The 144179-nt window shown below is 42.7% G+C and overlaps 2 protein-coding genes across 10 annotated transcripts; one reads left to right on the forward strand and one right to left on the reverse strand.

Annotated features, from left to right (window-relative positions):
- The first annotated feature begins 22397 nt into the window (after positions 1 to 22397).
- LOC132577189 (ETS-related transcription factor Elf-2-like) lies at positions 22398 to 85714 on the forward strand. Of its 8 annotated transcripts, none has more exons than XM_060246765.1 (9): positions 22398 to 22728; positions 45784 to 46003; positions 46880 to 47045; positions 72038 to 72151; positions 79470 to 79643; positions 80442 to 80531; positions 82287 to 82479; positions 82838 to 83182; positions 84020 to 85714. In XM_060246765.1, exons 2-9 carry the CDS (start codon positions 45929 to 45931, stop codon positions 84645 to 84647), a joined length of 1785 nt encoding a protein of 594 aa, XP_060102748.1. In that variant the 5' UTR covers positions 22398 to 22728; positions 45784 to 45928; the 3' UTR covers positions 84648 to 85714. The 8 variants fall into 8 exon arrangements, with proteins under 8 accessions (XP_060102748.1, XP_060102749.1, XP_060102751.1 ...); XM_060246766.1 differs by having other exon boundaries at positions 22461 to 22728; positions 79506 to 79643; XM_060246768.1 differs by lacking the exon at positions 80442 to 80531 and having other exon boundaries at positions 22574 to 22728; positions 79506 to 79643.
- Positions 85715 to 87428: 1714 nt separating this feature from the next.
- On the reverse strand, positions 87429 to 101911 carry LOC132577191 (nocturnin-like). Of its 2 annotated transcripts, none has more exons than XM_060246773.1 (3): positions 101483 to 101911; positions 89658 to 89927; positions 87429 to 88738 (listed from the first exon to the last, which is right to left on the reverse strand). In XM_060246773.1, the coding sequence occupies exons 1-3, from the start codon at positions 101688 to 101690 to the stop codon at positions 87903 to 87905; spliced, it is 1314 nt and encodes a 437-aa protein (XP_060102756.1). In that variant the 5' UTR covers positions 101691 to 101911; the 3' UTR covers positions 87429 to 87902. The 2 variants fall into 2 exon arrangements, with proteins under 2 accessions (XP_060102756.1, XP_060102757.1); XM_060246774.1 differs by lacking the exon at positions 101483 to 101911 and adding an exon at positions 94300 to 94324.
- Between the last annotated feature and the right edge of the window lie 42268 nt (positions 101912 to 144179).

A 144179-nucleotide genomic window follows, 5' to 3' on the forward strand; every position in this document is an offset into this window, starting at 1 on the left:
TATGACCTTTCAATGTGAGCCACCCTGAGCCTGCTTTGGTAGGGAGAGCGGTATATAAGTCGAATAATAAATAAATAAATAAAATTGATCATATAACAATCTTGAAGCAATATTCTCTTCTGTTGATACACAGGACCAAATAGTGTATAACAATCTCCCGTGTAGTTTGGTCCCAACTTGCTTGTCAAACTTTCACCAAAATTCACATCCAAGAGTATTCTTCAAGCTAAGTAAACCAATTGAAAATAAGCATATAACAAACTTGGGGGAAGATTGTGTTTTCCCTTTCCAGACCCTAAGAATATTCTTCTCAGAGCTCTGTTATAGTTATTTCTGCTAGAATTCTTGGTGTGTCCCCCCCTTTTTTAATTTCTGAGTTGGGAGTGGGACCCACCTAATATTTCTGCAAATGGATAAGTGAATGATTTTTGACAATTCTCTTCTGTCACTGTAGGCCTCAGATTTCCCCTTCATGTTGTCCCTGGGGTTACCCATCATCTACAAGAAGTTCGGGTAAACATTTGGGGCTGCAGTGAAGGGGAAGGGAGAAAGTCACAGTCTGCTGAAAGAAATCCTTCTGTTAGCTGTAAGTTAATGTTTTCACAAACATTAAGTGTTTTTCTTAGAATATCACCAATGCATAAACTTGTACAGTAACTTGTACAATGTAGTTAGCATCATGTTTTCTTAGTTTTGTAACATCTTTGTAATGTTCTGATATAGATTTGCCAGTGTTCATGTGCTTTTAAGTAAATAGTGATGTATCTTAGTAAATAAAGATTTTATTTTTCCTTCTAAATATCTCAGACTGTATTCAAAAGATCTCACCCAAGGTGCCTGGCCACTTTTGATGCATAGACCAAACTACTGACTGGACAAAAGTCAGAAGGCAGGGAAGAGGGGGTGTTTAGCTGTTCATATGCACACACATAACCTTTATCCATGCCTCAAGAAGACAACAACGACATTGGATTTATATTCTGCCCTCCACTCAGAGTGGCTCACAATTTCCTTTATCTTCCTCCCCAACAACAGACACCCTGTGAGGTGGGTGGGGCTTAGAGGGCTCTCACAGCAGCTGCCCTTTCAAGGACAACCTCTGCCAGAGCTATGGCTGTCCCAAGGCCATTCCAGCAGATGCAAGTGGAGGAGTGGGGAATCAAACCTGGTTCTCCCAGATAAGAGTCCACACACTTAACCACTACACCAAACTGGCTCAAACTGTAGCTAGCAGAAGAATGGGGGAGAGATTGAGTGGTTGCAAACTATCCAAGGCAAAGAAGAAAGGAGAGAGCTGGGAAAGTCAAAGCCATACACACAGATTGCCCACTGCCTCTTGGTTGCTCTTGGGCAAGGGGGGTGGGGGCTGGATTATCAAAAATGTCATCAACTTACATATGCAGGAAATATACCGTCCAGAATTTTTGGTGCCCTAGGTGAGCCCCCCCCCCCCAATGTTCCCTCTAAGCTGAGATAGTGTGAGCTACCTCACAGGTTTTTTTAGTCTCTGGCTCACATATTTTTATTTTGGCTCAGGAAGGATGGCCTTAGGGCAAACTAATTTATGTAGTAGCACACAACTTTAATGCCAGTAGCTCACAAAGTAGAATTTTTGCTCACAAGACTCCACAGCTTATAGGGAGTATAGCCCCCCACCCTGACTTCCTGCTTCACTGCCTGCACCCTTCCTCCCCTCCTCACCTGTGGGCAAAGCCAGGACTTTCCAACTAATCCCAGCATGCACCTGGGCGGGGGACGGGGCGGCGCTGGAGGCAGTGAGGCCAAACACAGAGGCAGGGGGCCCAAGCCAAGGGAACCCCTGCCTTCAGTTGGCATGCTGGTGGGGGAGTGCACCTGCCACTGCCCTGCCACTCCCATTGGGAAGGCTCAGAGGTGGCTGCTGGTGCTGGGGGCCATTGTCAAGCAGAGGCTGGCACCATCTGGCTGTCTGGGCAGCATTGCAGTGGGCGGGCTGGTTGACTGGCTGACTCTCGACAGCACAGCAGCAGCAGTGCCCCAGCCTTGTCTTGCCTTGCAGGTGCTCTGCCGAAGACAAAACCTTCAAAGAAGCCCATCACCTTCCGAGAAAGCCTGGTCCACTGAGGAATCACTCTGTCAGGAACTTCTTCCTAATGTTTAGTCGAAAATTTCTGATTTAATTTCAAGTCATTGGTTCTGGGGCAACAGAAAACAATACACCATCCTCTATATGACAGCCTTTCAAGTACTTAAAGATGGTGATCGTTATCACCTCTCAGTTGATACGGTATTGATCATGATATCCATCCAGGCTGAGATTGGGAGATGTTAGCCCCACTGATGGACCTCCTGATTATACCTGGTGCGTTTTTTGAGGGGGGGTGGGTTGGCCACTGTGTGACACAATGTGTTGGACTGGGTGGGCCTTTGGCCTGATCAAACAAGGCTTCTCTTATGTTCTTATGACATTGTTCTGCAGTGGTTTCAGTTCTACCTGGAAGGTAAGTTTCAGTTTCAGAAGGTGATGCTGGTAGACTGCTGCTCAGCTCTTTGACCTATAGCAGGGGTGGCCAACGGTAGCTCTCCAGATGTTTTTTTGCCTACAACTCCCATCAGCCCCAGCCAGCATGGCCAATGGCTGAGGCTGATGGGAGTTGTAGGCAAAAAACATCTGGAGAGCTACCGTTGGCCACCCCTGACCTATAGATTCCCTCAAGGTTCCATTTTGTCACCTATGTTCCTTAGTATTTATATGAATCTATTGGGTGAGGTCATTTGAAGATTTGGGTTGGGGCACCAATATGCAAACAACACTAAGCTTCATCCTGCACTTCCAGCTGATCCCAGGGAGGCTACAAAAACCCTGAATTGGTTCCTGGAGGCAGTTTTGAAGTGGATGCAAGCTCATAAATTGAAACTTATTTTTTATTTTATGATTTATTAGATTTTACTTTTAGGCCACCCTTCCCTGAGGAACAAGGCTCAGGGTGGCGTACAGCATAATGAAATCTCAATACTGTTTAAATTATAGATAAAATCCAGAAAATACAAATTTAACTATATAAAACTTTTTAAATTTGTGGTGGTGCAGAAAAATGCCATCGCCTCATAAGGAGGAAGGCTCATAAGGTGGGGGGGGGGGCAGGAGGAGATAAGAGAGAGGGTGCCAGATTATGTAGCAAGCTGTCACTGTCCTCAACCAAATTCATCAAAGATTTTTTAAAGGATCAACCTTATGTATATGCATTTCCATTTAAACAGAGATTTTTAGGTGAGGACATATTTACTTCACATCAACTTTTATAGAAAGCAACTGCAGAACGGGAGGAAGCTAAAAGCAACTTAGAAGTGCTACTGCTAAGCATTGTGGACTTAAGTTGTTATGTATTCTGGATGGGGCTGCACTTCCCTTGAAAGGACAGCAGTCTATAGTTTGAGTCCAGTAGCACCTTTAAGACCAACAAAGTTTTATTCAGAATGTAAGCTTTCACATGCATGCATACTTCTTCAGACTAAGGAATGAGAACTACATATAGCTAGTGGGCAGTGGTTAAGAATGCAAAGTGATATAAAGTTAGGATCCAATGGCAAAATAGTGAAATAAGCAAATTGAAAGCACATTTGGTCTGGATAGCATTTGCATGGGAAACAAATAAAAGGTAATAAAAGCTGCCTGTTAATTGCTCTATTGCTACAAGTCTAGGTTAAACAAAAGGACATGTTTCCCCTAGTGTCCTTTAGTTTAACCTAGACTTTCATGTGAGCTTTGATTTGATGGGTTATTTGGAATATCTCCATGTAAAAATCATTTTTTGTCAGGATCCCTAGCTTGGATCCATCTTTTTGAGCTACAGCAAGATCACAGAACAGTGGTCATATGATTTTTACACTGCACTCTGTGCATATGAATGATAGCTTTGATTAAGCAGTCTGATTTTGTGTCATGCTTATAAGAGTCATGAGGAACCATCAGGGTATCTATTGTACATCTATTTTTACCCCATAGCAGCACCATGCAGCAATGAATTCTTTATATAGTACAGCTAATCTGCCTAACTGTGACATGTGACTTACAGTAATTTTTCCTGCTTCTTTGTAAGAATCATGAATATATGTATACCTGAGCTCTTAGCTTTTCATCACTGTTCATATGTGATTTTTATGGTGCAGCCCATGCCCATCTCCTGCCGATGACCAGAAGAAATGTAGCAATCCTAACGGATATCAATGTAAATGTTTTAATGGCACATTTTGGGCATCTTCATGTAAAAATACTGAAAATTGGTGTCACAGATTCAGGCTTTTCAGTTATGGGAGATCTACAAAGGGCTGGATCTGTAACTTTCATATGGATAAAGATGCCAGGGTAGAGTTGATGGTGGATTTGGGGTGCGTTGCTGTAATGAGGATCCATAAGAACTCATTCAAATATATACTTTTTGCACCACAGAGACTCTACAAAGCATTAGCTTGATTTCCACACACACCTTTCCAATGCAGCTTATGCACAAGCTGTGATCTGATGCATTTTAAAAATGTAAACTCAGGAGGGTACATATAGAGACTTCTGAATCTCTTTTTCCCATGCTCTACAGATTATCCAAGCTCTGCCTACATTTGCTGCTGCAGTCCATATAGCAAAATGTCACTGCTACAGGAGATTGGGCCTAACCACACATTACACAGCTTAAGCCCTCTGTGCCATGGTCCCAATCCAAGATGAGGCCCCCATGTGCCTGAGAATGTTAAAAAATTGTGGGGAACTAAAAAAATAGCACACATCTGCTTTGACAGGATCCAGAAACAGTAGAACATGAGGTTAAGACTGAGAACAAAAGACCTGCTCACTCAAGAGTCCCATTGTCTGTTGGTGCTTCTCAGTCTGTTTACTTCCATGCAGCCGCTGACTGAACAGTTTGGTTCCTACTAGTGTAATGTAAGTGAAATCTGTCCTTGCTTGGATCAGGCTGACACGGTTTATGGCCACAGGGTATTCCTTTTTAGCCAGGAATTACAGGGAAGTGCGGGGCACTTGAAGCTGAAGATTAAAGTTCCGCCACAAATTACCTGAATCTCTTTCAGCGGTAAATCCTTCAATTTTGTAAGATGCTGAATACTTCCATGGTACAGGCAGTGGATTTCTTTCCTTAGGTTGGCCTTAGGGAATGTGGAATCTCAGATCTCCAAGTCAGGTTCTTCCTCCTTCTTCTGAACCACTGTCTGAAAACTGGGTAATAATAATAATAATAATAATAATAATAATAATAATAATAATAATAATAATAATAATAATAATAATAATAATAATAATAATAAATTTATTCTTATATCCCACCCACCCCCGCCGAGGCGGGCTCAGGGCGGCTCACAGGACATGGAATATACCATGATTACAATAAAATACAATCATTACTATAAAAGACAATTAAAACATAGTTAAATTAATTCAAATTAAGTTAAATAAACAATTAAAATATTATAGGCTACAGATTAAAGTGCTACAGTTCGATATATGTATAGGATGGCTAGGTGTCATTACCTGGGTTCCATCTTGAACGCAAGTTGGCAGAGGATGGTTTTGCAAGCCCTGCAAAACTGATTTAGGTCTTGCAGGGCTCGCACCTCCTCTGGTAGTTGATTCCACCATTGGGGAGCCATTGTAGAGAAGGCCTGCTCCCTCGTTGTTTTCAGTCTGGCCTCCCTTGGTCCAGGGATGCGAAGAAGATTTTGGGAACTAGATCTCAGTGCTCTCTGGGGAACATATGGAGAGAGGCCGTCCCTAAGGTAGGCAGGTCCTCGGCCATATAGGGCTTTAAAGGTAATAACCAGCACCTTGTAACGAACTCGGTACACAATTGGCAGCCAGTGCAGCTCCCGCAGCCTAGGCTGTACATGTTCCCACCATGGTAGTCCCACTAACAGCCTGGCCGCTGCATTCTGCACTAGCTGTAGTTTCCGTGTTCGGTACAAGGGCAGCCCCATGTAGAGGGCATTACAGTAGTCCAGCCTCAAGGTGACCATTGCATGGATCACAGTTGCCAGGTCGCTACGTTCCAAGAAAGGGGCCAACTGCCTCGCCCTCCTAAGGTGGAAAAAGGCGGATTTAGCAGTGGCAGCTATCTGGGCCTCCATTGTCAAGGAAGGCTCCAGTAGCTCTTGACCCTGAACACTGGTATCAGTGACGCACCATCAAAGATTGGTAGGGAGATCTCCCCTCCTGGCCCGCCATGACCCACATAAAAGACCTCTGTCTTCGCTGGATTCAGCTTCAGCCCAATGGAAACTCACCCAATCAAATGTTATTAAATATCTTTTAAGAGCAAAACTGGAGGATGTTATATGTACCAAGTTCTACAAGTTACAGCTGAAAACAATCAAAACCTCTATAAACTAGAGCATAAAATTCTAAGCTCTAGGAAGGTAGGCATGCAAGAATGCAGGTAGTTTTTATTGCCTGTACAGTTAACATGTTTCTTTTGTTAATAGTGGCTATAGGCCAGGCTGATATTACACAACCTGAGCTCAGTTGGTATGCAATTAGGCTTCCCAACCCCCCCCCGCCCTGCCGGGGGACCCCTGGATTAGCAGCCTAATCCCCCGCTCTCTAAAAATCTGATAGCGGGGGTGGGAGGGGTGGAACGGCGTCGTGTCTCTTTCCCTGCCTGGCTTCAGGCTTCTCCCTTCCTCTGGGTCACAAAGACCCGCCCACCACCGGCCTGCTATTCGCTCCAGTCCGGCCTCCCTTCGCGAGGTGCATGCTGGGACTTGTAGTCCTTGCATCCTCTCACGTCTGCTGAGCATTATTCTCTATGTGGAGATTGATTCTCATAGGGTATAATGGGGAATTGATCTGGAGGTTTCGGGGGCTCTGGGGGAGCTGTTTTTTGAGGTAGAGGCACCAAATTTTCAGTATAGTATCTAGTGACTCTCCCCAAAGTATCTCCCAAGTTTCAAAATGATTGGACCAGGGGGTCCCATTCTATGAGCCCCAAAAGAAGGTGCCCCTATCCTTCATTATTTCCTATGGAAGGAAGACATTTAAAAAGGTGTGCGGTTCCTTTAAATGTGATGGCCAGAACTCCCTTGGAGTTCAATTATGCTTGTCACACCCTTGTTCCTGGCTCCGCCCTGATGTCTCCTGGCTCCACCCCCAAAGCCCCCAGATATTTCTTGAATTGGACTTGGCAACCCTATATGCAATAGGTTTGCAGACCACCCATCAGAATACTTCTGGTGGAGTCTGTGAAACCTCAAAGAAACAAGTGAGCAGCTTCATGTTTGTAGTTGTCTTGCAAAATGGATCCCACACTTGCTAAAGGCATATTAGGAATCATTTCCACAACTATTTCACTTTCATACATAGCTCATGTGCTTTCTCATAAGATCCAGCACGGCTCAGTGGTTAGAGTATTGGACTAAGATCTGGGGGACCCAGATATGAATCCTCACTCTATCATGAAAACCTGAAGGGTAACCTTGGGCCAGTAACAGATTCTCAGCCTAAGATACCTCATAAGGTTGTTGTGAGGATGAAACAGAGAAGAGAAAAATGTTGGCTTTTTTGGGTCTTCATGGGTGAGAAAGGAAGGGTATAAATGAAGTAAATAAGTAAATACATAGAAATTGTTCATTAATTATCTTAATGTACAAATTGTCTTTGTGTCCAGAAACTCCAGACCATGTCTTGAATAATGACATTCTGTCTTCTCAAGAAGAAACACCAGAAGGACTGCTAGCCCTACAAGCTCAGGAGAAACCAGACATACCACCTCTGGGTGAAGAAGCCGATGCTGCTCAGTCTCTGCAGGCTTTAGAAGGTGCATACAAGACAAAATGGCTTGAAGCCCATCATGTGTTTGAGAAGCATTTCAAGTGCATAGACCTATGGTTCAATCATTGCCCTCCTCAGACAAGTTCTCTGTCAGCTTTCAAGCCAAGAGTGTTGAACAATAATTAGGCAGTATCAGACTTCCGCATTTGAAGTTTACCCACATACCTTTGCATTGCTGCAGCTCTCTGTAACCCAGGGATCCTCAGCCTTTTTGAACTTGCAGGCACCATGGAGCCAGTGTGGTGTAGTGGTTAAGACTGTTGGACTAATTATGTGGGACATCCAGGTTTGAATCCCCACTTGTGCCAGGGACGCTTGCTGGGTGACCTTATGCCAGTCACATTCTCTCAGCCTAACCTACCTCATAGGGTTGTTGTGAGGTTAAAACGGAAGAGAGAAGAATAATATAAGCTGCTTTGGATCCCCATTAGTGGGAAAAGGCAGGGTATAAATGGACTAAATAAATGAATTAAATAAACATGCAGAGCAACAGCCAGGAACAGTACACTACAGTGGGGAGGGATGAAACTGCCTCGTTCTCTCTGTGGAGTGGTGCTTGCAAAAGAGGAAGGAGGAATAATGTCAAATTCTTGCCATGCCTAATTCCAGCCCAACCAGTCTGTGTGTGGCTGCTCCTCCACAGAGGTCTGATGACTGATCTTCCCAGGGATTAGAAACCTGCAGCATTCCACAGGAATGCGAGGAAATTTTTTAATTTTTTTAAATTTAAGAAACCATGAGATACAAACAATATATATATTTTAAAAAATACAGGAATGGAATGTGGGGAAATGTTTATGTAGAGCTGTAGGATGCCATCCATTTCTCCCATCACCACAATTTGGGTTTAATATTTTCAGTGGTTACACGGAGAAACAGTTCAACAGAAATGTTTCAATCATCCAAAGAAATCTAACAAGATTTTTCTTTATATATAGCTTCTGAATCAAATGCCAGTGTCTGAAAGCTTTGGAGGTATCATGTGAATCTGGATTTGCATTTTATGTTTTTGTTTTACACTTTCGTTCAAAATAATGCCAACTAATCTCATTGATCTCGCATACAAGAGAATTTATACGTACTTAATTTCTTTTGCAAACTGCTGGCCAAACTCATACTATGGGATAATAAATGCTGGTTGCAATCCTGTGCCCACTTAATGTGGGTGTATGACCCAATGAATTGGAGTTACTTTCAAATAAGTATCAATTATTTAGCACACTTTATTGGTATGAATTGTGAATGCAGGTTTTTTTCTGCATAATATTGTTTCAGTGTTTCAAATGGAATAGGTCAAATATCTATGCATAAATAAATTTAGTATTAAATATATTTAGTTCATGTGACATATGCTCATAATTATGTTTGGGAGTAGAGATTAAGGAACATAATACAAAATGGTCTGAAGCCCAACAAATACTTAAGGCACATTCTTTGAACAAACACTTCAAAAAGAACTAAATCCTTTAAAAGTAAAAGCCTGTTTTGATATTTCAAATTTAAACACCAGAATGGGATGTGAAGTTGTTGTTCATTCTGCTACTCTATGCAATGGTTTTTCAACTAAAAACTGGCTTTCCAGTGTCTTCAAGATCACCCAATTAACTGAACAATTCATACCTTGCCACAAATTTTGTTAGGCTTTAAGGTGCTACTGGACTCTTGTTCCTTTCTACTCCTATAGACAGACTAACATAGGTACCCATCTAAATCTCAGATATTTGCTCAAAAATATTTAGAGGTTTATAGATGTCTAGTTTGTTTATTTATTCATTCATTCATTCATTCCTTGGATTTATATCCCGCCCTCCCCGCTGAAGCAGACTTAGGGCGGCTCACAACAGTCAAGATTAAACAATAAAACAATGAAAAAACATTGGAGTTTCGACAATTAATAAAAACCGTTAAATAATTTAAAACAGTTTTGGTGCTAGTATAAATTACAGTTTCAATATATTCAGCGATGTTGGGCATCCTCTTGTACTATAATTCAGCTGAAGGCTAGTGAAATAGTACAAACCTTGCTGAACTGAGCGAGGCTTTACAAGCCTTGCAGAACTGAGCGAGGTTCCGCAAGGCCCTTACTTCTTCTGGAAGTTGGTTCTACCAGTAGGGGATTTTGTTTTTGTAAGTTGTAAGAGCCAGTTTGGTGTAGTGGTTAAGTGTGCGGACTCTTATCTGGGAGAACCGGGTTTGATTCCCCACTCCTCCACTCGCACCTGCTGGAATGGCCTTGGGTCAGCCATAGCTCTGGCAGAAGTTGTCCTTGAAAGGGCAGCTGCTGTGAGAGCCCTCTCCAGCCCCACCCACCTCACAGGGTGTCTGTTGTGGGGGAGGAAGGTAAAGGAGATTGTGAGCCGCTCTGAGACTCTTTGGAGTGAAGGGCGGGATATAAATCCAATATCATCTTCATCTTCTTCTAATTATGTTTTCTTCATCTACAGCACAAATGTGTTTGAAGCATCCCAGAAGAATATTTAAGAAGATTAGCCCTGGAAATGATGAACTGAAACTTTTCTTACATGGATGTAAAGGCTATTTGGGACACTCAAATCATAATGTACCTTCCTTAGGAAGAACTCTCTTACATGTTATAAAAGGAAAAACTAAGAACAGATCTGTTGTAACTGAACTCAAAGTGTAATGTTAAAGTGAAATGTTAGTCTCAGTGTGAGTTGTTTTGTAATTTTGAAAGGGACCTTTTTGATATTAAGAAACATTGTTCTCGCTGCATGTATGTTTTTGAATTTCACACAGATATTTAAAAATTATATCAACAAGTATGTCACTTACGATGGGAAAAAAGCTGAATACTGGGGAAAGTAGAATATTAGTTTATGTAGCTGTTTGGAATATATAACCATGCACAGCAATGAACAGAGATATTTATAAAACTGAATTTAAAATTAGTTTGGTTAACTGGTGGGAATCCAGCTGACCCCTGAATTTAAAATTAGTTTGATTAACTGGTGGGAATCCAGCTGAACACATACCTTTTGCACTCCTTTGATTTCAACTCTGAAGTCACAAGCTTAGTTTATATGATTACCATATTCTACTATTGAGAGCTGTATGTGGTGAGTGGAGAGCTGTATGTGGTGTTGTTATTGTCTCTTTGGGGTCTCTCTTGCAACAGGCTTTCTCTGGGTATCATTTTTACTTTGTGATCTGTTTCTTGACCTCATCTGGTGGATATTTTAGTTCTAAAAAGGTTTGATGTAGATCCCAAAGGTGAGAATCTCTGTCTGTAGGACTGGAGAGCTGTAGTTGTAGCGTAGAGCAGGCTTGCAGGTTTGTAGACAATAAATAGTTTGTTACGTTTAGGATGGTAGCTGGATGCATGTAGATATGTTTGTCAATCAGTAGGTTTCCAATATAAAGTGGTGTCTATCTATCTGTCATATATTTGTACAGTGGTGTCCAGAAAATGTATTTCTTCTATAGACTGGTTCATTGTCAGGTTGATGGTGGGGTGAAAGTTGTTGAATGTCTGGTGGAATTTCTCCAGAGCTTCTTTGCCATATGTCCAGACAATAAGGATGCCATCAATGTAATGCAGGTATAGGAGAAATGTGAGTGGGCTGGAGTTTAAGAACTCTTGTTCCAAGTTGGCCATGAAGATGTTACCATACTGTGGTGCCATGTGGGTGTTCATGGCTGTACCGTTAATTTGAAAGTACAAGTTCTTACCAAATTTGAAGTAGTTATGGGTGAGAACAAAATGGCAGAATCTGTTGGCAAGGTCAGCTGCAGTGTTGTTAAAAATCATGTTTCTTATGGCTTATAATCCATCTTTATATGATGTTGGTATACAGAGATTCCACATCTATGGTGGCCAAATGTCTTCTTTGGAAGGCTTTTCAAAGATTATATCTTCCTCAGGAAATCTGTGATGTCATGCACATAGCTAGGGGCATTAATAGCATAGGGTCTTAGAATACAGTCCACATATCTAGATGCCCCTATGGGCAAACCAATGTGATCAACAAACACCATTGCATACAATAGAAAACTACATTTGTTTGCTTCTTTAATTATAATATTTGGATTGTTCCTGAGACTGTCTATGGCCTTCCTTTTAGCATGGTTTTCTATTGTATGCAATGGTGTTTGTTGATCACATTGGTTTGGATTTGGACACTATGGCAAAAGCATTTGATGTAGAGATCCATTGTGATATTGCAACCATCAGGGCTCAGGAGGGATCCATATGGAGTCTCTTTTTTTGCGGTGGTATCTTGCTCACTGGGGGGCTGGAGGGATGGTAGCTGTTCTCTAGTAGATAGTGTGATGGTATATTGTGAAGATGTCTGTTCTTTCTTGTCCTGTTTCTAGGAATGTTGAAGTACTTCTTTAAGTGTAGATGACAGAAAAAGGCTTCTAGACAATGTTCCCTCTAATATGCAAAGGAGTTCCTGCTACAAAAAAAAAACCCTGCAAGTGACATAACAAATTTGATGTTCAAAATGGTTTGAATTTCAGTATGTATGTATTTCTGTCCAATATTTGTTAGGGTTTTTTTTAACAATTTGTTACGGGTTTTTTTTACAATTGACAGCAGTAAATAGTTTGTCTTTTCTTGTGGAAATTTTGCCAAGTAGGTTGATTCCTTATAGAAATGTCCAGTTCACAGTTTCTCCTTGATCAACTTCTGTTTGTAGTACAGGATACTGATCAGATGTTTTGAGTAGCATTTTGGAAAACGTGAGAAACAGATTTTCTGTGTAATTTGTAGGATAAGTAGATTGTAGAGGATTCCTAACTCTCAGTATAATGTCCAGGTTTTTGTACTGTATAGGAAAAGCAATATCAGTCTGTGTCTGTGCAAGTTTCTTCATGAGGTTGATGGATTTCCATTCCAAGTGGCTTAATGTGGTGCCTTCCATAAAGATAGATTCAGGTGGGTAGCCATATTGGTTTGAAGCAGCAGACAGCTAACTCAGACTATCCTAAATTACCTGAAATACCTGAATACTATACTTGCATATTACAAACTTGTTGAGATTTTGTATGCCTCTTGAGTTCAGGACAACTCAAAGGAAGAGGGGAAATATTTGTATCTTCCTGTGGTCAAACCTTTTCCATCTAAGGTTGCCAAACTCCAAGTTGGTCTTGGAAATCGCCCAGAATTAAAACTGATTTCTAGATGACAGAGGTCAGTTCCTCTGGAGAAAAGTGCAGCTTTGGAGTGTGGACTCTATAAACCCTGCTTAAGTACCTGCTTAAGAGCCAGTTTGGTGTAGTGGTTAAGTGCACGGACTCTTATCTGGGAGAACTGGGTTTGAATCCCCACTCCTCCACCTGCACCTGCTTGAATGGCCTTGGGTTGGCTATAGCTCTGGCAGAGGTTGTCCTTGAAAGGGCAGCTGCTGTAAGAGCCCTCTCAGTCCTACCCACCCCACCTCTGTTGTGGGGGAGGCAGAAAAAGGAGATTGTGAGCTGCTCTGAGACTCTGAGATTCTGAATGGAGGGCGGGATATAAATCCAATATCATCTTCTTCTTCCTCCCCTCCACAGACGCCAGATAACCTATTCCTTAAACCCAGCCTTGAAACTTCTAATTTCTAACCAGCTAAAATTCACAGTTTTCTGTAGTGGTCAGCTTTCTGCTGCAGTGGCATATATCAAACAGAAGAGGGCACTACGTCAAAGACAGTAAGGCTGACAGAGAAAGCCATGCTGCTAACAAGAGATATCAAGTGGAATGCATAATGTATTCTTCCCCCCAGTAGGCAAGGCTGGTGCAATTAAGTACATCTTAAAATGCAATATCTAGTATTTCTTTTTCAAAGCACATTGGTTTGATTTGCACCACAACTAGCTGGAGGTAATTTCTTATGTTTGATTTATTAGACAAATGTGCAAAGTGTTCTGTTTTTCAGAAGCCCATTTATGATACAAATAATGAACTGACACTTGGACGCAAACCATATTGATGATTCCCTACCATAAATAACCAGTTTCTCTTTTTCTGCACTTGTCATAGACTGATGGAAAATTTGTTTAATGTGTGTAAGCTTTACAAACCTTTTGAAATGTTAAATTGCTACATTTAACAAAGAAGGTAAGATTTTGATAGAATAATTATAGTGACTGAGGTTAATTATTCCCCAAATTTTCCAGCTAATATAATCACAGGTGCTCTTAGTTTAAACCAATTCAGGCCTTGCTTTTTGGTAACTTTTTTTCTCCCTAATGCTCTCACTTCCGCATCTGTTGTCCACTTTCTTTATTCTCATCACATTTATTGTTAGCAGAAGTGTGGAAGTCCCAAAAGCAAGCACGCTTAATGATACATATCTGTCTACTCTTTGCCTGTTTTTGTTACCTTTCCACTTAAATGATATAACTGAAAAACAAGCAAACAGATGGCATGTTCATAGTCAAAATGGAAGGTTCTTCATACAGTGGGTTCTCTGGCTATGAAACGTGGTTTTCAGATTGGTCTTGAGAAAGGGAAGGTATCACAAAAATAATTTGAATGAAAAATTAATGTTAGCATTGTTTATTTATTTAGAATATTTCTGTGCCTCATCGCCAGAGTTTTACTTGAGGCAGCATATAGTATAGAACACAATTAAAAACACACAAAAACATAAAATTACATACAAACTAATAAAAACACAAAAAGCATAACATTATATACAAAACATAGTAGACCATTAAAAAGCTGATGAACCTCTAATTAAAAGCCTGGATAAAAAGATGTCTTTTAGCCTGGCCCATAAAAGAAACTAAAGTAAAGTAGGTGCAAGGTGAGCCTCAGGGTGTGAGTGCTCCAAAGGGAAGATGCTACAACAGAAAATGTCCTGTCTCTAGTTGCTGCTCCTCTCATCTCTGAATATTTGGGCACAGAGAGCCCAATGTTAACTGGCGAGAGGCGATGTTAACTGGCAGGCTGGACAGTATGGGAGGAGATGGTCCTTCCACATATGATAGCTTTGATGCTCACAATGAAATCAGTGATGACTGAGAAAAAACAGGGATAGTAAAAAACTCTTATCCCCAACACACTAATGAGATACAGTCCCCCCCCATCAACGTCCCTGAAATTAATAGGAGAAAATTTCAGCTTTTTTCACCCTTGGATGGCAAGTTGTACCTATCAAAATGTCTTGTTCCATGTAATTACTAAAGGCACAACACACCTGCACAACTCTGCAATCTTATTTAAATATTTAAAAGGTTTGACTGCCATCAGAGTTGTTTGGAGGGAAAGGTGACATTATGTTCAAAGAACAAGGAGTATCTGACTGCATTCCACTAATAATTTTCAGAATGACAAACCCTTAGTATCTTGTCATTTTTTAGTTTGGACTTGGGCAAGCAGAAAATGCAAGAAGGGCAAAGAAGGAGAACTGTTGAGAAGGCCACTAGTGAAAACGTAACAGAGGGCACCTTTGGAAGGCAGACAGCTTAGCATGATCATGATCAGCCAGAAGTTTGCCAGAAAACTAGAGACACTCAGGTCTGAAAGTCCATTCCCCAGTCAGGCTGTTATGTTTGACCTAGTATGCAAAATGCATGCTTATCAGCCATTTCATCTGTGTTATGCCAACAGTAGAGTATACTAGGGCCTCTGATCTTAAATTGGGATTTATGTTAGAGTTATGTTAGAGTTATAACTTAAATGTCATGTTAGAGTCAGGTTCAAAAGACTGCAACAGTTTGAGTCCAGAAGTAAGGGCAGAAGGTAAGCTTGTATAGGTGGTTTTGGCTCTATATGATTAAATATTTGTTAGCAAAATAAGGGCCTACTGTAGATGCCTGACCTCATAGAATTAAATAACTACTGTATTGGAGGAAAATGAATGAAGGAACAATGGGACAAAACAATGGGTCTCTACCTGCAGGTCCGGGCCCTGACATGCAGTTACACTGAGTGTATTTAGACAGGGTTGTTAATTGACTTAGAAAAGTATCCTGCTTTGCTCCAGTGTCTTTAATGGCAATTTCATTTAATGTGTTATCAGGTAAATTGTTTATATTGTAGATAAGCATTATTTAACACTGTCTAAAAAAGTAGCAGTTTTTGGCTTTGATATCAACTCAAGGCAAGAACTCAGTAATTCTAACCACAGCAGCAGGTAGTCCCCTGTGCACACACCAGTCGTTTCCAACTCTGGGGTGACGTTGTTTTCACAAAGTTTTCACGGCAGACTTTTTACGCGGTGGTTTGCCATTGCCTTCCCCAGTCACCTACACTTCCCCCCCAGCAAGCTGGGTACTCCGTTCACTGACCTCGGAAGGATGAAAGGCTGAGTCAACCTGAGCCGGCTATCTGAAACCAGCTTCCGCTGGGATTGAACTCAGATCATGAGCAGAGAGTTCAGACTGCAGTACTGCAGCTTTACCACTCTGCGCCACGGAGCTCTTACAACCACAGCAGCAACCTGATGATAAATTGGTTATATGTTATGATCCAAATATCTATAAAGTGCAGTGGATCAGGCTGCATGGTTACTGCCCAGTCTAGCCACAGTTACCCATGTTTCTGGTCTGGTGTGAATGGTGCTGAAGTCATTGTTCCTGCACTTTATTTATGTAGTGGAATCTTTCTCGGGCAGTCAGATCTGTATTGGGAAAGACAAGCAGTGGGCCAGTCCAACGATACTGCACTAAGGGAAGACAAGGGTGCAGGAATCCCAAGTTAAGATCAGAGGCCCCAGTATACTCTACTGTTGGCATAACACAGATGAAATGGCTTATAGGCATGCATTTTGCATACTAGGTCAAACACATTAGTTGAGCCTGTGGTAAGACTGGTAGGTCATTGCCTAGAGACAGTGCCTGATCATATATCCTTCAATGAACACAGCAAACTGCTTCTATCTGGTCAGATCATGTACTGTAACAAGCTTTCCAAGGTCTCAGAGAAAGAAAGGACCCCCTCCCCCAGTATTTGCTACTTGAGACTCTTTTCAGTTGGAAATGTCAGGGATTAAACCTAGAAGGTGCTACCACTATGTCATGCACCGCTATGTCACTAAGACAGGCTGCAACCTCAAATTATGCATGTTTATAGGACTCTCTTCAACAGACCACTGATTACAAAAACCAAAGTAACAGGACAGTAATTTAAAGACAAGAGAATCAAGGTCCTTGGACTTTTAGATTATATATAGCTATTTATAAGAAAGAAGTAATTCAGTGGCCTTTCCCTAGAGCTGCCAAGCTCCTGCCAGGGGCGGGGGATCCCCCGCCTGGGAGGCCCCCAACCCACTGGCAGGGAGTAGGCCACTGGGAGGATCCCTGCTCCTGAAGAGCCCTATTGGAATACGCCATCTCCGGCGCAATGACATCATCTGGAAGATAGTAAAGGTAGGTAAAGGTAGTCCCCTGTGCAAGTACCAGCCGTTTCCGACTCTAGGGTGATGTTGCTTTCACAACATTTTCACAGCAGACTTTTTACAAGGTGGTTTGCCATTGCCTTCCCCGGTCAGTTTGGTGTAGTGGTTAGGTGTAGTGGTTAGGTGTGCGGACTCTTATCTGGGAGAACCGGGTTTGATTCCCCACTCCTCCACTTGCACCTGCTGGCATGGCCTTGGGTCAGCCATAGCTGCTGGGAGAGCCCTCTCCAGCCCCACCCACCTCACAGGGTGTCTGTTGTGGGGGAGGAAGGTAAAGGAGATTGTGAGCTGCTCTGAGACTCTTGGGAGTGGAGGGCGGGATATAAATCCAATATCTTCTTTTTCTACACTTTTCCCTCAGCAAGCTGTGTACTCATTTTACCCACCTCGGCAGGATGGAAGGCTGAGTCAACCTGGAGCTGGCTACCTGAACCCAGCTTCCACTGGGATCGAACTCAGATTGTGAGCAGGGAGCTCAGACTACAGTACTGCAGCTTTACCACTCTGCGCCTTGGGGCTCTTACAGATAATAAAGCAGTCAACAAATGTGAGAACTGAGTTGGAGCCCAGTGGCACCTTTAACACCAACAAAGTGGTGTCTAGCCCCCTTCACAGTGCCTTCTTACTTTTTGATATTTTTTCAGACACTAGAGTTTCTGGGGTTACACACACAAAAATATTTCTCTGACATGAGGCATGGGTATTTTTTTTGCTAGGGGGTAGGATGGGGTATAAATTGAGATGAGGAGGGAGGAGGAGGAGGATATTATTATTGGATTTATATCCCGCTCTATGCTCTGAATCAGAGTGGCTCACAATCTCTTGTACCTCCCCCCCCCCCAACAGACACCCTGTGAGGTAGGCTGGGCTAAGAGAGCTCTTACAGCAGCTGCCCTTTCAAGGACAACTCCTACGAAAGTGATGATTGACCCAAGGCCATTTCAGCAGCTGCAAGTGGAGGAGTGGGGAATCAAATCCAGTTCTCCCAGATAAGAATCCGAGCACTTAACTACTGCACCAAACTGGCTGTCACCAACTATACGTTGGGTTCAGTATATGCTACAGTTTACAGCTGCTGTTGATACCTAAGTCATTCAGTTTTCACTTATACTCAGAAATCAAACTTTCATTTCATGTATTCAACATATTCTGCCTTACCGACAAAATGAGCTCATGATGGCTCACATCATAAAACAGCAGAACAATAAATAAGATCAATGATTAATAGCAAAAAAAAGGCTCCTGTCAGATAAAATAAGTGTGTGTGCAATCTAAATGAAACAGTGTACATGCACACAAAAGTTGATGCCCAGAACAAAACTTGGTTGGTTCTTAAAAGTGCCTCTGGCCTCAAATTTTGTTCTGCTGTTTCGGACCAACATAGCTACTCCACCTGAATCCATTAGGAACATTTTAAAGGCCTCTGATCTTCATATCCACCCACACTCAATCTCACTTTCCCCCCAAATATAAATTAAAACCAAGCAAGTATTTTGAATCCACCAAGGAGAGCCTGCAGTCTGACTGTTGGTACATTAAAAGTGGGTGTAGCCAGCCAGACTTTATTTTCCAACAGACACCAAATTTATGAGGATTGATATGTGCTGGATATCAATACTTTAATAATCAATCCAGAGAATCCAAAGATATAAGTGAAAACTTTTGCAGATCTCAATTACCTTACAATATCAAGAGTCCTTCAACACTCTAGATCGGCTGGCTGGATGAAAAAAAGTCAGTTTTCTAGATCTCAGAGAGGTCTGTATCTCATGTGTGCTGCAAGAGCTATGTCAGGAAAGAAAGTTACAAGATCTCCTCTCCTCACCCCCTTGACTCAGATCTGCCAATGTATTGATTTACCCAATTAGAGCTTACCAACACTGGTCAATATGCATATTGACACCATCCCTCTAAATCATTTGTGTCTGTTTTAGCTCAATTAGCATTTCTAAGAAGCTGAAGTTGTAAAGTCACTACACTGACTTTGCAGCTCAGAGGGAAAATCACACATAGCCTTTATCACCCCATTCATGCCTTTGAAGCCCCAAGTCCTGTGTTGATTGCCCAGTGGGGGCTTAGCCCCTGCCAGAAAAATCCAAGGGGGGGCTCCAGACCCCGAACCCCCGCGTAGTTTACGCCTATACGTGTTTTCTTTGCAACTTTGTCTGTGCTGCAATGTGCTTCAATGGAGTGGAGCCCAGTGTAACCCCAGTGTTCCTAGGGCCAGTGGAAGCTTCCTGGAGTTGTGTCCTTGCACATAAAGGGTTGATACTTTGAGCCAGCTTTGTCTCTGCTCAATGGACGTGAGAACTGGTGTCTAGTGAGTACTCTAACATGGGAACCCACAGCCAAAGGGGGATATTGCACTGGAGAACAATTGCCAATCTGAATAGACCAGGGTGGGGAGGGGGAAGAGAAGAAGCTTGCAATGCCCTGCCCTTTTATGTTTTCCCAGGCTGAGAACATTTTATATTTTTAGTTTCTGCTGTGACTCTTATGTTTTTCTTAATGTTTTATTTTTAAAAATGCATTGCAAAATCCCACTATTCCCCCACCTTTCCATTTTAAACAAAATATTGCAAGAGTTTTAAGCATGTTTGCATTTTAAGTTAAAAAAACCTGTGTATTTTATTTTTAAAATTTATTTTTGTTGTATTAGATTTATACCCCACCCTTCCCGTAGTGGGCTCAGGGCAGCTAACAACTGATAAAAATGCAACATTAGATTGTAAGACTTAAAAACAACAATTACTATACAATAAAATAATCAATTAAAATTACATAATCGGTAAACAATTGCACCACCAGTACTATCCAAGATCTTGTCAGGTATGGAGCAGCTCATGATGTTAATACAATAGTGTTGGTCAAGATTATTGGTTCTGTGATGATTTGACAGCTGTCTCCCAGTACTCACTAAATGCAAGGCAGAAGAATTCCATCTTGCAAGCACTGTCTGTGTCCTTTATAAACTTTATAGCTTTGCTCTCTGGCATTACATTTTATGACAGGCATGGTTCAGCCTCACAAAGTCCCATTTATATCTGGCCCTCCTAACAAATGAGTTTGACACACCTGAATTAGATCTACATTTAAGAAGAAACTGAGATACCAGTAACAATAATCACAGTGGGAAGGTTCGTCAAGTCACAGCTGATTTACCACAACCCTGTAGATTTTTTAAGGCAAGAGACATTCAGAGGTAGTTTGCCAGTAATCATAAAAAAGGGACAAAGCCATCAACCAGTTTGTTGTAGTGACTAATACTAGATGAGGATACAGGAAAAGCAGGTTCAAATCCCCAGTCTACCATGGAGGCTTGCTGGGTGACCTCACCTACCTTATAGGATTACTGTTGACAATGGGCCTTGGAAAAAATCATATTGTTTTAATAGTAGTTTCATGTATGGACACTGGCAGTTGAAACTTTTCATGACATGCAAGTAAATAAGCATACCATTAATTTCTATTATAAGGACAGGCAATTTTAATCAAAGCTTGTTTGTAACCCCACTTCACAGGGTTATTGTAAGTACAAAATGTAAGGATGGGAAGGTAAGAACTATGTATGTCCTCAACACTTAACTGAAAAATCAGCATGCATTTGCTATAATACAGCATTGCAACTCTGCAAGGGGAGAATGAGATAAGTTTACTTCCTATGTATCTCAACTAATGCACTGCTTTTTCTACTAGATTATAGAAAAAACATACTCATGTACCTTTTATTTCGTCTTTCTCTTCCCTGTAGCCCCCCTCCTTTTCCTGCTTTCTTCTCTTCTTTTTAATCCAGCAACCAAACAACCTTTATCCATTCCTATTTCTACAGCTTTCTTTCCTTCTCACCCCTAGCAGCCTCTCTCTGGGAAAGCTGTGGGAAACCTGCACAGACAAGGAGATGCACACCTCATCCCCTGTATCCTCTTCCCTATGCTATTTCCTTTTCTCACATCATTTTTCCTGCTTCCTTCATTTTATATGTCCATCTTCGGCTATATTTTGTATATACTATGTTTCTCCACAATGTTGATCCTGCACATTTCATATAATTTTCTTCTTTTTCCTCACAATAACTCTGTAAGATAAGGTAAGCTGAGAATATGTAACTGGCTCAAGATCATCTAGTGAGCTTCCACCATAGAGTGGTAATTTGAACCTAGGTCTTCCAGATCCTATTGAGATATTCTCAAACATTGTACCACACTGGCTTTGTGGAATGGCTGCTGTTAAACAGTAATTTGAACCTAGGTCTTCCAGATCCTATTGAGATATTCTCAAACATTGTACCACACTGGCTTTGTGGAATGGCTGCTGTTAAACAGTAGAAAGCAGTCTGGCCTGTGTGAGTCTTGCAATGTAGGCTTGCCAATCCCCATTTGTGGGCAGGGGATCCCCCAGTTTAGAGGCCCTCCCCCTGCTTCAAGGTTTCCAGAAAATGGGGGGGGGGGGATATCTGCTGGATACTTCATTATTCCCTGTGGAGACCAGTTTCCATAGGGTTAAATGGAGTATTGATCCAAGGGTATCTGGGGCTCAGGAGGTACTGAAATAGAGGCACTAAATTTTCAGCATAGCATCTGGTGCGTCTCCTAAAAAAAAACAACCCAACCCCCCCCCTCCCAGTTTCAAAAAGAGTGGACCAGGGAGTCCAATTCTATGAGCCCCACAAAATTATTTCCAATGGAGGAAAGGCATTTAAAAGGAGTGCAGTCCCTTCAAAAGGGATGGCCAGAACTCCCTTTGGAGTTCAATCATGCTTGTCACACCCTTGTTCCTGGCTCCACCCACAAAGTCCCCAGATATTTCCTAAGTTAGACCTGAGAACCCCAATGGCAGCAAGTCCACTGGTGGTTGCAGATGAGTTGGCCCAACAGAGTTCTAAGAGATCAAAACAACCCTGGAAAAGGTGCCCCCCATCTATTGACAGAAACCAAGGCTTGAAAACTGGCAATACTATATGGTTTCCTAGCAATGGACATTGAGGGCACTGTTTCTTAAAGTTACAAGCACTGATTCCATATGTTTAATATATCAAATGTTTTATATATATTTCAGATTTTTCTACAAACTCAGGACACTTTTCAGATTTGTAGACAGCCTGGATATGTTGAGAATTAGATATATTGGTACCTTTATCTCTTTTCTCCCCTGCCTTCCCCTTTACCTTCTTGGGAGCCCTCTACAAATGGGCATGTGCGAGCCTTGCGCACAAGCCTGCTAGGCAAGGGCGCTTCAGGTGCGTGAGCATGTGCAGAAGGCTGGTCTCGCGCGGTGAAGGCTGGTCTCGCGCGGGCTGCCCTGAGCGGGTGGGCGAGTGAGGCAAGCAGGGCGGGCGGGCGGGCAGCCTTTGCTATCTCACGGGCCCAGCTCGTTCTTTCCCTCCCTCCCTCCCATGTCTCCTCCCCCAGCGTTGGGAGGCTGCTGTTAACGAGCAGCGCCCCCCGTTTTCCCTCCTCCCCTGGAGCTGCTTCTCTGTTGGCTGTGGCGGCTGCTGCCGGCTGTTTTTCCTCCCGCCGCTGCTCGGCCTGAGAGGAGAGACGTGACGCTTCCCTTTGACATATAAACAAGGTAAGGGAGGGGGGAACGGGGGGGAGGGGGGTTGTCTTGCGCCGTTGCCTGCGCGGCGTCGTCGGAGGCGACACTGAGCTTTTTTGGCCCACAGAGAAATGGCAGCGACCACTCGGGGCTGAACCCGGCCTCAGCACTGGTGGCCGCCGAGGCTGAGGTGGACGAGCTGTCGCCTCGCTCCCCCTTCCCCCCTCCAGTGGAGTGGATGCGTTCGCAGCGACGAGGGAGGCCAGACGTTCTCCCTTCGTTAGGGGTCGCTTTATCAGGAGGGGGGGGGGGGAGGAGGAGGAGGAGGGAGTATCCCCCCCCCCGCCCTGAATCTCTCCCCTTCCTTTTTTGTGCTTTTGAAAAACTATGTTGGGTATCTGAGCACTGGCTGGCCCTAAAAGGACCCCCCGAGGGTCTGGAGGGTATTTCCATGGTGGGGAGTGGGAAATAGTGTTATTCTGCCCCCCTTCCAACCTCTGTTTCTCTGTTGGTTTATGTCTGCGTGTCTTATGGAGGTTTGGTCGAAAGGATCCTGGGTCATAAACTGGTGTCGGAAAGTCCCTGAATCCCCGTAATTGTGACCCCCCCCCCTTCTTCTTGGTTAAACGGTTGTGCAATTTTTTTGCGAGTGTTTCTGCACAGCTAAGGAAACGAGAACAGGCAAGGAAATCATCTGAGATGGTTGACTGTGTGCTGACTATACGAAGGCTGGTCTCTCAGGTTTTTGTCTGGTCGCATCATCTGAATATTTGTGGGATACTGGAGTCGTTGTAGAGGAACTGGGGGGGGGGGAGATGCGAAAATGTCAGCGCAGCTCCCTCTTGCTCCCATCGTTGCTGCTTGGCTTTGTTGACGATAGTGGGAAGGGAGAGGAGCATAAGTGGGGTAATCGAGGCCATCGCCGCTGCCTGCAAGTGAGGCGGATTCAGTCCCTTCCCTGTCAAATGAAATGACTATACTTTCAAGCTGAGCCAATTCCCTTTTCTTTCTCTTTCTCCCTCCCCTCCCTTTACTTTCAGTTTCTCGTGTACATGAGGCCTCCCTTCTCGATGAGACTTGCATATGCAAATCCTTGTAGAGTGTCGGTTAAGCTGTTATCGGAGCGCGTTTCTCTATGGCTGGGAAAGATAGGGGGCCCCCACCGCCTTTAATGACAAAACAACAATCCCGTACCCGGCGTGGCTTACAAATATTTTCCACGTCTACGAAGAACGGATGTGGATCACTGCCTTCTTCACGTGACTATTTTTTTCAGGGAGGAGAGTTGTAAATACGCCTTGACATGTTCTACTTGCTGTTGGGGGTTCTGTGTGTTAGTTCAGTAAGTCTAAACGATCGCTGTGGTTTTTTCCTTCTTTTTTGTCATGGGACTTGAATGAGATTGCCATTTCTTATGATTGAGCGCAGGAAGCAAAGAGAATGGTCATATGATTATTTAGTTCTAAAAAGGGAGGGCAGATTGGCTTCTCCTATCAGTGCAACTCTCTTAAACTGTCAAGTTTTTAGGGAGATATTTGACCACTGTATTCATCTGAGCAGAATATTAGGCCCATCTCTATGCACTTCTAAAGTCATAACGTACTTCTGTGATACAAAGAAAAAAGGTAGGTTTGAGCTAGCCATAGCTACAAGAGTTGAAACTCACAGCAGTTATTTGACATTTAATAGAAATGCAATGATGCAAATTTCCCAGTTTTAAGTTTGTATGTTTAAACCGGCATTAGTGATCTATGTGGCTTATTATTGCAGGTTTTACTAGAGCATGATGTGGGAACAAGGTATGCCAGGTCAGAATATTCAACCGAGTTCTGTTTCAATTCATGTTTAGAACTGAAACAGGATACTTTGGTTAGACACACAATAGAAGGATTGTGGCTTGTACAGACAATACCCTGAACTGAGACAAGGAAGTGTCATCATGTTTGTCTGCCTTTATGTTGCCCTTACACCTCTGTCACCAGCAAACCCCTTTTCAGAAGTTTAGAAGTAGCATAGGAAACAGTGTCCCTTTCCCAAAGTGCAACCAGTATTGCTGTGATGTCTGAATATTATTGTGAGAATACCAACTTTCCAGAAGTGTCTGATGGATGTTGATGATGAAATACGAGTTCGCTGCTGTTGATTGTGACACTCTTGAAATTAATTTTTTAAAATGAAAATGGGTTAGCTTTAGTAGGCCTGTATTATAAGACTGAAAAAAAACTTTACACATGCAGATATTTAATTCTGTACAAGGATATTTGAATATTGTTTATATTAAGATGTAATCAATAATACAGACTGATTTTTATGTTTTATAGGCAGATTAAGTCTGGTATCTGCATATATGCTCTGACTGTTCACTTTGCATTAAACTGGCATTACTGTCTTGCTTTCCATAAAAATTAATTGGTCAAAATGAAGATGAGATGATTGAAATATAAAATTAAAATCCCATAATGTAATCTCTCCAAACAAACCCTTCTTTAATAATTTCTGGTAGAGAATGGATGTGAAACAAGGGTGGGTTGCATTGTTTGTGCTTGTTAATAACTCTTTGTGGCTTTTTCCTTGTCTTCATTCTACTGCTATTTTAGTGGTTCATTTGGTGGCTGGTCATTGCCCAGGTACAAGTCTAGGTGATTTGGATATATTCTGTAGGTCTTTTTGTTAGTCTATTTCTGATCTTGTGTGCTTTCTCTGATATAGAGAAGTAAAATTTTTAGGGATTTTAAATGAATAAAAACCTATTTTCTTCTGCCTTTTTTGGGAAAGAACTGAAACTTTGTTATACAGATAGTGGTGACATAAAACAAAACCTTTATTACTTTAAATAGTTTACTTACGTTAGCATAAAAGTGGTACTTCGGTGTGTATAATGAGTTTATAATTTAGGCGTATAACTATTCAAGATTAACAGCCCAATCCAGAGAACTGCCGTGTAGCTGCGCTTGAGTGCAGAGCTAGCGTCAGCGGCTGCAGTCGGCTTCCAAAGGGGAGATGTAATGCCACGCTTGGAGGGGGAAGAGCAGCCCGATGAGTGAGAGAGAACCTGCTGCCATGGTGATTCCGCCCAGGCGCACGCCATTGGCCCACTGCTGAGGCGGGGGTGGGGGAGGCACAGGCTCACATGGGAGCACGAGATTGGCCAGCCCGTTGCATGAGACCAGGCGAGGGGGCGGAAAGCCATCAATCTCCCCATTCCCCCCAGCTATCAGAGACTCTGCCAATGGCAGGCAGGCGGGCAGAGGCATGTGCGGACAATCAGGAAGTCCCAAGTGCAGGAGTTAGCTGTCCTAGACAGCGGCTGGAATGTGTGTCTGGGAGCGGCCAGACCAAGTCCAAAAGACATCACCACTACCACCCGGAGCCCCCCCCCCGGTGTTGCTCTGCTGCCGTCCCTGCTATGTGCAAGGAACACATCCCTTGGGGGCCACAGAACTCAGAATGCGAGCTGCTGGGCATGCATCCACTTCAGCAGCCCCCCCCCCACAAGTGCCCAGTGCACAACAGCCCTGTGTGGTTGGGTAGGCAGTCAGCCCAGGCAGGCTGAGGGGCAGCACCCCTCTCCAGCCACGCGGGGGGCAGTGTGACGGCTCATAGCCCATCCCCCCCCCCCAAGAACCAAGTCTGCCCACTCTCCCAGGCATTCCCTCGCAGAGGCCACTGACAGAGGGGGGTTTGCTCCAGGAATGTACAGCAGATGCCAAGCAGGAGAGACAACAGAGGGCACAGCTCAGACTTTATTTTCCTGGAACAGAGTGCAACAGTTTTCCTGGTGGGTGCTGGGCAGGCTCACCGTGGGCGGGGCTCCATTCCGAGCGGCAGGCAGAAGCAGCTGAGGGAGTGGAGGGGGGGTGGAGCGACATGTGGAAGCCTCTGTGTTGGAGTCCCACCTACAAGACAGAGATCAAGAGCACCTGCAGGGGCGGCAGCTGGAAGAGCAGGTCGCGTTTCAGCCGGGCGCTCTCTTAAAGGGATAGTCTCTGACCTCCCCGCATTGGGGCAGCTGCCATCCCCCCTGTGCCCTTCCAGGGGTTGGGAATGTGGCAGAGGGAGGACCAAGGGAACGGGGCAGGCAGCAGCACAGGGGAGCGGGCTCAGCAAATGCCCCCTGCCGGAACCACCTGCCTGGTTCATGTGCCAGGGACAGTTGCGCACCAAGCAGCCAAGAGCGAGGGGAGGGGGAGGATAGTGGGGGTGCACAGTGAAACTTACCCAGCCATGGGCGACAGCCCTCGCTCGCATACAGAGCCTCCGCGAGCAGTTAGCCCCAGGGGAGAGACCTCGCTCTACCCTGCACAAGTCAAAGATATGTCAAAGCTACGGCGCAGTGCAAAATCCGTCACCAACGTCCCTGCCTGTCCCTCACTCTAAGTCTGTATGGCCGGGAGCTTCCCGCCACGACTCTTCTCCCTGAGTTGTGCAAAGCAGAGCAGAAGTATTTCTAGGAGGGAAGGGACTGTAATTGGGCACCGGGGAGGGGGCTCGCCAGGCAGAGGCGCAAGGTGATTTGTGAGGCAATCACACCACTCCCTAAGGGGTTTGCGAGCTTCTGCAGTGGTGGAGGCGACATTTGTTTTTGGTTTCAACGAGTGTCTATGGGACACGCCGCTGTTTTTGCAGGTGCAATGTTGCTCCTCTTGGAAGGGGGGAGTCATGGCCCAAACTGCTCAGGACGCTGCCTAAGCCTGACTGCACCCCCAACCCCACCCCCTCCTCTGCCTGAATGCTGCGCTTTGCCTCACTTCCGCCCATGCTCGGGCACAGCCCTCAGGTGCCACTGCCTTCAGGCGGAGCGGTGCTTGGGTGGCCCCCCGCCCATGTAACTCCCCTCCACTGTGGTGGCGCTGGTCGTACGTCGGCGCAAACCCTTCCTGCACCCATGTAACGGCTCGTCTGCTCCCCAAAGACTTTCCGCCCCCCCTCCCTCTGGATTGTGCAGTTAGCCCACTACAATCCTATTTATTGGAATTTCAAACAGTAATTGCAAATATGTGAGACAATGCTGTAAGTTGTTGCATTCTGAGCTGCATTCTGAGGCTGTTGTTTACTGCACATTTAAGAACAAAGGAACATAATGGCATTTATTTCAATGTAAACACGATATACCATAAGTTATCAAAACTGAGATATTTGCTTGTTGCAGGAGAAAAATGAGTTTCTTGTTTAAATGATGAAAATATAAATTATTTGGGCTTAGAAGTGGTATGTAAACAAAATCATTACCATACAGAAATGGAAAGTACTCTGTTTTAAAGAGAGAAACTCAGAAATGGAACAACCATATAATGCTATATACATCAATGCTGTGATTCTTGAACATTTCCTAAGGTGTTTTTCCCAGCCTTGGAAAAAAAATGGAAAACTGTGTTTTCTGGCTGGTAAAAATATAACTTCATGCACTTGAGCCAGCTCTGCCCTGCTCTGGTGTGAGTGGTATCTGGCTTTTAGATATCACTAATGCTTTTAGATATCACTTTTAGCTTTTAGATATCACTAATGCTGGAAAACGCTGGAAACTTTTAAGACGTAATTTAGAAATTATCATCAAGATAGATTAATTGAATTTAGAACAAATGGTTCTCAATTTATGTGGTAAATCTTAGGAATTACAGTATCAAACCTGCTTTTAAAAAGTTTTGTTTTTGTAATACAGCAGGCTTTGGGAAAGCATCATTGAAGTCAATGAGACACTGAATTCAGTAAACATGTAAAGAATTGGGCTGCATGTGGTTTCTTTATTTACTTCATTTATAGCCCCCCTTTCTCCCCAATAGCTCACAACATTGCTTATGTTGTTCTCCATTTTATCTTTTAAAAAGCCCTGCAGGATAGGTTAGGCTGGGTGGATGTGACTGACCCAAGGTCATCCAAACTTCCGTGGCAGGGTGGGGAATAAAAAAAGGGGGGGAACTCAACCCAAGATATGGCTATGATTCATGAGGATCAAGCTGTCAAAATAAATAATTATAAAAATACAAGTATTTATTTATTATGGTGTAATAAATTAGTAAAAGATAAAATAGGGTTAAAAATGGTCCACATATCAGACTCTTGAAACTTTGTACATACAGAGATAATAGTTACATATATACAATTGATGTATGTATCTTATTATCAATAGACCATACATGTTTCAGCTCCCTAGGGCCTTCCTCAGTGGTCAATATTATTATTATAAAACAACACATCCAGGAGTAAATTTATGAAAAAAGATTTTCTTTAAAGCCAGGTGTTGTTTTCTCTTATGATGTGCAATTACTGAAAGTTTACACAGTAGGCCATAGGTGTTATCTCATGGTAACTGCACATACTCTCCAAATTGTTTTTCTGTGGTACCAAATATCCAACGTGTGTGGATGTGTGTTGCTTCTTTTGCTACTTTTGATGGAAGTGACACACATCCACACATGTTGGATGTTTGGTACCAGTGCAGTGCAATTTGGAGAGCACGTGCAGTTACCATGAGAGAATAGCCATGGCCTTCTCCACTGAGGTCTCTGTGGTCACCATCAACATAACCTCGAAAGGATCCATTCCTTGAGCAACTTTGTCATTAACCACCAACAATACCTCTGTCTTTTCTGGACAGAATTTCCGTTTATTAGAAGAAGATGAAGAAGAAGATATTGGATTTATATCCTGTCCTCCACTCCGAAGAGTCTCAGAGCTGCTCACAATCTCCTTTACCTTCCTCCCCCACAATAGACACCCTGTGAGGTGGGTGTGGCTGAGAGGGCTCTCACAGCAGCTGCCCTTTCAAGGACAACCTCTGCCAGAGCTATGGCTGACCCAAGGCCATTCCAGCAGGTGCAAGCGGAGGAGTGGGGAATCAAACCCGGTTCTCCCAGATAAGAGTCTGCACACTTAACCGCTACACCAAACTGGCCCTCAGCCATTCTATTACCACAATGATCCCTTAAATTGTAGGCAGCCAAGACAGATATTTTAATACAAGGGATGATTATGTTCTCTATAACCAACTCTGAATAGTAACCTGACTATGACAGTTCATAGTAGTTGGGGATTCGGGACAATCAGATCGCCCCAGGTGAAGCTTGTTACAGAAGGTAATGGTTACTTCATGCTTTGCTGTAGTTGACTGGCTCTGTTTTATGCTGATTTTGCCTAGTGTCTTTTGGGATGGTGGTCTGTTTGCTGTTATTTGCTCCTGGCTATACTACACATAATGCCAAATGATAATTATTACTATTTCTTGGACAGAAACAATTCAAGGAAATAAACCTTCCATACATTCTAGAGCAGTCGTTGTCAGTGGTCTCCAGACAAAATAAGAGTCTTGTGGCACCTTAGAGATAATGAATTGTCACATGAAATGAGTCAGAACTCACTTTGTCATGGACAAGAACCAGGACACTCATTTGGCAAAAGTAAGCATTTGTAAGCTAACAGAAGAAGGGGATGGCAAGAAAGCATGACAGAAGCCACTGGCCTGGCATTCCAGGGCATAGATGTATTACATTATATTTCAGAGCACAGATGAAAATAAAAATCCAGGCAAAATAATAAATTGTCCATCAGAAGTGATATGGGCCACTCTCAGCAACTGAGCAAAGTAGGATGAAAACAAACACCTGTGAGAAGGGACAGCTACTATCTGTAATAAGCTACTCCCTCTTGAGTCTGACAGTATCAAGTTTCCACATGAATTCTAACTCATCCTGGAGACTGCCTTTGAATTTATTATGTTGATACACTGCTATCTTTACCTGCTAAGAAGTAGATGACTTAAAAGTTTCATTTTTAATGTTTCATTTGGGACCCAGTCTATTTCTTCTTTTTTGTATAGTGAGTTCAGTTTGGCCAAAGTAAGTAGCAGAAGGGTATTGCTGGCACATAATGCATATTTCACCTAAGAGGGTATGGAGATGAATGTGCTAGCTGAAGGTGTCACTGTTATTGCTAGGCTCTGTGATAGTGTCTCTTGAGTAGATATGAGGACAGAGTTGACAGTGGGGATAGTAAAAGAATCTAGTCCAGGGGTGGCCAAACTTGCTTAACTTAAGAGCCACATAAAATAAACATCAGATGTTTGAGAGCCACAAGATGTGAATACTACACACACATCTTTATTAAAACTCTTGATACTTTATTTGCACATAAAGATAAAATACATATGTATGCACTTGACAACACAACCATGCTAGAAGACTTTTTTAAAAACAAAATTTGGGAAGAACAGTCCCCATAAGACCAGCATTGGGAAAGGTTTGAGAATTATTTTTTGGCACCAATGGGAGGAAGAAACATACACATACCATATAAATCACTGACCACTGTTGGCATCATTATGCATCTCTCTTTGCCTTGACACTAAGGTTAGTAAATACAAGAGCTATGAAACTAAGGGGGAACCCTGCACAGTCCTCTTTAATTCTGTCCCTCCTTCCAGTGGCTCCTTTAGCTCTTTTACTCTCTTTTCCTACTCTAGGTCTCCAGGAGACCTCTGTGGTGGAGGAAAAGAGCCTGCAGGACTACTTATTTCCTTCTCCTCTGCTTCACACACAGTGAAAATAGTCACCTACCTATGGGTCAGTGCTCAGAGGCTGACTGACACTTACTTGAGAGTAAGCCTACATTAAATTCCTTAATGACATCTAGGAGCTGCACAATATGTGTGAAAGAGCCACATGTGGCTTCCAAGCAACAGTTTGGCCACCCTGGTCCAGCCCATGGGTTTGCATTTCTTTTAGGTGGTTCAGTGATTCTGGTAAAGCTGTTGCTTCAGGTTGGGGTGATGGTCTATAAGTAATGACAGGGGCCTATTTCTCAAGGTTTGTGAGAAGGAAAGCCCATTTTCTAAAAGGGGTGTAGATGTTGGTTTATGTGCTGCAGAGATTTTAGTTGTGAACTGGAGGGGATGACATGCTGTTGGATTTTCCACAGGATCTGTCTTGTAGGTGACTACTGCATCTGGCATTGTCCATCTATCTCTTTACTTCCTTTGATCCATATTGTAGTTTTGGGAATGCTTGGTGTACATTCTGCAAGTGCTTGTGATGGTCAAGTGTCGTTATATCTTAGAGTTTTGTTGCATACAAGAGATCATGTAGTATGCTCTGGATAGTAGCTGAAACAATGTATATTGTGATCAGGTGTAAAATGTTTGTAGTGTAGTTGTATGGTACGGTCTGGAAAGTGAACCTACTCATAATCAATAGTTAAAAGTGTAAAACCGCTCTGGGGATTTGGGATTGTGATGACTTGGCTGCCTGCCTGTTTGTGCTATGCCCAGCCAGCTTCTGTGCAGACCTGCAGAAAAGTTTGATTGTATAGAGGAACAGATACATCCTCAATCTCTGTCAGTGTTTAGGATTATGTTAGCCTACTTTGCTGTAGCTCCCTATTACATTCTGTATCAGGTTTGTACTAAAATTATTTGCGCGTATGTGTGTACATGTACGCGTGCCCTATGGTAGTTGCACTTTCCAACTCTTCCATTGGCTTTGGTGTGCACTCCATCAACCTTTGGCCCATGAACTACCACTCAAAGTATGTTGCTTTCCATTGGCTGAGGATTGAGGCACTGCTCTGCAGTGGAGAGAAAGAAAGCCTCCCTCAGTGGGCTGATGGAGGGAGGAAGGAACCCGCCACAGAAAGCCTTACCTCGATTGGCACTGCTTCATAGAGGAGATAAAGAAAGCCTTCTGTTGATAGGCTTTAGTGTAGCCAGCTTGGATGGGAGACCAAGAGGAAAGCTGAGTGGGTGGGATGAGTATGCAAAACCACTTGGGTCTTCCTGGTGAGTGTGTAAAAGGAAGAGAAGCAGCAAGAGTCCCTTTGTTTGTTTGGAGGGAAACTCCATCCCCCTAGACTGCTCTGCTTTTGTTTTCCTGTTAGTCTGAAGAAGTTGGTTGAAGCAGCTCCAGTGAGTCAGTTGCTCCAATGAGATCACAAGTGTGTGCATGTTGTGTTTATTTGGCTGCTTTGTGAGAGTGTGTGCGTGCATGTTCATTTTCATTTAGTGGAAGTGCAGTTAGCTTGGATGGGAGACTAAAAGGAAAGCTGAATGGGTGGGGTGAGTAAGCAGAGCCACCTGGCTCTTCTTGGGGATTGTGTAAAAGGAAGAGAAGCAGCAGAGTCCCTCTATTTGATTGGAGGAAAACTCCATTCCCTAGGCTGCTCTGCTTTTGTTTTCCTGTTAGCCTGAATGTTGCAGGATTTCTTTTTGTACCCCCAGCAGCATAAACCCAAAACAAAAACCCAGAAACCAAAACAACCTCTAGTTATCAGAAGGCTAATACACACTTAATAAAAGAAAGGCTTTATTAAACTCCAAGTTTCTCCATTAGACAGAAGGTTTAAAATATATGGATAGAAAAGCAAAACAGAAAACATTAGGGTTTGTAGAATCTTTCGGGATCAAGTGCCGTGTTCTACTGGAGAAAGTTTTCCTTCCAGACGTTTCGTTCTCAGCTGCAGAGAACATCCTCAGTGGCGTTGCAGCCGGAGCAGGCGCTCAGATCTTCTTGGCTGCTGTGCATTGAGAACGAAACGTCTGGAAGGAAAACTTTCTCCAGTAGAACACGGCACTTGATCCCGAAAGATTCTACAAACCCTAATGATGTTACCAGCCGTGAAAACCTGAAATCTTTGAAAACAGAAAACAGTTTAGATAACTTTCACAAAACAGTTAGTTAGAATTCAGTCAAGCATAAAGCATAAAATACAATAAAGCAGAGAGCATACAGAAAAAGAGGGGCTTCACCCTATTAGTTATATTTTCCCATTTAAAATATAAGTTCCAAGTCTCTAGTAGATGCTAAGCTCTGTATTCTAAGTTTGAGCATTAGGCTATGTTTGAGGCTTCAAACAGGAGATGACAAAATCAGCAAAGGCTGTTAATTTTTTGGATTGTCCAGCAGGGAGACTGTCTCTCATGCAGGCCAGCCCAATTAGCTTGGCATGATCATACCCAGAGGCAGCCTCTGGTGCCCAAAGTCCAGAGCTTTTAAAAGGCGTGGAGGTATCTTACCATCTTTATCTTATCAGATAGTATCTCTCCAGCTGCATTCTAATATCAACAATCATGCTGCCAAATGAAAACATTTAAGGCTGTGATTGGCTTAACAGTTCACTTCTACCTTTAACCTACTTTTACAAATGTCTAGTCCTCTTGCTTCCTGCCATACTATATAAGGATCATACCAAATAAGGCCTTTCCTTACCTGAGATAGCTTATGAACTTTCACACACTAACCTAGATTCTCTACTCATGCTTTTCTCTGAGAGAAATATAGATGCTTAAGGTACTGAAGAGCTCTTACTGCCCATTGCATAAGAGTATGGCTGTCAAGCATGCGATTTTCAAAAGAACAAGTCAAGTAGATAAAAAACTACGTTTATTGCTAAATCGAGATGCTCTCTTGGTTCAGGACCTTGAGAGTGATGCTAAAAACACATTGATACAATTCTTTTAAGACATACTTCAAAGGATCCTCAAAGGAGGGGGTAAGGAATGCCAGCCAACACATAAACTATCATAAATGTCTACGTTCCCACAATGTTATCAGTGTCTTGTCCTTGCTTTTCCAGATGGCCTACACTCCCATGTAGGAATGTATGGGAAGGTGTTCCTTCTTCTCCTCTCGCTGCTAGTTTCGTTTCACACTATTCTACTACCCAAAGCAATAAAGCAAGAAGGGGAAAGGGAAAGCTTTATGGAGGGCCCTAAAACCATAGATAACTATTGAGCTTTTACCATGTTTGACATATTGCCCCCCTTTGCTCAACCTCGGGGCTTATGGGGAAACGCTCTGTAAAATTTAGTGATTAACTCAGGTGCTGATACATTTTGCTCTGCTACCCATTCATTTTGACTGGTAGGGAAGTGTTTCCACTTGTTCAAATAATACAGCACTCCACGCTTTATTTTTACATCTAAAATTTCTTGCACTTCATGATTACTCTGATTCCCAATCTGGATAGGTTGTGGAGCTGGAGGTCAAGGGTGCCAAGGGGTGCCACCCAGGTCTCTGCGCAGAAGACTGCAATGAAAGACAGGGTGTACTTTACTAAACATTTTGGGTAATTCCAGTTCTACCGTCACCTTGTTGATTACCCTCTTTATTTTGAACGGCCATAAAAACCGATAAGCCAGCTTCTTGGGTGGCTGATTCAGTGGTAAATTTTTGGTCAAGACGAACACTGTATCCCCCACCTTAAAATCCCACACTGGAACATGGGATTTGTCATACTGCCTTTTGTAAGCCTCTTTAGCCGCTTCCAAGTTTTCTTGTATGAGATTCCAACTCTTCCCTAATTTCCCCCACCATTGCTCAAAAGTTGTGGGATCTCGGGACCCCTCCCTCCTGGCAACAGCGGGACGGGCTTCCCTTTGTAACCATTCACTATCTGGAAGGGTGAAGCCTGGGTTGAACTGTGGACACTATTTTTATAACCATACTCAGCGAATGGCAGCAGATCTACCCAGTTGGATTGTTGATGATTCACATAACCCCGTAAATACTGCTCTAGCAGCGCATTCACTCGTTCCGTCTGGCCGTCCGTTTGGAGATGGTAAGCTGAGCTCAAGCCCTGTTCTATACCCATTAATTTGCAGAACTCCTGCCAGAAGTTGGCAACGAATTGCGGGCTGCAGTCACTAATTATCTTATCTGGAAATGAGTGGATTTTCACAATGTGATGAAAGAACAAGTACGCCAGTCTCTTGGCTGTAGGTAGTTGCGCACATGGGATGAAATGCGCTTGCTTTGAAAAAGTGTCTACTACTACCATAATTACTGTTTTCCCTTGCGAGACAGGCAATTCCACTATGAAGTCCATGGACACTACGGACCAAGGACGGTTTGCCGTCTCTAAGGGTTTTAGGAGACCAGGAGGTTTCTCCCCCCCCCTCCTCTTAGCCATTAGACATATGGGGCAGGAGGCCACGAATTCGGATATGTCCTTTTTCATAGAGGGCCACCAGAATTGCCTATTGATTAAGTGTAGGGTCTTCACATACCCAAAATGTCCCACCAGTTTGTTGGAATGACAAAAGTGTAAGACCTCCGCACGGAGGCTCTTAGGAACATACAATTTACCATCTCTGTACCAGAACCCATCCTCCCCCTTCTGTATCTCACCAGGCCAGTCCTTCCCCTCGTTTTCAGTTTCTATGGCCAGGCGCTCCCCCCCCCCCACCTCTCTGCAGGAAGGTTCCGCTTAGACCTGGCTCGGGTAGTTACCATGCCGGCCACCTGAGTGGGAGAAATCAGGGAGTCTACTACCTCCTCCTTTTGACTATTATGCTGGGGAAGTCGCGAAAGGGCATCTGCCAAGAAATTCTTAGTCCCCTGGATGTGTTTCAAACTGAAGTCAAATTTCGAGAAAAATCCCACCCACTGGATTAGCTTCTCAGTGAGCTTACGACGACCCGTAAGTGCCTCTAAATTTTTGTGATTGGTCCAAATTTCAAATGGTAGTTTAGCGCCTTCTAACTGATCTCAAGGTCTTTAGCGCGTAAGTTACTGCAAATGCTTCCTTATCCCATACAGACCAGTTACGTTGCCCATGGGAAAATTTAGATAAAAATATGGGGGTTTAGATAAAAATATGGAGTAGAGGTCCATCAGTGGCTATTAGCCACAGTGTGTGTGTGTGTATATATATATATAAAATTTTTGCCACTGTGTGACACAGAGTGTTGGACTGGATGGGCCATTGGCCTGATCTAACGTGGCTTCTCTTATGTTCTTATGTTCTTAGAGATGTAAGCACAAGGTTTCAATTGCCCTTCCTCGTCCCTTTGCATGAGAATTGCTCCTACGGCGACGTCGGAGGCATCACATTGCACAATGAAGGGTTTGGGGATCGCTTGGACTTCCTCCACCATTAGGCAAACCTTTTCATTCCAGGGCGGGGGGTTAGGTCCCCACTCTTTTTCCCACCGATGGGTTCGGCATTTCACATCAGTGAATTCTATGGTCTGGTCCCCCCATCGGATCTCTGGCTCATGCTTCGCTAACCAACCTACCCCCAATACCACGTCATAGGAAGAGGAGGGGGCTATCACAAAGATTTCATGGTCCCAGTGGTCTTCGATGCCTACTGGAACTAATTGGGTTTTCAAAATACAAGGTTCCCCCTTCATCACCGACCCGTCCATCTGTTCAAATTAGATAGGGTGGGGGAGGGAAGTTGTGGGGAGTCCCAAAGCTTCCACCAATTTAGGGGTGATTATGTCTCTCGTACACCCCGAGTCAATCATGGCCTTCACATGAATAAACCTTCTAAGTTTGCAGTTTAGCAAAGTCAGTGGAACAAAAAATAACGATCCTGTTATTCTCAGCCTGAGCGGTGCCGGTGATTCTGCAACCTGATGGCTGGCACCATTTAGAGCAGGTCGGTCTCGTTTCCTGCCGGCTCATCCTCCCAGGACATCTCACTCAGCTCATCGATGATGATGGTTTCCTCCCTCAGGATTGAACTCGCCGCCATGCTGCTCTTTGCTGCATCCTTAGGGCGGCTGGTTGTCTTCTTCGGCGTGGGGGTGCTTGTCTTTGTAACGGCCAACGTCGGTCGTGGTGGGTTGGGGCAATTGACGGCCAGGTGGTTCGGGTCCCCACAGCAAAAGAATTGCAGGCGGGCGGGATTTTTCCCACTCCCCCACCAACTGGGTCTTCTTTGCCTCCATTTTTACCCCGGCTTTTGGGTCATGGGCTCCCTTACTGCTTTATTGTTGGCACTGCAAGGCCACTCTCTTCATGTTGGTTTCTACTTCGCCAGCTAGTTGCACCCACCCTATCAGGGTGGTCGGTCTGGCTTGCGTTCAGTACACTAGCGTTCAGCTCTCTGATGAAGTGCTCGATTTTCATCAGCTCGCTCCATCCCCTCACCTTAGCTGCGTTAGAGCGGAACTCGGCCGCATATTCGCGGATCGATTTGGAGCCTTGCTGGATGTCCCTAAGGGCAGCCAGTGCACGGGTTTCCTGCAGGGGATCTTTGTACTGGGTCAGTAGCTCCTGAAGAAAGGTAGCGATGTCATCCAGCTCCGGGCTCATCAACTCGTACAAACTCACGTACCAGCGCTTAGCTGCCCCTTTCAGTTTCCACCTGAGGTAGTCAACCCTGCTAAACTCATCTGGGAAGGTGTTCCCCCAATAGTGCATGTAGCTATTGGCTTGGATGGTGAAGTATTCCACTTCTTCTGGGTCCCCATCAAAGGTGGCATCCAACTCTCTTCTGTGTCCCCCTTCTTGGAGAAGGGGCACCCTCGCCGGTTGCGCCCTGGATGGGATCACTGAGGGTCTAGCTGCAGGCGGTTGCAGGATTCCCCTTGAGTCTATCAGTCTCAGGATACAATTGACTTGCTTACTGAATTCTTTGCCCATGAGGGTGGCCATCGCTTGCATCTCGTCCTGCAACCCCTTGGCGACCCCTTCGACCTCCCTCCTCACCATCAGGCAAAACTCTCGGGCCCCTTCGTCTTCTTCTTCCCCAGGACCCGACGGTTCTTGGTATCCTTCCCCCTCTGCCTCCAATAGGGGGGCCTCCGCTTCTGCCTGTGCTGTAGCAGCAGCGCTGCACTCCTCCCCGGCTTGTCTGTCTCATCAGCTCCCATAGTCATTCTCACCCAACGCATGTGTCTGGTCAAAATGGTCTCTCTGTGCGCCGGAGCCTCATCCATCAAGGTGGTAGACGTGCGCGGTTGCCACTGACGGGGGGTGACCAAGAGTTGTTGGATATGGAGGGGTGAGCCTCTCCCTGCGACTCTCCAGGTGTCCAGCACGTGCCACAATGGTGTTGGTGCTCTTGCCCCTTCTTCAGGTTCTAGAAGTTCACTGCTCTCTGGAATCTTTTCAGCCATCCGGTTACAAAGTTGCCAGGGCCGTTAAACTTCTTCTAAGATCACTCTCAAAATGTCAAGCATGTGATTTTCAAAAGAATGAGTCAAGTAGATACAAAACTACATTTATTGCTAAATCGAGATGCTCTCTTGGTTCAGGACCTTGAGAGTGATGCTAAAAACACATTGATACAATTCTTTTAAGACATACTTCAAAGGAGGGGTTAAAGAATGCCAGCCAACACATAAACTATCATAAATGTCTACGTTCCCACAATGTTATTAGTGTCTTGTCCTTGCTTTTCCAGATGGCCTACACTCCCATGTAGGAATGTATGGGAAGGTGTTCCTTCTTCTCCTCTCGCTGCTAGTTTCGTTTCACACTATTCTACTACCCAAAGCAGTAAAGCAAGAAGGGGGAAGGGAAAGAATAACAGAGCCAAACTACACCGACTCTCCATGATGTTTCACAGACCAGCTTTATGGAGGGCCCTAAACCAATAGATTATCATTGAGCTTTTACCATGCTTGACAATGGCTACCTTCAGAAAGAGTTCTTGTGGCCAATTTCATAAAGAGTATAGTTAATTTCATAAAGAGGGCCAACTCAAAAGAAATACTTCCACACTGAAGTAGTTGATTGACATGCAGCAGATGCTTACATTCAGCGGCTCCAGTGAGTCAGTTGCCCCAGTGAGATCACAAAAGGTGTATCTGTGTGCTGTGTTTAATTTGGCTGCTGTGTGTGTGTGTTCACTTTCACTTGGTGGATGTGCAGCCAGCTGATGTTGGGTACGAGGAAATGAAGACTGTATTCAGGGGAACTGCACCACTGTATTTTTATTTATTTTGGAGGGGGGATGGGAAAGTCTCCCAGCTCCACCCCAAAGTCCCCAGGTATTTATTTATTTAATTCTATTTATATACCACCCTCCCCACCGAAGTACGCTTAGGGCAGTGAGTTTGGACCTGGCAACCCTACAACCCTGAGTTGGACTTGGCTTGGTTCTGTCAGTAAAAGACGGGGGTGGAGGAGGCCCTTTCCAGACCTATTTTGTCCTTTGAGGGAGAGCTCATTGAAGCCAGTCATGACTGGAGTTGCCAGCTCCAGATCGGGAAATTCCTGGAGATTTTGTGGTGGAGTCTATGGAAGCTAGACTTCAGGGAGGGGAGAGGCCCCAGCTGAATATAATGCCATAGAGTCCACCTTCCAAAACATTTATTTTCTCCAGGGTGGGGAGAGAGATCTGTTGTCTGGAGTTCAGTTTTGATACCAGGAGATCTTCAGCTTCTACCTGGAGGTTTTGTACCCTAGACTTGGCAGAACCCTCTGGATGACTTGATGCCACCTGATTGGCATGACTTAACTAGGTTTGGCTGCCTGCTCCTGTTCAGCAGCAGCCTCCCCATGACAGTCACTGTGATGTAGTAAAAATAACAGGAGGGTTGTACACAAAAACACCAAAACGAGCCCGAAGGCAAACAACCACCACAAAAGCTGCGTAATATTTATGATATTTATTGACAACACTTAAAATTTATTACATATGCTGACTCCTTGAACACCTTGAATTTGAGCACTATACATGGAGCTGCCGCTTCCAGTGTTCCAAAGGCTCAATAAAGACTCAATGAAATCAGTCCTTGTCCAAGTAGGATACTTTGGAACTTCACATGGACTCGTTTTGGAACAACGTTTGTGTCCTCCTTGGGCAAGGACTGATTTCATTAAGTCTTTATTGAGCTTTTGGAACATTGGAAGCGGCAGCTCCATGTATAGTGCTCAAATTCAAGGTGTTTAAGGAGTCAGCATATGTAATAAATTTTAAGCTTTGTCAATAAATGCTTTAAATATTATGCAGCTTTTTTGGTGGTTGTTTGCCTCCGGGCTCGTTCTGGAGCCACTGTGACGTGGCAGTTAGTGGTTCAGAGCAGAGTCTGCCAGACCCAGGTTCCTACTGTAGAAGCTGAGTGATTTTGGACCACCCAAATATTTTCAGCCTAACCTACCTGACAGGGTTGTTGGGTGGATCAAAAGGTGAAGTGGAAAATGATGTAAGCTGCTTTGGTATTCACTGCAGAGAAAGATTGTCCTTTTCCTAGGTAGAGGATGAAGGGAGGGTGTGGGAAGCTGAAGTCAGAGGGGCAGAAAAAGGTAGATTGGTGGTTCGCTGGGAAGGAGAGAGAAGATTGCCAACTCCATGATGGGGGAATTCTTGGGTGGAGCCTAGAGAAAGATGGGGTTTGAGGAGAAGTGGGAACTCAGACAGGTACAACGCCATAGACTCCATCCTCCAAACCAGCCATTTCCTCCTGTGGAACCATTGTTGCCAGTCTCCACTTGAGGCCTAGAGATCACTCGGAATTACAACTGCTCTCCAAATGGGCAGATATCAGTTCCCCTGGAGCAAATGGTACACTCTGTCATTATACCCTGCTGAGGTCACCCTCTCATGACAGCTGCTGTGACATGGCCACTGGCACTTTAGAGCAGGATCTGCCAGACCCAGCTTCTTGTTGTGGAAGCTGATTGGGTGATTTCAGTCCAGTCACAGACTTTCAGCCTAACCTGCCTCGCAGGGTTGCTGTGCAGATCCAAAGGGGGAGAGCAGAATGATGTAAGCAGCTTTGGACCCTACTGCAGAGAAAGACTGTACTTTTCCTAGGTAAACGCTGCAAAGAGGGGGGAGCAGAAGGAAAGCAATCTACCCCCATCTCTTTTGCCCCAAACCCTTCTTTCGCAATCTAGCCACTTCTCTGATTACCTACTCCACACTTACCCACTTTCTCCATTTCCCTTCCCAACAGCTGCCTTCTCAACATACCTTGACTTCCTCTATCTTTCCTTTACCTCCCCAGCACCCCCCACCAAGGTCACAACACTCACCCACAGCATATTTCTAGTGCCTGCTGTATTTCTCCTCACAATGGGCCTTATTACTAGTAATACCTGAATAAATGGGAAAGCTGCAAGGGCTTGTGAGAGTCAGTTCATTTCCCCATGTATACTCTTCTTCACATTATTTCCTCTTTCTCTCCTCTTGACATTTCCTTATGTGTCTCCTTTCCCTGCTTCCTTCTTTTTCTCACTCACCAAACACACTTCCTGCTATATGCCCTTCAGTTTTCTGCTTTATTTTTTATTTTCTTAATTTATTCACCGCCTTTCTCTCCAATGGGGGCCCAAATTACCTTGCATCATTTTCTTGTCCTCTGTTTTATTCTTACAACAAACCTGTGAGTTAGATAAGACTGACAGGCCCAAAGTCACCTAGTGAACTTCCATGGTGGAATTGGGATCTGAACCTGGGTCCTAGTCTGATACTTTAACCAGTACGTGACACTGGGTTTCAGCTTTCCTTCTTCCAGGGAGCCCCTCTCTGGTAAAAGCCTAGTCAAGTTGCAAAACTCATATGGCAACGAATGGCTCAGATGAGTTTGTGTGGTGGCCACTGCGTGGGCCAGCCAAGTTGTGCATATTCTCTGGAGGCTGCCACTGGACCAAAGCAAGTTGTGTGATGTCAGGTCATAACCATACCTTGGTTATGACAAGTTCCTTCAGAGCTGTTCTCTCAAAAGGAGTTCTTGAAATAGCTTTCTCAGCCTCACCTATCTCACAGGGTATCTGTTGTGGGAAGAGGAAAGGAAAGGAGATTGTAAATCACTCTGAGTGAAGGGCAGGGTATAAATCCAATCTCCTCTTCTTGATGAGTTGAGCAAGTTATGTGGTGGTGGCCACTGGGACTGGCCCTTGATGGGCCAGGGCAGGAGGGGAGCAGGGACAGACTGGGAGGCCAAAGTAGCCCTGGAAATGGCCCTGACCCTCCCCTCCACAATGTCTTTTACTCACAGAAACCAAAGTTTGAAGGCTAGCAATATTGTACTAAATTCGAGTCCAATAGCACCTTAGAACTGGTCTGGATGAAGCAGAAGCTGGAATTAAGATTGCCAGGAAAAACATCAACAGCCTCATATATGCAGATACCACTCTAATGGCAGAAAGTGAGGAGGACCTAAAGAACCTCTTGTTGAGGGTGAAAGAGGAGCGCACAAAAGTAGGCTTGAAACTCAACATAAAAAAAAACTAAGATCATGACATCCAGCCCCATCGCACCTTGGTAAATAGAAGGGGAAGACATGGAAGTAGTGACAGACTTTGCATTTCTGGGATCCAAAATCACTGCAGATGGTGACTGTAGCCATGACATTAAAAGACGTTTGCTCTTTGGGAGCAAACCCTCATTGCTTTGGGTTTCAATTAGGGTTTCCAGCCTCCTGCTAGAGGCAGAGTTTTCCCTGATTTTGGGGGGCCCAACCTGCTGCCATAGAACTAGCCAGAAGTGGCATTGTACTGGGCACATTGCAGAGGGGGGACACTCTAGCACAGGAGTGTCAAATATGTGGCCCGGAGGCCAAATTAGCCCCCTGGAGGGCTCCTATTTGGCCCCCGAACAACTTGCTCTTGTCTACCTCCTCCCTCTCTCTTGCTTCCTTCTGCATCTCAATTTGCTTTGCAAGGCTTGCTCAATCACACAGGAGCTAAAGAGCAAAACCTCTATTTTATCCTCACAATGACTCTGTGAGGTAAATTAGGTTGAGAGTATGTCACTGGCTTAAGATAGTGAGCTTTCATGGTAGAGAGGGGATTCAGCCCTGGGTCTCCTGCATCCTAGTCTGATACTCTGACTTCTGTACTACACCGGCACTCTGTATATTACTAATATATAAATATTCCTAACTACCTAGCAGCCAAACAACTCAGGAATGAAAAGGAACAAGAAAGTAAAGCAGCACTACTCTACTGCTAATATGCAGGGGTGGAGACTGACAGGGTATATACTCAGAACACACAAATGCTGTTCCAGAGTTGGAAAGAGCTTTTTTCTTTTGCTTCTGTCTTATAGGATGTATCCAGGTAGTGAAAAAATGCTTGTAGGCCCACTTTCTTTTTACTTGATAGTGCTGTTGTGCTTTGTGCGCCCATCTTCATTTATGTATGTGTCTGATGAAAGTAACAACCCTATGTGTGAGATTGCAGAAAAAAGAATCAGGCAGGACTGTAACAGGCAGTGGCTCCTTGCTACACATCACTATCCTAGAAAATAAGACAGTTCTCCAATGAAATCAGCCATTCAACAGGAAGAAATGCTGCTGGAAGAGCAGTATATTCAGGATTGCCTTATTGGTTTTCATCATTTGGCTGGAAAGCAACAGGAGGAAAGAACCCCAACAGACTTCTGTTTTTTGTCTCTTGCCTGGTGGTAGATATGGTTCCCTTAGTGAAATAAGAGCTAGAATTTCCTACAAATAATTAGGCAGTTTCCCCAGTGGTACCTCTTGTTTCTTCAAACGTAGATTGAGCACTTTGGCAGAAATCCATGCAGTCCTATGGCTCTTGTGACCCTTAAAATAGGTTGTCTACCCTTTTGCAGATTATGCAATAAATGGTTGTGGTATGGGGTTGTATTCCCTGTGATGGTTCTCTAGAGGTACTCCCATGTTATAGGTGGAAAGAATGTGAAATTATTCTTAAGTGATGTGGAGAAGAAAAAAAATATCATGAAAGAAAGAACAATAAATACTTTCTCTTTCTTGTCTATAGAGGATGATTCTCTTAACAAGACAGCAAAGAGAAATGCAAAGAGACCTATGCATTAGGGAAATGGATACAATATTGAACCACTGAACCAAAAATTCTAACTTTCTAGTCTCAAAATTTTGGATACTAGCCATAACAGATTACTTACTTCCTCTAACCAGGTGTTCTGTATAGAAGCAGTTGTATGGTGGTAAACTCAATAGTCATTAAATATTTGCAGTGAGTGTAATCTAAGTATGTAGTAAGGGCTGGGAGATTTTCTGTGTAGAGGTGGTTTTGGTTTAAGCAAGTAGGGTAATAGAAACAATCCATTTGATCATGTATTATATAGATCTTGCTAGAGAGATAGAGATTACTAAGAAAGATGGAAGATACTGATTCTTAATGCATCTTGGATTTTGTTTTACCTGAGCTCTGTCTTTGCTATTTTTAATTGTTTCTTCCCAGGTGGACTAGGCAGCAGAACTACAACAAGGGGGAAGTGGTTGATGCATTTGCTCTCAATGTCAGTGCTGTTTATCTCCAGAGAAAGTGAGGCTGTCATGGAAGTTAGTCATGTCCTGACCCTGAACAGGAAATCATTAGGTTGCTATAGAAAGATTTCAGCACATGCATTGTTGCTGGTAGTGTTGCTATTGTTGCACCTGACCTATAGATGCACAGTGTGGTTAACTGCCTGTACAACTTTGCACAACCGCTGGAATAGTGATTGATTAGTATAGCAGAAAATGTGAGATTTATCTTTCATCTTACCTCTGTTTCCTCTTTGGAAGGCTATAAAAATGGTAGTGTAGATGGGCTTGTCTGTCAGGAATCCAAACATACTGTTTATTGGAAACACTGCTCTAGTCTTAACTTGGAAGTGAGCAGAGTCTTGTGGATGAAGAAAAACATTATGCATGTGATTAGGGGTTGTAGAATCTTTCGGGCTCAAGTGCCGTGTTCTACTGGAGAAAGTTTTCCTTTCAGACATTTTGTTCTCAGCTGCGGAGAACATCCTCAGTGGCGTTGCAGCCGGAGCAGGCGCTCTGACCTTCTTGGCTGCTGTGCCAAGAAGGTCAGAGCGCCTGCTCCGGCTGCAACGCCACTGAGGATGTTCTCCGCAGCTGAGAACGAAACGTCTGGAAGGAAAACTTTCTCCAGTAGAACACGGCACTTGAGCCCAAAAGATTCTACAAACCCTAATGATGTTACCAGCCGTGAAAACCTGAAATCTTTGATTATGCATGTGCTTAGAGGTATTAATTTTTTTTTAATGGAAGGGTGTAGCTTGCATCAGGGGCTCCCTGCCTTTAAATTAGACTAGGTCATTGTTCTATTGAAACAGAGTTTGGTTGGTTCAGCTCAGTATTCTGTTATCAGAACACTTGAGTTCTTTAGGGCACCAGATACTAATAGTTCTTGTATGAAACATATTGATAAGCAATGCTGAGTATATATGAAAATCTGAAACAAAATTTGGACAAACAATTGCAAATGTAATTTATCTGATAGAAATAGATTCTTCTCCAGATCTGAAATATAAATCTGTAACTGTCATGTGATGTCATAACAGTAAGTCTATTCAGAGTATTAAAAGTATCATATTCCTTTTTGTTTAATTAACTGATATCCTGTATTGATGTACATACTTTTAAACTCATATTTTGACTGACTTTTCACTTATCTCTTTCAGGATTTTTAATCACAATAGCAAAGAAGTTGAATTTTGGAAACATTTTCAGTTGACACTTCCTATATCTCAAGCTTCCAGCATTGCTATCATTGGGAAGATTTGGCTACTTTGCCATAATCCTTGTAATCATTCCAGGGAATGCACCATGACATCAGCAGTAGTTGACAATGGAAGTTCAGGCCTGGAATTTGACAGCAATGGAGTACAAATTCAAGGCGAGGTCAGGATATGTTAAATAGTCCATTTTCATGTAGTCTTCATAAATGTTGATTAATGAATAGTGGGGGTGCAGGTTGTAAAGGAGACTGTTTAGTGAAGACTTGTATAGTTTATAATAGGAGGAAAGGTGGTGTCTGATGTAGTGCAGGTTTGATGAAGAAAATACATGCATTGTAGTTAGTGATCTTCATGGACAATTTAAATTATGGGTTCGTTTCAGCAGAAATTTCTGCTGACACAAGCAATTTCTAACAGTAGATGTGACTCTCTTACCCTCTCTTCCCATTGAGTCCCAAACAACCCCCAAGGCTGCTCCTAGACCAACACAAGGAACCCCCAGAAATGGCATGGGGGAGGGACTGGCAAAACATCCCACCACCTCTGGGTCTGTCAGCAGAAATCCTTCAGGGAGTTCCCCCCTCCCGTCTCAGTTTTGGAAAAGAACATTCTAGCTTTTGTGTTCCAAGATAATGGCAAATATCTATTCAATAGTCAGAAGAACCCAAACAACATGGGAATTGGCAGTGCTCAGAATCACATATATGAGGTTTAACTATCCCATTGAATTTTAATTTAGAAGTAGTTAATTTCGGCTATATTCTGGCCATAATTATTTCAATTAACAATGTTTCTGTAATTGAGCAATTTGGCATTTGTTAGCTGCATAAAGACAACACATTGCTTATTAATTACATGCAATGGATTCTACGTATTAGGAGTGCTGTTATGCATTTCTGCTATGGCCATAGGGCTGATAATGTTCCTCACCCATTTTAGTGGTTGCACACAGATTTATATTAAAGTCACTGAGGGGAAAGTAGAAGGGATGAATTCAATTGTGATGATGAACTACTGACACACTTTCTCAACCTTATAGGAGAATGACCCAGTCTCTGAATATCCAGCAGTGATTGTAGAGCCAGTGCCAAGTGCCAGAGTAGAACAAGGATATGCTGCCCAGATCTTTGTATATGATGATGAAACTTACCTGCTACAAGATGTTGCAGAAGAACAAGAAATTGAATCTGAAAATGTAAAAACAGGTAGGTTAAAAACATTCATTTTGTTAGGGCTCTTAAAGCTTTAATTAATTGATGTGTTTTACTAAAATTTTAATCTCATATTAAAATATGAAAAACAGGAGTTATTAATAACAGAAAAATCCAGCCATTGTGTGTACTGCACAAATATTCCACCTCTGTTCTTACTGTGTAAAATTTGGTGAAGAAACTTTATTTTCCTTTCAATTAATATTCAGAGCTAGCAGACGGTTTGCCTCCTGGGGTGTAAGATTGCCGTCACTTTCTGTCTGACAATTAAAAACACAGTGAACTAGCAAACAGAACTTGTTAAAACTGGCATTTTGTTTAAACTTGGATTTTTCACAGTGCTGATGGCTTTTAAAGTTAATTTTTCAGACTATTCTGGTGTGCGGTAGGGTAGGGAACAGCTCTGGTTCCGAAACTGGATGAAAATATTAAATATGGTAATTCCTTTAAAATTAAGAAGTAATGTACAGTTTTGTAAGGAAACTACCCAATAGCTTGTCCTGCAGGATTATTAAAAATATTTTCATTGAGACTTTACATACTGTGTAAGCATCATTGTTTCAGTTAAAGCCATGATAATCAGTTGGTTAGGATCATCAATTAGATATTTTTTGGCCAGACGTTTTAAATCTTTGCTGTTTACCCATCAGTCTAGTATCTTGGCTGGGCCATGAATATATTTACTTTAAAAACACACCTTCCTCTAAAATTAATTAAATATTTCTATATATGTGTCTAGTTTAGATAGTACGGATGTTCTGCATAAGCTGTTAATACAATGAGAATACTGTTTAGTATTAAAGTTGTATATGTTCTGATACAGCCAGGAATTTGTTGCAAAGAACACACTGTTCTCATTAGCAGAAAAGTGTATCATGATAGGGCTACATATGTTTATACTGACAGAATTTATATCCTGATTTTCTGCCCAAACAGTCCTATACATATATAGGCAGATATGTTTTAAATGCTCATTGAACTTTTTGAACTAATAGTTGTAAAGAAAAAAGAAGAAAAGAAAGGGGAGTTTTGATGTCATACCTTCCTTCCTAAGACAAAATAAAGACTGTCTCTTGCTGAAGAATAGATTAATAGAGGAGTTGTCACTTGACTTCAAATGAAATGTAACTTTGTTTGTATCACATTTTCAAGAATGGGTGATAACTTGATTTTTTCCCAAAACAATAAGATCATGTGAGAAGTATTTTCTTTTTAGTAAGCTGATACTTCTAAACATTCAACGTTTTCCTGTTCTTGACTTCACATCAGAAATCCTTCCTGTGGCATAAGCAAAGCCTTTTAATTATAAAAATATTATTGCCACAGAGAGGTAGAAGCTTCTTCATGATTACCACGTGGTAGAAAAAAAACCTGAGGCGGAGAACAGTATTGGTATGTATAACATTTTTGTATTATTACACATAGATAAATTGAACAATGAAATTATAAACAAGGGTGGGTTAGAAAGACACAGAAAACCCTTTAGCCCCTTTGATAAAAAGTGCTAATTTATATTCTGAAGCAAGTTTTCTTTCTTTTTCAGATTATATCAGATCACTACAAATGCTTATAACCTTCAAATCTTCATTTACTACTTTGTCAATTTCATAAGCACATATTTGAAATATTTTCCTCTGAATTTTCATCTTCCTATTAGGGTATAATTTTTTTTTACATTTTTTGTAAATGAACTGTAGTAGTGATGTCCTCTTGATGATGTAATGCTAGATCAGATGGACCTTGGCTTGATGCAACAAGGCATGTATCTTGTGATTAAGGGAACTCTTATGGAACAATTTAATATAATAGAAGTGTTCAATCCAGTCCTCTGATTTCAATTTTTTGATATAAAATGAACAGTAGGGAGATTATTTTGCCATTTATTCTATCAAGATACTGCTTGAAGAATCTGTAACATTGATTTGTAGGCGTTACGTTTTTTATCTTGTCATGAAATCTGTGTTTTAACCATTTATTTTCGGAATACTGAATTTCTAAATGTGTTCTTCTCCATTCCTGTTTCCTTGGTAGTTAAAGTTGGTATATGGCATTAACAGGATTTTTGTTTGAAATGGACAAGATTAATGAGCCAGTAGAAGACCTTGGTACTCAAGTTTTCAAAGCAGGGTGAAAAAGCAAACCAAAGTACTGCAAGTTGAGCTCCACCGGCAAAATTGAGCTTTCTTATTTCCTCCCAGGAATAGTGTTGTGTAGGCTTCCCAACCCCCCCGCCCTGCTGGGGGACCCCTGGATTAGCAGCTTCATCCCCCACTCTCCAAAAATGTGGGGTGGGGGTGGGGAAACGGCTCGGTGTCTCTTTCCCTGCCTGCCTTCCTCCCTTGCAGGCTTTAGGCTTCTCCCTTCCTCCGGGTCACAAAGACCCGCCCACCGCCGGCCTGCTATTCGCTCCAGTCCGGCCTCCCTTCGCGAGGTGCATGCTGGGACTCGTAGTCCTTGCATCCTCTCCGGCTGCCACAGGCGTTTCCTCGGAGGGGGGGGGAGCTCTGCCCCCAGAGGACCATGTGCGTTTCTACCTCCGGAGGCTTCAGTCGCTGATTGAAAGGCTTCCTCTTGGGATGGGGTGTCTGTGTTACTTTGAAGAAGTTGACAGCAACTCGTGAGTAGAGAGGCCAGTCCCCCTTCAGTGTTGCCAGAAATGGGGGGGGGGTCTGCTGAGTACTTCATTATTCTCTATGTGGAGATCGATTCTCATAGGGTATAATGGGGAATTGATCTGGAGGTTTCGGGGGCTCTGGGGGCGCTGTTTTTTGAGATAGAGGCACCAAATTTTCAGTATAATATCTAGTGACTCTCCCCAAAGTATCCCCCAAGTTTCAAAACGATTGGACCATGGGGTCCAATTCTATGAGCCCCAAAAGAAGGTGCCCCTATCCTTCATTATTTCCTATGGAAGGAAGACATTTAAAAAGGTGTGCGGTCCCTTTAAATGTGATGTCCAGAACTCCCTTGGAGTTCAATTATGCTTGTCACAGCCTTGTTCCTGGCTCCGCCCTGATGTCTCCTGGCTCCACCTCCAAAGTCCCCAGATATTTCTTGTATTGGACTTGGCAACCCTAGTGTTGTGTGTAGTGTGGAAGTCCTGGAAGGGGCTGATGAAAATCATCACCCATCTCCACCTAGAGTGCTCTATTTGGATCAAGTACTTTCTGTACTTTGGATTGAAGTACTGAGAAATTATCTGTATATAAATCCAGATAGCTGCAGTTTAAAAAGACTGCTTTAGATAGCTAAAGTAGTTTTACAAATTAAGTGTTTGTCATTTCTAAATATGAAGATTGCTTTAAACGCTAAAACAGCTGTCATTGAAGAAACACAATTGTAAGTTGCTTTTTGACTTTGGGGGAAATGTAGGAAGCTGTTTTGGAACAGATCCAGTGGAAAGTTTCTGCTGATTGAAGGACTTTCCATCAATGGAGTGTGACTTCCTTCTCTCTCCCCTGCCTTTCAGGCTGCACTCCCAAATTGCCCCTTGAAATTATATTTCTGTTCCTGGGACCGCCCTGCTACAAATGAGGGAATTTTCAAAAACTGTCCCATTCTGTCACATATCCTGCTGGATCCAAACTTGTGCATGAAAGCTTTTGCATATATTCATTCATAATGATTCTTGATTCAGAAGAATAAACAACTTGGTTGTCACTTGACTTCAAATGTTCTGATACAGCCAGGAACTTGGTACTGCCATAGTAATTCATATACTTAATAGCTTATTTTAATTGCAGATCATTATATAGTGAGGGAGAAAGCCATGAACAAATTTCCTATGTAGATCTTGCCTGCTTTTTAAAATATAAATTTCATTTCTGTAGATGCTTAGAATTAGTATGTTTAAGACCTTACCACTCATAACTGAACAGTGCTGTTTGAGCTTTAGTATAGTACATGGGTTGCAAGTTTTCAGATTCTACTGGAGTTTTGTGCATGCTTATGTAAGACCTGCATTAATTGGATGTAACTTTATATATATATATATATATATATATATATATATAGGGCCTTTTCACACTTACCAGTGGAAACCGGAAGGGAGTCGGTATTGTGCTGCCTTGCAGTAATCTGAGACAGGGATGGGAGTTTTCAGACACATGGGTTTTTCCCCCGATAGGGTTCCGTGATTGAACTGAGCCATTTCACACTGTTCCGCTTTCATCTCGCTTCCACCAGCGCTAGCTGTTTTCGCCTGCCGGCGTGCGATCTCCGGGGTTTTGTGGTTTTTTTGGAACTTCAGGCTAAGATCGCAATAGCGCTATAGCGATGTCTCACAACAGCACCACCATAGGGATGCCTGGGCTCCATTGAGATGCCAGAAATTGCCGCCGCTGAAACTTGGTAACAGATGCCCCATTGGATACACAGTTCAAGCGAGAGATCAGGACACCAGCATTGGTCTGTCACCTGTTGCAATCACTTCCATGCCCACACAGGAGTCAAGGGAATGAGATTGGTTTGTAGGTGACTCTGAGGCACATTTTTTTAGGGGGGGGGGCTGTTTCCACCTGGAGAGGGGTTGCCCATAGGGCATCAGGTTTCAGCGGGAGAACAGACCAACAGTGATTGGTGAGAAAGATGGTTTGTGTGGAAGGCTATTGTTCTATTAGTTCTATTGTTGTAATAGTCATGGTTTCCATCACAACAGTATTGAGACTTTTTGGATTTCATCATCTCCCCATATTGCTAGGAGATCCAGAATCTCCTGCTCACTCCAAACTACACCTCTTGACCCACTCATCCGCCTCACAATTCATGACAAACCACTCACCAACCTATTAAACCAGACAATCCGCTCACCAACTACAACCCACAGAAATCTGTGGCTTCCCCCCCTGACGTTTATACCTGCTGCAGCTTGGCACAAGTCACTTTCCAGCCAATAGCCTGTGGGCATGGATGGGTGCACATCAGGCTAGGTTGGCAACATCTGTCTCACCAATCACTGTTGGTCTGTTCTCTCGCTGAAACCTACTGCCCTATGGGCAACCCATCTCCAGGTGGCAACAGCCCCCCCCCCAAAAAAAAATGTGCCTCAGAGAAACCTACAAACCAATCACATTCCCCTGACTCCTGTGTTGGCATGCAAGTGATAGCAACAGGTGACAGACCAACGCCTGGTGTCCTGATCTCCCGCTTGAACTGCGTATCCAATGAGCCACCTGTTACCAAATTTCAGCGGTGGCAATCTCTGCCATCTCAATGGAGCCCAGGCATCCCTATGGTGGTGCTGTTGTGAGATGTTGCTATAGCGCTATTGCGATCTTAGCCCGACATTCCAAAAAAAAAAAAGCCGGAAGATCGTGCACTGGCAGGCCAAAAAGGGTGTGAAAACTGCTCCCGGATTAGATACTGGACATTTCACACAGCACTCCATACCGATTTCAACCCAGAAGGAGCGGTTGAAAACTGGAAGAAGCTGCTCTTTGTTAGTAACGACTCAGGCATGCCTCACTACCGGGACAGCCGCGGGACTGTGTGAAAAGGTGAGAGTATTCCGGTAGCAGCCAGTTACTGAGTCGGGTCTGTCTGAAATGCCAGCAGAAACCCGTTACTGTTCAGTAACTGACCAGCTTCCATACCGGAATACATAGGCTGTGTGAAAAAGCTCATAGTATTTAAGGACATTCCCGCATGTATGTTTAGCTATAACAAGTGGGGATTGTGAAGACTTGTGGGGGGAGGGAAGAGGATATCCTGTTTCTTAACCCCCAGCCTTTCTGCCCCATCTTTCTCTGCATCCCTGTTCAACTTTTTTGCCATTGTTGCTGCAGTTCCCACTTTCTCTCCCCTTTGACAGCCTTCACTGCCTTTGGCTCTGCTTTCCTGCTGGTTCTGACTCCCCTCATCGCTACTTCCCTTTCCTTATGCTGCTTCCAGATTCCCCTTCTGTCCTTGTTCCCCTTCTTCCCTCCATGGGTCCAACTTTCCTATCGCTAGCAGCTGCTTCTGCCCTCCAGCCTCCTTGTGGTGGTAGTGTAGTGCAGACAACACAGCTCAAAATAGTTTGTTAGCTCAAGTGCCCCCTCCATGCTGCTCTTGAGCGTAAAATGGACTGCAGACATTGGGTAAGCAGCCCTTTCTTGTACCTTTTCAGCTTTTTACCAATGCATCGCCAGAAGCAGTACACCTTGTATTCAATGTTCTCTCTAAGCTGCAGTCTTGTGGACAGAAATTCTAATTTGTAAGCTACTGGCATTAAAGTTGTGAGCTACTGCACAAATTATTGTGCTGTGGAATCATCCTCCTGAGCCAAGACAAAAATGTGTGAGCTGAAGGCTAAAAATCTATGAACTAGCTCATGCTAACTCAGTTTAGAGGGAACACTGCATGCATTGTTAACCCTCCCTCTGCCATGCATGTATGAAAATATCATGGGTTTATCTAATTAATTTCTACGTAGCCTTTCTCCCAATGGGGACTCAAAGCGGCTTACATAATTCAGTTTTAAGTTTTTAAAATATTTTTCTACAAACCTGGGGTTATCCTTGGATTTGCTGAACTTTATTGGCAGCTTTATGGCCCTGTTTTGTTTTATCCGCATGGTGTGTTTGAGCAGCCATCGATCCCTATTAAATATGTAGATGAATGGGACTGGGCAGCAGTGCTTAAAACTGTCTGCATGTTTACTCTGTTGTAAAAATCACTAAATTCAGTGGGATTTGTTTTCAGGTAAGTGTGTTTAAGATTGCAGCTTTCACCTATTGTCTGACACTCCTTGTTGCTGAATTAAGTTTTGGTTATACTTATTAGAGATAATGCAATTACCTTTATGCCCTGGTTGCAAGTTTACAAAGGCATATGATGTAATACTGGATCAGATGGACCTTGGCTTGATGCAACAAGGCATGTATCTAGTGATTAAGAGAATTGCCATGGAACAATTTAGTATAATAGAAGTGTTCAATCCGAAATTTTTCACCAAGTGTGCAGTAATCCTTGGCTTTCCCTCCCATATGACCAGTGTTCTAAATAAAATAACACTATCAGTAAGTACGAGCTGTAATTTGAGGTTAGGTGCCTGATTTACACATGCAGAAGAATGATGTAGAATACTGAATAAAGTGGACTGCATTACTGTAGCCAGTGGATTCCACTTTTGAATGTTCTTCACATACACATAGGCAGGTTTTGCTAGGTCTCACTTTGGTGCTTGCAAAGGGGACTACCTTTACCTTTTTGATAAAGAACATTTCAAAAGGTGATCCTCCACCTGTACTCTTCCTCTTGGATGTGTAAATTAGCCCTTGGCTTAGTAGATTGTAAGGAAGCACTGCCATCTGCTATGCTTGTCACATCTTTATATCTTCCACATAATATGATTGGGTTGATGACTGCTGTTTAGATAACGGGACTAAAAAGGAGAGCTGTTTGTTCCACGTCTGCCCCTAGATTCCAGAAGTCTTCAACGCCACAGCCAAGGAACTGTTGTAGGACACTGCACAGGGGAAGACTGCCTTTTTTTTCCCCCGGGCCCAAGGTTTTCATTCTGCGTGATGAAAGACGCTTAAGGAAGAGCGAGGTGTCCATCTGGAGGAGAGTTCATCACTCCGTAAGAAGAAAGAAAAGCACCAACGCCTGCGAGGGTGGCAGTTCAGCTCCTGCCGCCAACATTTCCAGCTGGCTTGTTGAGAGATAAGGAGCGGAGCGGCTCCTGAGCCTTTCTTGACCAGGACCGGGCGAGAGAAAACTTCAGAAGCCTCCGAAAGATGCATTTTTTTTCTCTCTTCCAGATCAGCGGCCCTAGACTGGAAGGAGGGAGGGCGAGATGAGCGCCCGCTCGGCACTTCCTGTCTACGAGGCTAGCGGCGGAAGAATCGCGGGGAGGGGGGCGAGAGACGAGTGGGGGGAGGAAGCGCTTCTTTGCCGTTACTCCTTCCTTGCCGCTGCAGGCGGAGAGGTTGTGCGTAGATTAGCGTGGCTGGTCGTGCGCGGGAACGAATCGCGCTGCGAGGAAAAGCTCTGGTGGCCGAGCGGGAGGCGTTCTTTGCCGTGCGTTTGTGGCGGGCTCTCTGCGTGCGCGCACGTTGAGCAGCGGGGTCCCGCGTGCGCGCGGCCGAGCGCGAGGAGCCCCTGCGGGTCAATGTAAAGCCGCTGCCGCCGCTGCTGTTGCTCGCTCCAGCGGCATAAACATGGCGACTTCTCTGCATGAGGGGCCCACGAATCAGCTCGATCTGCTCATCCGTGCCGGTAAGCGGCGGCAGGAAACGGTTGAGGGTCTTGACCGGAACGCTTGCGGGGAAGGGAAGGCGTCTGGGGGGCGCGCGGGGGGGGGGGGAGAGTGAGGAGGGCAGGAGCTGCGCACGCTGTTCTCCGGCGCTTCCCGGGGGCGGCACTGGCTCTGGGCTGGAGTAATGGACGAATCCAGGAAGTGGTCAGTTCGGCGTGTGTTGTGTGCGTTATAGCAACCTGGCTGGGCTGCAGAGGCCCAGAGCGCTTGGTGTCTACTTGCTGTTAGCGGGCACAGAAGCGTGCATGTGTTGCCGCCGCTGCGCCGCCTTTTGGAGCCCGAACCAGGAAGAGCGTGGCGATTGTTGTGCCTGCCCTCACTGCACGCCGTGCCATGCCAGCTTGTCCGATCGCAAAGGCAGCCTTTGGGCAAAAGGGTTTCTCTTCCTAGTCCGAGGTGCCTCATCCCTCGGGTGGGCTACAATGGGCTCAAGGGCCTCCTCCCTCCCCTTAGAGGCGTCTCTTGCCCTCTAAACTTTGTTCCGTGCTGGGGGGAGCACGAGAGCCGCCTGGGGCTGTGACGGAAAAGGTGTGTGCACGGGGTTCTACACTGAGCCCCGGGGTGCTGTTCCAAACGCGAACGGAGCTAGCCGTATTTAGTAGAAATAGTTGGCCTCCCCCCCCTTCCCCCATAGCGGAAGCGCTGAGCTCCCTCAGGAGCCTCTTGCGCGGGGTGGGGAGGAGGGAGTGACGGGCTCCGCCGACCAATCAACTGTCAAACGTGTTCGAAATCAGAATGCTGTGGTCTCTATTGGGCGGGGCTAGGTTCCGTCGAGCCTATCCGGCCGCGGCTGAGATGATTGGCATATCCCTGTGGCGCTGACAATGCGAGCACGGAATTGGAGGGAAGAGGAAGGATTGTAAATACGGAAGTGAGGGCGGGGCGGAGGGGGGGTGACAACTGCATAGGTTATACAGCTTTAATAAATGACCTGCTCTCCTTGTAGCGTCGGTCGCTTCATGTGGAGATAAGTTGCCATTACCCTATTTATTTATTTATTTACTGTGCTGTTATTGATCAGCCAAACTTTAGTAGACCCAGCTCAGCCACTTATCCTTGTAGATTTTCTTTGAAGTCACCTTAAGCATGCGTCCTCCCAAAGAAGGGTTATATGACCGCGTTTCAACACACAGCCAGTTAGCCGTGGACATTTGTCATTGCAACCCGTACCCGTTAGTTTTTACTAAAATTCTACTATATAAGAAGCCCATTTTTATTGTAATGTTACCATGTGAATCATGCATAGAAATCACGATGGGTAGCTGTGTTTGTATGTAGCACTAGAAAAGAGGAAGAGTCCAGTCTTAAAGATTAACAAAATTTGTGGCAGAGTTTTCTTGAGTTGCTGCCCACGTCTTCATTTTTAAAATAGCATGTTAAGATGTTTACTTTATAATTTGCAAAATTATGATTACTGAATAATGAGTGCTTGTTTGAAGAAAATGGTTTTGCACTGATATTGTGATACACCTTTCTTATCTGTATTGCTTTAGGTACCCATTTCAAGTGGGAAAGAATTGCTTTTCCTGAAGCTTAGGACTCTGCAGAATTGCACGGATGCACAGGCTCTTTAGGGAGGTGCAGGTTTTTCCTCGCCTTGCCTTGGTTTGATCAGAAGGCTTTTAACAAGGGCAACATAGTGATGTGCAAGTTCTCCCTTAACATCCTTTTAACATACTGATTGATGGTACTGTGGGCAGCTTTCAATACTTACATGTTTGGGTAAAGTTTTACAATCTGGCTGAGTGTGTTTAAATAACACTATAGATCAGTGGTGCTGTAGGTCTCTTTTAAAAAATAATAATCCAAAACTGATCACTCAGTGCCAAAACTAGTGGAGTAAATACACTTTTCTAGAAAAACCAGCCAGCCAACTGCAGAGTATTTCCACTGTGATTTGTGTTTACATTATGTTCCAAACATGTATCTTGTATATTTACATAGAGGATGGAAATGGGGCCAAAAGACCATGTTCTCTTCAGTCTTACTGTTGTTCTCCTGTACAATCCAAGAATTGTTCTGGAAGGGATGGCATTATACTGAGAAAACAAGCATAATCTCTGAAGCTTTTTGCCTTTTCATGATTTTTAAACTGTACAGGATCATTTGTTCTTTTAAGGATCACTGAAGAGACCAGGATTAGATGCTGTAGGTCAGGGGTGGCCAAACTTGCTTAATGTAAGAGCCATATAGAATAAACAGGAGAGTGGGAAATGTGGAAAGAAATCAACTTTAACTTGCATTCTCCAAGCCGCCAGCTACCTTGGAGAAGTGATTTAAAGAGGAAAATGCCTTCTTCAAGCCAGCCGACAGGATGGTGGTGACATCAAGAGCCACATGTGGCTCTCGAGCCACAGTTTGCCCCCCCCCTGTTGTAGACCAGCTAGAGATGTAACATTTATGAATGTTAGGAAGCCACAAGACAAAAAAGACAGGTTTTTGCGGGGGGGGGGGGGCAGAAATTTTTGGAGAAATTTAAATATATAGAGTACTTTCCTATAAAATCTAAACTTATTTTATTGATTTAACAACATAATACCTACCATTTATAACTGCATATAAAATTGTACAAGTTTGCTTGTTTATCGAATTAAAAGTACAAATGTTTTAGTTTTCTATATGAGAACATTGCAAGTATATAGTTGAAAGAGAGGCATCGAAAACAGTGAACTCTTTAGTAACTTAGTATCATTAAACACATTGTAGCATATTAATTGTTACCAAAATTAACATTCAGACAAAAACATACTATTGAAAAGGTTATATATATTTACAGTATATATAGGAATTCTCATTATCTAATCCTGTAGATCGTCTTCTATACAAATTTTCATTCTGCACATTTACTCATTTCAAAAAGAAAAACAATTAGAGTGGGTGTTTTTGGAGGGGTCTACCTCATTTCCCCCAGTATTTTCCACTGGAACAATTGAAAATGCTCTCAGCCTTTTTATTTGTACTATCCATTTTGAGGGGAAAAATAGTCTTAAGAAGCATTTTCCTCATTTTATGGGGAAAAAATTCTTAAAACATTTTCCCAGCTTGCCAGGTGGCACATGGTCATCTGATCCCAGTACACTGATTCCCAGTAGACTCTTGTTCCCTGCTGTGTAATTGGGGGGGGGGTGCATTTATGGGGTAATTCTGGACCTTTGGGGTTTTTTACATTGTTCTTATAGAAATACATTTTTTTTGTTGGTGGTAATTTTGTGTATTTGTTATTTTAGCATTTCCTTGAAATTGAAAGGTGGTTTGTGGGCTTCTCAATTTAGGTACCAGTTGCAGCTTCATCTAACATTCTTGCTTTACTAATGTAAAGAATAATATAATCACAGTAGGGTAAAAGCCTACTGTTGCACCCCCTCTATCCCTTGGCTGAGCTACCACCACGAGGCCATGAAATGTTTACAAATATTCTAACTTCTGAGAGGAGTGGGTAAATATAGAATGAGGGAAGTAAAAGGTCACTTTGGTTCAGTAATTTCTTCCATGGTGTCTAGAGGCAGCTATGTGCTCTTAGGTGGGAATGGGGGATGGTAGGACTGAAGTGATCAGAGTTAGACAACTGAGTGTCAGGAAAAGAGTGAAGGTAAATAGAGGGATATGGGCAGAGAATGGGGAATGAAAGAGCCTGGGGGAACACCTCACTTAGTACTTAGAAACAGGAAAGACTGCTGCTGGAGTGAAAAACAGGCAAGTGTTTAGGAGAGCTGTGGCCAAGGGAACAATGATTGATGTGGTTGGGGTTGGTGAAGCTGAATTTGGGGGAAAAACAGGCAAATACTGGCTTTAAAGCTGTAGTACTTATTTATATTGCAACCTGTTTTTGAGAATTTGTTGCACATTGGTGTGCTTTGTTTACTTTATTAAGCATCTGTAGTACTTGAGTATTGAAAGGTCTTTAGAAGAATGTTGTAGACTGTTTTGCTCTTCATGGTCATTGAAGAGAGTTCGCATACTTTTATTGGAGGAGCCAACAGGAGCAGCTTCCTCCCCTCCTCTAAGTTGACACTCTTCAAATACTTAATGAGAGAATCATGTCCCCCCTTAACCTCCTCTTCTCCAGACTGATCATTCCCAAGTCCCTCAGCCTTTCCTCGTAGGCCTTGGTCTTCAGGCCCCTCATCATCCTCTGCACCCACTCTGTCTTATCTGGATACAGTTTAAATATTGCAATCTAAGCATATTTCCAGGAAGTAATTGCTTTGAGTTCACTTTGAATAAGGAAACAGATTCAGGGTTGGACTTCAAATGTACTTTGGGGATATACTTTCCATTTAAATTACTATGATGGTGGTGATACTTCAGGGTTGTATTTTGGCAGTCAGTTTTTGGTGGGAATCTTAGCTGAACTTTTTATTTGTGACAGAAAATTTATATGCCACCTCTCCAGAAAACCTGTCTAAGACTGCTGACAAAATAAAACATGCTAAAATAATAAAAAGTTACAATTAACAAAATATTAAAACCCAGCCCCCCCTTAAGTTTAGCAGTATCAAATAAGTAGCATGAAACCATTCTCAAGCTTAGAAGCAGGATGTAAAAACATTTTAGATACCAACTTCTTAATTAAAAGCCTGATTAAAAAGAAATATTTTGGACTGGTGCCTAAAGGAGAGTTGGGTAGGCTTCAGGTGAAACTCAAGGGGAAGGCATTCCACATATCAGGTACCACTTCTGAAAAAGCCCTGCCTCTAGTCACCAGCTACCTCAGCAGCCAATTCATTTTGCAAAGGGGGTTGTCTTACAATCACATTCCTTTATGTATTCATGTTGTAATGCTATCTACAGTTAGTGACCATCATGCACTTTTACATTAGAACACGACTAATGGAAAATTGTATGTGGAGGAAAAAGGGTTTGGGGAATTAGCTCTGGATTTTGTTCATTTTAGATTGAAATGACTAGGTTTGAACATTAATGGGTATTGATGCATGCAGTAATAGGCCTTTAAAGACACAATCTTACTTTCTTCCTAAAAGGCTGGGAAATGAATAGGATTGTGGTTTTGCCTCATGCTATAGTCAGTGTCCTTGGGAACTACATGTGGCCAGCTTCACAGCACAAGTTTCCCTTGTTGCGTGAGTGCAATATTTGTGGCATGCTGATATGTACATTAACATCATTGCCATATTTAATGCACAGACCTTTGTAATATAGCACTTAGCAATTCTTTGTATTTATTTATTTCATATATACCCTGCCTTTCTCCCTAGTGGGAACCAAAGCATCTCACATAATTCTACACTACAATTTATTCTCACAACAACCCGATGAAATAGTTTAGGCTGAGGGTGATCTTGGACTAGTCACACTTTCATGAAAGCGAGGGGATTTGAACTTGGATCTCCTAGATCCTAGTCTGGCATTATGGCCTCTACACTGCATTGGCTTTCATTGCCAGGGGTGTGCATTCAGCATAAGTCAAACTGAATAAATACCTTAAAGTTTAAACCCCATCCCTTCTCTCTGGAGCCATGCACAGCTGCAGCCTGACTCTGGGAGGGGATGGAAGGGGTTTAAATCACTTCACTCCACAAGTCAAGCTCTGCACGACTCAGTGACTGAAATTTTCCATTATATCATGTGGTGACGGCCCCTGTAGGGTATAACAGAGCCGAATACATTCATGCTTCCTAAATACTAATCTGAATGCCAGTACAATACTAATACTGGAATTCCAGAATATTTGGGAATATCAAATATTTTCGTATCCAAACATCTGAATCTAAATAGGCCTTTTTTCCCTTTGCACACCCCTAGTATTGACTTCACTTTTATTCTTTTTCAATGATTGTTTGTGATTTCTTGTTCTTCTGTCTGTAGATGTTTAGCAAAACACTTACTTCCATCTCCTGTCAGTTGTGAATTGTATAGAAAATGCAGCCTTTGTACAGGTATTTGGGCTGGGAAAAGAGAATGGTGCCATCTGCTGGGAAGCAGGATTTGAACATGTCTCCTGTCTGCTACTGAAGCATCTGGTTAAGTAGATTATCATGTTTGACAGCCACAGAAGGGAGAATGTCTTTACTTTATCCTTCCAATCTTGCCTGGTGGTTGGAGAAAGAGGAAGAGGACAAGCTGTTTGTTCGACTTATGATGCCATGCTGTTGGGAATACCTTGTGTTACCATCTTTGTGGAACAATACTGAATTGTTTGACTCCTTTTCCATCAGACATTCAAGTTGGCTCATAGGAACAGTAAAAACAATCACAGTCATTAAAACAACTTAACCTGGTTGTATCAGCATCAGTAGTTCTTTTTTTAAACACACTGGTAGTTTGTCATTTAAAATTAAACAACTAAATTCATATGAAGTGAGAGGGTGAAAAATAGCAATGAAAAGTATTCATGAAAAACATTTTGTGCTACGTGATCAAGGTCCCCAAAGCTTTGCACATAAAACATTTGAACAATTAAAAACTCACACACTGGATCACTACATTGAGTGCTTTCGCCAGAGAGTTCAAACTGATGTGATCAACAAACAACACCATGCACAGCAGAATCTCAACCATGCTGAAAAGAAGGCCATAGACCAAGGGTGTCCAACTAATTTGTTATGAGGGCCGGGTCTGACATAAATGAGACCTTGTTGGGCCAGCCGCATGTGTACATATTTAAGATTAGATAGCAGAGATATACACTTTAGAAAGGACACAGACAAACACAAAGCATGCTTAAAACATTAGTACTTATTGGTCTTAAAGTGATTTCTCTGTATTTCCCCCATGTGATCCAGAGAACCAGTTAAATGAAGCTCTAGCTCTTTCCTTCCTTCCCCAGGGGACCAGGAGGGGGAGGAGCCTCAACTAATAGAAGGAAGAGAGGTTTAGCTCAGTAGCTCTGATATGCGATTGAGAGATCATGGCAAAGCAAGGTCTTCTTCCCCCCCCTCCTCCCCAAGGGAGGAGCCTCAGCCCATGGAGAAAATAAGAGGTTTTGCTCTGTAGCTCCTGTGTGATTCAGCAAGCCTTGCAAAGCAAGCTGTTATGCAGAAGGAAGCAAGATATAGGTAGAAGGAAGCACATGACAGCCAGTTGCTTGGGGGCCTGATAGGAGCCTTCTGGGGGCCTGATTCGGCCCCTAGGCCAGATGTTTGACACCCTGCCATAGACAGTCTCAGGAATAATATGGATATTACAATTAAAGAGGCAGACAAAGGAGGAGCTGTTGCCATCATGAACACATCAGACTACATCAAAGAGGCTCAAAGACAACTCTCAAATACTTTATTTTACAAACCAATGGACTCGGACCCCACACAGGAATATAAAAAAACGAAACAAGATTACAAAGGAATTACCACTGAGCATTCAGGAACAGATCCTGTCAGACACATCACAGGAACCTCGACCAGGTACTTTTTATCTTCTACGCAAAATACACAAACCAGGCAGCCCGGGATGTCCCATTGTTTTGGGGATAAGCACAATCACTGAGGGGGTATCTGGATATATTCTATGTCCCCAGTGCCCCGTTATGTTTGTGACACTACAGATTTTCTGTGGAAAATATAATCTCTGAACAACCTTCCAGAGAACACTATCTTAGCCACCATGGATGTGGAATCTTTATATACCAACATCCCACACCAAGATGGATTACAAACTGCAATATAATCTCTGATAAAAACACAGCTGATTTTGCCGCTAAACTGTGCCACTTTGTTCTCACCCATAACTACTTCAGGTTTGGCAATGAACTTTTCAGTGGTACAGCCATGGGCACCTGCATGGCCCCACAATATGCTAACATCTTTATGGGTGACTTGGAGCAACAATTCGTAGACTTCCACCCACTCATACCTACCTTATACCTGCATTATATTGATGACATCTTTATGGTCTGGACACATGGTAAAGAAGCCATGGATGCATTCCACCAAGCATTCAATGACTTTCACCCTGACAGTGAACCAGTCTATGCAAGAAATACATTTTCTGGACACCACTGTAAAAATACATGAGGGACTCATAGACACTACCTTATACAGGAAACCTGACTGACAAACATGCCTCCAGCTACCATACCAAACGATCCATTGTATACAGCTAGGCTCTCTGCTACAGCTGCATTTGCTCCAATCCTACTGACAAGAGATTCTCACCTGAGGGATCTACAACAAACCTTTTTGGAACTAAAGTACCCACCTGATGAAGTCAAGAAACATTAACAAAGCCAGAATGATACCCAGAGAAAACCTGTTACAAGACAGACCCCGAAGAGACAATAACAAAGCACTACTAGTGGTCACACACAACGCTCAACTGAAGACAGTTCAGCGTATCATCAACAACTTAACAACCTTTATTGGACAGTGACAGCTTTCTTTCAAAAGTACTGGGGGGTAAACCTTTTCTTGCACATAGACAGCCCCCCAATTTCAAACTCCTCCTCACCCACAACAATACAACTTCACATCTGGGCATGAACACCAGTACCAGAGCTTGCAGTAAACCCAGGTGCCAACTTTGCTGCCACATACACCCAGACAACACAGTCACTGGACCTAACAGCATTAACTACACCATCTCAGGCTCATTCACTTGTTCATCTTCCAACATTATATATGCCATTAAATGCCAACAATGCTCTTTAGTTCTCTACATAGGGCAAACAGGACAAACCCTATGCCAAAGGATAAATGGACACAAATCTGACATCAGGAATTACAGAACTGAAAAACCTGTTGGAGAACACTTTAACCTTCCTGAGCATTCAATGGGTGACCTCAAAGTAGCTGTTTTACTGCAAAGGAATTTCAAGAACAGAATAGAGAGAGAAATTGCTGAATTACAAATTATTATGAAACACCTCCCCAGGACTGAACAGGGATATTGGGATTTTATCTTATTACATATGCTAAAACAACTCTCACTGAGTATAGCTATACATCCACAGTATTCCAATGTATTTCTCGTTTAGAACAGTGTATCAGAATAATTTTTTGTATTGACATACTCAAATAAGGGATATGGCTCTTTATCTCATTACATACACTAACCCTTCCTCCACTGTATTTAATGTATTCCTTTTTTTCTAATGGCAAACTATAATTATGTTATAACCTCTTGAGTAACTATACCCTCTATTTAAACCCAAAACTAACAAAGCCAGAATGTTACCCAGATTTATGGCACTTCACACCTACAACATCAATCTGCTTTTTATCACCCTCCAATGTTGTTTTAGCTCAGTTAACATTAACTAACAAACACATACCCCAATTTGTGATTCTTTTAATCTGCTAAAAACATTCCCATGATTCTACATACAAACTCACTGCCCACTTATATTAAGAACTTCTGGTTGCCATTCCAATTTTGTCTGACATGAAAGCTTACATTCTGAATAAAACTTAGTTGGTCTTAAAGGTGGAACTTGTCTACTGCTTTGTTTTAATACCAGAATTGGGGAGGAGAGCCAATAATGCTTGTTGGAGGTATGCGAAACACAAGAAGTTTTCACTTGCTGGCGGACGGCACTGATAGAGGGAGACAGAAGAATCTCCCTAGGGAGAGAGTTCCAACATTTTGATGCCATGACAGGGAATACCCTTTCTTGGATTGTTACTCATCTAGCCTCAGATAGCGGGACAACCGAAGCAGGGCCTCAGAGGATGACTGGAATGCATGGGTAGGTTTGCGTGGGAGAAGGCAATCCTTAAGGTATGTTGGTTGCAAGCCATAAAGGGCTTTAAAGGTCAGTACCAGCACCTTGAATTAAGCCCAGAAGCAAACTGGAAGCTCCTGTAGGTGGAACAAGACTGGAATTATATGTTTCATATGACTCACTCCAGTCAGCACTCCAGTATGCACAAGCAGGATGAATTTTGCCCAGTGCATTAAAGATAACAGAGATTATATTAGATGAATGCCTCCTTGGAGAGATTTTAGGTGCTTTGGAAAGGCCTTCTGAGAGGCTTGTCTCATTCCTGAAGGTCCAGGGAACCTAGAGAAGGTTCTCAGATAGTGCTCAGCCTATTTCCTGCCTGGTCTTGAAGCCTCCCTTCTGTTTCACCCTGGACTCTGCCCCACTTCCCTAGACCCAGTCTGGCCCTGTGTCATCTTGCTCTGGAATTGATAAAGGGTGTCGGTCAATTACCTGCTCCCTAGGCTACCAATCTGCCATCACCTTCCCCTTCCTCCTGTTGCTCAGCCTGGCTTCATGCTCTTGTTTCCCTAGGCCCACGCTGGTGGTGGCTTCCCCACTTCTCTTCTTACTACAGTGGCTGCTGTGATGCAGAAGGAAGCAGATGACAGACAGCTGTTTGGGAGCCTGATTTGGACCCCGGGCCGCATGTTTGACACCCCTAGCTTACATTGTGTAATCTGCCTTGAGTCTCTAAATGGGCTATAAATAAAGTAAGGAAGTCAGATTACACCTTGGTAAAATGAACCATTTGAAAAAAAGTCAAGTTGTTAGTCAAAGTAGCTGTGGCTTTTGGTGTGTATGTTTTCGAAACTCAGGGAGCCACTATTTGCCCCACTGGAAAACTTGTCTTTTCCCCAAAAGGGCAAATAGCAGCTCCCTGGGGCTGTTTCAACCTCAGGAAAATGGCATGGGGGTGCTGAAGCCTCCTTCTCATGTGCCATATACCCAGTCCAGATCAGGCCTGCATACATGAGGCGCACAGAACTCTCAGTGCATGTGTGACTCAAGTCCTCATGGCAGCAAGAGGACTTTGTTTCATTGTAAAACCAGGGTGACCCTTGTTCAGGTTTACACCTGCCTTTTTTTCTTTTCAAGGTTAATGGGAGAGCAGAGGATAGTTCTGAAAGGTAAAACCTTGCAGGGGTGGAAGGATTAAACACCCCTTCTGTGTTTCCCATGCAGCACATACCAAATTGGGCCCCTGTGACATGAAACATAACTTTAAAAGATGCTGAAATGATGGTTGCATGCAAATGTGCCTCCCTGCAGAATGTAACAAGAGGTGTTCCCCCCCCCTAAAGGGGGGAAGCTGTTCTCATCCGCAGGTACACATACTTACCTTGAATAGAGTGAATTTTCACCGCTTTATTCCATACATCAGACAGGCTATTGGCTTTATGTTGTTTTCAGCTGCTTGTTATGTTTTATTCATTAAGTATATATTTGGTGTCTTTTGAAAAGGCCAGTCTGCTTTGATTGTTTTTTAAAATAGAATTTTTCCTGTGGATAATGTGTGTTCAGGGGAGGAGGTTTTTGATTATCATAAGAGCCAGCTAATGAGCACTATTTGCACAGCTGTCTTCTGGAAGCAGGAAGAAGCAATTGTTTCTAAGTTTTGCTGTTTTAGGAAGGTTGTATATCGCTCCCCCAAATGCATAGATTCAGAACAGGTTCACTACTTAAGATGTGTCTGAATGTAACCAATATGTCCCCCAATACAGTTACTTCTGTGTAATGTGCAGTTGCTGCATTGTCAGAATAATTCTTCATGAAAATATATGCTGAGACGAAAGTTGAATATGTAGGCTAATCAGATATATTTGGGATGGACCTTGACTTGTTTATGCAGTACTTATCTGTAGAGAATTTGTTGTTATGCAGATTACAGTAGCCTTTTGTCACTACTTACAGGTTGCTGTAATCACTTTCTCCACATGAAATCCTGTTCTTGATTCATATTCTGGGAATTTCCTCTTGTCTTTTTCTCTCTATGTGATTTATTCCTATGTCACTTTTTCTGTACATTAAAAACATGGTTTTGTAACCTGTGTACTAGAGGTGACAGGTGGGGAAATGAGTGTCATAAAACTGGCTACTGGCTGGTCATTTAACTGCAGATATTCAGGCATTTCTGTACTATATAATCTCAATTATCATGTTAATTATCCAGCAATGTTGTCTGTTTTGAGTTATACAAATGGATACAGGGTCTTTATTGATCTGTTGCTCTGAATGCTGACATAGTTTAGTTCTTTAATTATAGACAATGACCCTGATTTCCAGCATTTCCAGTATACCTGCTTCCTTCTTGATTGTGCTTTACAAAATAAAACAATAAATCTGGTTTTGTGTATGTTGGTTAGTTTGCCACATATCTGTTATGTTATTATACTCGTGTCTACTTACTGGCAGATTCTTACATGTAGTGAATTATTTCCAGATGCTGCTTAGAGACTTGCAGCTATCTAAATGTCTTGGAATAGAACCTAAGAGGATAAACCATAATGTAAGCCATGTGCTTTCTCACTTTTAAATACTAAAGATGGCAGATAGCATCAGTCCTTGCATGTACAGACAAATGGAACTCTGTCTGGGTTAAAGGACACTGCACTTTAGAGATCTTTTCTATCCCATTTCCTACTCATTCATTCCAGATCTGCAAGAGAGTTAATTTCTCCAGCACTTTATATGTTATAATTCTTATTCTCAGCCCCCTGAGATGGTGGTTAGACTTCTAATTTTTTAGAGCAAGGGCTGCCCCACTGTGCCATGATTAATTTTTTTCAGGTTCAGGTCTTCAAGAAAGTATAGCATGTATTTGGCATAGCTAGTATGTGCACTGGCTCCTCTGCATCTTTCATGTCATTCTCAAGCCACCAGCTGCCTTGTTGTGAGTGATAGTCCCTATTAACACTTTGCAGGCTTTGCCTCTCAGCAGTGGAAAATTTGCACATGCAGCTATTGTCTTTCGTGGCTGCTTAGCTGGTGAAAATGCATTCCACCATGTAGAGAGATGTTTGAATGGCTTGCAACGTGGAGCAGCCTCCGTGCTATTGCATTTCAAACCAGTACCCAAACACAAGGTTTCTCGTGTGACTTGGTTCCTAGGATCAAAAGCCCTTTTTGTTCTTTTAAAAGTGGGTTCTTCCTTGTCACTGACTTAATTTAGAATATTGATGTAACAGGATAGTTCTTTTGAAGTTCCAGCAGAGAAACACTACTTAAATCCTTATTAGCTTACTGGCACTGGGGATTGGTGACCCTACTTATTCTAAAGATAGACTTTGATGCTGACAGCTCAGCTGGAGTGTTTTAGCTTTGAGTAAATTTCCATAAATGGAAAGAGCAACTGGAGATTGTGCGTGTGCGTATACCTTCATATGTGGGTGATATGTAACAGGTGGCTATATATTGCTGGTTTTAAAAATCCATGGAGGGAAAAACAAAGATTTTAATTTTATATTGTTATCTCTGGTAATAACTGCTTATAACATAGTTATTGACTAATAATTTTCTTTGTAAAATCCTACTGCAGGCATAAAAGTATCCAACCCCTAATGTTAAGGCTTCTTTTAGCATTGCAGAATGATTGTAAACTTGCATTAGTAATCTAGATAAAATGCAAAACCAGTAGTCATCTACTTTTTTTTTTTGCTTTCTCTCTCATTGGGAGAGTGATTCCCTCCTCATCTACATGGAGCCCCACTATCCCAAGTAACTGTTAGTCCATGTAGATCTCCTGACCTAAGTTTGTAGAAGGGAACCGAAGAAAGATCTGTAATCTTACACTCATAGATGGTTGCATTCGACCATTAGTAAAATAACTGCCTGATTCTTGAAATATCTGTATGAAATATTTAGAAAGCTTTTGGCATAAAAAATTAATACCAGCACATATGCTTCTTTTGGACAGAGTAGGCAAGTAAACTGTGGGGGTTGGGGTTTCAACACCCACCCACCCTGAACAGTTTTGACTTGGTACCTTTGAAGCTGAAGCTCACTCATGATACTTTATATTGTGGGACACAGCTTTAGTTGGGAAGGCTGCAAGCATGCTTAAGTAATATCCTTAAGGGTTAACACACAGCTAGGCCTGACTGAGAAGTAAAGGCAGAAGAGATACAAACAATGCAGCCTTATCTATAACAGAAATATAACTTACAGAATGTCTTACTGAATGTCTATTGCATTTCTAAGTAACAATGGAGGTGGGGGGGTTCTTAGAGCCCAAACTGGATTTATCTCTTAAAGGCACATGCAACGTAGAATTTCTTCCTGTGACATAAATTCTGACCAGTGAACTGATGCCAACCTGGCAAAATGCATTAGTAGTGTGTAGCTGACTTTCGTGATGAAATTATGCTGAATGTTGCAGTCCATTAATATGTGTATATACTGACATGTGCCAATGTGTCATCAAGGCTATATAAAATACTACCCACCTTGAAAGAGGGTAGAGCAGCTTAGTATGCAGGCTTTGGCTTAGCTTCTCTATTGCAATAAACTTTTTTCTTCCTCCTCCATTGGACTTCACTGAGTGTTTCTACACTTAGAGCACAGATTTGTGGAACATTAAGGCCTATTTCAGTGTTGGCATATATGGACCACAGAAGGTGGGTTGAATCCCCCACCTCCAGTTTTAAGCTTGGCACCATTAAATTTGACTGGGGCTGTGTAATAATATGAATCTTGGTATTACCTATGATAGTGATGCCAGTTTTCTGGAAAATGTGAACAGAAATTAGTTATGGTTCACTACATTTGTTTGACAAGGAAGGAAGGCATGTTGGTTTCTCAGACAGCCAGCATGGTGTAGTGATTGAGGTGTCAGACTAGCATCTGGAAGACATTGGTTAGAAACCCCAGTCTACCAAGCAAGCTCACTGGGTGACTTTGGGCCCATCACATTCTTTGGGCCCGTCACATTCACTTAACCTACCTCACAGGGTGATTGTTGTGAGGATGAGATGGGGAGAAGGATGTTGTAAGAGACTTTTGATTCTCCATCGGGGAGAACTGTGAGTATGAAAACTGAAATACTACTTTATATGTTTAAATATTTCAAATGTTTGCCAGTTGCTAGAAGTAGTTAAAAATACTTGATTGGGAGAACAGATCAATAAAACCAATTCTAAACATTACTTAAAATTTTTAAGAAATTTCTCCTAAGCAGAAGCTAAGTGGGGTCAGTTCCGGTTAGTATATGGATGGAAAATTACCAAGGAAGTCTAGGGGTTGCAACACAGCGTCAGGCATTGGCAAACCAACTCTGAATATTTCTTGCTTTGAAAAATCTATGTGGTCTCCATAAGTCAGCTGTGACTTGATGGCACTTTCCACCACCATGTTAAGACTTGACAACTCAACATCATATATTTCCCTTAAATCATTTAAATCTTAAGGGAAAAATAAGGCCATGAAAATGTGATATACGGTATACTAATTTAGCACTTCAAAAGTGTGTACCTCATTTGTCTGCTAATCAACAGTTAATTGCCTGATTTATTGGTATTCTACCTATTTTATACAAGAGTAAAAATGCTAAAAATGAATATTTCTAAAAGAATAGGAGGAAGAGAATAGAGTGATGCCTTCCCTGCCTTAAACATTACTGGGTCATCAAAGTTGCCATAGATTAAATTCTTACTATTTCTACCACATGTGCTTGCTGGTAACAGCTGGGATTTGATACAGAACTGAACTTCAGATGTTTACTTGCTGAGTGCTTTTGCCCATCTGCTATCTTTAAGTCTTTGTGTATTACAAAAGTACTTAACTAAAGTAATTGATATAGCTATTGTTCCTTATCAGCCTTTGCATACAGAGAGAAACGAAGAAATTACAGAAAAATGGAGCCCTTTCCTAGTCAGGATCACTATGGTATGGTCCCACACTGACATCATGACAAACTTCTGCTTGTTTGTGGCAGGCATGATAACAATTGGATGGCCATGTTAGTATAGTCCCTCCCTCCCTCCTCTCATGCACCAAACATGATTCAGTGTCCTGGTTAGGGAAACTTTCGATCTCTAGTTTGCTGTTAAATCTGATTGCAGGCACTTGGGTACTTGGAACTTTTTTTCTTTGCACAGACCAAGTTTCTGTATTGGGGTTAAACTATTTTTAGAATTCTGGTCTGTATGAAGGAACAAACTCCAGTTTGCAGACACCATAGCAAACTGGAATTGAATTTTGAGCTTTCAGTTGTGCTCCACATATGAGGGGGAAAGGGAGGTGGTTCATGATTGCAGCCAACACATTCTGCTGCTGCTTATCACAAACAGAGGTGTGTTGTGATATCTGAATGTTGCCAGTAAACTGTTGCCTAGTTTCTCTGGCTCAGAGCCCTTGTTCCTACTTAACTGTTAGGGTAGGGGGGCATAATGCTGTATAGAGCACATGGTTTGCATGCAGAAGGTCCCAGGTTCAGTCCCCATCATCTTCAGCTGAAATGATTTCAGGTAGCAGATGTTATGAAAACCCTGTTTTTACAGAGACCCTGGAGAGCCATTTCCAGTCTGTCTTGGTATAAGGCAGCTCTGTATGTTCACAACTGGATAGTTTTTAAAATATGGTAATTAATTCCTTCAGTGATTATACACCCAGCTAATTGATTATAACATAAAAACCACCTAGTAGTATTTGAGAACAAAACTGCTTTGCCCCAACGTTAAAGGAAGAATGAATTCTGAAATGTTTTCTCTAAATCTTCACACTTCATAGAAAGGAGAGCCAGCACGGTGTAGTGACTAGATTGTTGTACTAGGGACTGGAGAACCAGGTTTGAATTCTTGTTCTGCCATGGAAGTTCACTGGGTAATGTTGGGCCAGTCACTCTCTCAGCCTAACCTACTTCATAGGGTAGTTGTAAGGATAAAGTGGATGAGGGGAAAACCAGGTTGCAAGTAACTTTGGGTGTCCCATTGGGGAGGGAAGTGGCATATAAATATGTAAATTTATTTTTAGCTCTTAAGCATTTATTATAATGGAACATGTTTCTTTTAAGATTTGACTAATGGATATAGCTTATGTCACACAGTTGTCAACCAAATTATGTGTGTAATGGAATTTACTTTTCTCTTTATCCAGTGGAAGCATCAGTCCATGGCAGCAATGTGCACTGTTCAGACAAGACAATTGAAGCAGCAGAAGCCTTGCTTCACATGGAATCTCCAACCTGCTTAAGAGATGCTAGAACTCCTGGTATGTCAATAATACAGATGACTATTTTGGAACAGTGGTTTAATTTGCATTCTGTCAGAGCAGAGCCCTAAAGGCCTTTAATTTAGTGGTGTGAAGGACTGGGCTTCTTTCACCTTTTCTGAACTTTAATGTTCCCAAGCTTTGATACTTTTTCTTTTAGAAGCTAGTTTACAAATGATACATGAAGGCTGGAAGCCTCTGCCTTGTGGCAGTAGTGTTTTGAAAACTGCCCAAATATCCTAGTTATTGCTTTGTGCATTACAACCGCTGTTTGGAGCAGCCATTGTACAGAGCTTCTTTCAGTAGCTTCTGTATGGCAAGTACTGTGTTTAGATTGATTGTACTTGACCTCAAAAAGGAGAGGTGGTTTGTAATTTGTGCATACAATGATATTTTTACAATTATTTGTATGTTTGTTTGAATTGCATAGATTGGAGTATTAAATCCTTCTATTTATACTTGGGTTAGTCAGTCTGAAAACCATTGACTAACAGAACAACAGAATGTTAAGACAGCTTAGTTTTAATTTTATTTCATTTCTAGAAGTGTTTCTGAACGGACAGATTTAAATTTGTCAGCCATTGCAATACAAATGTCAATTAAGGAACAGACTGACGACTTGTAGGAACACCGTATGACGACTGTGAAAAAAATGGACTTGTATTGGGGGTATATTCATTGGCTTGGAACCAGAGATGTGTAATTGGAAACAAATGGATTGTTCCTCTTGTGCAAGATTATATTAGGTTATGTTATATATTATAGTGCACAGAAATGGGTTGGATATCTTGCACAAGTGGAAACTGAATAAAGATACAATGTTTGACTTAGTGCAAGTGGCTACTACACTTTTGCATTTCTGCTTGTTCAGAACTCTTATTGCAAACAAATTTTGTCCTGGAGCCAAATGTCTATCTAGACTGCATTGTATTGCAGGATATTAAAAAGTCATACTCAAAAAATGCATTGGGGAGTGGATAGAAATCAAGTGTTTCACAACTCCTAGAGATTGTTTCAAACTTCAAGGCCTAGATGACCACTTCCACACAAGGTTAATTATTTTTTTTGTAGAGCTGCAGCTTTTTCATAATAACTCACACCAGTTCTACAGAATATTATGAGGTCACCTTTCTGTGAAAAGCTGTACCTGGAGCTTTTAATAATAGTTCCCTGAATCAGTGGTTTCTGGAAAAATCATGCAGTATTTTTGTACTCATATGTATTCAATACGTTACACTGTCTGGAGCAACAGCAAACAAAAACACTACCCTATTTATATAATCTGGGGTTGTATCATGCCCCCATTGCTCTGTTTTCAGAAAGAAACCTGCCTATACTTTGGGAATATTATTTACTAGTGGGCAAATGACTAGGGAAAATATAGACATGCTTTTGTATGCACGCTTCTGTACACATGCTTAAAGTCTGTTCATCACTCAAAAACTGGTGAATGTCTTTTGAGAATTTTTATTTAAAAAAAATCCTATCTCAGTTGATCTAATGCCTATGAGTTGTATCCAGGCCTGGTGCTAGGCTTTCCTACACCTGAGGACTAATTTAACTTTTCAGTGGTGATGTCACTGACACCCCTCCCTGTCAGGCTCTGTAACTTTATCATACTGAAATTATAGAAATTATAGAATACTAACCAAATGGACTCTCCATACTAACCCACAGCCTTTTGTTATACTGTTATATTGTAGCTAGCATGCATATCAAAGGGGGGACGTTTGAAGTGCTAACTTTGTTTAGGTTGTAAAAGGAGCAAAGGAATGTGACCGTTAATAGATACCACCGCTGGCCAGCATCTTCCCAGAGGCAAAGAGATAAGCAGGAGCTCTCGTGTGAAAGTTTGCACCTTCACTCCCTGTTGTTTTGAGAATAGTGTCTTTGTTTAGATATCACTTTGATGTAGATTCCATAAGACTAAGAGACACCCATTCCCAGGTATTAGTCTCAACTTTTGTTTCCAGCTATGAGTTTCCAATAAAGTATTACATTGTCTCAATGAATACCGCCTTGAGTCTCCATCGCCTGACATTTTGAGACTAATCTTTTAAAAGAGGTTTATCTGAACCCGGCCACTTTGAAGTCGAATGGCTGAAAAAGTTCCGGATAACGAAGAACCTGCAGGGGAACCGAAAACTCCCCCCTGGCACGTCTTGGACATAGGCGCGCCGCAGAAATCGAATCCCCGTCCTACATCCAAAACCTATTCATCAGCCCGCAGCAGTGGAAGCCAAGGACCTCCACCGCACTGATGGATGCAGACCCGGCCCGACACGAGACCCTCCTCACCTGGCCCGCGACGGAAGAGCTAGGGGAAGAAGTTGACGCATCCCGCGTGAGCCCGCCCGACTCGGAGGACGAGGATGAAGGGGCCGGGGGCCTTGGAAAAGAAGATGAAGCCGCCCGCTTAGAAGAAAAAATCTTGGGGAAAGTGAAAACCCAAATGAAAGTGCTGGCGAGGGACCTCTGAAGTGAGATCCAGAGCAACACCCAGGCAATCGCCCGGGAAGTAGGGAGGCAGATCGACCGCATGCAGTCCCTATGGGAGATGGAACGCCGGCAGCCAAGGGGATCGGGGCTGCCCGCGCCACCACCACCACCGAATCCAAGCAGAGGAGGCAGTGGGGGAGCCCTGGCACCACCTCCGGGAGGTCCAGCACCTCGAGAAACAGGAAAACCCTGGGAACTTGATCTCAAGTTCAACGGGGACCCAGAAGAAGTAGAATACTTCACCATCCAGGCGACCAGCTATATGCACTACTGGGGGAACTCCTTCCCTGATGAACCAAGCCAGGTGGATTATCTAGGATCGAAACTCATGAGAGTGGCCTGGAGATGGTACGTGAGTTTATACGAATCGAGAGGCCCGGAGTTGGGGAGTGTGCATGCCTTCTTACAAGCCATGCTGCGCCAGTACGAGGATCCCCTCCGAGAGGCTCGAGCCCTCAATGCACTGAAAGACCTGAAGCAAAGAACCCGCTCGGTGAGAGAGTACACGGCGGAATTCCAGACCCACTGTGCCCGGGTGAGAAGATGGAACGAAGTGATGAAGATCGAAGCCTACCAGAGCGGCCTTAAATCCGCTCTCCTGGATCTGGCCCTCCACCAGGCACGGCCAAACACGCTGGTGGGGTGGGTGCAACTAGCAGGCGAAGTAAAAACAACATGGATCGGGTGGCCCTACAGCGACAGCGAGAGGGGAGCAGAGGGGGACGTGAGGCTCGGTCAGGGGCAAAGACTGAGCCCAAAAAACCTACCCCCCCCGAGCAGCAACGCAAAGGGATCCGCCACCCACAGATGCTATCGGTGTAGCGACCCGGGGCATCTAGTCGGGGAATGCTTCGAGAAACCTCGAGCCCCCCCCCTTGCACCAAAGACGGCAGGTCCCAAGGCGAAGAAGACACTGGGGAGACCAAAGGAGCCCAGTCGGGGCAACACCGCACTGTTGGCGGTGCTTGATGAGGATTTTACCAGTGAGAATGAGTTGGGAGACGAGACAGAGCCGACGGGAAACGAGCACGACCTGCCCCTAGCGATGCCGAAAGGCAGGTCAACGCCACACCGGCACCACTGCGGGTGAGAATATCCGGAGAACTATTTTTAGTCCCCTTTATTAAATCCCAATTCCAAGCGTTTTATGCACACCCGGGCACTAATCGACTCCGGATGTACTAGAGAGATCTTCACCTCGAGGTTGGTCGAAGCACTAGGGTTAGCCAGGACACCTCTACCCCACCCACTACAATTCGAGCAGATGGATGGGACAGTAATGAGGAGGGAACCGTACGTAGAAGAAACCCAATTCTTTCCAGTAGGGATCAAAGAGCACTGGGACATGGAAGTGTTTGTAATTGCCTCCTCCTCGTCCTTTGACGTAGTAGTGGGGGTAGGGTGGCTAGCGAGGCATCAACCAAATATCCAGTGGGCCGAGCAAACCATAGACTTTGACAGCAAAAAATGCACCCACCACCACTGGTCGGTAAAATGGGGCCCCTCGCCTCCCCCTCAGAATGAGAGACTATGCTTAACCATAGAAGAAGTATGGTCCATCCCACAGGAGTATTGAGACTTACGTAAAGTGTTTAGTGAAAAGGAGGTGGACGAACTCCCCCCCCCCCCCCACAGAAGCACAGATTGTGCTATTGAGCTCATCCCGGGGCAAGAGTTACCCAAAGCGAAACTGTATTCAATGGGATGGGCGGAGAAAGCTGAATTGAGGAAGTTCTTGGACAAAAACTTAAACCCGGGGGTTCATCCGGCCAGCCACGGCACCGCTCGCGGCCCCAGTGCTATTCAGAAAGAAGGATGGGGGGCTTAAATTTTGTACAGATTTTCGTGGGATAAATGCCATATCCATGTCAAACGCCTACCCCATCCCCCTGATCAAAGACTTATTGAGCACAGTATCAGAGGGGTGCATCTTTACGAAACTAGATCTGAGGGACACTTACTTCCGAGTCAGAATTAAGGAAGGAGATGAATGGAAGACAGTGTTCAACACCCCCTTGGGACAATTCGAGTACTTAGTGATGCTATTTGGGCTACAGGGGCCCCCGGGAGTGTTTATGAATTTCATTAACGAATTACTGAGAGAATATCTGTACAAAGGGAAAACCAGAACCGTGGGGGGGGGGAATAAACTAATCACAGAAGCAGAACAAGAAGGGGAGGAGCGGCCGGAAGGGCTAATAAAGGGAGAAGGAGGATTTTGGTATGGGGAAGGGAAATTGTACGTCCCCAAAAGCCTCCGCCAGGAAGTACTGCAACACTGCCATAGCAGCAAATTAGCCGGGCATTTCGGCTATGTAAAAACGCTACATCTGGTGAGCAGACAGTTCTGGTGGCCCCAAATGAAAAAGGATATTTCAGAATTTGTGACGTCATGTCCAACTTGCATAATGGTCAAAAGGAGGGGAGGGAAAACACCCGGTTTACTTCGTCCCACCCCCACAGCAGAACGACCGTGGTCGGTGGTGTCTATAGACTTTATAGTAGAACTACCCATGTCGCAGGGACGGACAGTGATCCTAGTGGTGGTTGACACGTTCTCAAAACAAGCCCACTTCATCCCGTGCAAGCAACTCCCCACTGCTAAGAAACTAGCATGGCTATTTTTCTAACACATTGTGAAACTACACTCATTCCCAGACAAGGTCATTAGTGACCGCGGCCCACAGTTCGTTGGCAACTTTCTGGAGGGAGTTTTGTAAATTAACAGGGATTGAGCAGGGACTGAGTTCCGCCTACCACCCGCAAACAGACGGACAGATGGAACGTGTGAACTCTCTTCTCGAACAGTATCTCAGGTGCTTTATTAATTACCAACAAGACAATTGGGTGGAGCTATTGCCATTTGCAGAATATGGTTACAACAATAGCCTACATAGCTCGACAAAAACCACTCCCTTTCAGATTGTGAATGGATACGAAGGGAAACCCTTCCCCAATTTACCAGTCACCAACAACCCCAGTTCCCCCACATCATGTCAGCAATGGTGGGAATTGCTAGCCAAAGAGTGGGAATTAATTCAAGAAAACTTGGAAGCAGCCAAAAAGGATTCCAAGGCACAATTTGACAAAAAACACTCGCCCTAATGGGACTTCAGAGTGGGGAATACTGTGTTCCTCTCAACTAAGAATCTACCTTTGCCACAGTCATCCAGTAAGCTAGCGTACAAATATTTGGAACCTTTCAAAATAAAGAGAATAATCAATGCAGTGATTGTTGAATTAGAGCTACCTAAAATGTTTAGTAAAATTCACCCTGTTTTCCATTGCAGTCTTCTGAAAAAAGATCCTGGAGCTACATCTTGGCATCCACGCCCTACAACACCCACCCCTATTCAAGTTAGGGGTCAGAGTCATCATGAAGTGCAAGCAATACTGGATGCCAAGCTCAAGCGGGGAATCTTGCATTTTTTAGTCCGATGGAAATATTTTCCCCCCTCGTGCAACGAGTGGGTTAAGTCAAGCGATCTAAGGGCACCTCTTCTTCTAAAAAGATTTTACCTACTGCACCCAGACAAACCCCGAGCGCAAGCTTAGGGGGGGCAGTATGTCAGGCTCTGTAACTTTATCATACTGAAATTATAGAATACTAACCAAATGGACTCTCCATACTAACCAACAGCCTTTCGTTATACTGTTATATTGTAGCTAGCATGCATATCAAAGGGGGGACGTTTGAAGTGCTAACTTTGTTTAGGTTATAAAAGGAGCAAAGGAATGTGACCATTAATAGATACCACCGCTGGCCAGCATCTTCCCAGAGGCAAAGAGATAAGCAGGAGCTCTTGTGTGAAAGTTTGCACCTTCACTCCCTGTTGTTTTGAGAATAGTGCCTTTGTTTAGATATCGCTTTGATGTAGATTCCATAAGACTAGGAGACACCCATTCCCAGGTATTAGTCTCAACTTTTGTTTCCAGCTATGAGTTTCCAATAAAGTATTACATTGTCTCAATGAATACCGCCTTGAGTCTCCATCACCTGACACTCCCTTTGCCCAGGTTCCCTGAGCCTCGAGGTGCCTGGGCAAAGTCTGGAACATCACGGACACGCTCAGAGCTGGGCTCTGAGTGTGCTTGTGGGCCTGCCCTTCCACTTCGCTCAGGCTTCCCGAGCCCCAGGGAGCCTGGGCAAAGTCCTGATGGGATGGCAGTGGGCACTTGCAGCCCTAATCCCCATTTCACTCAGGCTTCTCGAGCCCTGGGGAGCCTGGGTGAAATCTGGATTGGAGAGGGGGTGCCAGACACCCCTAGGCCAGGTGGTGCCCAAGGCCACCACCTAGTTGACCTACTCCCACTCGCCGGCCCTACAAATGTTCAACTGGCTGGTGGGAGCAGATCTTTTCTCCTCCCATCTAGCAACCTCCTGTGAGTCATGAAAAGGTGTGGCTGGGAAAAAGAGGTTTCCTCATAGACCCAAAGTCCCATGTACAAAGTCCCCCTCCTCTCTTTTCTGTCAATGGAATTATGGTAGGATGTAAGGAATATACAAATGAAGCATATTGAATGTCATTTAAGGACGTATGAGCTGTAAAGTTTACATTTACATATTCTACTTCTGACATGCAAGAATTATTTTTAAAAAAAATTAGGATCATATTATGTCACAATAGATGTATCATCCATCACTGATATATGTATCAGACAGTGACTGAATGTATGGGATACTATGAGTTTTAGAAATGGTGGGATGATGCCTTTAAGCCATGCAATATTTTTTTAAAAGTTTCTTACAACATAGAACATACAGAATTATCTCTAGTGTAAACAATCTGGATAAACCTTATTTATTTGCTTTCTTTAGTGGAAGTTTTTGTCCCTCCTTGTGTGTCAACTCCAGAGTTCATTCATGCTGCAATGAGGCCAGATGTGATCACAGAAACAGTAGTAGAGGTATCAACGGAGGAGGCTGAACCAATGGATACATCTCCGATACCAACATCTCCAGAGATCCATGAGCCAATGAAGAAAAAAAAAGGTACGTTAAGAACATCAAAGTGTATGGTTTTTTAATGTTGTTTTAAGATGGGTTTCGTTAATGAAAACAGTAAAGTAACAGATAATGTGATTAAGCCATACATACACTTACTTATCTGTTGTTCTATCACTTTGGGTCCTCTGGGCCAGAAAGGTAACTAAGAAATTGCATATTTCCTACATAGGCAATAGGTAATCCATTGGTTATTAATATCTTGATTTAAGAAAAAGTGGGATTGCAGATGATGTTGTAAGTAGACAATTCAGATTTACATATTTAGGCAAGAATTTCTTGCCTCTTCAACAACAGTCTTGACTGAATGTACAGATCAAAGCAAACTGCCTTTGCTTTATTTTGAGGAGAACATATGTGATGTTTGCAGGAATGAATATTGGTTCAGATTTGCACACTGCCATACATGTTTCAGGAGAGTTGGGGCAAGTTACATGCCTCCATTAATACCTTCTCTCTAAAAGAGGAATACTAATGACTGACTTTGTATGATTTTTTGTAAGGATATGAAGTAGTAAATAAAACAAATGGATGAATTATAATTTATGTATAATTAGGGGAGTGATTATAATTAATGCACCTGCCAACTACATATAAATGAAATAGATTTTCTCCTTAAAAATTCAATAATCAGATAAATTGTGACTTACAAAATAAGCTTATTTGTCATTATCTTAATTGGTCACCAACTAGTAACCCATTTACATTTGTATAAAGCCTACCTTGTGAGGTAACCTAAACTGTAAAGTAGTTACAGGTTTCAGCCTTTCAAACTGTTTTTTGCAGCTGGTCGAAAGCCAAAAACTCAAGTACCATCAGCCATTTCCAGTTCATCTCCAGACTTGGGCATGAAGAAGAAGCCAAGAGAAGGCAAAGGTGACATTTGTGTAATAATACTTGCAGAAATTTGAAGTATTTAGGAAACACACCTTAATTCTTTCACAGCTGAAAGTTTAAGAGAACATCATGCAAGTTCTTGCTTGCTGTTTTGGGTTTTCAAGGCATAAAATGAGATCAAGGCATTTGCCATTGCGAGAACTTGTTTGCCAAGCCAGAAAGATGATATGTCCCTAGCACTGAGGAAGGGAAATGTTTCAAGAACAAGTGGGGGGCAGGATGAAATGGATGTTTTCCTTTTAAAATTATTTGTATGTGTCCTACTTCTTGATCAATTGATTGTCAAGGCAGCTTATAATAAACTAAAATGAAACAAGAAAGTACCACCTGTAGGGATGTTGTTCCTGGCAGCAGCATGGCTAATGAGCTGGTTCATAGATGCAAGAGAATGAAATGGCAGGACAAACTTTTTGCCACTTGAGACTGTAGGGGGTGAATTCCAGCTTAGAATTTTCCTCCGCATAAAAAAACTACGATATGAAATAAGAGAATTATGGAAATAAGCTAACAAAAGTTCCCCATGAAAACTCTTGTCTTATTTTAATTAATAAATACAAATCATACACATTTTTGGTGCAGTAATTTCTGGTATTAATATTAAGACTGAATGTTCCAGTACATACAAAGATTTTTGTGCGATAATTTCTGGTATCATACAATACTAAGACTGAAGGTTCCAACACAGATTTGTAAAGATATTCAAACCAGTATCTGGCAACCGGTCACAGTAAAGTGCAAAAAGTGCTATTCCGTCATTCAGTTCAAATATACTATTTTCAAAGGAACTGTAGAGATTCCATGTGAATCCAGCTGACAGTAGGCCAACTTGTGAAAACTGTTTCAGGTTACATCTTTCATCAAAGCCAGTATCACTTAGAGATCCATTCCTGTTACAGAAATTCAAAGTTTACTCCATCGGTTTCAAAAAGGACTGGTACAAGTCTGGCAGCTGAAAGAGTACCTGTATTCAATCCAGAAATGAAATGACCTTTGCTGTGTCCTTGTACAATGTGACCAGTTCATGGTAGCAAAAATATTTATATTGTAAATTGATACTGACTCTTGTGGAAGATTGCCCCCTGCTGAAATGTTAGTAAATTACAGGACTTTGTTAGATGTTTTATAACATTCTGCAGGAGTATCTAGGAAGTGTTTTAATTCAGAAGTATTTTTTTTAAAAAAAAAACCTCTGCATGAATAACATAACAAACTGCATGTTGCTTTGGGCAAGCGATAGTACTGCTTAATTTGTCAAATAATTACAGAAAACCATGGTGATTTACATTACTTCAGAAAGGTTGGTTTTGTTTGTTTAAGGTTAGAGATACTGAATGGTTTTATTATGTAGTTATCTGTATTCAGATTTTCTGATATTTTAATGTTAAACCTTATTGGTTAACTATTATCTCAAGGAGTAATAAAACTTGATCTACCATTCATATATAAAGAGTAAGTCAGAAGTTCTGTCCCTTGTTAACCTTTTCTCTTTCTGTTCTCCAGTAACTGAGAAGGTTAAAAGCATCTAACAATATTTTAATGGTCCTTTTATAGCTGTATTTTATAGTTTTGATTTGTAGTACTTGTTCTTGAAATTCATTTAATTACTGTTTTATATACAGATCATGATGGTTGATACATAATCTAATCATTCTGTTTTCTTGGCAGTAGAAAGGGAAGTTTTGTACTTCTCTGTTTTAAATATGAAAATGACACACATATATTTATTTACTGTAGGAAATACAACCTACTTATGGGAATTCCTTCTAGACCTGCTTCAGGACAAAAACACTTGTCCCCGGTATATCAAGTGGACCCAGCGAGAGAAGGGCATCTTTAAACTTGTGGACTCAAAAGCAGTTTCTAAGCTATGGGGAAAACACAAGAACAAGCCCGACATGAACTATGAAACAATGGGAAGGGCCCTCAGGTATATATATATCTACATGTAAAAAGCATGGATTGGGAGGACTATTAAAAACAGACAAAATCTTTGCACTAATGACAGATTGGGAGCTTTACCAGAGACATAGTCTTGCTAATGTAGTCTTATACTTTTTGAACTTGCCATGGAGCATTGTTGTTGCCATTCTTCTTGCTATTAATGATGCTACTAAATAACATCACTTTCTGATTTTATGCTGTAGAATCCGTTATGCATATGTAATTTTTTTGAGAAAATGGCCTTGGATTTACCAATTAAATATTTTGGATAGAAATGTAAAAAATGGGAAGGTTGTTTTATAGCTGTTATTTTATATCCAATATTCTTATATTTTTCCTTACAGATACTACTATCAAAGGGGAATTCTGGCAAAGGTTGAAGGGCAAAGGCTTGTGTATCAGTTTAAAGAAATGCCCAAAAACATTGTGGTAATTGATGACAAAAGTGAATGTGGCAATGAAGATTTGTCAATACCAACAGATGAGAAGTCATTAGAACGAGTGTCATTGTCTGCAGAAAATCTTTTGAAAGCAGCAGCCTCAGCTCGCACAGGGAAAACCACTTCTCAGTTGAACTGCACAAGAGCAGAGAAGTCAGTTAGCAGAGTGGTGAATATATCCTCACCCGGGCATGAAATGTCACCTTGTTCTCCCACCACCACTACTCTTCCAGCAGCAACTGCTCCCAGGTTAGTGTTGCATGATGTACATTGAATAAATATATTAAAAAATACATCTAGATCGAGAATATAAAAACATAACTGTTTTGGTGCAGGGCATATAAACCAAACTATAAAAAACAGGAATTAGTTAAATCTCGATCGCTTTTAAAAAACAATGGGTGATCAGATGGGCGGTTTGAGCTGCCCCGGGGACCGGAGGCAGGCGGATCAAAAAAGTGTGTACACACGTGCACATCTCCCTAACATGCACATCCCGCATGAAGCCCATCTGGAGCTGGATTGAAGCCGCCTCAGAAAGGTACCACACTTACAAAGTGGTGCTAGATTCTGAGGTGGCTCCAAGGCACTTCTTCGGCCATCTGGATAGCTGGGGAGCGGCTGAGAGGCACACGAGCACTCTGGAAGCTCCTCTGGAGCGCACGCAGCCTGTCCCTGTTCTGGAGGTGGGCTGCGTGCCATCTGGAGGCTCCCAGCTGCTCCTGCTTGATGCTTCCCTGAGCCAGTCATCTGTTTTCAGCCCTTGTTATCTACTTTTGAACATTTCAGCATTACTGCTGGCTTAATAGTGAAGTCAGGACTTTTTTTTTCTTTTTTAAATCTAACTCTTAACTATGTTTTCATTTTTAATGCAATTTTTAAAGCTGTAGCAAGACAGCATAAGTCCTGAAATTTTAAGAAGCAAATTGAAGTACATTAGTGTGCATTTTGGTATGGGGAGATCTCTAGTTTCAAACTATGATTTTGGGGGGGGGGAACAGTTGCTTGTGGTATCTCTCACAGTTTAAGTCATTTGCTCCTGTGCTTGTTGGTTTTAATACTGCTCTGTCTTTACATATTTTATAGAACTGTTCGTGTGGCAATGCAAGTGCCTGTTGTAATGACATCACTAGGACAGAAAATTTCAACTGTTGCAGTGCAGTCAGTAAATGCAGGGTCACCATTAATTACCAACACAAGTCAAACATCAGCAACAACCCCAAAGGTGGTAATCCAGACAATCCCGACTGTGATGCCAGCATCTGCTGAAAATGGAGAGAAAATCACAATGCAGCCTGCAAAAATCATTACAATTCCTGCTACACAACTTGCACAATGCCAGCTGCAAACAAAAACTGGCCTACCTGGGACAGGAAGTATCAACATAGTTGGAACGCCATTGGCTGTGAGAGCACTCACTCCAGTATCTCTAGCCCATGGGACACCAGTGATGAGACTTTCCATGCCTCCTCAGCAGGCCGGTGGCCATACTCCTCCCAGAGTTATTAGCGCAGTCATCAAAGGTCCAGAAGTCAAAGCTGAAGCAGTAGCTTTAAAGCAGGAACGGGAAGTTAAAACACTGCAGCTTGTGCAAGAAGAAAAACCAGCAGATGGAACCAAGACAGTTACTCACGTAGTTGTCGTCAGTACACCTTCAGCAATCGCCCTCCCTGTAACTGTGAAAACGGAGGGAATAGTAACGTGCGAGAAATGAAGAAAGGGCAGTTATGAACATTAGCTACGTAGTCCATTGTGGAGTTGAGCAAACTGACATATTTAGGGAGGCAGGGAAATGGACACAATCAAGGCGGAAACAGAGACTTAAAAATGTTAATAGTTATGCATATATTTGAATTTTACTGGAAATTAATTAATGTCCCATGTTTCAGTGGGAATTGAACTACAGCCACACACTGACACAACTGCCTCTTGCAAATTGAGAAAATACTAAGCTGATGAAAAAGGAAATTCCAAGTGGTGGAGGCTCCAGAAGCTCACTGCATTATTACGTTACACTAATGCATGGAACACTAAACTGGTTCTATGAGGGATTCTCGGTTGCTATGTACTGGAGGTTAAAAGAGAGTTGTTACAAAAGACAAATCTGATGCATTTAATATGCATACCAGCAATTACTACTGTGTACTCACAGTATTCAACTGGTGCTATGTTAAACTTTGCTACTAGGTATTCTAGAATGTGAATTAAAGGAGAATTAAAGAGCTTCTAAGAGAAGATTAAGATCTAGAGGGATTTTTGTATCATACAGCTTAAGCAGATTTAAAATGAAAGCCTTAGACTGATTTTCAGTTATCTTTCTTGAAATAAGCTAATGGCTTGTTTGTGTAAAGCATTTTTTATTAAAACAATTTTTTTAAAAAATCTTATACCTAGCACAGTATTGTTATAGAATTACATGTAACATATTTTGTATGGTAGCTAAGTCTGTCAGTTTCTTACTTGTGGACAAAGTGGCAATGGGCGTGTCAGCATTTTTGCTGCACCATGCCTGGAGTCAACCACTTAGCCTCGACATCTGTGCATACATTTCAATTTCAGCTTCTACTCTGTCACTTGAAAGGTCACACTTGGCATGAACTCGTGTCAGGTAGTTAAAAGCCTGTAAATTTTTTTTTTAGTTAAGTTAGAGGGAAGTACCAGTGTTCAGAATGAACTATAATAGTTTGTATATTCAACATTTAAAGTATATTCTATTTTGTTGTACTCTTGTTTCAAAGTGTATTCAAGTAGGTTTTACTGAAATACAAACATGAAATTTAAGTTTAGTCTCTTTTTTAAAAAGTCTTTTATGTCTGCTGATGTTCAGCTAGATATCAGATTTATAGTTTTCATGTTAACAAAGATTTAGTTAGACAACACTTTTAAAAACTATCTTGCAATAAAGGCATATTTTTTACTGATTATGCTGCAGGAAAGGCAACCCCCCCTCCCCCCAATACTTCTGTTTTCGTCTAAACTAATAGAAGTGATGTTATGGTTAATTCTGAATGGTAATTTAAAAAGGAAACAATGAGGGAAGAAAATCTACCAAGCAATGACTGCACCAGGTATTATTCATCAATACAGAGGTAATATCCAAATCATGCTACAAGAATTCTTAAAGAGAATTTTGTAATAAGAATTAGATTGACATATTAACAGCTGTACGTTCTATCAGTAGAGAATTTCCTTGTCCCTGAAATCCAGTGATCGTATTATATGCCAGTACCTTATTGAAGCTTAGACAGCTTATGCATGCTTGGAATAGGGAGTGAAAACAGCAGTCCTTACTGCTCTCATATCCTCTAGACTTGATGAGCAGCTGTAGTGCAAGTCAAACTACCAAACAGTTGGCCCTATATTCATGTAATCTAAAGAATGGGAGTATACTACTTACTGGTGAAATGTCAAAACTTTCAATTAATCATATACTCCTATGTGAATACTGATGATCTACAGTATGGCTTTTGTTGTACAATGGAGCAATTCTTAATTATAATGAAATAGTATTTTATTATATGGAATGAAACAAAGTTATAATCAGTTTAAGAGAGGGTTTTTTTGTTAATAAGCCTACATGGGATAACTGAAAAATCACAAGAATTAGCAGGTAGTTGTACTTTCCATTCCACTAAAATACTTTTTGTAAATATTAGCTAAAGGAGGAGGGAGATGCTTTTCACATGGGGCAGTTCATCTCGATTGAATGTGAAGAGATGTGTAGACTGAAACGCTGTACCCCTAGGGAGGTGCTGTTCCTGACTGCAAGAAAAATAACAAATACTACCATTAGGGAGTAGCTCATGAGAACTCAGCCCTCCTCATATTAAGGAACTGTCCAGTACTGTGCATCTGTAAATGTGTGCCATTTTAAGTTGCTCTGAGATGTATTCCTCTGACTCACTAGGCAGGCCAATAAATAGTCATAATTGGCTTGCTATATGCTACTTTCATCATATAACAAATGCTTTCCCCCAAAGGCAGTGGGCAACATAGCCCACTCAGACCCTTGTATGCCTTTGTTTCTTGTCCACTAAATGAAATCTTCAGAATACTATTCACAAATCTATTACAGTCAGGTAATATCAAGCTGTAAATCATCAGCAGGTAGGGGTTGTGCACTAAGATTGTTAGGAAAGACTGAAACCAGGGTGAACATAGCACATTACAACTTGCTGAAAGATTGTTAGCTACCATGGCGAAACACCTTTGCTTGCCTGTGGGTCAGCAGGTGTATTGGCTGCCACTCCCTGAACTGCACTGTTTCTTAGTGTTGGCTGTGTTGACCCTAAACAGATGCAGCAAGGAAAGCAAGCTTGAAATAACAAATGATCCAGTTGGAATGAGGAAAATGAACGGCTTTATGAAAAAGCTGTAGAGGAGAGGGGAATGTAATTTGAAATAGGTGAATCTTCAAAATGGGAAGCTTTCTCCACAACAGAAATTAAAGTTCCACAACTTCCCTTAATTTACATAGTGAAAGAGACCAAGTAAGTGCAAATTCAAGCATATTTTAATTAAATAAAATCTGTGTTAACAGTGTTTTTGCATGTATAGAATTAAATGGGTCAACTGTTACCAACATTTGGTCAATCACTATAACTTACACTGTAGTGTGACACCTTTTTGGCCCATATTGTGAACTTAGTGCATAATTGTCACATCTGAGGCAAATGTTCTTAAGAAGTCATTGATCCCCAAGCAGCATTAGGAATCATTTCTCAAACACAGTGGCAGAGCTTCTCTAAGAAGAGATAATACACAAGACAACTCTTGAAGTAAGCGATCAGCAAAGTTTTTGTGTCTTACTGTTATGGCAAAGTTTTAATGACAGCATCTTTGAAGGATATGATTCAAAGTAAATTAGTTGTCTGTTCATAAATAATTCCCCAAAATCTTCAGGACCATAGTTTCAAGGGCAACTCCATAAACCCAGTAAGTTTCTTAAAGCCCTCAAATCAAACCCACATTATAAAAGCCTGTCAGGATTGTCATTAAAGGTGAAGTCACATACTAGAGACAAATGGTCTGAAGGGTAATTCAAAGATGGTAGCCTGTTGGGTCCAATTTGTTCCTCAGTAAGAAGACTGAGAGCAGCATTCACTTGTAAAGCATGTTGTGAATACCAGATATAATCCAGTGTGTGCCTGCATTCTCCAGAAGGGCGAATCTTCCAAGTTGTGTATGGGGGTTCTGACAGCCCATCAACACTCAGCAGCTTGTAAGCACTATTCAAATTTAGGCTGGAGTCTGAGAATTCCTTGTAAACCTCTTCTGTGGGTTCAGCATTGAAGTCGCCACAGACAATGAGAGGGATGTCAGGCTCTTGGGTGATACTTTGCAGTTTCTGCAGAAGATCTGCACCTTGTGCAGATCTGAATCTTTCCCAGCCATTACGTGCTTTCAAGTGAGTGACAGCAATGCAGAACAGCTTGCCAGTTTCATTACATTTTAGTATTTGAGCAATGGCTACTTGATTGGTTTTTAGCTTCATTGCAGTCAGCCTGATGTTGTCACTGCTGATCAAAGTAAATCTGTCTTTAAGAAAGAACAAGGCACAGCCATCTGGTCCGTTGTTACATTCCACATCTAGACATGGAGACCATGGCTTAGGGAAGAAAGTACATTGGTAGCCCAGTCGACTAAGGAGTGGCTGAAAGGTGTCAAAATAGTGGTCCACTTCTTGTAGACACAGGATGTCTGGTTGGTATGCAAGGATCTCTTCGAGAATGAGACATTTCCTTTCTTCCCACCTGAGAGCTTCCATAGGGCACTGAACAAAGTTGTCTTTGCCTTCCCCAAGAGCTAGAAGGAAAGAACACATGCATGGTAGTTAAGCAGCAACTGGTGGATCATTTTTATATACATGTACCCTACATACAGAGAATCAGCCTGTCTTGATTCAGGCACTCAGCCATTGTGAGGGTATTCAGTTTCTCAGTTTTGCAATTCTAGCTTCACTTTACTTGCTGTGTTTCATATGGAGGCCTCAGGATGAGATGACTGATGTGGAAAGAACTGAGGCAGCAGAAGGGACTGTTAATGAACAGGGGTGGTAGAATGGACTGTTAACATGTCAGGCTACAGCTGAAGGATCACATTTTGCAGTGATCTTCTGTTAGCCCAGTCAGCGAAAAGCCTATAGTCTTTCTTTGCATCGAGTTCTTAATGCAAAAGGGAATTCCAATTCATTCTGCTGTGTCAGGGTTTCCCGTCCTCATTATCCTCCACATGTAAACCAGGCTCAGCTGATAGCTAAACCTGCACTATAATTTTCAGTCCTCCTCAACTCCTGCAACTAAGGCTGCCAACCTTCAGGCAGTTAGCTCGAGATCCTCCCACTATTACAACCGATCGCCAAGTAACATCTGTTCACCTGCAAAAAATGACCAATACGGAAGGTGGACTATTTACCACACACTGAAATCCCTCCCCTTCCCAAATCCCACCCTCCTCAGGCTCCACCCCCAAAATCTCCAGGTATTTCCTAACCCAGAGCTGGTAACCCATCTGCAACTGATAAAATGGTCAATTGATGTTACCATGGCTAGTAGACACTGATGGATCCAGAGTTGCTAGAACTACCCCGCATGGATCTATCTTACTCCTTTTAAAGCAATCTATTTTTATAGCTGTGAGAAGACCCACTGTCAATGAATTCCAAAGTTTAATTCAAAGTACAGTGTTTCCTTGATGGTCCAGAACAGCTGATGAATGTTTATACCTTGCGCAAGTATATTCCACTGCATGACTCTAATGGGTTGGTGGGTTTTGGAAACACTGGTCTGGAGGTTCACAAAGTCTCTCTGGAGCCGGGCAGGACGTTTCCGAAGAATAACTTGACATTCTTCAAGCAGCTCCTTAGGGTCTATAGGATCCAGGATCTCAGAGTCTGGGTGTTCCAAGTATTCCTGATGTCTGGAGACCGCACCACTGCTCAGAGGCTTTGCAAGAGCGCTGTACAGCCTGCTTGTACTATTGCCCATGGAATACACTGGAATAAAGAATGGTAAGTTCAGCAAAGACAAGGATGAGTAATTCCCACTCTAGATCTGCTACTACAGGGTAGGCTTCACTCCCCCAAAAGGTCAGAATTGATGCTCCAGTTAGTTTTTGACAATGCCTTTCAAGGCCTCCATGTAGGATGCTTGCACAACAAACTCTAGACTGGTACAGACATCAGTTCAGATTCCTTTCTTTATTAGAATTACTAGTTTCCTCTGAAGGAGTCAAGAAGAAAGGTCTACAGTTTAGGGCATGGAGTTCAGAGTCTCTATTCCAAAGACTAAGACAATGGCTCTTTCTAAGTCTCAGAATTCTGGGATTTTTCTCAAGACAGAGACAGTACATTTAGATGTAAACTTTCAAAATGTGTGTTCTCTTTAAATCACTTCAAAAAATGTCTATTTGTGATAACTAGACCTCACCATAATGAAGTCTATGGGAATATTAAAAGACACAAAGGACCTATACAGAAACATATCTGAAGTTGGTCAAATGAAGGCATCTAATTTTCTCCCCCTCTTCTGCTCAGCTACAGACTAGATAGCTGCTGAGAACATTGGGGAGAGGAAGGGATGGGTGACATTCAGTTTCTTCCAGAGACTGACCTGGACATAGAGTATTCAAAACTGCAGTTGCTCCAGTGGCACAGAACTAGCAGTCCACTTAAGGGGAGATATGGTACAAAAAATTCCAAATGCAAAAACCATGAATAACTACCTGGCACTCCACAATAATAAAGACTTCTTTTTGTAAAATGTCAATGTGTATTATTCAATATTGGCGAATATCTCCTCAATATAAAGGATATCATTCTTATCACAATTTACAAATATAACATCAAAGGATCTTTCAAAAGGTTGCAATACAGTAAGAACTAAAAAAAGACATATTTTGGTGTGTTCACACACATTTTAGTGTGTGCTCAATAGAAATCCATGATCTGAAGATAACACAAAACAAAGCTGAAGAAATCCGGAGCCTTCATTGGACTGTACTTTTGGACTTCATAGTGGTACACAAGTTGTGGTATTTTAAGTTGGATGTACTCATGTTTCTGAGAAGCATTATTATTAATGATTGGTTTATTGAATTATTATATCTAACTACTGCAGCCTATTATATTTCTAAATTGTGATAAAAATGATTCGTTAGTGGTATATTGTATATTGAGGAGATATTCACCAGCATTGAAGATTACACACTGACATTTTACAAAAATAGAACTAGTGCCACAGCTTCCTATATTGTTAGATAATAAATGTGAAGCCTAAAACAGTTCAGGAAGAACCTACTGCATGGCTCTTCTGAGACAATTAAGAGTGGACCAAGTTTAGCCAGTGAGCTTCACAGATTGGGTAGGAATCTGAATTCAGGATTTCCCCAGGCCTAGACTAACATAATAGTCACTTTTTAAGTTTAATTTATTTGCATACTGCTTTTCTGACAAGCAATCAAAGCAATTTCCTATTATAAACATAGGATATGACCCATTGAAAGTATCAGAAATACAACAGCTGGTCGATTTCCAAATGCCCTTTTAATTATTCAAGTCTTATTCTTCCCTCCCCCCCTCCCAGACTGCCACAAAAATGTCAATTACCACACTTTTCTAGGCAGCCAATTCCAGAGGACTGAGACCACTATTGAAAAAGCACAAGTACCGGTTATTCTGACTTTTCTTGGGGTTAGAATTCTAAAACTACACTATGCTAGCTGCTCTGTATGGTTCTGAGTTTTTCAGTAAGAATGATGCTTTTAGCAACTCACACCCCTGGCTGGTCACATGAGCATAAGGCCTAAACATGCTGAATAAAATAACAAAAAAGTAAGAGTCACTATTCACTCTGCTACAATTATCTATTTCCTGCTATTTGGAACAGCAGTAATTACCAGAAGGCCTGTAGCTGCAGGGGGGGGGGGTGGACCGTGGGGACCCTGCTCCCAACTTTATGTCAGGTGTCCCAACTCAGGTGCCACTGATCTTCCCTCCCTTCCCATGCCACTGCTGTTGGGATAAAAACTGAGAGGCTGGGAGCCACCCCTCCCTCCCCCTACAATTTAAATTGCATGGGAAGGGTACCCAGGAACAGCTGCTGCCCTTCCCACACCATTTAATGGGCCCACCGGGGGGGGGAGGAAGGGGGCAGCCCCCAGCCTCTCAGCTTTCACCCCTGTGGCCCCTCAAGTGGTAGTGGCAGTGGTAAGGGGGTGTGAGTAGGAGGGAAGGTCAGGCACCCTGACTCAAGCACCCTCAGTCACAGCAGCAGTGGCCAGGGAAGGGGAATTGCTAAGTGCCCTGTCCCGATTTTTAAAATCCTGGCTGCAGGCCTGATAACCAGTCTCTTCCTGTTACTTGTTTAATGAGTTTACCACAGAACCTGAAAAGACCTCGGCTCTCTTTTGCCCCTATTAATAGTGTAGAATTAGTCCTGTTAGAATCTTGTGCAGTCATCCACCCTCATGAGTTCCAAATACAAAACACTTAGCTTGAAACGAATATTTTCCCCATCAATGCGAAATATTACCTCTAAGTGAGTAGCAGTTCATTAGTGGTGCTAGCTACTTGTAAGAAGTGATATGGTAATTTGAGTGTTGTTGAGTTGTCTGTTTATAGAATGTTTTTATTGTATTTTATTGTTTTATCATATGTTGTACTCCACCCTGAGCCCTATGGGGAATGGGCGGGATAACATATACTAAAAATAAATAAATAAATATGAAAATATTGCTACTTGTAAACAGTGATAGGAAAATATTGCCCAGGGGTGTGAGTTGCTAAAAGCATCATTCTTACTGGAAAAACTCAGAACCATGCCGAGCAGCTAGCATAGTGTAGCTTTAGAATCCTTGTAAACATGATAGGAAAAATGATAATGAAGTGGAGTGGATGAGGTTCCTTCCCAAGTATGCAGTGCTGGGCCTAGCCACATCGCTAACCCAAGCCAGGCTATGGAACTGGTTTCCACAAATGAGTACAAAGATATCCTGTTCTTCCTTCAAATGCCACCCCAGCTATGTTGCATACTCCTTAACACAGAGAACCTCAAAAAATGAGGCTGGATACTGGCTGGATATTGTTATCTGGGATAATATGAAAAAGGAAGACTACTACAGAAGCTCTCCTCACCAGTAATTTGCATGCAAGAATAACATTAAGGTTCTCTTCACCTGCTAATGGTACCCTAAAACAAGTATAAAGTTATACTTGACCATCAGAAAACTTTAAGACCAATCAGCTCAGAATTAGCTTAGACTTCCTATTTGCTTCTGCAGCCATCTAATTGTAAGTAAGAGAAAGAAAACAAAAAAGTTCCATTAACAATATGCTCAAAAAGAAAGTTGCTTAATTCCCTTTGTTGCCACCATGCTTCAAAAATGCACCCCTGTATGTAATGAGCGGTGTAAGGTAGTTGTGCCACACTGAAAAGGAATCCACAGTGGGCAAAAGGAAAATGGGAACATGCTGGCCCTTACAAGGGCAAATATTTATTGAACTATGACTTTGCTTAAAATCCATTAACTGATTGGTCAGTACAGCATAGGACCATGAAGTCTCAATTTTTTGCCATAAAACTAGGAATGCATGATTTTCTTTAAGGCCTGAAACTCTAACTCCTAACTTTGTTTTCACTCATGGAACACCACAAAGAAGTTAATACTACTCTCATTCATAGGAACAATTTGCAGACCAAAAGCATCCCTCATTAGAATCCACTCAGTTCAACAGATAGAGCTCTGAGAAATGGACCTTTCTTTCAGTTGACCATTAAGCCTCATTTTATTTGACTTGCATCCCAATGTGGTTTGTCACATGCCAGACATTTTCCATTGGGCTGCACAACACAACTATTTATACCAATCATAGCAGCTTCTAAATGTGTGAAGAGTAAACAAAAATGGCAGCTTCTTACTAAACTGACTGGCAGTTTTATGTAATCTTTCACATGTGCCAAGTTTCATGACGCAAGGGTTTACCTCCCACTCAGAGATGAGAGCCAAAGCAGTCATGAATGTTCTGTTCCATTCATTTATGCATCATCGGTTTACAAACAAGAAAACAGTCTAGCTGTTCCCACTCACTTCTGCCCCCTAAGGAAGGGGGAGGGGCTCTGGATAATAGAATGTTCTGCAAGACTGAGAGGATGGCAGACCTGATTTTCAAAGACTGGCTTTAGCCTACGGAGCAGGGAGCAAGAATCTAGCAATCATATCTGACACAAACAGAATGCAAAGACTATGGCCCCTGTGAATCCAGATTACAACACAGTCATGGGTGATTGTCTACTCCTATGACTGACAAATCAAACTCTCACTGCAGAATACATGTTGCCATCATGTCATACTGGCCATGGAGTGCTCACCATTTCCTATCAGCGTAAAGAACTGGCAGTTTGATTTAATACATTCGGCAGCCTTGTCTTGACCAAGCAGCTGCTCACTGGAAAAGTTGGCCAACTTGTCCTCAAGGGGAAAGTGGACTTCTGTGCAAAGGCATTTTTCTATGGCTCCTCAATGAAAGCAAATATCATGTATGTAAACAATCCTGATCCTCCCCGATTTTATTTGGAGGGGACAGCACTGTCAATTACACTATAGTTTTAAGGTCATCAAACACACAATCTACCACATTTAACACAGAAAATAGATCTTACTGCTTAACTGCCTATTTATAACATGTTTCCTAGGATATAAGAATATTGTTCTCCTTTGTAGATCTTTTTTTTTGTCTACCAGTTCCTGGTTGAAAGCTAAAACTGCATTAAATAATCTCTAGGCATAACTATATAAACTTGCCAACACTTTCAGTTAGCAAAGTTCCAGACCATAATCTTTGCAATATTCATATTAAAAAGCATATTTAATAATATTAATATTACATACACACCTGAAAAACCTTGAAAAACCACATCAGCGTTAACAGTAAACACCTCTAACGGTGAAACAGGCACAATTAGACTCTGAAGTCACATGAGCTCTCTTATATTTGCTAAACTGGTCCAGTGGCGACACCTAATGGCCTCTTGCAACAATGTTTCTAATGTTACAGGAAATGTTTCACCCTATTGTTATGATTAATATTAAAAAATGAAAAAAAATCTAGATAAGACTTTTTTCCATATTATAGTCTTCCCACATACTGAATTACTCACTAGCTAAGCTGTGGCAGATTTGACACATGAAGTAAATGCATTCCTGTGCAACTTTTTGTATTGTACTTGAAAGCTCTTTTAGTACCTTCAGAGAATCTGAATCAGCCTTACACACTCAATTAGGCTTGTCAGTACCCGGTCCTGGCAGGGGATTCCCTGGTTTTGCAGGCTCCTCCCTACCGCTAGGAAGCTGACTGGTGGGAGGAAAGCCCTACCCCAACAGCTACTATGTGTTTTTCTATCTCTGAAGGCTTAGAGGAAACTTAGAAATTTGGAAGGTTTGTGTGCCTTTAAATCTCAGAAGAAGCAAGGCTGAATAGGGACAGGGGGTGAACCTGCAGAGCCATTTGGCTGTTCCCACTGAGTCTGTGAAGCTGTGGGAAAGGAAGAGAAGCCAGCAGTTTCTGTTTGTTTTACATTTCTTTCAGAAGTTGTTTTCATAGTAAAGAGTAAACTAGAACCTTTCGTTTCCTGTGTTAGTCTGAAGTTGGTGGAAACACAGCAGATGGTTACATTCAGCATTTCCTGTGAGTAAACTGCCTCAGTGAGATCACAAAAGTGTGTTCCTGCAAACTGCTTATTTTGGCTGCTTTGTGAGTGTATATGTTCACTTTTCATTTACTGGAAGTGCAGCCAGCTGCTGGGGAATGAGGAAATGAAGACCATATTCAGGGGACCTGCACTGCTGTATTTCTATTTATTTTAGGAAATAGGAAAGTCTCCTAGTGCCATCTCCAAAGTCCCCAGGTATTTTCTGAATTGGACCTGGCAACCCTATACTCAACCTATCAAGAAGAGACCTAAGAAATTTCTCTTTTGAGAGGGAAGATACACGCTGTATTTTATTTAAGTTTTCATTTGACAAAAATTCTCAGGGGCTGTGGCCCAGTGGTAGAGCATCTGCTTGGTAAGCAGAAGGTCCCAGGTTCAATCCCCAGTATCTCCAGTTAAAAGATTTGGTGGCAGATGTGAAAGACCTCTGCCTGAGATCTTGGAGAGCCACTACGAGTCTGAGTAGACAATGCTGACTTTGATGGACCAAGGGTTTGATTCAGTATAAGGCAGCTTCATGTATTTGCAATTTCCATGATGACACCCCACAGCCTTGAATTGATAACACTTTTGACTGAATGCCTTACAAGCTATCTTAGGCAACTGACCTCTAGCATGCCTCTTGTGTAAGCAGATTCTCTTATCAATGACCTTTTAATCAAATTCCTCCAAGTTCACAGTATCCTGGATGAGACTGGCATATACTGATAGGCTGGTGAAAAGCAAAAAGCAAGATTGTAGGCACACACCTAGAACTGACATGTGTGCTCTAGCTATTGAAGGATGTTAAGTGGATACAGTTCAGTATTTGGGGAGAGGGAATCAACTTTAACTTCAAGTTGAAACATGGGACCTGCTTTTAACATGTGCCTTTCTCTCCATCCAAGCAAAAGAAATCTGCAGTACACAAATAAATAACATGATACCAGTGACCCTGGTATGGTCCACTTTGACCTAAAATGACCCAATATTATTCCGGATTAGGGATGGGCACAAACTAGGAAAATAGCAATTCGTTTGATTGCTTGAACCAGCAGCTCAAACCATGTTGGTTTGTAGTTTGTTTGATTCGGGAGGTGGTAGAACAGCCCCCTCGTGAGTTAGAGACACCAAACTCTCAAGAAGTCTTCAGCAGGCTCTCCTCCACCCACCCTCCAAGTTTGGCAAAGACTGGATTTGGGATGCCCAAGTTATACCGCACCCCCCCCCTCAAGCAGGTGCCCTGAGGAAAGCTCAGCTCTACCTTCAGGTTTGGTACCTGAAACCACAGCAAAGAACACCTTTCCAGCTGAGAGAGATGTTTAAAAAACTGTCCCTCAGCGCGGGTGAAAAGGAGTCCCTCAAAGCCTCCCCTAAATCAGTAATGCAGCAAACAATTCTTCTGCTCTTGTGACAACTAACTCTTCTCTCTTTGTGCCACAAAGTGAAAGCAGCTGAGTAAGAGTGTGGTATTATACTGGTATATAATTTGCTCCCTTAGTGCAGAACAGGAGCCCTGTAGTTGGCTTCCAGAGCTGCCAACCAAGCTATGGACAACTGCTTTGGGTGTTTCTAGAGTTCTCCACAAGTCCACTCCCAGGGTTGCCTAGGTATTGATTGAACTGGCACCAGGCTATCTGGAAAATAAACTGCAAAAATGAAGCAAACAAGCCACCGTGGAAAAAATGGAGTTCATTTTTTGGTTTGGGAATGATGAACTGAACCACTCTGAAACAAACCACGAACTAGCCAGCTTCATGCTCAAACAGCAGTTCATTTCTCGGTTTGTGCCCATCCCTAGTCCTTATTCAATAGCTGAAGACTAGTGCCCTTAACGATAGTCCTTACACAGCTGTTTATTGTGATGGAGCAATGATAGAATATATAGGGCACATGGAAAGTCCCTAGAACACTCAACAATGCACTATTCAGAATTAATGTAAATAAGGCAGCTTAGTCTCCAGCACTGTCCACACTGACAATATTTTATAAATAATAAATAGGATTCATTTTCTGCTTGTCAGACATGCAGCTGCAAGACATGATAAATAACTACAAAGGAAGACATTGAGGCACTAAAACAGGGATGTTGAATTCATTTGTTATGAGGGTTGGATCTGATAAAGATGAGACTTCGTTGAGCCAGGCCATGTCAGGTTGGGCTGGGCCAAGTTGAGTCTGGGGGGCCTGATAGGAGCCAAGCTAGGTATATACCTATTTAAAATCAAGTAGCAAAGATATAAACTTTATAAAGGACACAAACACACACAATTTTTTTTTTAAAAAAAATCTTAAAATATGCTTAAAATGTTAGCACTTGTTGGAATTAAAGGTGCTTTATTTGTATCTCTCCCATGGGATCCAGGGAACTGGGCAAAGGAAGCTTTGGCTTTTTCCTTCCTTCCTTCCCTAGGGGACCAGGAGTGGAAGGGAAGAGAGGCTTGACTCAGTAGCTCTGCTGTGCAATTGAGAGAGCCTGAAAAAAAAACAAGCTCTGCCTTTCCCCCTTCCTCTCCAGGGGAGGAGCCTTAGCTCCTGTGCGATTGAGCAAGCCTTGCAAAGCAAGCTGTGATGCAGAAGGAAGTAAGAGATAGGGTGAGGAAGCAGATGACAGCCAGTTGCTTGGGGGCTGATAGGAGACCTCTGGATGTCTGATTTGGCCCTTGGGCCACATCTCTGACAGGTGTACACTAGCAAGCATCCTTGCTCATAAGTGACAAAAATTTGTAATCCAAAAACCTGCTGCTCATCCTTTGTGGGTGCCTGATGTGCGTTTGAGCGCCATTTGTTTCATGTACACAGCAGTGAGATCAATGATGCTGCTTACTTTTATTGCATTGGAATCTAGTGAAGCATTCTTTGCTGGAGCCAGTTTGGTGCAGTAGTTAAGCATGCAGACTCTTATCTGGGAGAACCGAGCTTGATTCCCCACTCCTCCACCTGCACCTGCTGGTGTGATCTTGGGTCAATTAGAACTCTCTCAGCCCCACCCACCTAACCAGGTGTCTGTTGTGGGAAGAGGAAGGGAAAGGAGATTGTAAACTGCTCTAAGACTCCAAGTGAAAGGTGGGGTATAAATCCAATCTCTTCTTCTTCTATCTTGACCCCTCCATGTAGATTGTATTTGTGCAACTGCAATTAGGCTGCCACACTCTTCTCCAACAGTGCTATACTGATTCAATGTTCTTTGTGGGTTTTTTTTAAATTTTGCTTTGGTGCTACTGCACAGTTTGCAACTTGATCCAAACTGGTTTTTCCCTGAATAGATAACCTCTGTGTACAACTCCAGCATATAAACTACAACACTGCAATACAGGCAATGCTGCAATATGAGCATTAGAAACCACATGCATTGCAGCAAGAGAACGAGAAATGTCTCAACATCATATGGAGGGTCCTTGATGATCAAAGAGCACTCAGTTTCCAGCAGCAGCCAGTCAGATGCTTCTGTGGAAAGCTCAATAATTTGCAAGGAGAACACTGAAACAAGTTTTCTGGAACTCTTCCAGCACCCATCTACTCAACCTTGAAGCAAAAGGAATATTGGACCTTCCACCAGAACAGAAAAGTTGCTTAATAATGCCTATGAAGCTTATTGTAAGTTGCTCAATAACTTTCATGCAATATGAGTAGCTTGCTCATAACAGACAGTTGAGATTTCCTTATTCAACCATACATTTTTGTGATGGTTATGACACTACTATCCCTTTATAGACATTTGTAATCACCTTGTTCCTGGCCTTGTATGTGTGTGTGTGGTGTGTGTGTGGGGGGGTGTTAATGAGGTTCCAGGGATCCTACAGTTCAATCCTGGGCACAGCACCAGTTATTAAGCTTTCCATATATGCAGTTTAAAGGGTTCAAGAATGCAGCTCTATTTCAAGACAGCAATTTCCACTTTCTTCTCTTACATCATTGGTGGAAAAGAGCTCAGACAATTTGTTCTTTCGCAACTTGCATTGCAACGTGGGTGAGAAAATGACAAGAAGCCTCTGCTCCAAAAAGACAGATTCTCATGATTCGTTTCTTAAGACAGTGTGTGTGTGTGGGGGGGGGGGAGGAATCACCCACACTCAGCCTTAAGTTTGGCAGCACCCAGACATCTATTAAAACAGCAATCAACTGAATAATGCAAAAGGATTTCGAGCATTTCTATTATAAACGTACTTTTGAAATTGTCAAAAAAGTGCCAGAGAATACGTATCCTAACATTACACTCACCTGCATTTTGGAATGCTGCAGAGTGAAGATTAATAACTATAGTCACAGATGATAAATGGTAGCATTGACATCTGCTACTACCATACATTATTTTATACCAATAAACTCATCAAACTGCTCTGCTTGAGCTAGATGGACCTCTTGATTATACATCTTATTTGTTGGATGGAAATTCACACATTCTTGGTGGCTGCTCCACAGCATAAGAACATGAGAGAAGCCATGTTGGATCAGGCCAATGGCCTATCCAGTTCAACACTTTGCGTCACACAGTGGCCAAAAAAAGAACCCCAACAGGTGTCATCAGAAGGTCCACTAGAGGCGGACCAGGACACTAGCAGCAACTATCTTGAACATTTGTGCAGTCAGCACAAGCACTGTAACCATACATTGTTATCCCTCTCAGATATTAATTCCTAAGTTTCAGCAGGATTTAAGAAAAAAAACAGTACTAGGAACACCATCCTTCCATTGCACTTAGATCTTGTCAAGAGCCCCCTTCCTCAGTTCCTTTAGGAATCCAACTGAATTCCTAGTGCCATTGGCAGCTTTAAAAACAGCAAAAGAATAGTCCTGTGATGCCTGTCAGCTTCCTTAGGCATGAGCCCACTCCACCAGATGCTCTTGAAAGTGTATGCTGCCACAAGCTAATACTGCTAGCCTACTGGAACGCATTAGTCACTTTGGAAGCCAATCTGTAGATCAAAAGCAGGACAAACAGTGGAAAGTTCTTTTCATTCCACCCAGGCACAAATACACAACTGTAATTAGCAGGGATTTTAACATACCTCCTCTCTAAATATGCTACAGGCGTTGCTTGAAATGGCAGAGCAGACAACGCATACGTAACCCAGAGAAATAAAGCAGGAGCTTGAAACTTATCTTAACAAGGTAGTAAAATCAAGAGCATTATGCAGTGGGAAATGTACCATATGATAATGTAACACAATGCCTTACTAAGAGAACAAAGAAACAAGAGCCCTGTGGCACCTTAAAGACTAACAGAATTTTATTCCAGTTTTACATACCTGCATCCACTCCACAATTACACTGGAATAATGTTCTAATAGTCTTTAAGATGCAACAACACTGTTTATTTTTGCTGCCACAGACAAACCTCTATGGAATCATTACATACTAGAAAACCAGTCCATATGTGAAAATGATGGTATCAATAAGCTGGTTAATCACAGGAACTCAAACACTTCTCTCCCCCTCCCTCGCCCGAAATGTGCATCTGGCATGCACATAATCTTCAACCAATACGAGAAGACACTGTGTAGCTTGGACAGCATCACAAAGAGCACCCCCCCCGCCCCGCCCCATTTCAGATCTCAGCCTAGAAGCTGATGAGCTAAACCCGAAATACATAACTTCGAACCCCAACTTTAACAACCCCCCACCCACAATGTGTTAAATGGCAGTGACCTACCTCACAAGGTTGTTGCGAGGATTAAGGTACTGGGGCGATGCTCAGCATCCCCAAGCTAAAATATGGGAGCTTTATAATCCCAGCTGCTGATGTGATGCGTGCCCTTCAGCTCCGGCCCGAGGAATTCTCTTCCCCTCTCCCCCTCCTACATTCGAAGATCCCAGCGTTCCACCACTGAACCTTGAGCGGAAGAGAGTTCCCAATACTCACCAGCTGGAGGATTCGTAGCCCCTGGACCCGCAGCGGAACAGCCACAGCGTGAGGCGGCGGAAGAGGAGGCGAAAAGGGCAGGCGAGGAGACAGCTCTCTTCGCCTGCACAGGAGACCGGCGCAACAGGGACGAAGAGGCGGCGGAGGAAGGAGCGCAGCAGAAGTTGGAGAGGGCCGAACACAGGGAGCGAGCAGGGCTTTGATACATAATCACGCTACCCTCGACAAGCCAGGCGAGCACAGGAAGAAGCCTCCGGAACGGGACACGCTAACGCTAACCTTCCAGAGGTCTGGCGCCGCGTCTTCCTATGTCCCGAAGCTGAAGAGGAGGCACGCCTCGGGAAGAAAGAGCCGCTACTGCTGGGAAAGAACTCCCAGGAGAAAGAGTTGGGTCACCCCCGGAGTCTTCCTAGCACAACCACGCGAACGCACCCGGCTTCTGCGGAAAGAAGCCCCAAAGTGCATAATTCACACCTTTTGCCGGCACTGACGCAATCGGAAAGTCCCAATTGCAGCCCTGGGGGTGGAGGTTAGAATGTCAAAAATCCCTCCAGTCGCACTATTAAGGGCAAACTTGGGTAAATTTGAAGCACATTACATCAACACGTTAGTCGGGATACCCTACTTTTCATGCGGCGAAAAGAACGCCCAACGAACTTCCCCTAGAAGTCTTTTATAGTGTGCTTCCCCCCATTATATGTTGGACATGGTCTGGTCTGCGCACTGATGTTTCGAAAGCTGTGCTGCTGACGTCACAACGAACGCTGTTGCGGAGGGCTGGTGGGCGCGTCGTGGGAAGGGAACAAAGTCTGTTCACGCCACGAATGTGGGGAGGCTGGTCTGTCTCGTGATCGATCGAATGAGGTCGCGAAAGTATGACTCAATGCACGAGGTGTCCCCCCCCCACCTTTATAGTAGTGATTTTTCACTTTGCAAGTAATGGGGAAGTAAATCTAGTTTTAAGGAATTAAAATCTTTTGTGGTTGTTCAGTGAAACACTGACCGTGGTTGCTCTTTGCTCTGTTTCTGGGCCCCAGTGGACTGAGGGTCCAAAAACGTTGTTGATTATTCTGAGAGAAACAAAAGGTAATATAGATAACAGGCGTCTGCCTCATAACTTCTCAGAGCATTTTCGGTTCCTTTGGTAAGTCCGGGAAACCCCCTCACGATGAAGGTTTCATCGAGATTCATGAGATTGTATGAGGTAGGATCATGGATCTTTGCTGTGCACTGGTTATAGGTTTGAATTTAGCCTGGAACAAACAGATTTTATGAAGAAGGCACATGAGTACACAGGAGGGCAAGGGTTGCCAGGTCTCCTAAACCCTGAGGCTTTTGGGGTGGATTGTAGAGATGTCATGGAATGAGGCCTGTTGTCATATTGTATAGCTGCATTAATAATTATACTTTATACATATCTCTGAGTAGGTAACACATGGAATCTGTGTGTAAGTCATAAAAATACAATTTTGAAGAGATGGGCTGCCTATTTAGCAGACCACTCCCCCAAAACATGAACATTAAGTATGTGCTAAATATCAAATGCAGTTGAGGTTTTAGTGCCAGTCATTTCCTCCCTTCTCCAGTTTACCCGTGCAGTTAATAACATGCATGAGTAGAAGCTGTGTATATACAATATGGCACACAATCAGCTATACAAGGAAAAGTGATTTTGTTGATTTAATTAGTTTGTGTACTTATCTTATTCTCTCAAAGGAGGTTGCAGGGTATGAGAGGTGGGGTAGGATTCAAAACCTTTGGAAAGCAGGAAGAAAGCAATTAATTGGTGCCTTAATTTATAAAATGGTAGATTTCTGAATTACATTCTTCCTGGAAATCACTTCTTCCATCCTCAAAATGTATTTAGATCTTCCTAAAGATCATATTTTTCCTGCAGTGAGAGGTAACATGCCTTAACACTGCTACATCTTCTACCTAAACCATTTCATCCTAATCCCAGATTTTTTCAGGGTGGGGGTGGTGTTAGATGAGTGGTTATTCATTAGTGAGTAAAAGCCAGGACTTTTTTGTTGAAAAAACCCAGCAGGAACTTATTTGCATATTAGGCCACACCCCTGACACCAAACCAGCTGGAACTGCATTCTTGTGTGTTCCTGCTTTTTAAAAAAGCCCTAGTAAAAGCAATTATGCACATTCCTGGCCCAGATACATTGTATTTTAGTCCTGAACTAACATAAAATGGTTTTACAGCTTTTTCATCATCAATGAAGAAAGGTTGAAGGAGCTGTGGATGTTTAACCTGGAGGGAGGCGGCTGAGCAGTGATATGATCACCATCTTTAGGTATTTGAAGGGCTGTCATATAGAGGATGGTGTGGAATTGCTTTCTGTGGTCCCAGAAGGTAGGACCAGAACCAATGGATTGAAATTAAATCAAAAGAGTTTTCGGGTCAACATTAGGAAGAACTTCCTGACCGTTAGAGCGATTCCTCAGTGGAACAGGCTTCCTCAGGAGGTGGTGGGCTCTCCTTCCTTGGAGGTTTTTAAACAGAGGCTAGGTGGCCATCTGACAGCAATGAAGATCCTGTGAATTTAGGGGGAGGTATTTGTGAGTTTCCTGCATAGTGCAGGGGGTTGGACTAGATGACCCTGGAGGTCCCTTCCAACTCTATGATTCTATGAATTTTTATAGCATTTAAAATATGGTTATGGCTGATATGATACCTGTATAAGGAACATTTACCTAAAGAATGAGTTCTGTTCTAACTTGTGAAGGTGACTTGGACTAATTATCTCTTATGCCATGTCAGGCCACCGGTCCTTCTAGTTCACTGTGGTCCATTCTGACTAGGAATAGCTCTTTGTGGTCTTGTGTTTGCCGGGCCCTTGCCTGGACTTTTCTGCTTGTTGTCCTTTTTTGCTGGAGATCCAAGGACTTAATTGTAAACCATGAGCTCTACTATTAAGACTTAGCCCTTCTCCTTTCTGCCTAACCCAGGGGTGTCGAACTCATTTGTTTTGAGGACTGGATCTGACATAAATAAGACCTTGTTGGACCAGGCCATGTCAGGTTGGGCTGGGCCATGTGTATGCCTATTTAAGATTAGGGGTAGCAAAAATATAAACTTTATAAAGGACACAGACAAACACCATTAAAGATTTTTTAAAAAACACTTAAATCATGCTTAGCACTCATTGGTCTTAAAGGTGCTTTCGCTGTATTTCTCCCATTGCAATCCAGGGAACTCTCTGGCTCTTTCCTTCCATCCCCAGGGAACCAGGAGGGGGAGGAACCTCAGACAGTAGAAGGAAGAGAGGCTTGGCTCAGTAGCTCTGCTGTGCAATTGAGAGAGCTTGGCAAAGCAAGTTCTGCCTCCTCCCCTTCCTCCCCAAGGGAGGAGCCTCAGCCAATGGAGAAAACAGAAGTTTTGCTCTGTAGCTCCTTTGTGGTTGAGCAAGCCTTGTAATGCTAGCTGTTATGCAGAAGGAAGCAAGAGAGAGGGAGAAGGAAGCAGATGACAGCCAGTTGCTCAGGGGCCTGATAGGAGCCATCCAGGGGCCTGATTTGGCCCCCTGGCCACATGTTTGACACCCCTGGCCTAACCTGTATAACACATGGAGTGTAAGACTAGGTTACACTGTTGATGTTAATCCAGTTCCAGCTGTAGTCACTTGTATCGAATTAAATGGGCATTATGTCCAGACAATTCAAAGGGAACCAAATAAGCATTGTAGCAGTTACTACATGTGCTCAGGAAGACAAGCTTGCCTTGGACACAAGGAGGAGGAATTGGATTTATATCCCACCTTTACTCAGAGTCTCAGAGCATGGAGGTCACTGGGGATGTATGTGTGTGGGGGAGATATTTGTGAAATTCCTGCATTGTGCATGGGATTGAACTAGATGACCCTGGATGTCTCTTCTATGAGGCTTTGATACCTAACTATTGACAATGCCCCCCCAAAATCCACACAATAGGGCCATGTCAGGGAATCTAGGTGTGATGAGATTAGGTTAATCCTTGTTGTTGTTCAGTCGCACAGTCGAGTCTGACACTTTGCAACCCCATGGACAAAGTCATGCCAGGCCCTCCTGTCTTCCATCATCCTCCGAAGTCTGCTCAAATTCGTGTTTGTTACATCAGTAATGTTGTCGAGCCATATCATCTTTGGCCGTCCGCTTCTTCTTTTGCCTTCTGTCTTTCCCAGCATCAGGATCTTCTCCAGTGAATGCTTCCTTCTCATTTGGTGACCAAAGTATTTGATCTTCAGTTTCAGCATCTGACCTTCCAGGGAACAGTCTGGGTTGATTTCCCTTAGGACTGACTGATTTGATCTTCTTGCAGTCCAAGGGACTCTCAAGATTCTTCTCCAGCACCACAGCTCAAAAGCATCTATTCTTCTGCTCTCAGCCTTCCTTATGGTCAGGTTAATCCTATTGACACACTAAATTTTGAAGTGGTAATGGCTAGAAATACCGTGGGGTTTTGGCTTCACATGACTTGCAAAACAGATTAGATTCTATAATATTGTTTGGGTATATAAGAGAAAAACAAACCAAAATGGAGGGTTGGTGGCCACAAGATGTGAGTGGAGAAGAACATCTGCTGGGCATGAAGAGCACTGCTTCCACAGACTTGGATTTCCTTTACTGGATCAGGACAGATAAGATTGTATTGTGCGATGAATGTTTGGGTATTATTTAAGCCATCAGGATTACCATTATCTGAATACTGATTAGCCACATTGCATGATTACTTGATTTCATTGTGTGTTTTTCTGTTTGTTGTAGCTCTACAAACAGTACTCCTGTTTGTCTAAGCTTTTGACTATCCAAGTGAAAATTTGCAGTATTTCCACTATAATGACCTAGCCATGTGAAAGTAAAATAGAACCCACCCCCCTTGTAAATTCATCCAATCTATCAATCATTAATGCAGGCCATGGTTCAAAGGATAGCTGGTGTACATTGCGCAGTCATGCATTTCAAGTGATAAAGTTCATCTAAAGAGGAAGTAATATAGCCAGTCTTATGTAAAGAGACATCTCAGTTCCTCCAAGATAGGTGATAAATGTTTAATGTAACAACATGAAGAATGAAAAGGTGACTTTATATGGATTGATAAAGATAATAACAATTTGCCTATCCTGTTTTCTATGTAAAGAGATTAAATAAAATAGAGAAGAATGATTTAAGCCACCTTGGGTTGCCATTGGAGAGAAAGGTAGAATATATATATATATATATATCTTCCTATTCCCCAAGGCACAGAAACCACGGTATGCAGCTGCCATCACTCCCTGGCACTCTCACTGACTTCAAAGGATCACCATCCTTTTGATTTCTGGGGCCTCAGGAAGGCTTTGCCCGCACCTTTGGCACCCTAGAGTTTATTCAGCTTCCCAAAGAGATTGATGTTTCCTTTCTCTCTTGCCCCATGTGTACCATAGTAGCCTTTCTCTTCCTTTAAGAACTGAGGGGACCACATGTTATTAAAAATGGGAAATAGCTCTTGGGAAACACTGCTGTTACCTTCCTGAGGAAAATAAGCCAGAGGGCAGATGAGTGAGCCACCACTGCTGCTCAGTTGCTCACCCCATCTGGGCAAATAAGGTGTGGCCCAAGCAGGTAAAAGTAGCAGCTGCTCCAGTGGAGAGAAATGGGTGCATGAATGTTGCTGCTTGCTCCATTCACCGGCATTGGTCTTTGAGTGTGATGGAAGGAAATTTGACTCTTGAAAGCTTATATCCTGAAACTCTTTGTGGCAGAACAAGAAATGGATAGGGGACCCACATGGTGGCATGTTCTCAGCACCATTCTGAAAACAGAAGCTGGCCCTGTACTTATTTTTTTTTTGAAAGAAAAATGTTGCCCAAGAAACATTGACATTAATTAGACTTGTGCTGAATTTTGGTCACTTTTTTTACAGGGTTAAAGGAGCCTGAAGAGGGGCAGAAAACATTTTTTAAAAAATGTTGTTCATGGCTATTTACAGTCTTTATATTCACCATTTATTTTACCTTTTGCAGGTTTTTTGGGGGGTGGGTGGGGGAACATCTCAGTGCTTGATCTCATCCAGTCAGGAACTGTGTAGTAAAAACAGTGATATCATGTAGCCTGTCACATAGCAAGGGGGCAGGAAGGACCTTCTACTGGCTATGACCACTTTGGTAAGGGTCTAAATGGAAGGGCCCAGAGCACCCAACCACCCCTGTATATTCCTTTTTAACAAACCCTTTTAACTGTGACCGAAGAGATGTGAGGACCCAGGCAGTCTAACAAAAACAAGAAATGTATTATAAGTGCTCAAACAATATGTGGGTAATAAAAGTCTTCTAGTGCAACAGTGAATAAAGAAACAGTAAAGGTTGATACAAATAAATAAATGACTAACTAGACACTCCCTGTTACTAATATCAAAACTCACCATCTGCATTTGGTGAGGGATCCCTTCCTCCAGCTATAGCCTTCTCTTTGGACTGCAGCACTTCCAAAGAAAACACACTTTCCAGCCAGGCCTTTTAGGCTTTCCTCCCAGGTCCCACCCCCTCTTGGCTAGTTTTCCCTCCAAAACTCTGCTGTTCAGTCAGAGTTGCAGAAGGAATCATGGGAGATATAGACCCCTTAGCAACTCTTAGGCAGGTTTCTCCCTGCCCTCTAGGCAGCACTATGCCTCAGATCATGACATAGCCAACCAGGGGCGTAGACTTTTCAATTTCCGGGGGTGGGGTGGGCTGGGGCCCAGCCAGAGGCATTTGATCCAGTGATATCATAGGGAGGAGCCAGTGACATCACAGGGAGGGGCCTCCATTATCACTACCTATGAATTTATAGAGAAGCTCCCTCACCGTAAATTTAGGGAGCACTCCCCCCAAAATGCCCATGGACTGAACCAAACCCAGGAAAAGGTGGGATTTTGCCAGTGGTTATAGTGGTATCTCAGAGGTCTCTTGCTGTGTCCTGTTTTTGAAATGCACTTTTAGAATAGTCACTTTAAGATCTGCAAATATACATATCATGTGCATAGGACAAACCAGTGGTCACAAATTTGACAGTAAAAGGCAATACAGAAAAGCTTTAGGGGAACATTTTGTAGGTTTCCCTGGACTTTCACTTACAGGTGTCTTGTTTCTGCCTCATTAATAAAGTACGACTGTACTGAAATTGACAAAACTATAGCATCACAGATACCTTTGTTTGATAAATTCATGGGTCTCTGACCCAGGGCAGAATACAAAACAGTTTCTGGGTGCTCAATTTCTGAGCAATGTACAAAGTTCAGAGTTAGTCAGTGCTATAGCAATATGTATGCAACATAGCAATACAGTGTTATTGTATTAACTAACTCTGAACTTTGTACAATATGTATGCAACACAGCAATACAGAGGACATGCAAGTTAGGGCTTCAAAGTGGGATCTGCCAGACCCAGGTTCTTGCTGTGGAAGCTGACTGGGTGATTTTGGACCAGGCATAGACTTCCAGCCTAACCTGCCTCTCAGGGTTGTTGTTCAGATCATATCGGGGGAGAGGAGAATGTTGCAAACTGCTTTGGCTCCCCCACTGTAGAGGCTGCAGGGAGGGGGAAGGCAATGGAAAGCTGAAGTCAGAGGGGCAGATAAAGAAAAGGAGATACGGTTGCCAACTCCAGGCTAGGGGTGGGGTCTGGAGAGGGGGAGGTTGAGAAGGGATAGGACCTCAGACAAGTACAATGCCATTTCCCTCTAGGGAGGCACTGGAGATCACTCAGACTTACAACTGTTCTTTAGATGACAGACATTAGCTCCCCTTGAGGTGGGGGGGTGGTCAGTGCCTTCACTTGGGTGGGTGGGAAGAAAGCAAGGGTGGCAGGCACTCGCCCAGAGCCTCTTTCTACAGCCTGTATTTTCCTTCACAACAGGCCTTACTCCTAGTACAGATAATAAAGCAGTCAACGAATGTGTGAACTGAGTTGGAGCCCAGTAGCACCTTCAACTATTCAAAGTCCTAAAAGATGATGCTGTTAGTGATGGACACATTATGTCAACAAATTTGGAAAACACAACAGTAGCCACAGGATTGGAAAAGAACAGTTTATATTCCAATCCCAAATAAGGGTAATGCCAAGGAATGTTCAAACTATCACACCATTGCACTCATTTCACGTGCCAGCAAGGTCATGTTAAAGATCCTACAAGCTAGGCTTCAGCAGTGTGTAGATCGGGAACTACCAGAAGTTCAAGCTGGGTTTCGTAGAGGTAGAGGAACTAGAGATCAAATTGCCAACATTCGCTGGATTATGGAGAAAGCACGGGAGTATCAGAAAAACATCTATTTCTGCTTCATTGACTATACTGAAGCCTTTGATTGTGTGGATCACAACAAACTGTGGCAAGTCCTTAAAGAGATGGGAGCAGACCATCTCACATGTCTCCTGAGAAACCTGTATAAGAGTCACGAAGCAACTGTCAGAACAGGATATGGAACAACTGATTGGTTTAGAATAGGAAAAGGAGTTTGACAAGGATGTATATTGTTACCCTGCTTATTTAATTTATATACAGAGTACATCATGTGGAATGTTGACCTGGATGAAGCAGAAGCCGGAATTAAGATTGCCGGGAAAAACATCAACAACCTCAGATATGCAGATGACACCACTCTAATGGCAGAAAGTGAGGAGGACCTAAAGAACCTCTTGTTGAGGGTGAAAGAGGAGAGCACAAAAGTAGGCTTGAAACTCAACATAAAAAAAACCTAAGATCATGGCATCTGGCCCCATCACACCTTGGCAAATAGAAGAGGAAGACATGGAAGTAGTGACAGACTTCACATTTCCAGGATCCAAGATCACTGCAGATGGTGACTGTAGCCATGAAATTAAAAGACGTTTGCTCCTTGGGAGGACAGCTATGGCGAACCTGGGCAGTATAATAAAAAGTAGAGACATCACCCTGCCAACAAAAGTCCGTATAGTCAAAGCGATGGTATTCCCAGTAGTAATGTATGGCTGTGAGAACTGGACCATAAGGAAGGCCTAGCTCAGAAGAATAGATATTTTTGAGATGTGGTGCTGGAGAAGAATCTTGAGAGTCCCTTGGACTGCAAGAAGATCAAATGAGTCATTCCTAAGGGAAATCAACCCAGACTGTTCATTGGAAGGTCAGATGGTGAAGCTCAAATACTTTGGCCACCAAAATGAGAAAGGAGCATTCCCTGGTAATACCTGATGCTAGGAAAGACAGAAGGCAAAAGAAGAAGGGGATGGCAAAAGATGAGATGGCTGGACAGTGTTGCTGATGTAACAAACATGAATTTGAGCAGACTTTGGAGGATGGTGGAAGACAGGAGGGCCTGGCGTGACTTTGTCCATGGGGTCGCAAGGAGTCGGACTCAACTGTGCGACTGAACAACAAAAGCACCGTTAACACCAACAAAATGGTGTCTATAGCCCCTTCACAGTGCCTTCTTACCTTTTGATATTTTCAGACACTAGAGTTTCTGGGTTTACACACAGTCACAAATATTTCTCTGACATGAGGCATGGATTTTTTTTGCTAGGGGGTTGGATGGGGTGTAAATTGAGATGAGGAGGAAGGAGAGGAAGAAGAGGAGGAAGAAGAAGACCGTAGATTTATAACCCACCCTTCTCTCTGCATCAGAGTCTCAGAGTGGCTTACAATCTCCTTTATCTTCTTCCCCCACAACAGACACCCTGTGAGGTGGGTGGGGCTGAGAGAGCTCTCCCTGAAGCTGCCCTTTCAAGGACAACTCCTTTACTTATGCACCTTGACTCTAAATTCTGTTCCACCTGTATCTGATGAAGCGTGCTTGCACACAAAAGCTTATACCTAGGCTAGAATGAAACTTTGTTGGTCTTAAAGGTGCCACTAGTCAAAGTTTATTGCTTCAGAACAACACAGCTACCCACCTGGATCTAAATAATACAGTGTGCATGCACATGAAAGCTTGTACCTAGAATTAAACTTAATTGATCTTAAAGGTGCCACGGACTCCAACTTTGTTCTGCTGCTTCTGACCAACATGGCTACCCCACCTGATGTGTTCTGGATATCAAAACCTTAGTAATTAATTTAGAGAGTCCAGAGGTATAGCAAAAAAATTTCAGAATTACCTTTCAAGCGTTCTCCTTCAACCCCCTAGGCTGGCCAGATCTGTTCCTCCTTCATGGAAGGAAAGGAAAGGTCCCCTTGTGCAAGTACCAGTCGTTTCTGACTCTGGGGTGATGTTGCTTTCACAGCATTTTCACAGCAGACTTTTTACGGGGTGGTTTGCCATTGCCTTCCCTAGTCTTTTACACTCCCCCCCCCCAGCAAGCTGGGTACTCAAAGACCTTTCCTTTCCCCAGTCCCCACTATTTTTTCTGTCTCCAGAGATAGTGTGTGTGGGGGGGATGTTTATCTATTCCATTCCTGCTCTGCTAACTCATTAGCATTTGTAAGGAGGTGTAGGAAATCACATCACACCACTGTCTTGTTTTCAGCCTAGAGGAAAAAACATCGAAGGAGTTTATCACTATTTGGTTGCTTGATTGCTGAGCCCTGAAGTCCTGTACTGATTGCTGGCGGGGACTGAGCCCTGGGTGGGAAACTTCGGAGGGTGCTTGAGCCCTCCAGCCCCCACGTAGTTTACGCCTATATAGCCAACTACATTTGGTTGTGTGCTGATATCAAGAAGTGCAGATGAAGCCAGTTTAGGGTGAGGTCAATAATTGCTGTATCAAATTGCTCTCCAAATCAGTTGTATTATGGGGGTGGGCAATGCAGAGTAAGAAACCTGATTGCAGGCAGTTCATGCTGAAGTCAGGACTTCCTGTATCACAGTGCCTTCATTCATATGGGTATCATGCAAATGGAAGAAGGCAACAGATGAGCAGAGTGAGTGTCTTAGTGGAAGTCAGAAGGGAGGGGAGAAGAATGTGCACAAGTTTTTTCATGTGCACAGAATACTCTGAAAAAATCACCAAAAGGGTGTATGTGTATGCATGTGCACAGTGGGAGAAAGTTTCATGCCTTTTCCTGCATGTCTCATATGGCAATCATGTCTCAAAAATTTGGTAAGATGGCCAAGTGAGAAATCAAAAAGTAATGACTAAAGCCATTACTTAGGGGAAGAGTTGATTTTGTACCCCACTCTTCACTACCTGAAGCAGGCCCATAGGCCAGGATTTTAAAAGTTGGGGGGCACTTAGCAGCTCTCCTCTCCTGGTCACGACTGCCATGACTCAGGCTGTCCGACTCAGGGTGACTGACCTTATCTTTCCTACCCCACACCCCCGACACTGCTTGAGGGGTCATAGAAATGAAATCTGAGTGGCTGGGTAATGCCCCCTTCTTCCCCTGTGATTTAAATTGCATGGGAGGGATACCCAGGAGCAACTGCTGCTGCTCCCACATTTAAAGGGCCTGCAGCCTCTCAGCATTCACCTCTGTGATGGTGTGGGCAGGAGGGGGGGAGGTAAGGTCGGAGGCACCTGAGAGGAAGTCAGGGGGCAGGCCCCCCTGTAGCTATAGGCCTGACCTGAAGGTATCTCAGAGATGCTTGCAATCATCTTGCCTCCCTCTGTACACAACAGACAGCCTATGAAGTAAGTGGGATTGAGAGCGTTCTGAGAGAACTGGGGCTGACTCAAGGTCACCCAGCTGGCTTCATGTGGACAAGTGGAGAATCAAACCCAGTTCTCCAGATTAGAGTCCACCACTCTTAACCACTACACCAAGCTGACTTGGTTGTGGAAAATGCCATCAAGTCCCATATGGTTCTCAAGCAAGAGACATTCAGAAGTGGTTTGCCATTGCCTGCCTCTGAAATACTAACTTACATATAACTGATTAAGAGGTAAAAAGGAAAAACCAGTTCAGATTTACATGGTATTTAAGCCTACATGGAAGGTACTGAGAGCTCCCAGTAGTTTTAAAAGTCATATAGAAGTTGGGGAGAGGAACTTTAACCCTTTGGTCCCCACACATTTTCCCACTCAAAGTTACTGCCACCGCACTATTAACCTTAGGGACAAAAGCTAATAGCAGCAGGCGATCTCAATCTGTGCCTTTAAAATGTGCTTGGAAGATACTGTGAAGGATTTCCCAGCATAGTGTTTCTTTAAGATCTTACCTTTATTTAGGCTTGATGATTTAGTAAAATAAAGATGCAGTGTTTATACTTTCTAGGAGTAATTTAGTACCATTTAGTGGGACATCTTCCAAGTAAATAAGCATTAGGAGATGACTGCATGGATTGGGAGGGCGTGTTAATTATTTTAAAGATTGAGGACTTGGCACTTGATGAGTAAGCTGTTTAACAACTATTAGTGATGTCAATTTAATTCCAGGAAGGGGAAAACAAAACAGAATGGAAATTTATTCTGTCAAAGCCTTGCTATTCAGGATCTATGCCAAAAAGGAGGAGGTAACTCCCAACTGAATGGAATGCTGAGAAAATGAGTCATGTGCATTGTGGAAACTGGTACTGGAAAATGTTGGTCATGGTTCCTATTTTTAGTGATTTTCTCATGTGCTTCTATGTAATTTTAGGACATTTTTGTTGTAGAGCAGCATTTTCCAATGTGAATGCATAATACTAGGACAGAAAAAAAGCAAATTTTACAGTGAATTATTGCTTGGATAGGAGAAACCTATACAAAGTGAGAAGTCTCTCTAAATGAAATGCTTTTGCATCTGGGTATGACACATGCTGTGTGGGAACCTCACAAACATGACCTTCTATTATGTTTATCTCTTGTTATTTCTCTGTATTTTTTGCCAAACATGTAAGTGTGATGTGGCTATGTGGAAGAACTGTATACTGGTTATTACTCAGCTTTCTTGTGGAACAATGGGAAGATCTGTGTTTCGTATTGCCAAATCTCAGTTGGGTAATTTCTGGAGATTTGAGGAGTGGAGCCTGGGGAGGGTCGGATTAAGGAGGAGAGGGAGCTCATCTGGGTATAATGCCGTAGAGTTCACTTTCCAAAGCAGCCATTCTCTCCAGGGCTAATTATCTTTGTTTTCTGGAGTTATGCTGTGATATTGGGAGATCTCCAGCTGCCACTTGAACCTTGATGGCACTGATCACTTTAAGTTTGAAAACTGTAAGCCTCACCTGTAAACCAATCTGAACAAATAGAGGTTTCCAACATAAGGGCTAAATCAACATGCAGCTAAGGAATTGAACAGGACAAGATCTTGCAGAGTGTATCACGTCAGACCGGATGCTGATGAGGTGTATTATAATTCTTTGTGCTGATTTAATACTGAATATTGTTTGTAGCTACATGTATTCTGCTCTGAGGAAGCCTGTTGAAACAGGTGTTTGAGCTAGCCAGTCTGTAGAATTGTGACTCTTTATGCTACTTAAATGGAAGAGTAAGAAAGATACAAGGACACAAAGAATATTTGATGGGCTATTGCACTTTAATTGCATTGGACGATGCCTAAGGTGAAGTGGACCAGGCAGTAGAGAAGAGTTATTGGACTATGCTTGTTAAATATTGTTGAGTGATAATTATATCCATGTGAATTCACAGCAATGTATTAACATTTATCAAATGCTTGAAAAATTGAATTATCTTTTTGAAAATATATCACGGTTGTTGTTTATTTTTCATTCACCCACCTGGAGGTTGGCAGTCCTAGTTTCAAGCCACCTTCCAAAGGAAGCTTACAACTCAAGTGGCTATTGATTCTTGTCCCTATGTAGTCACTGCCAATACTCCCTCTAAGCTGTGAAGTCTTGTGAACAAAAATTCTACTTTGTGATCTACTGCCATTAAAGTTATAAGCTACTGCATAAATTAGTTAGCTATGAAGCCTTCCCTCCTGAGCTTATGTGTGAGCTGGTGGCAAAAAAAACCAGTGAGCTAGCTCACACCAACTCAGCTTAGAGGTAACACTGGTCACTGCCAAAATGTTTGTTGAGGCTCAGAGCATTAAAGTCAGCATGGGTTTGTTGTGAAAAATGGTTTTGCTATTTGCATCATTTCACATGCCCTATAGAAGGGGTGTCAAACTCATTTGTTTTGAGGGCCGAATCTGACAAAAATGAGAGCTTGTTGGGCTGGGCCATGTAAGGCTGGACCATGTGGGTACCTATTTCAGATTAGGTAGCAGAGATATACATTTTATAAAGGACTCAGACAAACACAATTAAAGATTTTTTAAAAACTTAAAACATGCTTAAAACATTGGTCTTAAAGGTGCTTTCTTTGTATTTCTCTCATGGGATCCAGGGAACTGAGCAAAGGAAGCTCTGGCTCTTTCCTTCCTTTTCCAGGGGACCGGAGGGGGCAGAGCCTCAGCCAATAGTAGGAAGAGAGGCTTGGCTCAATATTTCTGCTGTGATTGAGAGAACCTGACAAAGCAAGCTCTCCTTCCCCCTTCTCTATCAAGGGAGGAGCCTCAGCCAATAGAGAAAATAGAGGTTTTGCTCTGTAACTTCTGAGTGATTGAGCAAGTCCGGCAAAGCAAGCTGTGCTGCAGAAGAAAGCAAGAGAGAAGGAGAAAGAAGCAGATGACAGCCAGTTGCTCGGGGGCCTGATAGAAGCCCTCTGGGGGCCTGATTTGGCCCCAGGCTGCATGTTTGACACCCCTGCTCTAGAGCCATGGTGGTGTTGCCAGAAGGAGAGATTACTGCACGCTCATCGACTTCCACACACTCCTTCTTTATTACAATCTTTTGTTATGCACCATTTCAAGAGTCTGTATGTTATACTTGATACAGATATGAATGTTTTTTGAGACTGTTCAGAATATTGGGAATGGATCTCTATGTTAGAAAGAGTGCTTTTTTCTTTGTTGTCTTGTGTAGCTGTAGTTATACTGACATAATGGTTAGTGGTTGGCAACCTGATCCCAGCTATGTTTACTTAAAATCTGTCTGTGGCAGACATCTTTGAAAGCCCCCACCTCTCCTCCAGGGCTCTGAACCAATCTTTATGATTTAGGCCTCTGAAAAATTGAAGTGATTGCCAGCCAGCCAATCAGAGCTCATGGAATTCCACTAGATTGGGACAGGGTGAGCCAGTCTCAGCTTAAGTGGGGTGAAGGAAAAAAACAAACAAAACTCTTCTTCTTCAGACAGGGATTTCATGGCTCTGGGAAGGAACATCAGTTTAGCCAGATCTGTGGCATCCAGTAATTGCCTTCCATTCAAATCCTCCTTGTTCAGTTTCATGCATGAAACTGACACAGGGAAGCAGCTACCAACTTAGAGGAGCACATGTGTGAGGGATAGGGCACACTGTGGCCAATTCTCTCTCCTTCCTGCTGCCTAACCCCTCCAGCTCACCACTGCTGGGCTATTCCAGGCATGGGCGACCCTTAGCAGGACACAAGCTCTGGGGGAAGTGTTTTCAAACTTTTATGATTCCCATCCCATCCTTTCTTTCAGTCTCATTTCATTTCAGTCTCAGTTCAATAGCTTTCTGTGCAGATGCCGCCCTTGAATTTTTTGCATGCTGCACTGATACTCTTTGTTCACTAACAGGGCAGAGGAGGCTCAGGGGCTGAACATGGAAGACAGAAGTCATATCTTAGTGCAAGCATTCTGGATTTAAGAAATTGAACTTATTCAAACAGCATAACTGGAAATAACATTTCCTCTTGTGGCTGTGTGTGCAGAAAATCTTTTGGTGCAAGTGGCCCCACCTAGCTGCCCTCCACCAGATCTGATGTAATTGATTAAAACAGAAGCCATCAACTGGCTTTTCATGCCAGAGCCTTCCATCCTCCACCACAGAGCCCTCCCATTCCTCCTTCAAGAGCCAAGCCAAGCCAAGCCAGTGGCTGGCTGACAGGCTTTTGTTGAGGTGTCAGCAAAGGGGTTGGGGAGGGGCTGGCAGGCTTCTCCTTTTGTTACAGTGCCACGAATGGGATGAGAGTGGCACCAGCATCTCTCTGCAAGGTGATCCAGCAATGTTGGAGAATGGCTGGGGTTACCTGCTGCAAAGAGCTTGGTCTCCACTCCCGCTTGCCGGTTGGTGCCATCACCCTGAGTTTCTTTGTCCTTAGCTGGCTCTACATTTCCCCCCCATCAACCATCTGCCTGACCAGCTGGGAATTAAACCTTGCACAGCTCCTTGCAAACCATCCTACATTGTATTAATTTTTTAAAATTTCCTTTCACAAGACTGATGAGCTTGCCAAATAATAAAAAAGTTATAAAGGGGAGAATGGCTTGTACACTAAGGAAGGGGGAAGATGGTTGGAAATGCAGGGTGGGGAAAAAGGCTCTCTGCATTCTGTAAAAGGGCCAAACTCAGCTTGCCTTTGCTGAGCAAGAGAGTGTGCCCTGTGCCCGGGATGGTCCCTTGCTCTGTCCAACCCTAATTACTGAAAAACTCATATTGGTAGATTAAACCCACTTGTTAAAAAAAAAAATTAAAAGATTGAAAATCTAAGCAATACTGGAAAACTTGTACACTGATGGGGGGGTGGGGGGAGAACACTAACGACCTGCTAAAATGGCTACCCCAGAATGGAAAAAGAACATCCTATTTAAAAAAAAAATCCTATTTCAAAAAAACACACCCAGCACAAAACTGACCAATACGAAATGCGACGAAGGACCTCAATGTGGGCAGAGGACTGGCCTCCTAAGGGCTGGGAAAGGGGAGGGGAAATCCCAGGTAATATGTATGTTTTTGAATTATCTTCAGCTTGAAAGCAAAGAAAGAGGGGAAAGCTGCTGCCAAAGCATTTTCAGAAAAGCTGTAGAAACAGTGAATGGAAAGTTAACAGATAGCTAAATGGATGGAAATTAGTTCAGAATGGGAAAAAACCATGATGGACATGCAGAGTGAAAATGGGGGAAAATGCAGAATGAAAAAGAAAATGTGGTAGAGATCCATGGTGAAAGTGAGGGAAACCACTGATGCATAAAGAGCCTGTATCAAAATGGAGAGTGAAAGACAAACCAGAATAATGACATTTGTGCAGGGTCTTCAGTGGTACTTTTACATATTGTCTTATACTAGGAATAAGGCCCATTTTGGGGGAAAATACATTGGGCTCTAGAAAGAGGCTCTTGGCGAGTGCCCCCTTTTGTTGTCATCCCACCTGCCCACCCAAGTCAAGTTATTCACTCTCCCCTTTGGTGCCTTCCTACCACCAACCACCTCTTCTTCTCAACTTCCCCACCTGTGACATTCAGTCACCCATACCCTTGCTGTTTTCCCACCCACCCCACAGCTGAAACAGATGCTGGCTTCCCCACCCTGCGCATGTGTGTGTGTCCCTGTTTCTGTGGTGGCTCAAAGCCCTGAAAGAGGCCCAGAATGGAGATATGGAAGAATAACTTGGGAGGGGGGCATGACGTCAGTCACACAGATGTTGAAGTTCAGCATTGCTTTTGTTTGCAGTGAATTTTTGCTGGCTTTTCCTGTTATATTCAGCCTTGTGGCATTGAGCATCAGTGTGAGCTTGAGGCATGATCTGGGTTTTTTTGCGTGTCTTGGTTGTGTTATGGTATGCCATAGAGTATGAGCCTCAAGGTGACTGTTTTTTATAGGGGGATTGATCTGACTTCAGCTTTCTATCCCCTTCCCCTTCCCTGCAGTCTCTATCTAGGAAAAGGACAGTCCTTCTACACAGTGGAGACCAAAGCAGGAGGGAAGTGGCCTCAGCAGGTTATAATGACATAGAGTCCACCCTGCAAAGCAGACCTTTCTCCAGGGGAAGCAATCTCTGCCATCTGCAGAGCAGTTGTAATTCTGAGTGTTCTCTAGTCGTCACCTGAAGATTGGCAGTAATGGTTCCCCAGGAGAAAATGGCTGGTTTGCAGGGTGGAGTCTATGGCATTGTACATGTCTGAGGTCCCACCCCTCCTGAAGCTCTTCCCTTTCCAGGGTCCACTCCGCAGATCTCCAGAAGAGCCAGAAACAGAGTCAATGCATTTATTGTGTTGATCCGAACCTTAAAATTTATGTACTGTGGCTTCGTGAAGTAGCTTTAAAGAGAGACCAGACTGAAGAAGGATCGAAACTGTGGAAAAGTCCTAGGAGGGCGGTGCCCCCTTTTGTTGTCATCCCAACAAGTATCTTCTGGATACTTTGGACTCATTTAATAATTATTGGATCGTCAAAGGTTCAGTAGCAAGATACCTTGGAGGCGTTTAGCCCAGAGGAACATTTTTTGAAATATTTCCTGAGGATGATATGAGAACCTGGATTTTGTTGAAGGACTAGTCACTGTGTTCAAGGAAAAGGCAAAGGCTGTATTGCATGAATGGTCTGCTTTAATTGTTGTTTGTATAAAAGTTATTAGGAATACACATTTGGAGTGTGAGAGTTAAATAATTTCCAGTGAGTTATTGCTATTCCAGTTTTCTCCAGGGGAGCTGATCTCTGGCATCTGAAGACTGGCAACAATGGTTCTCCAGGAGGAAGTTGCTGATTTGAAGGGTGGCATTGAGACCCCACCATCCCTCAAATATCCAGGAATTTCCCAACCTGGAGTTGGCAACCTTATGTCCTTTTCAGCCATTCGTCCTGGGATGAGACTGAGGGGAGGAGGGAGAGAGAGTGATAGGAAAGAGACAGGAAAGATAGGAAAGGTGAGACAGCTCCCTGGCTATTTCTGTGGCCTTTGGAGGCTGCCTGTGCTGGGAGGCTATCTGTGTGGACTGTTGATAGGACAACAGAGGTCTGTTGCTGGTGGTGGCCACGACACCTTTTGTGAGGCCGCAGTAGAGCAGCAGTCCTTTCTGAGGCCAGTTGACAGAGAGGACACAGAAAAGCAATGGAGATGTGTCTGTCTCTGAGGTAAGACTGTTTTGGCAGTTTGTTCAATGTTCTTGGGCCTGCAGTAAGTGAGGTGCAGGGGAGTCAGCCAATGGGAACCCAGAGGTGGTGACTGATGCATGATGGGCCAATGGTTTGTTGAGTGCACCCATCAGCCAATGGGAGCACTCCATTTGGCCATGCCCCAGGAGAATTATGATCTACTAGGAATAAGGTCTAAAGAAAAATACAACAGGGTCTAAAAGAGGCTCTGGGTGAGTGTCCTGCCACCCTTGCTTTCTTCCCACCCAGTCAAGTGAAGGCATTCATCCCCCCCACAACCTCAAGGGGAGCTGATCTCTGCCATCTGGAGAGTGATTGTAATTCTGAGTGATCTCCAGCCCTCACCTGGAGATTGGCAAAAGTGGTTCCCCAGGAAGAAATGGCATAGTACCTTTCTGAGGTCCCACCCTTCTCAAACCCCACTGTCTCCAGACCCCACTCCTTAAATCTCCAGGAATTTCCAACCTGGAATTGGCAAGCCTATCTTCTTCCCTTTATCTGCCCCTCTGAGTTCAGCTTTCCATTGCCTTCCCTCTCCCCTCCCTTCAGCCTCTAGATAGGAAAAGAACAATCTTTCTCTACAGTAGAGGAGGGGAACCAAAGCAGCTTACATCATTCTTCCCTCCCCCTTTTGATTTGAATGACACCCCTGTGAGGCAGGTCAGGCTGGAAGTCTGTGACTGGTCCAAAATCACTCACAGCAAGAACCTGTGCCTGGCAGATCCCGCTCTGAAGTCCTAACTCCTATGCCTGTCTCAAACTCACCACAGAATTTCCCATCAGCCAATGGGAGAGTAGGGAGAGTCAATAACTGCCAGAACTAAGATTTTTCTTTTACTGACAGAATCAGCTTTGCTGGCTAGCAACAGCCATTTGGGTGGGAGAGAGAAGCAGAGTCAACTAATGGCATGCAAGTACTCTTGATTGATAGTTTGACAGGCCAAAGGTTGATGCATCACTGTCCCACCCAGTCTCAATCAATCAGGTTGCTCGGTTTTGCAAAGACAAGGGCTTTTATAAATAATAATAATAATAATAATAATAATAATTATTATTATTATTATTATTATTATTATTATTATAGATAGAAAATAGATGATATTATAATACATTGTTATCTCAGATTTATGAAGTATAGAGCAAGCATGATTTAGTAAGCTTTTCTTAATTTCCAGAGCTATTCTGAACATAGGGTAAACCAACTTGTTGGCATGAAGGGTACTGTTTTCTCTTGCATTAATTAAAGATGCTGCCTTTCTTAAACCAAAGGTAGGACGGTTGGGAGGACTTGAGATCCATTCTCTTTGTGACATTCTGATTTTTTCTCTCTCTTGCTCCACATACCTATCTAATGTAAAAGGAAGCAAGTCTTCAGAAGCTTTGTAGAAAATGCTTGACATTAAGAAATATTCATGTGACCCATTTTGCCAAGCCACTGAAGTTCCTTGGCTAATGCTAGACTTGTTGTTGTCATTTCCTAGAGTCATTACCTCTTGGTGCTTGAAACATACAGACACCATCATTGCTATGCTTATAGATGATGATCCACTGCATTCTAAGCGTCATAAACAACCAACTTCCTATTTCCCCTCCTCCAGTATTATCACATTGGATTGTGCCTGTGTACAGTAGTCTGAACTTCAGAACTGCTGAAGAAGTGAGCAGAAACTCACAAAAGCTCATACCCTGCCACAAATTTTGTTAGTCTTTAAGGTGCTACAGGACTCTTGCTCTTTTCTACTTTAACACAAGGCAATCTTTCTATCTCATTTTATAAGCAGCAAGTGTTAAAAGACCATTTAGCTGATCTGAGGCCTCAAGGTATCATTGAAATGATTGTGGCGTTACTGTCATAGCTGAAGATAGATTGATTTCATTATTTCAAATTCCATCTTAGCACTTGACTATTTGCATCAAACCTGGCCAGCTTCTCTGACTTCAAAGCAGCTAAGCCAGGACAACTGTGATATTACAGCAGATCAGCTGAAACCATTCACAGAGTAGAGTGAAGAGGTTGAGGATCAGGAGGAGTGTAAACAATGGGACAAAGGGGAGTGGGGAGAGGATTAATATACACAATTGAGCAATTACTAACTCCCCTCTTGTGGAACACTGCCAACTATGCCTTTATTTATTTATTTTTGCCAACTATGCCTTTATTTATTTAAAACATATCTAGCTGTCAGGATCCTAGGCCTTGTGAGGGTTCCAAGCTCCAGAGAAGTCTGTGTAGGGGTAGCGACAGGCCTACATTTCCAAGGATCCCTTCTGTCCCTCTGATTGGGTAAAATCAGTTTTGGAGGGAAAACTGATCCAGAGGGGTGGGACCTGGGAGGAAAGCATAAATAGGCCAAGCTGCAGACAAGGTTGTTCTCTCTGGAGAGGCTGCAGTCTAGAGAGAAGACAGCTGGAGGGGTTCCCTCATGCAAGAAGTTGAGTCTGTTTGATATTAGAAGAAGGGAATGTCTAGTTAGATGCATCAGGGCTTTAATTTTTTTTATACCAACCTTTATTATTTTTCAATATTCACTGTGCGCTAAATGTTTTACTACCCGCTTGTTATTCTAGAACGTTTATAATAAACTTCTTGTTGTTAAACTGTCTGAGCCCTCACATCTCTTCAGTTTTAACCTCGCAATTAATGGGGAAGATACAGTGGTTGGGTGGGTGCTCTGGGCCCTCCCATACAGACCCTTACCAGAGTGGTGGCAGCCACTAGAAGGCCCTTCCTGGTCCCCTGTCAGTATGACACTAGCTCATATCTATTTTGACTTATGGTGGCGAATAATCCAGCAGCTACGCTGTGAGGATAACAACTATAATGGTCCAATTAATAAAATTAAGACAGATTAAAATACACAAATTTTAAAAGCATTCAAGATTTAAAACACAAGAATGAAAACATAGAGAACTAAAATGAATACTGCCAAAAATGCTGAAAAGTTTGCCTTTACCAAATGCTCTCTAGAATAAGTCTGGTTTACATGCCTTCCTAAATATAATGAGTGGAACTGTCCTCCTCACCTACATTGGCAGGCCACTTCAAAGGACTGGTTCCACCAGGGGTGAGGCCTATGATCTTGTTGAAGCCACATGTATGGTCCTAAGAGAGAGCACCTTCCAGCTCTATGCTTCTAGGACAGGGGTGGCCAACGGTAGCTCTCCAGATGTTTTTGCCTACAACTCCCATCAGCCCCAGCCATTGCCCATGCAGGCCGGGGCTGATGGGAGTTGTAGGCAAAAAACATCTGGAGAGCTACCGTTGGCCACCCATGTTCTAGGAGGCTATCTGCAGAACATTACTGGCATAGCAAATATACAAGGTAATTGCAGTTTGATAATTATGAGGGCTTTAAACCATGAAAGACTTTAAAGCTAACAATTAGCACTTTGAGTGAGGCCTACAAGCAAATAGGTAGCCCCTGTGGTTGATGCCACAATACAAGTTACATATTCTGAGCAGCTGACCCCAGAAACAAGCATTTTGCATGAAATGGAGTTTCTAAGATACCTTGAAAGGCAGCCCTATGTAGACTATTATAGCAGTCCAATCTGGGGTTACTGGTTTCATGATCAGTGTAGCTACATTACCAAGAGCTAGATAAGAGGCTAGCTTAAGAGCTACGTGTAAGTTGTAATTGAAAGAAGGAACTCCTTGCTGACTCAGGCATGTGACAGTTTTCCATAAGAAGCAGTACCATTGATGCAGTCACATGGAGAAAGCGACATCTGAACTGGCAGATCCACAGTTATAGGGCACCACTTGCCATAGACATGGTGACACATTTTTCAATCACTTGCATATGTCACCACAGGGAAGTGACACCTATCATTATTGGAGAAATTTGGTTAGAAGTTATTTGGGCTGTATTTATAGGTTTGTCATGGAGCATTATAGATTTGTTGTGGAATAAGAAGAATTGCAGATTTATACCCCACCCTTCTCTCTGAATCAGAGACTCAGAGCAGCTTACAATCTCCCATATCTTCTCCCCCCACAACAGAACCCTGTGAGGTGGGTGGGGCTGAGAGGGCTCTCACAGCAGCTGCCCTTTCAAGGACAACCTCTGCCAGAGCTATATGGCTGACTCAAGGCCATTCCAGCAGGTGCAAGTGGAGAAGTGGAGAATCAAACACGGTTCTCCGAGATAAGAGTCTATGCACTTAACCACTACACCAAACTGGCTCTCTGTGTTATTTTTCAATATATAGAAAAATAAACAAATAGAAAATGAGATGTGAATGCTGCCAGCAGAAGGTGGAAAGATATGAAACTTGGACACTGTGCCTTCCAAGCAATTATATTACATAATATGAAGTAATTACATTCCACAAAAAAGGACTTTAACAGTGTAAAGTAGCTCTAAGCAGACTAATGCTAAATATCTACCAGATTTCATAAAGTTGAAAGTTATTTTAACTTTACATGGAATTTCTGTTGCCCAGAAGGTCAGACCAGAACCAATGGGTTCAAAAGAGTTTTTGGCTCAATGTTAGGAAGAACTTCCTGACAAGCTCTAATTCTTTTGAGGTTTTTAAGCAAAGGCTAGATGACTATCTAATACAGATTCTATGGATATAGATGCAGATTCTGTGGATATAGACATGAGAGGGAGGGCAGGAAGGGATGAGCAAGAACTTGGCTTTTGTGGTCCTTTCTTACATGCCCAGGAGGATCATGCTGATTGAGGTCAAAAAGGAGTTTTCCTCTATGCCATATTATGTAGGGATCCTTGAGGTTTTTTGTCTTCCTGTGAGTAGGGGTCACTGGGGCAGTGTGGGGGCAGTTGTAAATTTCCCACATTGTACAGGAATTGGACCAGATGATCCTTGAGGTCCCTTCCAGCTCTGTGTTTCAATGTTATTTGTAAATTTCTCTTTTTTTCTAAAAGATATATTCAAAACAACAAAAAGGTAAATGTTGGTCAGTGTCTAGGGTTGGGGGTGCTTCTTTTCACAAGGCAGAGTATTCAGGTCAGCTACAATCCCGCCCCCCCCCCCCCCCGAGCAAATGCCTGACCCCCAGATGCCTTCCTCACAAAACCAACTTATCTGGACTATAGTGACAGCAACCTTAGGCCAAACAGGAGAGGTCAGGCTCGCCACCCCAGGATCCTCCTTGGCAGCAGTTGAGGCAGCAGTGGTGCGGCCAAGAACATCTGAAGCCCCAGGGGAGAGCAAAGTGGCGATGGTGTCAGAGGAGACCCTGAGCACTCTGCTGCAACTGGGGAACCCCTGGGAGATCATGCAGAGAAAGCTGTTCATAGAGGTTTCCCCATGCCCAACTGGTGTGAGCCAAAATGCCCTCAAAACGAGGTTGGGGAATTGACAGGTGGGCATCTGGCTTAAACAGGATCTTTTAACCTATGTATACAGGATACACGTCCAGAAATTATTGCTTAAAATTACCAGGGACACTAATTAAGTAAAAACAATTAAAATTTATTCCAGAAAAATATAGGCATACATACAAGACAAATAACTCATAAAACACACATACAGTCCTAGGAAAAATAGAGAGAGATATAGAGACAACACATGGATAGACAAACAGGGTGATAATTACCAATCGTAGTCTTCAAGGATGGCTCCAATGGCGATGAATGAGGATTAGGGGGAGGGGACCCTCAACTGATCAGGAATCGGGGATGTATCTAGATAGCAGAACTGGGGTACTGCTAGAAGCGCACCTGTGAGGAGCGGGGTCACAGGTTATAAGGACTACCTTGAGCCCTCGGGATGGGAGGTACAGGGGTGGATGACAGTGGTCAACTGGTACATGACCTCAGAAAAAGGGGAGGCTTTGCAGTGACCATAATGGCTGGACTTCTGCAGTAGCCAATAGCAAGTTGATTGGTGGCACCTAATTGGGTGCCCATAACTGACCAATGAACAAGCTTGGGCCCTAGTTACCTGATTGGACTTCCAGGTAACAATGGGCCAGGGTGGGAGGCTCCAGGATGACCGTTAAGGGAAAGAATGGAAAAAATTGTTAAGGTGGGGGGTACTTAAGTATATCAAATTTATCTAAAAAGGTGACAATAGATGGCCAAATAGCTACCTAGGTAACACCCGGTCTATACAATGGAACTTGGCTCTGGGTGAAGATGTTCTTCCTCCTCTTTGATCTTCTATTGGCACCAGTCTGTCTTGAGTTCCGTTGGACAAAGGCTTAGGCGGTCTGACAGGGTCCATGCCTAAGATAAGCTTGATGGCTCTTATGCATAGCTGACATCTGTTGAGTATGAGAGTCTCCTGCTTCGCTGTGATGGAGTCTGGCACTGCAGGAAGATAGCTGCTGGTGGTGTTAGCCTCCCAAGATGGATTCTCTGGTCAAGGCTGAAAACCACTTGCCTGGACAGTTCCCGGCGGCGCAGCAGCTTCTGCTGCATGGCCGAGATGGGTATTGCACGGATCGACTAGAAACCATTGGTTCTCCTGGATAGCACTCCTCCAGAGGCACGGAGTGCTGATGCAATGGTGTGGCTGTTAGTACTAATAAGTCCCTTCCAGTTTGGTAGACAAAACCCCCGTTCTCCTGGCAGATGTGTGTGAGTTGAGTCTCCAGGCACCCTGGCAACCCAGCGGGTGACTACGATGTTCTGGAAATAGGGATATTTTCCTCACACTGGCAGGTGGTGGCAGGCTCCTAGATGAGCCCAAGAGAGACAAGGTCTGTCATCCTCGGGAGTGGATGGGGCTGGTCTCCTGAGGTGGTGGCACTGAAAGAAACACAGGTGGGCTCAGCAGCAGGTCAGAGTAGGGCAGAGACCTTGTGGGCCTTCTGCCATCCTGGGCAGAGCTCAGAACAGAGTGGCTTAACCCATGAGGAGGAAGAGGAAGCCAGGGGAAGGGAGGTGGCCGAAGACCTATGATTAATGAAGATATTAGGAAAGAGGGGGAGGAGGCCCAAAGGGAAAGGCCACAGGGAGGGAAACAGGAGGAAGGAGAGGACTATGAAAGGAAACTCCTGTCAATAGGCCTAGGAAGAGCATAAGCCAGCAGCCTCTGTGGTGCAATAGGGATTGCTTGGCAGTGAGGAGGAAGGCAAGAATGCACAAAACCCCCTCCAGTCTCGTTCTGAGGCCTGGGAGTTCTTCAGCTGTGGAAGGTGGCATTTTCCCAGAGACAACTGCGAGATGTGACAGTCAAGGAACAGTACTTAGCTTCTTTTTAAGTACTGATACCTTTTCAATCATGCTTGGCATCCATCCCTGGTCTTTAAAAACAACAATGGTAATAATTAAGCACCATCAAGTTGCAACAAACTTCTGCCAGCTTCTCATGGAATTTACTAGGCAAGAAATGAGTTCAGGTGGTTTGCAATTTCCTTTCTCTGCATAGTAACCCTGGTTTCTCATCCAAATACTAACTGAAGGAACTAATCTTCCAGGTACTGAAGAACTCAGGCTAGTCTGGGCTATTTTAGGCAGCTATGTTTTGGCTTGTTGTCTTGGCTGTTTTGGACAAATGTTGTAGTGGAGTTGGTGAGGTAGATACTCGGATACTTGTGCAGATACTCAAATACAGAACAAAGTGGCTAATTTTGAAAAAGTGTTTGAAACCTTAAATGATACAAATATGTTGTATTTATGTTATTGCAGCAGCAATTAGTGGTCCAGGCAGAAATTAGGCGACAGGCAAGTTAAGGAAAACAGCAAACCTTACTTAACGTGCACACGGACTCCCAGATCAGACTCATGTCCAAAAGAATCTGGGAGCCCCAATTTCAGGAAGGTTTACAGTTTTATAGTCATGGACAATCACTTCCAGTAAACGATCACACAATTACTGTAAAGGACCACCCCCATATCCCATACATCATTACAAGCGTCATATTACTAAAGGAACAAGGAGGAGACAGGGAGGGTCTTTCCATACATGCCATTATTGCTGAAGCAATATCCTTCATTGTAAACATGTTCGCACTTTTGACTTGTTCTTAAGACATCTTCCTAGGAGCATTTGGCCAATATAATGTTTCAGCCAATTATAGTTCCTCTTTTAGCTAGCTATGTGCTCACAGCCAAGTCTACGGGTAACTTCCTCATTTCCATTCGCTACAGTGCGGTCAGCTCAAAGGTGGAGAAGGGTGAAGGTTACTTCCCCTTTCCCATGGAAAGATTTCACAAGAGCTTTGTGTGCCTTTTAAAACTTTCTTTATTCAAGCTTCTCTCCCCCCCCCCCCCCTTGGCCTAATCAGTTTGATTCCATTTAGCTATTTATTTTTGATCCATATCGACTCCCGCTATATTATGTTAAATTTGGATTTTTTTGTGCTTTTGGTTCGGCAATGAACTTTTGCTTCAGTAAATTAAACTTTAGCAATCTCATATACTGAATGGCTGTTCTGAGAGAAATTAAACCTGAATATTCCCATAGTTTGAAATAGTAACTTCCACTTCCTTGCTTTGAACTTGTTGATTAATGGAACTGGATGGGAATTAAGAGCTACACAGTAATTTCAACTTTAGTTCTTGACTGGGCCAAGATATTGTTGATAAACTTCAGTCTTTGAAGGATTTAGATAGATAACTATCTTTCTACGTGCATTTGTCTTTTAAAGAAATGGGATTATGGACAGCAAAACATTGTAATTTAGGCATCTCAGTAATCTTTGCCAGGCTTTTTGCTTAAGCACCAAACAGATGCAATTTATTTGGAAAAACTGAGGACAGAAAGCAAATATCTTTCTTCCTCGTGTAAATGTAAGATGATTTGGAAATGGGTCTCAAATCTAATCAGTACTACTCGGATTCAGTAAACTTCATCAATAATAATACTTACTTTCTATGAGTAGGTGGGTTTTTTTTTGTTTTTTGCTGGGTCCTTTTTTTTTTAGCATGTTATTCTGAGTTTTGCTTCCTTTGAATGTTGATCCTTGGCAGATAATGTGAGCACTGTGTACAATCCTCTGCTTTCCCTGAGCAGGAAAGGTGTTAGCTCTTCTCTTTGCATTTGATGACAACCAGAAGGGAGTAAAGCATTTTCAAAAACAATCCCAAGGTTCCCCTCCTCTCTTATCTCTTTAGGCTCAGAGATTCCCCCCCTCCATCTTCAAACCCTAGTCCTGATTCATTACAGTAGATGAGAATGCTACTTTTCTTTTTTTTATCTCTTGGCTATTTGGGGATTTCACACTGCATTAAGTAGATATCTATTAGTTCTTCTGTCCAGATGAAAAGAGTATTTCTCATAAAAGAAAGAAAACAAGCCAGAAACCAGTCCTTTGAGAATTGTGGTTTGAAAATGTTACATTATATATATATGGCTTCTGAGGCATCAAATCCCTCTGTGGGGGCAGTATCTGGATTTTTCTTTGTTTCATGGTTTACCTGTAGAATCCCGTTTTGTGGCCTTTGCTGCCAATCTGACATTGGTGCGCACACAGAATTTTCAGACCAGCTTTTTGAAACTGTCAGTTTGTCTTTAGGACCAAACTAATGTAATAAGCCAAACTGAGGAAGACATGTGAGTTGCCTCTCTAAGGTGGTTGTTGAGATTCAGCCCTGGGGATGGGACTGTGAATTTGATCAGAGCAGCATCAGGTAGAAGGTATGCTCGATATTTTCCCTATGGGCTAGTTTTCTGATCAAAATTGCCCCATACTGCTTTTCTAACCTCAGGGGGAAAGTATCTTTCCCCTTCTATGGAGGAAATCAGCTTTAAGGAAAGAGGGATTTTGACAGGAAGGCTTGCCTATGAGGAAAGAATTAAGTACTCCTGTATTCAGCTTTGATCAGATTTGCAGCCTTGCTGCATAGCTGCATTTCATTAAGAACTATATATAGGCAACTCTTAGGTTTTCCATGTCTAGTTTGGCCTTTGTTGATTTGTTTCTCCTTGCGATTTGTTATCTGTTGCTTGCCTTTAAAGAGGCTTTTTTAATGTATAAGGTTCAAGGTGAAGATCAAGTTTTTTGGCCTCTTGATTAAGTGCAATGTTAATAAGCTCTTCACAGCACATAAAGTACTGCATCATGATGTGAATTATTCCAATGAAATAGGAATATGAATAAGAGTAAGTAAAGAACTCAAAATTTTAGACTTTTATCATGTCCATCTGTGTTTTGCTATCTTTCTGAAATTGTTGCCTTTTCTGGGTTATAGATTTCTAAGATTTGCAGAAAATGATACTTTGACGGAATCATGCTTATACTTCCAGTGCTGAAATGATTACTACATTAAATAAACCTAGAAAAATAAATTGTTAGTGGTTAGATGCACTGTAACTGAGATTGTGTTCCCAATTCTGCTTGTATCAGGAACCAGCTAGTAATTCTATGACCTTTTTGGCCTTAGTTTCTGTGCTGCATTAGAACAACAAACTAGAAGGAGAGGTCTGGATTACCTAATAGTCTTTGGTAGTTATGGAAATAACGTTTCTTTATTTCTGGACAGGCTGAGGTGCACAAAGCTGTTTAGCAACAGTTAACAAGAAGGGAGTCTATTTTCCGTGTCAGATGATTATTTGTTTTATCTTGACACTGACTCAAGATCTCTGCAGACTACCTGGGATTGATGGGGAGAGAGTGAGTGCAGACTTCCTGATTTGTTTAGAAATTTTTGATCAAACCCTGAATTGGAGCTCCACACACTGGACAGTCAATGAGGAAATCATCTGACTGTAAGTTCTCATGGCAGTCATGTGTGCCATAATTACTTGTATAGCTTGGCCCTCAGTAGAGCTATACTCTTGTTGATGTTCTTAACAATAGGGTTGCTGCCAGTTCTTATCTTTGATCCAGCAGGGGGCTTCTTGGTCCTCCCTGGGATTTTCTTCCACACATGTGAAGTGTGTGCTGTTTGATGACATCATCCAAAGTGATGTCTTCATGTTGCTGATGTCACATCGTGACATTCTAAGTTTTGAGCAGAACTCTATGTTTTTGAGCCCAAATTCACCATAGAATTTTGCCCAAAACCTAGAGTGTTGCTGTGTGATGTTGTAGTTGTGATGATGTAACTTCTGGGTGATGTCATTGCACTGCGTTTGGGGGCATTTGTGGATGGGGTTTCCTCCATCAGCCAGTTGGCTGGCAGTGGGAAGGAGCTTGCAAAAGCAGGAGAATCGTCATGCAGACTCAGGGGGCTGGCAGCCCTAACAATAGTGCGGGGGTGCAAAATATTTTGAAACTTAGGAGACCGATAGCAGTCACATTTAAGCTGCTTTCCAGGCAGTTCCCAAGAATATAGGAAGAGTTTATAATGTTAATAGTGAGAATAGGACAAATAATAAGGGAGTAAGGAGAGAAGGTGTAATATTTTAAAAATAAAAGGCATGATAGGAGGAGAAAACTGCTTCCTGTTGTCTTCATCAAACATCCTCAATGTAACTGGCATTAGTTTGCAGGTGCCTGGATTTCTCCACTCTTGGAAAACACATGTCTACTTATGACATACTGAAATGTGGTTCCTGTTTTTTTTTAAACTACCATTACTGAGCTCTTTCAAAATTAACTCTCCTGTAAGAAATGCACTTTCAACTGTATATGTGGTTTTTGAAACTCTGCACCTCTTCCTGGGTTCTGTCAAGCCCAGCAACTCACTAGTGATGGTTTCATAGGGCAGATTGTATGGTCCAATGTACTTCATCTTGCTGGTATTCTCAAGGACCCAGCATGTCACTGATGCTGTGCCCAGTGGGGCAGATTATGATTCATGATTCTTTTCTTCTCTTTCAGTTGAGTCAAAACTGTAGTGGCAGAAGATTTAGAGAGGCAAGAAGTGTTGTGTTGACAAAGTATGAGAACCTCTGCTTTAGAAAAGACTGAAGGCTGAGTATCTTAACTATTTTTACATATTGTCATAAAAACAAATTGATCTCTACAGTGCAGTCCAAAGAAAAGAGTTACACCATTCTAAGTCATAAGAACATAAGAGAAGCCATGTTGAATCAGGCCAGTGGTCCATTCATTCCAACACTCTGTGTCACACAGTGGCCAAAACCCAGGTGCCATCAGGAGGTCCACCAGCGGGGTCAGAGCTCCTCAAGCACTCCCAACTGTTGCCTCCCAAGCACCAAAAATACAGAACATTACTGATCCAGACATAATGTTTCATCTACACCTTGTGGCTAATAGCCAGTGAAGGACCTCTGCTCCATATGTTTATTCAATTGCCTCTTGAAGCTGTATATGCTTGTAACTGTCTACCACCACTTCCTGTGGCAGTAAATTCCATGTGTTAATTACTCTGGGTAAATAAGTACTTCCTTTTATCTGTTCTAAGCCTACTGCTCATTAATGTCATTGAGTGCCCACAAGTTCTTGTATTCTGAGAAAGGGAGAAAAGTACATTTTTCTCTGCCTTTTCTATCCCATGCATAATTTTGTAAATTTCTATCATATCTCCCCTCAGTCATCGTTTCTCCAAGATAAAGAGCCCTAACCTCTTTTACCTTTCTTTATAGGGAAGGTTTCCCATTGCCTTAATAATTTTAGTTGCCTTTTTCTGCACCTTTTCCAATGCTATAAAATCTTTTTTGAGATATGGTGACCAGAACTGTATATAGTATTCCAAATGAGGCCACCCATCGACTTATACAGGGGCATTATATGATACTGGCTTTTTTGTTTTCAATCCCCTTCCTAATAATCCTCAGCATAGTATTTGCCTTTTAAAATTGCAATCACCTACTGAGTTGACATCTTCAGTGAGTTATCTACCACGACTCCAGGATCTCTCTCCTGGACAGTTACTCTCAGTTCGGACCCCATCAACATATATGTAAGGATTTTTAGCTCCAGTGTGCATTACTTTGCACTTGTCCACAATGAACCTCATTTGCCACGTTGATGCCCAGTCACCCAGCCTTGATAGATTCCTAGGGAGGGCCTCACAGTCCTCCCTAGTTCTCACCGCCTTAAGCAACTTAGTGTTATCTGCAAATTTAGCCACTTCACTGCTTACTCCCAACTCCAAACAATTACTGAACTCGTTAAGAAGCACTGTACCTAGTACAAAGCCCTGCAATACCCCATTTCTTACCACCTTCCCCTGTGAAAGCTGCCTATTTATATTCACTTTTTGGTTTTTGTTAATTAACCAGTTTTTAATCCACAAGAGGACTTGTCCTCTTATCTGTGACTGCTGAATATGTTACAGGCAATGCTTTTTAAGTCTCTTATTTTTAATGGGGAAATTAGCTAAAAGACTTGGTAGAGCGAATTAGGAGCGAAGATCTTTGTTTTCAATAATATGGAGTTCGGGTTTTCAGCCAAGAATAGACCAAGCAATTGTATCTTTATAGTGTTTACTTAGAATATGTAGCAAGAGGATGTATACACACACACACATGTTGTACAAACAAAGAAGAGTCTAAAAAAAAATAGAGGTTATCGATAGAGGAATTCAGGGGTTATTGAAGCGGGTAATATTCACCTGATCCAGAAGAGATGTCCACCCCAAGAAAAAATACACCGAGAGGAGCGCGAACGGCCAGCGTAACGTGCCCTATAGATCCAATTACAGGAGTAACAGGTGGTACCGACTGCAAATGGCGCCCTAAAGAATGCACACCGAAGTGGGATTCTGACCCACACTTTAGAATCCCAGCTACAAATACAAGTTGATGGGGTGTGAACTGGCAGAGACTGACCAAGGGAGAGATCTTGGGGTCGTGGTAGATAACTCACTGAAAATGTCAAGACAGTGTGCGATTGCAATTAAAAAAGGCCAACGCCATGCTGGTAATTATTAGGAAGGGAATTGAAAACAAATCAGCCAGTATCATAATGCCCCTGTATAAATCGATGGTGCGGTCTCATTTGGAGTACTGTGTGCAGTTCTGGTCGCCGCACCTCAAAAAGGATATTATAGCATTGGAAAAAGTGCAGAAAAGGACAACTAGAATGATTAAAGGGTTGGAACACTTTCCCTATGAAGAAAGGTTGAAACGCTTGGGACTCTTTAGCTTGGAGAAACATCAACTGTGGGGTGACATGATAGAGGTTTACAAGATAATGTATGGGATTGAGAAAGTAGAGAAAGAAGTCCTTTTCTCCCTTTCTCACAATACAAGAACTCGTGGGCATTCGATGAAATTGCTGAGCAGACAGGTTAAAAAGGAAAAAAGGAAGTACTTCTTCACCCAAAGGGTGATTAACATGTGGAATTCACTGCCACAGGAGGTGGTGGCAGCCACAAGCACAGCCACCTTCAAGAGGGGTTTAGATAAAAATATGGAGTAGAGGTCCATCAGTGGCTATTAGCCACAGTGTGTATATATATATATGATTTTTTTTTGCCACTGTGTGACACAGAGTGTTGGACTGGATGGGCCATTGGCCTGATCTAACATGGCTTCTCTTATGTTCTTATAGGGGTACGAGGATGGGGGTTGGTAGTTACAAAAAGGGTCTTTGTTGTTTCATAGGTGGCTATCTTGAATCGCTATGTTGGGAAACTTCGCACATTTCGCTAGGATGATAAGCTTGGAGGAAATGCATAATTTGTTACTGGGTTTTGTCTGACACTTGGAAAAGGGACCAAAGACCTTAAAGGTAGGATCAATCAAGTTATGCATTAGATTGGATTTAGCAGGGTAGAGGTGATAGACTGGAGGAAGAGACATTTGGCAAATTCCAGAAGATCAGAGTGAGAGTACTACTTACCCGTAGTTCCCATGTTAGTATGCATCCCGTTTGGGTGGGGACTCTGGAGGGAGAATGGGTGAGATTATGCTGAGATACAGACTGCAGGCACCAACCAAACCAGGCTCTCTACTGGGTCCACTCCACCCATTTAGATGGAGTATTGTCTTAGCCTGTCTTTGGTTGGACTCCATTTTGTTTACCAAGAATAGGAGACCCTCTCTCTATTTGCACTGGGGTACTCTGTTTATATCAGGCAGCGCCTTTCAGTAACAAATATACTTAGGAGGAACTTTAACAAAAGTTTTCTGGAAGTCAGTTTGTTTAGAAGGAGGACTGCACTTAGTGGACTTGTAAAGGTAAAAGTAGTCCCCTGTGCAAGCACCAGTCATTTCTGACTCTGGGGTGACATCTCATCATGACATTTTCACGGCAGACTTTTTATGGGGTGGTTTGCCATTGCCTTCCTCAGTCATCTACACTTCCCCTCCCCCCCAACAAGCTGGATACTCATTTTACCGACCTCAGAAGGATGGAAGGCTGAGTCAACCTTGAGCCAGCTACCTGAACCCAGCTTCCGCCGGGATTGAACTCAGGTCGTGAGCAGAGAGCTCGAATTGCAGTACTGTAGCTTTACAACTCTGCGCCATGGGGCTGCTGGTAGATTTGAGCATGCTACAAATCCTGTGAATTATTCAACGAGAGGGCCAGGATGCAAATAATTGCACAGGTTTTAAATATCTAAGGAAGCTTGGGTGAGTGTATCTTAAAACAGCAGGTTGCTCACTCTTGAGACTGGGAAGGATTCCCAAAAGCCACATGTAATATGGCTGTCTAAACAAAAATCAAGTGCCATGTGAGATGCAAACACCCTTGGATGTGCAACGAGGCTTTGTTTCATAGTCAATGGCCCAGTCAAGTAGTGCCACATCCCAGTTCCAAGAATTTTTCTAAATTTATTGAGGATATGATGACTTCTGATGTGACACTGAAGCATGAACAAAACCAGTTCAGCATGCCCCATCCCCCCTGAAAAAGTCAGGTGGTGTTGATCTCAGCATGGAGAAAATGTTGATTGTAATTTAGATCTCATTAGAGAGTTGATTTGTTGCTTGATTACTACCCAAGTGCTGGATTATAATCTCTGTGATCTTTTTTAAAACATGATTCTCACGCATAATGTTATACAATTCAATAGCTAAGATTCAAAGAACTATTGTATGCAGGTCCAAGGGCTTGAACATGTTCAGAGGAAGTCTTTTGGCACCTCAAGCAAGGTACAGGGAAGGATGCAGGAGTGACCAACATTATGCAGTTTTTAACACATTCCCATGTTTGTAATTGTGTGATTATATATTGTTTACAAATTGATGAAGAATTTCCCCCCTTCCTTTTCAGCATAATTTTCACTTGATCCTATATTGGTTAATATTACTATAGCAATTGTAAGGTTCTGCTAGTTATCAATTCCACAGATCTGTACTTATATGAATATGGTTTGGGTTTATTAAAGGCAGATACAAGAGATAACCTTCTGCTAGAAAGCCATTGCCAGGAATGTGACAAACAGCAACAATATGCATGCTAAGGACCAGTAAGTGACAGCTGATGGAACTCACTCTCATTGGTGGACTGCTTGGAACAGTCAAAGGACAGTGGCAGTCAGGCAATTGGAGTCAGTTATGGGGCTGAAGGGAGTTGAAGACTGACTAGAGAAGAGAGCAGAGGTCTTTTGAAGATGTTCTCGAGAGTGGGACCAAAAAGTCACAAAGCAGAGTCTAATGCAGAGCCCATAAAATGGGATTTTACATCTTAGAGACTCTGGTGAGAAACTGCTCTCAGACATGAAGGACTGTCTATTTGTCCATCAAATAATCACATCTTGAGGGGGAAACCTGTCCCTTTATGAAATGTAATGTCCAAAGAGGGAAAAGACTGTTTGGAAAAGGGATTTTGAGGTAACAGTGAAAGGTCCTCAAAAGGTACCAAAAGCCCAGGTTACTAGTCCAAACGGGCAGATAGTAACAATCGTGCCAAGAGGTGCAGAGACCTTGGTCTTATAGCCATAGGGACAACGCTTAGCACACTCAAGTTTATGTGAAACTGTGAAAGGAAAATGTTAACCAGAAATATAGTCCAGTCATAAAAAGTTAAATCAGTGACATTTGTGAAACCTTGAGAGAAAGTTAAGTAACTTTAAGAGAAACATTGTATTGTGCAAAGCTAGTTACCTCAGCAGAAGTTTTGTGTGCAAGTTGATATCTGTTCAATCCTAAACACCTATGTATAAACCAGTACCTTTCCCTGCCAGTTCGTTTTAATAAACCAACTTTTGTGTAATGCATCCCTATTCCTAATGAGCCATTTTCTGAAAGGTAAATTTTGAATACAGAAACAGTGATGGGATTGTTTTAGTGAAATGCTGGTTAAATTGGTCATGCCTGTCGCATAATTAGTCATGCCTGTTGGGATTCAAAATTCCCCCTTGTCACAGACCCAATAGGCAAAGGGGTTACAATTATACACAGCAAAAAATGCGGGCTAATATGATACCAACCACCTGGGTCTGTTGGTTCCCATGGAGGTTTGTACTTCAAAGCGCAAGGCATCTTCTGAGGATTCCCACCTCCAAGGTCACAGCTGCATTCCCAGGCCAAACTGGCCTGTTACTATGACAACTAGATAAGCAAGCTTGTTACAACAATATATATATAACAAGGTCTCTGTCCTCCATCCCCCTCCTGCACAAACTTAATGCTTGTACAGTTACATGCAAGCACTAGAGAAACAAAACTTAACACAGTTCAAAAGAAAGAAATCATGGCAGGCTCAACCTGACAGCAATAATTGAGCCTATGTGCAACATTTATGCCTGGCTTTTGAAGAAGGCCGGTAGGCTGAAATTCATCTGTTTTAGGGGTGCATAAAGTCCTAATTGTACATATTGCACAATTTATAATTCTTATTGAGGCTATATTTGGGCCTATAATTGTTTTTAAACTACTTCGTAATAATTTGTAATATGTTGTATATTTATTGATTTTACATTGGGCCCCTTAATTTGTATCCACCTTACCTTTCAGGTTCTTAATTCATTTTTGGGGGTTAAATTTATGTCCCCCCCCTTTCTTTTCCTAATAACCATGGGAAGGACAACATAGCCTGCCTGTCTTACTGAGCTGGCATAAACATATGAAGCAGAGGTCTATCAGTGACTATTAGCCACAGGGTATAAATGGAACTCTCTGTCTGGAGCAGTGGTGCTCTATATTTTTGGTGCTTGTGGGGGCAACAGTGGGAGGGCTTCTAGTGTCCTGGCCCCACTGGTGGACCTGCTGATGGCATCTTTTTTTGTTGCTACTGTGTGACAGAGTATTGGACTGGATGGACCATTGGCCTGATCCAACATGGCTTCTCTTATGTTCTTGGCCTGATCCAACATGGCTTCTCTTATGTTCTTATGGCAGACCCCTGGCCCAGGGACTGGTTCTTTTTTAGAAACTCATCTCTGTTTAGAATAGTGGTTTGATCTGCAATACCTGTCATTCAAGAAAACTGAACTTAAGTTTTCCTTCCCAGTTCTATGGATTCAGAGCAATATATTTCTACTTAGAATGTTCCTAAGCAGAAAGGTTCTGCTGATTTTGAACCTAGCCTAATTATTATTAATTTTGTAACATATTGGGGATAGATCAAGATGGATACCCATGTTAGTCATTAGAAAAGAACAAGAATCCAGTAGCATCTTAAGACTAACAAGATTTATGGGTGTGAGATTTCATGAGTAATTGTGCTCTTCAGAAATAGCTAGAATGTGAGTCCATGTATCCTGCATATTGGAAAGTGGGATGATTTCAGATTTCGAATGACATTAGGCAGATGACAATAGCAGGTGAATTACAGTAGCAGGCATGATTGGATCAGGTGTGATATACAGAGGGTATATGGATAAATCAGCATTGGTAATGAGACAGGAAACCTAAGGTTTGATTCAGTCCAGGTGGGTACATAAATCTGACGTTAGAAACCACATCATTAAAAAAACCCTTCCAGGACATTCAGATGGTAACCTAAGAGTAGCAGTTCTCTTACAAAGGAATTTCAAAAAGAGATTAGAAAGAGACTGCTGAATTGCAACTGATAATGCTCAAGACAATGCACTTTCCAATATATAGGACAGATGGACTCACATTCTAGCTGTATCTGAAGAAGTGAGCAGTGACTCACGATTGCTCACACCCTGTTACAAATTTTGTTGGTCTTTAAGGTGCAGCTTAACATATTGGAGTATTTAAATGAGCAAGCCTAAAGAAGTCTACTCAAAAATAAGTCCCATTTTACTCAGTAGTGCCAGGCAAGTGTACTTAGGAATGCTGCCTACAGTTCTAAGAATGCTTTCCCAGGAGTTAACTTGTCGCAATAAAATGAGACATTTCTGAGGAGACCTGCTGAGAAAGCCCTAACTACAAAGCCGCTGCTATTCTTCATAGTTTTATGCTGTTCTTTTTGTTTCTCTGCTGCTTAATTCATTTGGGAACCAATTTCTCTGACAAAATATGTACCTTTTCATCACTAGGTGTCACTGTCTGTACACTGAACAGATGTGTAGTGAATGTGGTACCTCCAATTAGAAAACAAAGCTCTTTGGAAAGAGAGTGAAAGTGGCTGCAAAAGAAAATTTCAATTACTTCTCAGTAAGGCTGTCTTTTCCACTTGTAAATTGCAAGAAACATTAGTTTTTGCTTTGGTAAACTGAAACCCCTTAAAGCCTATTGGAAAGATGGTAGCATGCTTTCCTTTGTCTCCACCCCTTGGCAATCTTGGATTAGACAGGTGTGTGCTGCTGGATTTCAATACATCTTTGCTGGTTATCTTCTTTTCCTGTCTGTCATGTGCAGGTGGTAGGACTGATTGTATTTTAATCTTTTTTTTTCTCTAGAGACAAAACCAAAACAAAGCTGCCTGACTGCATGAAAAATATTGACACAATTTCCATCTCTTTTCTTGATTTTGATCTGCTCCTCCACCTTTCCTGCTGAGGAATTTCTGTGGAGTGTTTAATTAAGGTGAGAATGTGAACAAAATACAAAGCAGGAGGAATGCAGGGACTTGGCTTCCCTTGAAGCACTGAGATGAATAGAGTGTTTTGTTTTTAAAAGAAATACCTTTGCTTTTTTCCTATTTTGTCAAAGTTACCATACCAAACCTTTAATGGCATAATAGATTCAGATAAAAATACACAGAATATAAAAATTTAAACATTGGAGATAAAATCAAAATGAAACCGAGCTTACAGATGCATTCAAACATGGTCAGAATTAAATTTAAGGATGTCAGCCAGAAATTCTTGCCACAGCCTCACTAACCACCCCCTCAGTATCACTCAATAAATAATAACAGGGTGGTAGAAAAGACAAATCTGGGGAAAAAGAAAGCTTGCCAAATAAATCTTTGCGGAGGTTATGGTAAAAAGAACAATCAAGCAGTATATGCTGCACTGAGTCAGGAGTATTCGCTCCACAGGAGCAAAGTCTGTCGGCTAAAGGGACTTGCTGATATCTCCCTTGTAAAACTTTGGAGGGAAACGCATTTCGTCTAGCCAACATAAATGCCCTGCGATGACTTGGAGTGGTTAAGTCCGATAGATAATTGGGCATTTTGCCACAGAAAGCATAGAGACCTAAGGAAGCTGGAGAGCAAATATAAGGGTCAGTTGGCTGTAATTTCATTTCCTCCGATTCCCACAGTCTCAATTTAATACATCTGAAGATATATGACTCATCAGAGGTAGAAAAATCATCTACCTCTAACCCCAATTGATTGAGTTTGGACAGAAGCACTGCTGTCCAGGATGAAATATATGGGTCTCTTTTCATACAATCAAGAAGGCTGTTGGGATCTGTTCTAAAGTGAATTTTGAGCCAGAATTTAAACACTGCAATCCAGGCTTTTGTCTTCACCAAAGACTGACCCACTTCAGAGCAGAGAGCAAAGTAGGACACACATTTTGACAAACCAAGAATTTGTCTAAAGAATGAGGCTTGAATGCCCTCCACTTTCCTGGTAAAAGCTGAGATCTATATAGGGATACCATAGAGAGTTTGGGCAAGCATTTTGGCTCTGAACACTTCAATAGCTGCTGGAACTAATTGGTTGCCCTTTGCAAAGAAAAACTGTTTAATTTGAGCAGCTGAACATTTAGCCAAGTTGCCGGTGTTGTTACGATGTGAAACCCAGCTTAACTTGTGATTAAAAGTGATCCCCAAGTATTTAAAAATTTTTGTTTGCTCAATTGTTGAGTTGCCAATAAACCATCTCTGTGGGCGCCAGCAATTTGAAAAGACAACTACTTTAGATTTGGCATAGTTGATAGAAAGTGAATTACAATTACAGTAGTCATAAAAGGCATTCAAATACCTTTGCAGGCCCACTCTTGTACAAGAGAGGATGGTAGTATCATCGGCATAAAGTAATAAGGGGACCGCTCGGCCTGCAAGTTTAGGCGGATGACCGTTAATAGGGTTCAAAAATTGTGCCAGGTCAGTTAAAAATAAATTAAAAAAATGTGGGGCCAGCACGCAACCTTGTTTAACCCCCTTTAACACTGGGATTTTACTAGTCAAGTCACCGCTAGAAGAAAATTTCACTTGGCAAAAGGTATTAGAATGAAGTTTCCTCAAGAGAAACAGCAGATGGGGGTCCATTCCCAGGTAACCTAGCTTGATCCATAGTTGGGCTCTATCTATTGAATCAAAAGCACTCTTCAAATCGATGAAGGCAGCGTATAATTTTTTTGACCCGGTATGCATATATTTTTCAGCAAGGAAGGCCAGAGTGCAGCAGTGATCCATAGCAGATTTGCCTTTGGAGAAGCCAATCTGTTCAGGACCTATGATGTTGCCTAGGCGCATCCAGTCAGTTAATCGGAGTTCTAAATGTTTTGCATACAATTTGCCCACTATAGATAATAAACTAATGGGGGCGGAAATTTTCTGGTAACTCCAACCCCCCCCCCCTTTTGTATATTGGGATAATTATAGAATCAAGCCAAGAGTCAGGGATGGAGCCATGCAGATCGATAAAAGAGAACAATTTTGCAAGGGGCAAGAGCCACCAATCGGCAAACTTTGTGAATACCTCAGCGGGAAGGCCATCGGGGCCAGGTGCTTTACCCGCTTTTAAATCCTTCAATAACTCACTGATTTCCTCTAGAGTTACTGAAGGCCAGACCGGCATATCAGTAACTGAGGGGTTTGCTAAGATAGGAGGGGATACACATGGAGCAGCAAAAATGTTAGAGAAGTAATCAACCCATGTTTGCTCAGAAATATTTGGGTCAGTAACAGAATTGTTTTTTAGATTACCTGAAATGATTCTCCAGAAAGCCTTATTATCATTAGATTTTATCGAGTGGTAAAGTTGGTCCCATTTATTCTGAAAAAAACCTTTCTTTTTGGATGTAGTAAGCTCCAGGTAGGCTGTCTTATAAGCAATGTAGGCCTTAATTTTTGTTTGGTCTTTGGAGTCACAGGCCTCTTTAAAATGAACTCTCAGTTCTTGTTTCCAAGCTAAACAATCTGTATCGAACCAGCTAGAGAAACTAGACCTAGACAAGATCACAGGTTTAGCTTTAGCACTACAATAATCAATTAATAATGAGAATCCTGAAAGGACTGAATCATCTGAATTGGAATTTATGATTGAATCCCTTAATCTGCGTAGCGCTTTAGAGCCAAAGAGGGAAGAAAACTCCCTTTCTAGGGCCGGGGACCACTTGATTTTTTTTAGAACATTCTCAGGGGCCTTCACAGATTGGGAAGGTGATACCATATTAACCTCCAGATCCAATCTTAAGGATAGAGTTAGGTGCAGGTGGTCACTTTCTGTGCGCAGATCGATGTAAAAGTTATCGATAAATGACAGAAGGTTGGGTGAACCCAAACAAAAATCTATCACACTGCAACCCCTTGTGGAAAAAAAGTAAAATCAGTTGCAGCCAGAAATTTGGAGAGACCATTAAATATTATAACATTGTGTGCAATGCAGAATTCAATTAATCTAAGACCCGCCTTATTGGTTAAAGTATCTTTAGAACAACGGGGTAAACATAATTGTAGTGGAAGGGATTCAACTGCTTCAAAGCCAAAATGAGAGATCAATTTCTGATTGTTACAGCCTATCCGAGCATTAAAATCACCAAAAATCATGAGCTGAGCAGTATGGAATTTCCTAGACAAAGACATCACATAATTAGAAAATTATGACAGCATCAAACTCCAGCTCACCATTAGAAGGGGCTAAATAAACATTAATCATGATTAGGGTCAGTGCTGGGGATTTTGTCAAAGTTGAAACAATAAAGAACTATTTCATGATTGTCACGCAGCAGGGGACTATGAAGGGCCTGCGACTAGTTGCCACTTCTCTGGTAAGGGTCTGCATGGGAGGGCCAAGAGCACTCAGCCACCGAGCACTCAACCAATCTTCCTTTTAGTAAAATCTTTTAACTGTGACCAAGGAGATGTGAGGATCCAGGCAGTTAAATGACAACAAAAGTTTATTTACAGTGCTCAAACAGAGGGAACCACCCTCCTCTCCAGCCTGGCCTATTTATGCTTTCCTCCCAGGTCCCACCCCTCTTTAGGCTAGTTTTTCTTCCAAAATCTCTTCACCCAAGCAGAGGGACAGAAGGGATCCTGGGAGTTGTAGCAACTGCTAGGCAGGCTTCTCTCTGCTCTCTAGGCAGCACCAGGCCTCAGATCATGACAGTGGTTCTTAGCTATTTTAATTGCTCTTAAATAAACATAAAGCAGTTATTGGAGATACAGGCAGTACTTGAAAGCTAGACAAATCTGCTGCAATTTTATTAACTTGTTATTTACATGGTTTAATAATCACAAAACTCGTATTAAATTGTAACATTCCCATTTTGTATTTGGTGTCATGGAAGACCACTAGGAACATTGCCTGTCTTCTTGTGGAGATAGGTCTGTTAGCAGCCACTAGCCATAATGACTTCCATACCCAGAGGCAGAAAACTTCTGAATACCATTGATAGGAGGTAGCATCAAGGGGAGGAATAGGCCTATGTGCCCTATTTGTTGGCCCATCAGGACAACTGGTTGGCCACTGTGTGAGCCAGGATTCTGGGCTAGGTGGAACCACTGGTCTGGTCAAACAGGGCATTTCTTATTTTCATTTGGTAAGTGGAGAAAACACTATGGAAGTGAGACATGTTGCTTTTGTAAAATTAATAACATCAGTGATGAAGCATATAATAGCACAATAAAAACAAACACCTGTATACAACAATGATATATTGTTAACTATGAGTTGGATCCAGAGCTGCCGCTCCACTACCATAAC

Source organism: Heteronotia binoei, chromosome 9 (assembly GCF_032191835.1).
Source record: "Heteronotia binoei isolate CCM8104 ecotype False Entrance Well chromosome 9, APGP_CSIRO_Hbin_v1, whole genome shotgun sequence".
Classification (NCBI taxonomy): Eukaryota; Metazoa; Chordata; class Lepidosauria; order Squamata; family Gekkonidae; genus Heteronotia; species Heteronotia binoei.

Bases quoted from the DNA above. Each gene is read 5' to 3' on its own strand.
- LOC132577189 (XM_060246765.1), top strand. From the start codon at position 45,929: ATGACATCAGCAGTAGTTGACAATGGAAGTTCAGGCCTGGAATTTGAC. The intron at 47,046-72,037 runs GTAGGTTAAAAA...CTCTTTATCCAG, and splicing joins ATCTGAAAATGTAAAAACAG to TGGAAGCATCAGTCCATGGC. The intron at 80,532-82,286 runs GTGACATTTGTG...TATTTACTGTAG, and splicing joins GAAGCCAAGAGAAGGCAAAG to GAAATACAACCTACTTATGG.
- LOC132577191 (XM_060246773.1), bottom strand. From the start codon at position 101,690: ATGTATCAAAGCCCTGCTCGCTCCCTGTGTTCGGCCCTCTCCAACTTC. The intron at 89,928-101,482 runs GTGAGTATTGGG...TCTTTATTCCAG, and splicing joins GGCTACGAATCCTCCAGCTG to TGTATTCCATGGGCAATAGT. The intron at 88,739-89,657 runs GTATAAACATTC...CTTTCCTTCTAG, and splicing joins GTGGAATATACTTGCGCAAG to CTCTTGGGGAAGGCAAAGAC.